The 144,179-nt window shown below is 43.4% G+C and overlaps 2 long non-coding RNA genes across 2 annotated transcripts; both read right to left on the minus strand.

Moving 5' to 3' along the window:
* Positions 1–15,431: 15,431 nt before the first annotated feature.
* LOC138755062 (uncharacterized) lies at positions 15,432–77,879 on the minus strand. Its single transcript, XR_011352012.1, has 3 exons — positions 77,758–77,879; positions 67,013–67,188; positions 15,432–15,916 (listed from the first exon to the last, which is right to left on the minus strand). It is a non-coding gene; the product is annotated as an uncharacterized lncRNA (long non-coding RNA).
* Positions 77,880–83,165: 5,286 nt separating this feature from the next.
* LOC138752602 (uncharacterized) lies at positions 83,166–88,396 on the minus strand. The gene is made up of 3 exons (XR_011350758.1): positions 88,329–88,396; positions 86,607–86,696; positions 83,166–83,340 (listed from the first exon to the last, which is right to left on the minus strand). It is a non-coding gene; the product is annotated as an uncharacterized lncRNA (long non-coding RNA).
* Between the last annotated feature and the right edge of the window lie 55,783 nt (positions 88,397–144,179).

The following is a 144,179-nucleotide window of genomic DNA, read 5'->3' on the forward strand; positions in this document are numbered from 1 at the left end:
CGGATCCGAACTTTGGTTTTTTTAACCCCATTCCAGACAGCAATACCTGACCATGGTCTTGTCTTTCCCACGGGTTTTCCCTGCACCCCAATCAGATAGCATTAATCCTAACGGACTTTGCTTAGTTATCTGATTGACCCGTCCTTCCTTAGAACTATTTCCCTTGCTACTCACACCTCCCATACTAACATGTAAGTAAAATTCCTCTTACCGGGATCCAATAGCTATTCCTAGCGCGCTTCCTTAATGTCCTCCCATCGTTTGTTCTCAATGCCTCTTCTCGGATATCACTCGCTTCATCCACTGACAAGTCACCCGCCGTCCATGAGTCCAGCTGAATCAGCCGGGGTGCACCTACCCTCATCATCGGGAACTCTGTCAGTGGAGGGAGTAGGATCCCGGACGAGCCCCCATTTGTGAGAAACAGAAGTACCTTCACAGAATTTGCTCAAGACAAAAATTGAGAACAAAGAACATTTATTATACAACCATGCAAAGTTGGGTGCTTTCCCCTTACCCTGGGAATACACAAATACACTGGGGCTCACCCAACTTTTATACAGTTTATTTCAGTATAGAAGTACCCTCCCCTTACATTCTTCTGCCTCCTGGATGAGTTTGGCATTAGGCATTCCTGTCTGCCTACGTGCTGTTTCTGTGAACTTGGAGGACCAGTGGGTATCCTGTCTGTGTCCCAATATGTCATTGTCCTTATTCACAAACCTGCCTTTGTCCTTATTCACACCTTCCCGACTCTCAGGGCTTGCTAGCTTCTTATATGCAGAACTTGCTAATTCTGTCTAAAAGGCTAGAAGACCCTTATCTTATTCAGACTAACTTTACTTCCTACATTCTATTATCTATCCTTATCCTATTCATACTGGGTTTATTCATTACACATATATCCATACTAGTTTTCTTCATCTTTCATATTTTCATATTAGTTTTACTCATCTCTTACACACCTAATTTAAGCTTCCCACGATTTCCCCCTTTGGCTCCAACCCCTCTGACCACAGGAGATCATCCACTTGCCCCCAAATTCCTCCATCGCCGTTTGGGGCCCCAAACAGTCCTTCCAAGTGAAACAATACTTCACTTGTAAATCTGCAGCAGTTGTTGACTGCATCTGGGGCTCACATTGTGGTCTCTACATCATTGAGTCTGGAAGCAGATTGGTAGATCACTTTGCTGAGCAGCTTAGCTCTGTTGCCACATTACCATGGATCTCCCATTGGCAATTTAGTTCAATACCCCATCCCGTTCCCATGCCGACATTTCTGTCCTTGGTCTCGTGCATTGCCAAACTGAGACCACACGCAAATTGGAGGAATAACACCTCATCTTTTGTCTGGGTCCCCTCCAAATGGACGGTATTAACATCAACTTCTTCTCTGGTTTCCATTAGCTCCTTCCTCCAACCCCCTCTATCTCTCTTTCCTTTAGCTCTTAGGTTTTTTGGATAGACTTTGCTTGATTTTACCGGTCTGAAGAATCTTCTCCATCTCGGCATTGGTCATTCATACACAAAAAAACAAAACTCCAAATCTCCATTCCTTTACATGAGTTTAGAAGCAGGCCGGAAGTCTGCTTTACGCATCATCACGCCTCATTGTTTCATCCTATTAATTAGCCCATTGTTCACGGCAATTAATTTTAGACTGCAGGTGAACCCGGAAATCGACAAGGGGTCTAGGAGCTAAAAAGTCAGAATGGGAATGGCCCCCTCATTCCCATTCTGAACTTTTTACGCAGCAGATGTTCCAGGAAAATGCGAATAATTTCCTGAAATGCAGCGGCTGTGTAAAAAAAACCTATCTGCCTCTCTGTCTCTGTCTCTCTCTTCCTCTCTCTTTCTGTCTGTCTGTTTCTCTCTCTCACTCTGTCCGTCTCTCTCTCTCTCTCTCTCTCTCTCTCTCTCTGTCCGTCTGTCTGTCTGTCTCTCTATCTCTCTCTGTCCCTGTCTCTCTCTCTTTCCATTCCCTCCATCTTCCTTCCTCCAGCTTTGCATTCACAGAGCCACCCTCCCCCCCATCAATTTTCACCCTTCCTTTCCTGCCCTGTCCATGTCCAATTACCATCTTTTGTCTGTTGGTCTTTGCTCCTCCCCTTGCTCTTTGATTCAGACACCTACCTTCTTTCTGCTTTTACCTTGATGAGGGATTCAGTCCTGAAATGTCGATGATAAACCTTTACCTCCTATGGACCTTCAAGACAGGCTGAGTTCCTCCTGCATTTTATTTGTTTTTACTACCATCACAATATCTGCAGACTTTTCTGTTTCACTCCATTTATAGAAATTCTACCTTGTGTTCTGACATTTTGACCCAGTGCAAGTGTTATTTTAAACATTTCGATTCATGTTTTTATTCTTCCATGGCACATTCTACTGGCCCTCTCCTTCACAACACGGGTAAGCCTCATAGATTTGCTTTAACTTATTTTGAATCATCTTTGAGCATCAGAAATAATTTTCAATAAACTCAGGGTTAAAGTGGATTCTGACCTGAAAGCCATGCATTTTGGTGAAATTATAAAAAATATAATTAGGGCAGCTACACTTAAACTAAACATGAACAAATATGGGTTGGTGCAGGGCACAAAAGTGCTGGAGAAACACAACAGGTCAAGCAGCATCTACAGGAAGCAAAACGTAACCAACGCTTCAGGCCTGAGCCCTTCGTCAATGTATGAGTAAATTATAGTTTAGCTTCACTTTTGTACTGTATCTACACTATATCTGAGGTATCAACTGGTCTGCTCACCAAACTACCATTGCATCCTGGTACATGTGAAAATGAAATTAAATTACTACTATACGTATATAGAACCTATTGAAAAAGTTCCATTTATATTTAAGAGTAATGGATGTTTTATCCCATCAATATCATCCTGAAAATGCAGCTTTTGAGAGCAAGGGAATGGCAGAAAATTAATGATAGGTTGTTGCAGTTAGACAACATACTGTATGTTCATGGTTTAAATTTACTGAACTTGTGTTTTCATTAAAAAACATTCAGCCAGCAGGATAATAAGGTTGCATTTAAATAGAAATAAAGAGAAATTGTGAATATTTGGAACTCTCTACCTCAGAAAGTTGTGGAGATTGAATCATTAAATAAATTTGAAGCTTGTGGGAGACGGTTCTGTAGAAGAGCCTAGGATCAGGTTGACCAGGCAGTAAAGTGAGTCATGGAGCAGATCTTACTGACTCCAGGGTTCATCGAGTCTATATTTTGGGTTCTTACGTCCTCAGCAAAAGTTCCTGACAGGATTATAGAAGCAGCGGTCCAGAAGAACTTAAATCTACATTGTGCATTTGACATAGAAATTGGTTTCTGAACAAAACCATATTTGACAAAGATGTTTCAGGATAATGTGGCAGGACAGACCAACTGGTTTATCACAAGCCGAGCGCATGTTCCTGAGAAATGTCTTGAAGAACCCAAGGAAACCTAATGTCTCTGAAGGGACTCTTTTGTTTCTCTTTTATGGTAAGCAAAAGTTGACAAATTTTGTGCATTTATGATGCGGCAATAAAGGAAACTTAAATCTTGAAGACAATTTCTCTATGTCAGAAATGTCCATTTTCTATAGCAACCCACATTATAACCAGAGGGCCGGTTTAAGGTGAGGTGGGCGGGAGGGGGGAGAGATTTAACAGGAGCCTGTTTTATACACAGAGGGTGGTGGGTGGATGGAGCGGGCTGCTGGAGGAGGGGTTTGAAGCAGAGTTTCAGAAAAAATAGGAGAGATCCTATTTAGAGGGATAAGGGCAAACACAAGCGGGTGGGACTAGTATGGGTGGGATAGTTTGGTCAGCGTGGGCACGTTGGACCAAAGGGCCTGTTTTTCCATGCCGTGAGCCTCTATAGCTCTATATCGCTCTACATGCATTTGTTTTCATTCTTTCATCAAACATTCGTCCTGACACCTCGATCATTAAATGACTGCATCTAGTCATTGACTAAACATGTTACTGCTGTAAAAATTACATGGGAGAAGCCAGCTAAATTGGTAAATGCAGGCTCTTTGACACAAAAAAATTTTAGACAGATACGTGGATGGGAGGGGTATGGAGGGATATGGGTGAAGGTTAGTGGGACTGGGCAGAAATTAGTTCAGCAGAGTTTCTACAAGTCTGATTCATCATAACCTGGGGATTAAGTGTGGTGACAGTGAGACTGAAATTTATCAGCAGCTGATGTAAAATGTAGCCTGTTGTCTATGTGTAACTGCCCTGATAGAGACAGTGTAAGAGTGAAGAATGAGTGCAAGACAATCTTAGGATTCGATTGGGATAAGATGGTCAATATTGGTTGGGTTCGAATCCTGCGCTGTCTTTAAGGAGTTTGTACGTGTTCCCTGTGTCTGTGTGGATTTCCTCTGGGAGCTCTGGTTTCCTCCCACCATTCAAAATGTACCGGGGATGTAGGTTCATTGAGTGTAATTGGGTGGTACAGACCTGTGGGGCAAAGGGGCCTATTACCATGTTGTAGGTCTAAATTTAAATTTAATCCTGGAGATGTGGAAAAACATGGTGATATTGGTCAATTGCAACAGGACATAGATAGACTGAAGACTGTGCCGTCAAGGGGTAGTAGAATTTAATGTGGAGAAATGAGAGCTGATGCACGCTTGCAGGAAGATGCAGGGAGGGACCTGTGTGCAGGAACAGATGGACCTGGGGGGGGTCAAAGTGCATAGATAGTGGATTTTCATAACCATAGCTACTGAGTACAAAAGTAGAGAAGGTGTAGTGAATCTCTATAAAGCTCTGAAGAGGTCACAGACGGAATATTGCACCACGTTCTGGTCACCAGCATAATTGCCTTGGTTGTTTTGAGTGAGTCAGGCCAAAGGACCTGTTCATGACAACTCTATGACTTCAGGAAGGATGTGAAGATGAAATGATTTGGAGTTCGCAGATTGGTTTCAGGATTCAGGCATTTCAGATGGAGAGGATGGGATTCAAGATGTTTATTGTCATGCAATAGCACAGATCATATAATACTACATGAAAGTGCTGACTGCCTGCATAAGGCAAAGAGTAACCATTAGTGTCACCTGGCACCCCTTACAGAATGAGAGAAAGAGCAACAAAAGAGAGTCCCTTCAGAGTCACTGTGTGTCTATGGATTTGCCTCCAGTGCTCTGTAGCCACAGACTCCAGGGCCACAGAATATTGGCAATCCAAGCTCCAGATCCAAACCTCCAACATTATCACAAGACTTCAGCACCCAAGGCCCTTTGGGAACCCTTCTTCCCCTCAGCATCTTCTTGAATCCTGGCTCCAATACCTGGTTCCCATGAGCTGGTTGATACGCACTAGCAATGACTCCAAAGACTGAATGAGGAATGATCGGCTTTAATGCACATTAAATTTCAGCTGGGCCAACTCCATGTGCTCGAATGAATGGAAGGGGGTAGGGAGGTCGACCTTTATGGCCAGGTCACAGGGGAAGGGGTTACAGGGGATTGAGTCATCAGTGGGCAGGCCAGCCACTTATACACAGAACAGTATATACATATCACCACACTGGTCTCCAGCGGCACACAGCCTATGTCGCCCATAGCTTAGAATTCTGCAGCACAGAAAACAGACCATTTGGCCTTTCTAGTCTAAGCCAACCATTATTTCACTAGTCACATTGACCTGTCCCCATTCCATAACCCTCCAGACCTCTCACATCCATGTATCTATCCAATTTATTCTTAAAGCTCAAGATTGAGCCTTCATTTGCCACATCCGATCACAGCTTGTTCCACACTCCCACCATTCTCTGAGTGAAGAACTTTCCCCCTAATGTTCCCCATAAACCTTTCCCCTTTCGGCTTAAAATTGTGACCTCTCATATTTATCTCCCTCAATCTGTGGAAAAAGCCTATTCGCATCCACTCTGTCTATGTCTCTCATAATCTTGTAAACCTCGATCCAATCTCCCCTCATTCTTCTTCGCTCCAAGGAATAATGTCCTAACCTGTTTAATCTTTCCCTGTAACTTAACTGCTGAAGACCTGGCAACATCCTAGTAAATCTTCTCTGCACTCTTTAAATCTTATTGATATCCTTCCTGTAGTTATGTGACCAGAACTGTATAGAATATTCCAAATTTGGCCTCACCAACTTCAACATAACATCCCAACTCCTATCTTCAATACTTTGATTTATAAAGGCCAAAATGCCAAAGCTTTCTTTAAAACCCTGTCCACCTGCAACACTGTCTTCAGGGAATTATGTATTTATATTACCAGATCTCTTTATTCTACCACACTCCTCAGTGCCCGAACATTTACCATGTATGTCCTACCTTGGTTTGTCCTTCCAAAATGCAACACCTCACATTTATTTCCATTAAACTCCAATTGTCATATTTTGGCCCATTTTCCCAATTGGTCCAGATACCTCTTCAAGTTTTAAAATTCCTCCTCGCTCTCCACAATGCCTCAAATCTTAGTGTCATCAGCAAACCTCCTGATCCAATTACCACATCATCATCCAAATCTTTGATATAGACAACAAACAACAATGGTCCCAACACGGATCACTGAGACATACCACTAGTCACAGGCAAGCCACTACCACTCTCTGTTTTCTCCCACACAGCCAATTAGAAATCCAGTTGACACCCTCTCCATGGATACCTAATGTCAGAACTTTCTGAGCTAATCTCCCATGTGGGACCTTGTCAAAGGCTTTACTAAAGACGATGTCGACAACATCCACAGCCTTTCCTCCATCTATTTTCTTGGTAACCTCCTCAAAAAAAACTCTACAAGATTCATTAAACGTGGCTGACGCGCAAAAAGCCATGCTTGTGCGGATCCCTCTGCCACTGAGCTCCTCACCTGGTGAACTTTCTAAATGTTAAATTCGTGCACAGTATAAGAATTGCCTGCAACCAGTGAACTTGGAGGAATGAGAAGTGGGATTAGACTGTGAACCAAAGAACTTTTCTGAACTTACACCCACATTACACGTGCGCTTAGAATTAGAAGGGGGTTAAATTAGGTTAGTTAAGTCAATAGAGATAAGTTAAAGTTTGAATCTTTTTTCATGTTTAAAAATAAGTAAAAGCAACTTTTTTTAAGTAACCATTTGTCTTGGTGAATATCTATTGGTGCTGGGTTTTGGGGTCCTCTGGGCTTGGACTGGAGAGGAGAGGTGAGACTTGATTGGGGGAGAAGGGTGAATCTGAGAAGGCAGAGCTGGAGGAAAGGAGACAGGATGAAGAAATAGAGAGAAAGAGATAGAGGTAGAGGAAAGGAGAAATAGGGATAGGGGATCAGTGAGTCGGGGGCGGGGAGGGCTAACAGAAATTGGAGAAGTTGATGTTAATGCCAATCAGTTGGAGGGTGCTCAGATGGAAGATGAGGTGTCGTTCCTCCAATTTGTGGGTGGTCTCAGTCTGGCAGTGCACGAGACCATGGACTGACATGTCGGCAAGGGAATGGGATGGATAATTGAGATGGGTGGCCACTGGGAGATCCATGCTAATGTGGTGGACAGAGCTAAGGTGCTGAACAAAGCGATCTCCTACCCTCTCTAAAGCAGAGGACACCTCCGGATGCAGTAGGGGCCTTATTGAGAAGAGCTAATTGTATTCTCATTGGAGGTCCACTCACCCCCTCTGTACTTTAGTGAGGAAGCCCAAGACAAACCAGATGTCAATGCCCCTATACTAGAATTGCCACAGGACTATTCAGCTGACTGGACCTTGATTAAAAAAAATAAATGTTAGGGTTATTGTACCTTCTGAAGCATCTCTAATCTTTCTGGCTATATCTAAACATTTCATTTAATTCTTAATTTGTTTTAATAATTTTTATATTTGAAAAGCTCTTGAATGTGTCTGATTAGAACTAAGACTGTTAAGAGAAGATTTAATGGAGATGTTAAAATCCTGAATAGCTTTAAAGAGGAAAGACAAATTAATATTGAGTTTTAAGTGTGTGGGAGACCCAGAAGACAGATTTGAGGTGACCATTCAATCACTAAAATAGTGATTGAATGGTCTCTTTCTGTGATTCTTTTAAAGGAGGTTGCACAGGAGAAGAGTTAATTAATGGAAGAGGTGTCTTTCATTCGAGGGAGGCTGTGATAAAGTTAGCTTCATTGCATCCGGGGCTGCAATTGCAAAGGCAACTTGGAACAGAATTTAAATAAGAGAACTCTGTTACAGTAAAATCCCTCTTCTCCGGAATTTAGGCAACCAGCATCCTCAAGCAACTGGCAAAAAAAGGGAAAGAAAATACATAAATAAATAAGAATTAAGATAAATAGAATAAAATAACAAGTTAAAAAAATGTTAAGTTTAAAATTGTAAAAAATAAATGTTCTCTGAAGTAACACATAAACCTTTGGTGAAGATGGGAGCAAACATTCAGCCAGTGGAGCGACTGCTCGTAGCAGCTGTTTGAATAAAGCTGTGTTTGAATACAGTGGTGTCGCCCAGGATGAAGAGCTGGTTGATGCTGCTCGCCGTTAGCTGCCTGTTTAGTGAGAGGCTCGCTCCCTGCCTAGTAAGAATCTTTATTACTATATTATTAAGTATATTAGTAAGGCTTTATCTATAAACTGGGGAGGTAATTATCTATAGTTATTGTTCGTCTTTCAGATGGCTCCATGGAGGGGGAGGAACCTGCAGATGCAGCGGCGGTTAAATGTTTTCAAAGAATGTGACTGAAGAAAAAAGTAAAATGCTTTAAGGTTTATATATTCATGCAAATGAGGTTTGTTCAGTATAAGTACAGTGTCATATTTTTGCATTTTAAACTGTTTATTTTTAATGCAAGTGCATTAGTTAGACATTTAAAGAGTGAGTCTAAAGCAACTGGAAAATTTGCATTTCCAGCATCTACCAAGTAGGTGCCAAATACTGGGGTGTTTTTCTGTACTTGGGACTTCACTGCCAGTTGTAGGTGAGGACCGAGTATTCTCCTTGTGACCATAAACCATCACTCACGTCATAAGGTGAACAGAAATGAAATTGATATGATGCAATTAAAACAAACATCAGAATTGGCATGTTATGATGTACATGTAACAAATGTTAAATTAATTAATATTTTTAGGAACCAGAGCACTAATCTGAAGTTGAACTTTTCAGAATCTCACTTGTGTTCAAACCTACAATGCCCCATCCCATATTACGATCCTTTTACCTTTATATAATATTTTCTCCTCTTCCTGTTACTTCTACTTCCTTGATGTGATTACTTTCCTTATCTTAGCTGTACAGTACAGTGTTTCTGTCTTCGTTCTTCAACATAATCTTCTTAGTGTCACAAGAGGCAGGAAGAGGTTGGAATAGGGGAAACTTTTTTACTCAGAGAATGGTGGGAAAGTGGAATGAGTTTCCATCTGACATGGTAAATGTTGCCTCACTCTTAAGTTTTAAAAATAAATTGGATGGGAGAGGTCTAAATGGTTATGGAATGTGTGTAGGTCTGTGGGGCCAATGGAATGATGTTTTGGCACAGACTAGAAGGGCCAAATGGCCTGGTTTTTTTTGTGCTGTGGTTTTCTATGGTTCTATGGTTTTATGACATCACATACCACCCTGAAATTCTTTTACCTGCAAGTGAGGCAGAATTACCACTTACTGATAGTGCAAAAAACAACTAAACAGTGTACACACGTAAACAAATAAAGAACTGTAAACAGATAACACATGTAATCAAACTGTGCAATACAGAGAGAATTAAGAACATCAATAAAGTGCTCAAGAGTCCTTAAATGAGTCCCTGATTGAATTTGTCATTGAGGAATCTGATGGTGGAGGGGTAGCAGGTATTCCTGAACCTGCTGGTGCGAGTCTTGTGGCACCTGTCCCTCTTTCTGATGGCAACAGTGAGAATAGAGAGTGTTGATCCTTGATGATTGCTGCTGGTCTCTGACAGCAGTGTTCCGTGTAGAGGTTCCCAATAGTGGGGAGAGTTTTGCCTGTGATTTCCGTGGCTGTGTCCACTACTTTTTGCAGGGTGTATCGGTGTACACCAGGGTGTACAGGGTACCCTGCAGGGTACACCAGACCGTGATGTAGGTCTTCAGCACACTTCCCACCACACCTCTAGTAATTTTCCAGGGTTTCCAGTGTCATACCAAATCTCCTTATTACCTGCGGTAATTCATGGTGTCACACAACCTCCCATAGATCTCCTTTTGTACCAAATCACACATCGTGTTGGATGGGGGGGGGGGTTTACAGCAGCTTTGGATGAGGGGTGTGGTGGTGCTGGATTGGAGGGGGTCATGGCAGCACTGGGGAGGGGGTGGTGATGACTCTGGATGAGGGGGTGGTAGTTATGAAACTGCATGGGAGGGGGTTAGCACTGGACAAGGCGTGCTAGGGGTGGCACTAAATGGAAGTGGCAGTGGTGCTGGACTGGGGGGGGGGGGGTGGCAGCATCTCTGGATGAGGGGGTTGCACCAGTGTTGGATGGGGGGGCTGCGGTACTAGATGGTGGGGTAGGGGGAGGCGTCCAGGCTTCGGGCATCCATATATGCTAATCAGGTTGTGGGCTGGATAAATTTGGACCGTGGGGTGGATCTGCACAGGGATGACTCCTCCTCTGATGGCATCATCTATTGCGGTCCACACCTCCCTGCATCCCCCAATGTGGCCAGGGATTCCATTGTCATGCCAAACCTCTGCAAACTCCTGAGGAAGCAGCTGACATGCTTTCTTCACGATTCAATTGGTGTGTTGGGTCCAGAAAAGTTCCTCCGAGATAATGGCTCGCAAGGATTTAAATTTGCTCACCCTCTGCACCTCTGATCTCCCAGTGATCACTGGATTGTATATCTCTGGCTTTCCCTTCCCGAAGACAACAATCAGCTTCTTAGATTTGGTGACAATCTCCCTTCTATATACTGACTCACCCCCTTCCTGGTATAATCAGCAAATTTGTAGATGGTGTTCTTGTCATATCTTCACAGAAGAAAAGGCTTGCTGATCCTCAAGGAAATATTTAAGAAAGCTGAACTTTTGTGTTCCTGTTGCATACCTTTCCCTACCTCATCCCCATAACCCTCCATTTCTTTTACATCCATGCTCCTGTGTAAGAGTGTAACACTGGATGAGGATCATGTGGTGCTGCACATGGTGAATTTGTGAATGAAACAACTGCAGAATGAATGATTGTACTGAATTGAGATGCACTAGAGCGGACCCGGTCCGTGCTGTCACATCATGGACAGCAGAGATATATGCAAGATGATACGATGGAACTTAACCCTTCTACCTGAAGAAGTTCTCGAATGCAGCTTGTCTTTTATAACCAGAGAACATTACAGCACAGAAACAGGCCCCTTTGGCCCTTCTAGTCTGTGCAGAACCTTTTTTTGCCTTGTCCCACTGACCTGGACCAGTCCAGAGCCCTCCATACCCCTACCATCCGTGTACCTTTCCAAATTTTTCTTAAATATTAAAATTGAGCCCACATTCACCACCTCAGCTGGAAGCTTGTTCTACACTCCAACCACACTGTGTGAAGAAATTTCCCCTAATTTTCCCCCTAAACTTTTCCCATTTCACTCTGACTTCTGGTTTGTATCTCACCTACCCTAAGTGGAAAAAGCCCATCTATATTTACTCCGTCTCTTCCCCTATCAAATCTCCCCTCATTCTTCTACGCTCCCGGGAATGAAGTCCTTGCCTGTTTAACCTTTCCCTGTAACTCAGCTCCTGAAGTCGGGCAACATCCTATTAAATTTTCTCTGCACTCTTTCTATCTTATTGATATCTTTCCTGTAATTAGGTGACCAAAACGGCACACAATACTCCAAATTTGGCCTCACCAATGCCTTATACAACTTTAACATAGCATCCCAATACTCAATACTTTGATTTATAAAGGCCAATATGACAAAGCTCTCTTTACAACCCTATCCAACTGTGATACCTCTTTCAGGGAATTATGTATTGGTATTCCCAGATCCCTCTGTTCTACCACACTCCTCAGTGCCCTGCCATTTACTATGTATGTCCTTTCTTGGCTTGTCCTTGCAAAATGCAACACCTCACACTTGCCTGCATTAAGTTCCATCTCCCATTTTACAGCCCATTTTTCCAGCTGGTCCAGATCCCTTTGCAAACTTTGAAAACCTTCCTCTCTGTCCACAACGCCTCCAATCTTAGTGTCACCTGCAAACTTGCTGATCCAATTTACCACATTATCACCCAAATCATTGATATAGAGGACAAACAACAATATTCCCAGCACCGATCCCTGAGGCACACCACCAGTCACAGGCCTCCAGGCTGAGAAGCATCATCCACCACTACTCTCTGGCTTCTCCCATCCAGCCATTACTACTTCACCATGAATACCTACCGTCTGAACCTTCTTGTCTAACCTCCCATGTAGGACCTTGTCAAAGTCCTTACTAAGGTCCATGTAGACAACATCTACAATCTTTCCTTAGTGAACTTCCTCGAAAAACTCTACAAGATTGGTTAAACACAACCTACCATGAACAAAGCCATGTTGATTATCCCTAATCATTTCCTGGCTACCAAATAATTGATCTCATAAAATATTTTCTCATAATATACCTACTACTGACGTTAGGCTCACTGGTGTATAATTTCCAGGGTTACTTTTGAAGCCTTTTTTAAACCATGGAACAACATGAGCTACCCTCATCCAGCACCACACCCATGGCTAAGGACATTTTAAATATTTCTGCCAGAGCCCCTGCAATTTCTACACTAGCCTCCCTCAAAGTCTGAAGGACCAATGGCACTTAGACCCATAGAACATTATAGCACAGATTTATCCACCCTTATTCACTTTAAGACAGCATGTTTGTCTTCCTCTTTAATCTGTATAGGTCCATGAGCTTGCTGCTTGTTTTCCTTACTCCCATGTTAATAATTGATATTTGGTAACTTGGTGCTAGACTCATTCTCAATGTAACTATGTTCACCCATCTGTACATTGTATGGTTGCTGTAGATCATCAGATTGGAGCTCAATCTACAGGAGCAACAGGGAAGATAACTGGGGTCTCCCTCCCCCCGCCCCCATCAATGTGATTTACCGGGATCATTGTCTGAAGAGAGCATGCAAAATCATTGAGGACCCCTTCCACCCTGCCCACAGCATCTTCCACCTGCTTCCGTTGGGGACGAGGTACAGAGTCTCAGAGCCTGCGCCACCAGGCTGAGGAAAAGCTTCTTACATGGGCAGTGAGAACGCTGAACAACCAAAGGAACTGCTCCCACTGACCATCCGACACTTCTATTTATTGCTTGGAGTGGATTTTTGTCGCAAGCTTGGGTGGATTTTGGTAGCTCACCTCTCTCTCAGGATGAAGATGTAGAGACTCAGAGAGGGGAAAGAAGCATGAGATGAAATGAGGGCAGGTTGAAATATGGTGATGACATTGTTGGCTTCTCTGTTGGTGCAGAAGCAGCACCAATCTCTCAGTTATCCTTTGAGAAAAATGTAGGAGGAATGGGCCCAGAGAGGATTGATAAAAGACTCCCCATCCCCTGCAGAAAGATGGATGTAACTTGGATCAGGCGCATGCCTAGCGCTACACATGTGAACTAATGAGTGAAGTGGTACAATGCTTAGCTATTTTGTGTGTTAGTGGAAAGGAATTCTTCTGTTCAAGGAAGAAGTCAAGGGGCTCAGATCCTCCTAATGTGGGACAGACATAAAGGGATTGTATATGTACATGGTGAATATGAACAGTTTGGGACCAGAAAACTGGAAATTTTAAGTGGCAGAATGCATCTGAAGTACAATGGGCTTCATAAATCAAAGAACTGAGTGTAGGAGTTGGGATGTTATGGTAAAGTTGTACAAGATCAAATTTGGTCTTATTTGATGAGGCCAAATTTGGAGTATTGTGTGCAGTATGGGTCATCTAACTACAGGAAAGATATCAATTAGATAGAAAGAGTGCAGAGAAAATTCACTAGGATGTTGCCTCAACTTCAGGAACTGAGTTGCAGGGAAAGGTTAAACAGGTTAAAACTTTATTCGCTGGTACTTAGAAGAATGAGGGAAGATTTAACATTATGTGTAAATGTAGATAGGCTTTTTTCACTGAGATACAAACCAAAGGACATGGGTTAAGGGTGAAAGGGGAAATGTTTAGGGGATATTTCTTCACACAGAGTGGTGGGAGTATGGAATGAGCTGCCAGCTGAAGTGGTGCATGCAGGCTCAATTTTAACATTTAAGAAGAATTTGGAGTGGGAGAAGTATGGAGGGCTATGGACTGGGTGCAAGTCAATGGGCCTAAGCAGAAAAATGGTTTGGCAGAGACTAGAAGGGCCGAAGAGGCCTATTTCTGTGGTATAATGTTCTATAAGTCAAAGTGCCATTGGTGTAAATGGGAAGGTCATGCATCTGGTGAGAAAGGATGGGTTCAAGATCAGAAGAAGTAAGTTCTTTGGGGCAAAATCAGGCTCAAACAAGGGTTGTAAGTAGACAGTGTTCCATGTGGATTTCGGGCAGAAAGTAGAAGCAGGCAGCGCTGGGCTGGGGCACTACAAGGTTGGCAGCTTTGGAGGTGGTGCCTCCTGAGGCATTGAGGTCTGTCACTGCTTGGGAGGCAATGATTGATAGTGGAGTCATGGTCCAGAAGGAAGCATGAGGAAATAACTGAGAGTTAGCAAATACCAGAGGACATCTTTTTAAGGTGAGGGGTGGAAAGTTTGGGTGAGACGTCAGAAGTCAGTTTTTAACAACAAGACTGATAGGTACCTGGAATGCATCACTGGGGTTGTGGTAGAGGCTGGCGCAGTAGGGACACTCAAATGACTCTTACACAGGAACATGGATGTAAAAGAAATGGAGGGTTATGGGGATGAGGTAGGGAAGGGTTAGACCAAAGGTGGCATAACATCATGAGCCAAAGAGCATATACTGTGCTGGAATGTTCTAGATTCTATGTTCTGGATGACACTTGACCTCAGTTGAGGTCATTTTTCCAGACTACACCAGCACAGATTTAAAAACATTGCAAGGATTGGTTCTGAAGTACAGAGGGTGGAAGGTTAGAGCCAAAATTTCACAGCAAACAATGCCTCATCAGGAGTTACACATGGTGAGGGAGAGGTCCAGGTGGATTAGGAATTCTGGAGAGGGAGAAAGGGTCCACAGATGAGGGGGAGGACTTCAGGCATCCAGCTGATGCATCCATGCCCTCCACCACACAGGTGGAATGGCTCCCAATCACCACATAGTGGGGCACTGGAATTCACTTGGAAGGCCTGCTCAGTGGAGGAACCCTTGGATTTGCTGATGTTCACTTCACTGTTATTACTTTGGCCAGAAATGAAAGAGCTTTTAAATGCTGTCCTTTAGAACTTTTAAATAAAGAACTCGAGTTAACGTTTAAAGTTTCATGTTAAATAAATAAACTGTACCGAGCAATGAATGGACACATTCAATCACGGTAGACTGATCCATTGTACAGCAGTTCCTTTTGTAATTCAAAACACCAGAATTAGACCTTGCAACATAGGCAGGAGATGATGAATGATTGAGGCACAGGTGATAAGGCGTTTGCATTCATCATTGTAAAAGGTAAGGCAATGTCCTAACTTTGAAGACTGATCTGTGGCTGATATCTGCATCCACTGATGGGGAGATTCACGGTTGTCTTTCATTACATATGGGTCCAGAAATTTAGCTGCACACACGTGCGATTCATTGACACTGACCCTGACCCTTGATGTCTGTCTCTGATAAACAAGCTGGTGGTCATATATTACTGGCATATTGATAGCTTAGCATAGTTATTCAACAGCTGCCTCTGCCCTTGTGGCTACAGAAGCAAGAGTTGCTCGAATTTAACCTCGTTGCCCTGTTCACAGGGAAAGAATCCACACCATGTCGCCTCACATTGGCCAAGCTCCTTACCAGTGGAACAAGATATTTGTGGGAATATTCTGCAGGGAGATTGTAAATATGTCAAGGTTAGAGGTTACTTCACTGTCATGCACATACATACAAAACATTTGGTTATTTTTGTTTGCCCTTTAAAGACAAAAAAGTGCCATTGGTCCACTCACCTCCAGCAAGAATCACAAAAGGGTGAAGTTGTGAAACTATGAGGCTTTTAACTAAAGACTGAAACAACCATCAACCTCATTGACTGATTGAAGCAAAGAGAAAGGGGGAGGTGCAAGGGGCTATGGGCAGAATCGGTCTTGGGAAGCGTGTCCAGCTGGCAGCAGCCAATCCTGGCATAACAGTAGTCTACCACATTCACCTTTCCTTTTTAAGAAGAGTCCTGCAGGGTGAGAAGGTTAAATCTATGGGGGGGGGGGGTTCTCCTCTTCCGCAGTGAATGACATGGCAATGGTTGGGGCACTGCCGTAGCATCCTGAGCAGCTTGTGAGGTTGGCCTATTAAAAGGTGGGGTGGTGGGGGAGTGTGGAGCTGGTACATCATTGGTGACAATAGTGGCCATGGGTAGGTGGTGGTTAGCTGCAGGTTCTGGGAGCCCTAAGGTTGAAGTTGGGGGAAGTGTCTTTTGAATGTTAGTGATGGTCAGGGTGGCTCCCAATGGTGCCAGGTCCCGGATTGAGACTGTGTCTTCACACCCGACAAGGAAGGCATGGTGAAGGTGGACCATCTCAACCAGTGGGTCAGTCTTAGATTGCCTGGCGTGCTTCCAGAGCAGGACCAGTCCTGGGGAGGTAAGCCAGGCGAGCAGCATTGTCCTTGACGCAGACTTCCTAGGGTTAAGCAAACATTCGTTCATGAGGTGTCTGTAGTGAACTGGCCCCAGCAGTCGCGGACAGGAAAGCAACCAATGACATCTTACGGGACTTTAGATGCGGGACAGCCTCTCACGATAAGCTCACATCACTTCCGTCCCACTGGTCGGAAAAAGGGGTCGGTGTTTAAATCAAGCGTTTTTGGTTTGAGTAAAGGAGCTTGTACTGAGACATCCCTGGACTCAGCTCATTTCTTTCACACTTCTCACTCAACACAGCCAACCTCCGTTGGTCGTTGTGGCACACTGCCAGATTGGTGACCCCAATATTCAAAAGTATTCAAAGCTAGAAAAATAATGAACGAAGCTAGTGCAGTTGCCCTGAAGCTGCCAGTATTCTGGACAACTCAGCCACTGGTATGGTTTCAGCAGACAGAGCCCCAGTTCCAGATCAGGAATATTCTTGCAGACGAAAGCAAGTATTACTATGTAGTGGCTGTGCTCGACCCAGAAACAGCGGGCCGAGTAGTTGATTTTCTACAGCAGCCTCCAGAAAACAACAGGTATGAAGCACTCAAGCACTTGTCATTAGAGATATTCAGCTTATCACACCGTGAATGGGCCGCTCGTTTACTCCGTATGGATGGTCTGGGTGACTGGGAATTGTCAGAGATGATGAACGATATGCTAGTGCTGGAAGATGGCCATAGACCCTGTCTGCTTATTGAACTAATCTTTCTAGAATGGATGACAACTTCACAGATCCAGGAAGGGTCGCTGCATATGCAGACTTTCTTTGGCACGCAAAGCTACATGGCGCAGCCAGTGCTGAAATTAGTACTGCGTCACATCCAAGGACACAACGGCAACTCACCCCAGCAACAAGACCAGCAGCGCCAACAACCAGTCATGGAGACAATTTTGGTTGGTGTTTCTACCACCAAAGGTGGGGATCCAGGGCTCACAGATGCCGATCACTGTGCTCGATTCCAGGAAACGAACGGGCCAGATGTCGCTAGTGGCTACGGCAGCTGGCCAGTGGGATAGCCTCCTGTATGTCTGGGACAGAGACTTCGGGCGCAGGTTCCTAGTAGATATGGGTGCTGATGTCAGTGTCGTCAGTCCCTCAGGCCATGATTCTAGGAATAAAAAAGGCTGGACCAGACCTCACAGCAGCCAACAATAGCACCATCTGGACCTATGGTACGTGAACAAACCCATTTGGTGCCAGCCATTTCAAATGGATATTGTGAACTTGTGAAACCCAGCAGACATTCTAAAGATGGCCATCATCACCCCATTCGGCCTCTGAGTTCCTTTGAATACCTTTTGGTCTTAAAACACAGTACAAACCTTCCATTGCCACATGGTAGTCATCTGCTCCCACCTGGAACACCTGGCACCTGTGTATTCTCTGTCATCCTATCAATGATTTTGGACTCACAATCAACCCGTCAAATTGTCAATTTGGGTTGTCAACTAGCAATTTTCTAGGACATCATATCAACCCATATCTTAGAAAGGATGTAGCAAGGTTGGAGAGGGTACAGAGGATGTTGACCAGAATGATTCCAGGAATGAGAAGGATAACATATGAGGAACACTTAGTGGCTCTTGGACTCTATTCATTAGAATATAGAAGTATGAGAGGGATCTCATAGAAACATTTTAAATAATGAATGGATTGGACAGAGTGGATATAAATAAGATGTTTCTCCTGTTGGATGATTCCAGGACAAGAGGGCACAGTCTTAGAATTAAAAAGTACCAATTTACAACAGAGATGAGGAAAAATTACTTCAGCCAGAGGATCGTGGATTTGTGGAATTCATTGCCACATGCAGCTGTGGAGGCCAAATCTTTGGGGGAATTTAAAGGAGAAATTGAAAGGTATCTAATGAGTCAGGGTATCATGCGATATGGGGATAAGGCTGGAACTTGGAACTAGATGCAAGAACAGTTTAGCTCAGGGAGGTTTCACGGAACAGACTCGATAGGCCAAATGGTCTGCCTCTGTTCCTTTTCCTTGTGATCTTGTGACTGCCATGGTGCCAAACCACTACCATCTAAGGTGGATCCATCCGACAATTCGCTAGGCCTGACACAGTTAAAGGCCTACAGAAATTTGTGGGTACAGGTATAGTTAATTTCTTTCACCAGTTTATGCCATCTGCGGCCCAGATCATGTGACCTCTTTTTTCCCTTGATGTCCTGCAAATCTGAAGAGTGGTCAGATGAGATGATGAAGGCTTTCATTGACACAAAAAATGCCCTAACCAAAGATATGCTCCTCGTCCACCCATGAGTAGACATCCCTATGGGCCTCATAGCAGATGCCTCGAAGCAGCAGTGGGTTAATGGCCAGTGAAAGCCACTAGCATTTTTCAGGCACATCTGTGACCCCAGAGATGAAATACAGTGTGTTTGACAGGGAGTTGCTGGTGCTGTACACAGAAATCTGCCATTTTCCGTATTCTCTCGCAGTTAGGGAGTTCACAATCTTCATGGATTACAAATCCCTACCTTTGCATTTGCTAAAGTGTCAGACCCATGGTCTGCTCACCAGCAACGTCACCTGTCATACAAATCTGAATTCTCCACTACAATCAAACACATCTTGGGGAAAAGCAACATGGTTGCCGACACAATTTCCCGGAAACCAGTGTGTGCCTTGTCACCGGGAGTGGACTTTAGCTCAACATTAGGACAAGGAGATACCTACGTACTGCACTGTGGTTACTGGACTCCATTTAGAGCACGTGTCCACCAGACCAAGGGGCATTAAAGTTCTGTGTGATGTTTCAATGGAATAACCCCATCCCATCATTCCTGTTGCCTGGAGATGCCAAGTTTTTGAGCATTGCATGGGTTAGCCAACCTTCAATCTGAGCAACTGTCAAGATAATTTGCAGTCAGTTTGTGTGGCACGGACTTCAGAAACAGGCGAGGCACTGGGCCAGAACATGCACACACTGCCAACCTCCAAGATACAAAGGCATGTAAAGGCACCACTACAACCTTTTCAACCAACACATAGGAGGTTTGAGCAGGTGCATGTTGACATCATTGACCCACTCCCAGTGTCCAGAGGATCAAGGTGCCTTTTTACAATAGTGGACAGATTTACCAGGTGATCTAAGGTGGTTCCCATAGTAGACATGACGGCAGAGATGCTCATTGCATCCTGGGTTACACGATTCGGTCTCCTTGCCCACATTACTTCAGACAAAGGAGTTTAGTTCATGTCAACCATATGGTCTGTGGTAGCGCAGCTGTTGGGAACTCAGCTCCACGGGACGATGGCGTACCACCCACAGTCCAACGGCCTGGTGGAACAGTTCCATAAGCATCTAAAATCAGCCCTGATGGCACGCCTCCGAGGACCAGACTGAGTGAACAAACACCTCTGGGTCTCTCTGGGCATCCGCTCGGCACCTAAAGAGGATTTGGCGGCATCTTTGGCTGAACTGGTCTATGGCACTGTGCTTACAGTACCGGGAGAATTCCTTCCAGCATCGCGCAAGCATGAGGACGCACCAACCGAGATCCTCGCAAAACTCAGGGAGAGGCTGAAGGATTTAGCCCAGAACCCACACCGCACCATGGAATTGTAACATCGTATGTACCTGCCGACCTGGAATGGGGGAAGGGGTGTGTTCATGTTTGTCTGCAGAAGACCACACAGAAGACCCCACAACGGCTGTATGAAGGTCCTTATAAGATAATTCAGCACAACGGGAGAACCTGTGTCTTGGGCATTGGGAAGAAACTTTCACAGTGGGCCACCTCAAACCGGCTCATCTTAATAGTGAATGGCCAGTTATTATTCTGACCCCTCACAAATGAGACAGACCTTGTAAAAAGGGAAATCAAGCAACCACTGCCATCATTGATGCTGGTTCTAGGGTCGGGTGGTCATGTAGCATCGCACCTGCATAACATGGCTCCCCTACGTAGCGAGTGAACCTGCCCCCAGCAGTCGTGGACAGGAAAACAACCGATGGTGTCTAGCAGGACTTTAGATTCAGGGTGAGCCTTGCACAGGAAGTCCACATCACCTCTGTCCTGCTACATGCGGGGGTTAATGGGAAAGTGGACGGGTGTTTGAACCACAGGTTTTTGGTTTTGAGTAAAGGAGTTCGTACTGAGACATCACTGGACACTGCTCATTTCTTTCACTCTTCTCACTCAACACAGCACACCTCACAGCACACCTCCATTACTCGTTCTGGTATACCACCATACAAATGGAGTGGAGTGCGTCTGGGAGGTGTTCTTGCCATTGGAAGATAAGGAGGCACCATGACCTCAGTGCCAGAAGGAAGGTCTTCCATACCGTGGCGTTCTCCCTTTCCACTTGTCCGTTACCCTTAGGCAGTTGGTGGTCCTGCTCATGGTGATACTCCTGGCCAGCAGGTACTACCTCAGCTCATCACTCATGAATAATGTCCCTCAGTCACCTGGATGAAGCTAGGGTACCCAAAGCTAGGTTACCTAAAGAGTGAGAAGATAACAGTGGCCATGATCATGAATGGCCATGGGATGGCGAAGGGGAAACAGGAATATTCATCAATGATTATAAAGAAGTAGACATTCTGGTTGGAGGAGGGGAGAGGCCCCTTGAAATTGATGCTTAGATGTTCAAAAGGGCAGGTAGCTTTGATTAGGTGCGACTTGTCCAGTAGGTAGAATTGCGGCAGACTTTAGTCATTCTCCGGACTTCCTCAACAGATTCTGAGATTTGATAAAATGGAAAAAACCTGGTAACTCCGGGGTGATAAAGGTTATTGTGGAAAGTCTGCAGTCTGTCCATTTGAACACTAGCACAGGTTCCACGGGATAGAGCGTCCGGGGGCTCCTTACATTGGGTGGGCTGATAGAGAATGTCATAGTTGTTAGTGGACAGTTTGATTTTTCTACCTGAGGATCTTATCATTCTTAATTCTGCTTATTATTAAACATGAATGCGACATCTCACTGCTCCATGAGGTGGGTGAACCATTTCCCTGTGAGATAGTGCCTCCAGTGGCATACAACCTTCATGCTGGCCTGGGCCTCCTTCTTGACAGGATTGATGGATTTCAGGGCCTTGGAGGGTGCGTGAGAAAAAGGCAACAGGTCTGCTCGCTTGATTGAATGTGGCTGCCAGGGCAAAGTCAAATGCATTGCTCTCTACTTAGAACAGTGTGGACTTGTCTATGGCATGCATGGTTGCCTTGGCGATGTAGCCTTTGATATTGTTGAATGAAGGTTGGGCAAACGTGGTACCTTTGACCAATGGCAAATCTTGTCTGCATAGTTGGGGACCCATTGAGCATAGTATGAGAAGAACCCGAGACATCTCATCAGAGCTTTGAGGGTATGTGGAAGGGTTAGCTCCATCAGTGGATGCATGTGGTCAGGGTCAGGGCCAATAACGCTGTTCTCGACATACAGCCGGATGGAACATACACTTATCCTCCTGCCTGGAGGAATTTGCGGAAGTTTGCATCATGATCCTGCAGGTCGTGGCCACAAATAGTTACATTATCTGCATATGGTATGTTGGCCTTCATAAATCTTAATATAGAGTACAGGAGCTGGGAAGTGATGCTGCAACTGTTTAAGGCATTGGTGAGGCCAGGTTTGGTGTACTGTGTTCAGTTCTGGTCTCCAAATTATAGGAAGGATCTATAAGGATGTTGCCTGGCTTACAGCATCTAGAGTACAGAGAAAACTTAAGGAGACTGGGACTTTATTTATTGGAACGTAGACAGTTGAGAGGGGATTTGATAGAGGTATTTAAAATTATGAATGGAATAGATAGACTAGACGTGAGTAGACTCTTTCCCCTGAGGGCAGGGTAGGTTGGAACAAGAGGTCATAAGTTAAGGGTAAGGGGGAGAAACTTTAGGAGAAATGTTAGAGGATGCTTCTTCACTCAGAGAGTGGCGGCAGAATGGAATGATCTTTCAGAGGAGATAGTTGCAGCAGGGTCCCTTCTGTCATTTAAGAGTAGGTTGGATATGAGCGGGTTGGAGAGTTATGAGCAGAGAGCAGAAGGGGGGATCTAGTGGAGTTGTTTAAGTGAACCGGCACGGACTTGAAGGGCTGACATGGCCTGTTTCTGCGCTGTAAATGGTTAATTAGTTATATGGTTATATCTAAGCATGGGAAAGTGGCCTGGAGATTGAAGCAGTCCACCATGTGGACCATCTCCCACTGGGAGACAGACCCCATATGTTTTGCTAAAAGGAACCCGGAGGAAGTAGTAGAGGTGGCCATCCATCTTGAATGCTGTATACTAGTGGACCTCTGGGTGGATCAGGAGCTGATGATATGCTGACTGCAGATCGATCGAGGAGAATACCCGATATTGAGCAATCTGGTTGACCATATTGAATATGCGGGGAAGTGGGTAAGCATCGAGCTGCATATAGCGGTTGATGGTCTGGCTGTAGTCTATGACCATCCTATTCTTTTTCCCGTTCTTTACCATGACCAATCTCTAAGAGCTTATTAAGTACTGAACTGCTGCCTTAATGAATGCCTTGTCAGCTGCACAGTTCCGTCTTCTCCTGGTGGCCACCAGCTTGCAATCGGGGATGAGATTGGTGCACAACAACGGGGGGGGGGGGGGGGGGGGGAAGGAGGGTCAACCTTGAGGATCGAGAGACCACACGTCACCTGTAGGGGGCCGTCTGTGAACTGTTCATTGCAGACAATGAAGGGGTTGGTGGGGGTGTGGGGAGGAAGGGCCCATCGAATTGCAGACTGACTTTCTGAACTTAGCCTGGAAATCCAGTCCCAGTAGCAAGGGGGCACAGTGTTGAGGCATAACAAGCAGTCTGAAGCCTTTTTACCCTATGCCATCTACTACAGACTATTGATGTGTAGTGGAGGGTGGTCATTCCTGGTCCTCCTGAAGTCCATAATCATCTCCTTCGTCTTATCTACATTGAGACTCAGGTTGTTACCACCTCTTCTCTGTAGTCCAACTCATTGTTGTTGTTGATGAGGCCAGCTACTGTTGTGTCATCTGCAAACTTGATGACTCTGTTGGAGCTGGACCTGGTGAAGCAGTTGTGAGTCAGTAGCGTGAACACGAGTGGGTTGAGCACACAGCCCTGAGGTGCACCAGTACTCAGCGTGACAGTGTTTGACATTCTGCTACTGACCTGGACAGACTGTAGTTTTTCCGTTAGGAAGTCCAGGATCCAGTTCCAGAAGAAAAAGAGAGACCCTTTGGAGACACTGATGTCTGTGAATCCCCCCCATATCCTCCAAGGTCCCCGCCTCCTGTGCCACTCCCAACCCCCCCCCCCATAAACTCCGTAGCCACACAGCCTCCCATCTGGTCCAGCAGTGAATCTGACCTCCAGGTGACTGAGACCCCTTCCTTGGCTTCTGGTTCCCAACTCCCAATGTGATTAGGGAACTTCCAGAGGCCTTTCAGAAGTCCTCACGGATCCCGATCCCAATCCCTAGTTCCCACGAGCCAGTCTCCAGCAGCCCACGGGCGGGGGTGACTCATTCAGCTGCTGAACCCCTTGTTGGTCCACTGCTGTTGTCTCCTCCCCTGTAGGGCCCTTTTCACATCTATTCATCACAGTGGCTAAATGCACTCTGACTGAGACCAGTTAACGTGGTCCTGTAGTGCTTGATGGAATGCACGTTTTATACCCAAACTACCCAGAACAGGATCACAGGTACAGAATTCTGGCTTCTGATAACAGTCTTCTGAAGTTAGAATGTCAGAGCCTTTGTGTTTATCTCAGATTTGAAAAAGGGCCCCAACCCTTTTCTACCCCTGGATGCTGCCTGCCCACTCAGTTTGTCCAGTAGCTCAATGTCTGCTCAAGGTTCCAGCACCGGCAGCTTTTGTTATTGTTACCGCCAAATAATTTGTTTTCTGCGAATCTGAGGGAGGTGCGTTAATCATTAAAGACCCACAGCTTGTCCGTGGAGATATTTAGGTCTCTTCGTAGCACACATTTTATGCTGAGCTCTGATGAAAAGTTGTTGAATGTAAAATATTGTCTAATCTATCCATTCTCAACAGGGGCTATAGCCTCCACCTCCTTGGAGCCACAGCACATTTAATAAAATATTTTTTAGTGCTTTTATGCGATCGATAGGGTTCGAATCCCATGCTGTCTGTAAGGAATTGGTACGTTCTCCCTGGGGTTCAAATTCCATGGCATCTGTAAGGAATTGATACATTCTCTCCGTGTCTGTGTGGGTTCTCTCCAGGGGCTCCGGTTTCCTCCCACTGTTCGAAACGTGCCAGGGGTTGTAGGTAAATTGGGTGGCACGGGCTTTTAGGTCAAAATGGACTGTATGTCTAAATTTTTTTATAAACTTCACGGAGAAGGGGACCCATAAACTCTGAGCAGGGGTCCACAGCCAAAATATGGTTGAGAATAGCTGGTCTAATCTGTTCCTCTCTCTCTGGTGTGAATGATGTTTTGTGGAATGCTTGCTGTACCACTGACTTTCTGATGGTGGTACTGTTGATTTGTGAATATGGCCTGTCAGGAGGTTTTCGAGTTTGGAGGCAATGGAGTTCTTGACCATGAAGCCTACACCAGATAGGCGTCGTTCATCCATAGGCTTGCCAAACCAGTAGAGTGTGTAGCCTGCGCCGCGTTCTTGGAGGCTGCCTACATCTGCAAGGCGGACTTCACTGAGAGCGGCTATGTCGATGTCGAGTCTGAGGAGTTCATGTGCGATGAGGGCAGACCGACGTTCAGGTCAGTGGCTGTCAGCCTTGTCTAGCATGGTTCTGATGTTCCAGCATGCTAGCTTGAGTTTGTGAGCATCTTTTGAGGGGGAGGACGTGGAGGGGGAGGACGTGGACCTGTCCTCGGGCCTGCGCAAAGGAGCTTTTAGGTGGAGTGCAGTGTGCGCAGTACTGGCATTGCAGGCAAAATCTTCGCTAGGATTCTCCTAAATAGAATAATACCTAGTGTCGCCGAGAATGTTCTCCCAGAATCACAGTGCGGCTTTCGCGCAAACAGAGGAACTACTGACATGGTCTTTGCCTTCAGACAGCTCCAAAAAAAGTGCAGAGAACAAAACAAGGGACTCTACATCACCTTTGTTGACCTCACCAAAGCCTTCGACACCGTGAGCAGGAAAGGGCTTTGGCAAATACTAGAGCGCCTTGGATGCACACCAAAGTTCCTCAACATGGTTATCCAACTGCACGAAAACCAACAAGATCGGGTCAGATACAGCAATGAGCACTCTGAACCCTTCTCCATTAACAATGGCGTGAAGCAAGGCTGCATTCTTGCACCAGCTCTCTTTTCAATCTTCTTCAGCATCATGCTGAAACAAGCCATGAAAGACCTCAAAAATGAAGACGCTGTTTACATCCGGTTCCGCACGGATGGCAGTCTCTTCAATCTGAGGCGCCTGCAAGCTCACACCAAGACACAAGAGCAACTTGTCCGTGAACTACTCTTTGCAGACGATGCCGCTTTAGTTGCCCATTCAGAGCCAGCTCTTCAGCGCTTGATGTACTGTTTTGCGGAAACTGCCAAAATGTTTGGCCTGGAAGTCAGCCTGAAGAAAACTGAGGTCCTCCATCAGCCAGCTCCACACCATGACTACCAGCCCCCCCACATCTCCATTGGGCACACCGAACTCAAAACGGTCAACCAGTTTTGCTATGCTGCACCATTTCATCGGATGCAAGGATCGACAACGAGATAGACAACAGACTTGCCAAAGGCAATTAGCGCCTTTTGAAGACTACACAAAAGAGTCTGGAAAAACAACCACCTGAAAAACCTCACAAAGATGAGCATATACAGAGCTGTTGTCATACCCACACTCCTGTTCGCCTCCGAATCATGGGTCCTCTACTGGCATCACCTACGGCTCCTAGAACGCTTCCACCAGCGTTGTCTCCACTCCATCCTCAACATTCATTGGAGTGACTTCATCCCTAACATCGAAGTACTCGAGATGGCAGAGGCCGACAGCATCGAATCCACACTGCTGAAGATCCAACTGCGCTGGGTAGGTCACGTCTCCAGAATGGAGGACCATCGCCTTCCCAAGATCTTGTTATATGGCGAGCTCTCCACTGGCCACCGTGACAGAGGTGCACCAAAGAAGAGGTACAAGGACTGCCTAAAGAAATCTCTTGGTGCCTGCCACATTGACCACCGCCAGTGGGCTGATATTGCCTCAAACCGTGCATCTTGGCACCTCACAGTTCAACGGGCAGCAACCTCCTTTGAAGAAGACCGCAGAGCCCACCTCACTGACAAAAGACAAAGGAGGAAAAACCCAACACCCAACCCCAACCAACCAATTTTCCCTTGCAACCGCTGCAACCGTGTCTGCCTGTCCCGCATCGGACTTGTCAGCCACAAACGAGCCACAAATGTGGACATTACCGCTCCATAAATCTTCGTCCGCGAAGCCAAGCCAAAGAAGGAAAGAAAAGGAAACATGGTCATTACGAGCACATGAATTAACCAAACTTTGAATCAATGTTTCTGTTTTGCAATGTTCACAAAAATAGAATTGTGGTCAAGCATACAATTACAAAGTGCCAAAATAATCCCATAAAATCCTCCAACTTTCTGTAATCAACTTGAACATGAATCAGTTTACATGAATCAGTTCTGTTGTCCTTTCTGTCAAAGTAGGCAATAGTTTGCCTCAAGTAAGGCTAGTTAAACAGGAAGATCTACACCTGCTGTGATTGCAGTGGTTAAATGTCTTGCCAGGTTATATGAGCTGTCCATTTTCTCGCTCACATAAACTCCCTCCAATCGCACTGCAACCTGCTAGCCCACTTGGCGAAGTTCAAGGCAAACTGCCGAATGAGGGAAATTGAGAATAAAAAGGGAGAGAGACTGCAAGAAACACTTTTCAGCTTCAGGCACATCTTTATGAAGAGAAACAAAGACAAGTTTAAGCTGTACATATTCAACCCAACAAAAGGGACTTTCTCCAGACCACAGTGCACACACATACACACACAGCCAATACCCTGCACATAATAATCACCTATATATTTAGTATAAATTTATATCTTTCTGTATATCTCAATATTTTGGGATGTTCTGCTTGGTTACAAGATACCGTACATCACTCTTACAGCCTGCAGGAAGAAGCTATTTCTCAGCCTGGCAGTCCTGATTTTGATACTCCTGTACCTCCTTCCTGCTACTAAGGGATTCTCGATGATTCTTTCACCTTTATTTAAGCAATGTTCCTGCTAAATGTAGTTCATAGACGAAAGAGAGTCCCCAATGATCCTCTTGGCTCGTTTTAATGATCCTCTGCATTGACTTTTGGTCCAATGCTTTGCAGCTCCCATATGACACAATGAAGCAGCCGGACAGGACTATCTCAATTGTGATCCCACAAAATGTTGTCAAGATGGGGACCGGTAGCCTTGCCCTCAATCTCCTTTGGTCCTATAGGTGCTGCTACACCTTCCTTACTAATGTTGTAGGTCCAGATTAATTTGCATTTTTCTACACACCAATGAAATTTGTGCTTTCCATTCTCTTCACGATGTGGAGAGTGGTCAACCTTCATCCTCCTGAGGTCCACAGTCTTTGTCTTTTCCATATTGAGACTCAGGTGGTTGTCTTCACACCATTTTATGATTCTTCCAACCTCTTCTCTGTAAGCTGACTCTTCATTGTCGGTGATGAGGCCAAATAGTGTGCCATCATCCGGAAACTCGATGATTCTGTTCGAATGGACCTGGCAGTGCAGTCTTGAGTCAACAGCAGGCAACAGAAACGGGGCTGAGCACACAGGCCTGAGGTGCGCCAGCGCTCAGCCTGATGGGACTTGAGGTTTGCTGCCAACCACGGTTGACTGTGGTCAAGGATTCTTGGTCAGAGCAGGGGAGGAGACAAAAGATGCAGGGAAAGTGGCAGGAGGAGATGATTCCAACAGGGTTAAACGGGGGAGACAATGGCGATCATGTTGTAAACAAAGTAATGACAAAAGATTGTGCAGATGCTGGAATCCAGAACAAAAGAAGACAGAATAATGGAAGGTCTCGGCACGTCAAACTGCATCTATGGAGGCACGGTGGGTTGAGACCTCATTGGTTACACCTCCTGCCTCCCTGGATGCTGCTCGAACATTGAGTTCTTCAACGTTCTGCTTCCTTATCTGGTTCATGAGTGAACGAGAACTGATGGAGAGTGAAGAAAGGAGGAGTTGCAAAATGCAGAGCGAGGAGACATGTCCGGCAGGTCAGGGTGGATGCGTCCTCCACTCTGAGACAGAATTAAAAGGAGTAAATAAACAAGCGGCCAGCATGGTTGGCATAGCGGTTAGTGCAACGCTCTTACAGCACCAGCAATCAAGACCGGGGTTCGAATCCCACACCGTCTGTACAGAGTTTGTATGTTCTCCCTGTGTCTGTGTGAGTTTACCTCGGGGGCTCCAGTTTCTTCCAACCCTTCAAATGTACCGGGGATGTAGGTTAATTGGATGTAAATTGGGCAGCACAGACTTGTGGGCCGAAATGGCCTGTTACTGTGCTGAATGTCTAAATGTAAAGTTTAAATATTTAAATTTAAGATGAGCCGATCTCACAGTGACCAAAAGATGTGAAAGCCAATGTGAAGTCCAGAAGGTAGCAATGGGCTCAGGCACGTGTTTTTTTGTCTCACTTTCTAACTGCTCCCGTTCATCGGCCAGATCATCTTGTATCCAGTTACCCCAATGATCACTCCAGTTTTACTCTGAGTAGAGGCTTTCCCAACCAACCCCTTCCCTACCCTCCCTGCAGGTTGACACATTTATTTTCTCACCTTCCCGCTGATGCAGTCTGTTCTGCCAAATATCTCCAGCCTGTTCTCTTTTTCTTTTACTCCCACAGTAAACGTTGTAGAATCAGCAGAGGTGGATTTAATGAGGAAAGTCTGCAAATGCTGGGGTCCAGTGCAACACACAAATGTCCTGGAGAAAGCCAGCAGATCACCCAGCATCCACAGGAAGTACTAAAGTTTCAGGCCTAAGTCCTTCATTAAGGTAGGAGGAATATAAACAATCAGGTGCCTGAATTAAAGGGGGTGGGTTCAGAGGGTTGGGTGGGGCGGGGGGGGGGAGAAGAGGGAGGTAGGGGCAGTGGGAGGAGCACAAGCCAATAGGCAGGAGGTCAGAGGTGGATGCATGTGGGAAGGTAGAAGAGAAGAAAGCTGAGGTGATGGTGGGAGGGGGTACGAGACAGCTGCCGTACCACACTGTGATGCCATAGGTAAGTCTGCTTTCAATGGAACATCAGTAAAAATCAATCGCTATTCTGGGACAGAGCTGAACTTTCTTCATGGTCCGCAGCAAATAAAGTCACTGTTGTGACTTTTTGATCAGGAGGGAGGAGCTCAGGGGCCAGGTGAGATCATCAGAATGTGGACAGCAAGGAACTTGAAGCTTGAATCATGTTCCACCACAACTCCGTTAATGTAAATAGGGGCATGAGTGTGGATTCCAGCACGCCTGGTCCACAATAATCTCCTGGGTCTTCTGGGTGTTAAGGGCCAAATTATTGTTGGTGCACCACATGGCCAGGTGCTGGATCTCATTCCTGTAGGCCATCTCATCATCCCCTCAGATCAGGCTGACCACCATGGTGTCATCTGCGAACTTGATTATGGAGTTAGAACCATGTACAGGAACGTAGTCAGAGGTGAAAAGGGAATACAGGAGAGGGCTCAGCACACAGCGCTGCGACACGCCGGAGCTCAAGGTGAGAATGGAAGAGAAGAGATTGTCTAACTTATCAGATCGGGGTCTGATAGACAGAAAGTCCAAGGCCCAATTGCAGAGGGATAAGCGGATACCAAGATGGCGAAGTTTGGCAATCAGTTTGAGGGAATCACAGTACTGAATGCTGAACTAAAGTCAATGAACAGCATTCTGACATCAGGGTTGGAGCTGTCCAAGTGGGTCAAGGCAGAGTGAAGTGTCATGGAGATGGCATCCTCAGTCGACCTGTTGGTATGACAGGCAAATTTATTAAGTCCTGGGTGATGGGCAAACAGGATTTAAAATGTGATAGAAACAGTCTTTCGAAGAACAACTGGAGGAAGTTGTTCAGACTCATGGTGGTGGGATGCTTCGGCACTGGGGACATCTGCCTGGGGCAGGGATGGATTAAAAGTGTCTGTGAAGACCCCAGCCAACCATTCTGCACAGACTCTAAGCACAAGGCCAGGTATACCATCCAGACCAGCTGCCTTCTGTACATTCAGCCTACTCAGGGTGGCCTAAACATCAGAGATGCAAAGTGAGAGAGGCAGTTCATCAGGTGGAAGATCCACTTTGAAGGTGACCTCCTTGTTCTCTCAATCAAAGCGAGCGTAGAAATAATTAATACCCTCAGCGAGGAAGCACAGCTGGAAGGGGGCACAGTACTAGGTAGTTTATAGTCTGTAATGATCTGTAAGCCATGCCACATTCACCGGGGGTCCGAGGTGTTGAAATGCTCTTCGATCTTTTGTTTGTATGTATGTTTAGCCTGAGAGATTCCCCTCCTTAGGTTGGCCCTGACTGAGCTGTAATTCTTCCAATCTCCAGATCTGAAGGCTAAATCTCTGTCTTTGAGCAGAAAGTGAACCAGCAGGAACTAGCAAGAATAAATTGGAAACAGATGTTTAAGGGTGTAGCACAGAAGTAATATGGAGGAAGTTTAGGGACCATTTATGCAGGGTTCAGGATAAGTTTGTCACTGGGATAAGGAAAAGATGGTAGGAAAAGGGAACAGTAGCTGAGGCAACAAGACAGGCAACTAGTCAAGAGGAAGAAGGAAACAGACATTAGATATAGGAAGCAGGAAACAGGAAGGGCTTATGGTAGCCAGGAAGGAGCTTAAGAAAGGACTTCGGAGAGCTTGAAGGGGGCATGAGAAGGCCTTGGCAAGTAGAATTAAGGAGAATCCCAAGGTGTTCTATGTGTATGTGGAGAACAGAAGGATGATGAGAATGAAGGTGGTGCCGCTAAAGGATAAAGGAGGCAACATGTTCCTGGAGGTGGAGGAGGTTGGGGAGGTCCTAAATGAACACTTTGTATCAGTATTCACAAGAGAAAAGGTCCTTGATCAGGGTGAGTTTGAAATTAAACAGGTCTGTGTGCTGGACAATGTGAAGATTAAGGGAGCAGAAGTGTTGGATCTTCTTAAAAACATCAAATCCCCGGGGCCAGACACGATGTACCCCAGACTGCTGTGGGAAGTGAGGGAAGAGATAGCTGGGGCAGTAGCAATGATCTTTGAGTCCTCTTTGGCCACAGGATTATACCAGAGGATTGGAGAATGGCAAATGTAGTCCCCTTGTTTAAAAAAGGTAGTAGGGAGGATCCTGGGGATTATAGACCGATGAGTCTCACATCAGTGGTGTGCAAACTAATGGAGAGGATTCTTAAGGATAGGATCTATGAGCATTTGGAGAAGTCCATTCTACTCAAGGATAGTCAGCATGGCTTTGTGAAGGAAAGGTCATGCCACACGAAACTAATTGAGTTTTTTGAGGATGTAACAAAAGAAATTGATGAGGGTAGAACTGTAGATGTGGTTTACATGGATTTTATCAAGGCATTTGACAAGGTCTCCCATGAGAGACTCAACCAGAAAGTCATGAGTCAGGAGATCAGTGGAACCTTGGCTGTGTGGATAAAAGAAGTGGCTTGCAGGATGAAAGCAGAGAGTAGTAGTGGAAGGAAAGTATTCTGCCCAGAGGTCAGTGACTAGTAGAGTTCCACAGGGATCTATTCTGGGACCCCTGCTCTTTGTGATGTTTATAAATGACTGAGATGAAGATGTAGATGGATGGGTCAATAACTTTGCAGATGATACAAAGGTTGGAAGAGTTGTGGATGGAGGTGAGGGTTGTTGAAGGTTACAAGACAGGATGCAGAGTTGGGCAGAAAAGTGGCAGATGGAGTTTAATCTGGATAAGTGTGAGGTGATGCATTTTGGAAGGACAAACCAGAGGGCTAAGTACATGATGATTAATGGTTGGTTACTTAAGAGTGTGGATGAACAAAGGGACCTTGGGGTGTAAATCCGTGCATCCCTCAAGGTCACCACACAGTTTGATCAGATAGTTAAGAAGGCCTATGGAATACTGACATTCATTAATAGGGGGATTGAGTTCAGGAGTAGCGAGATCATGTTGTGCAACTCTACAAATCTCTGGAAAGACCACCTTAGAGTATTGTGTTCAGTTCTGGTCACCACATTATTGGAAAGATGTGGAAGCTATGGAGAGGGTGCAGAGGAGATTTACCAAGATGTTACCTGGATTGGGAAACAAGTCTTATGAGGCAAAAAGCTGGGACATTTCTCTTTGGAGCGTATAAAGATGAGAGGAGATGATGGAGGTCTACAAAATTATGAGAGGCATAGGTAGGGTGGACAGCCAACACTTGTTTCCCAGGGTAGGATCACCAAACACCAGAGGACATGTGTACATAGTGAAGGGAGGAAAGTTTAGGTGAGATGTCAGGGATAGGTTTTTTACTCAGAGAGTTGTGGGTGGCTGGAATGCCTTGCCAGGGATGGTGGTGGAGGCTGAAACATTGGGGGAATTTAAGAGAATCTTAGACCAACACATGGTTGATAGGAAAATAGAGGTTTATGGGATAAGGAGGGTTTAGTACTTTTTTTTAGGAAGGAATATATGGGTTGGCACAACATCGATGGGTGAATGGCCTATATTGTTCTATGCTCTTAGCTTTTCTCTCTGCAGCTTTGTGCCTCATAAACGAGGGTTGTAGATTGGACACTAGTCACATCGTGTGACTGACACTCAGGAAAATATAACCTGCAATGTGCACCGTAATGCTCCAGTGATTTTATCCAGAAATAATTTCTGGTGCGATCTGTGCCATAGATAAACCCTTCCATTTTCACTTTGTACTTAACTATGAGTTAAAAAGGTACAACTTCTTGGCAAGTAATTCTGTTTTCTGTCTCTTAACCAATTCTTTACTCATGCTGATATGCCACCCCTGGCATTTAGGTTCTTATTTCATTATTTTGTGTGTTGCCTTACTAAATCCACTGGTTTATGCTTATCCAGTCTGCTAGTTACATGCTCTTCCATCACATGCTTGCTCTTTCATAAGCCATCCACAACAAAGTAGTCCACCAGACTGGCATCAGCCCGAACAGTCATCCACTCCCACATCAGAGCAAAGTGAGCAGTATGTCCCTTCTACAGAATACACACCACTTACCCACCCCTGTTAATGGAGGCACAGTTGGTGTAGGACAGTGTACAGGGTATAAGCCAGTTATGAGTCAAAGGGGTTTGGGGTGATAAGACCCCCACCCCCTCACCCTGTTCCAATCTCACTATTCATTTTATACCAAGTATTGATTAAATGTTTTTGCAAAGGGGTTTCTTTCTCACCAGTTATTAATTTCATATCCCATTTACATGTAAAATCTTCCACCATTTACTCTCTTATTTTATCCGATTCTATTTTCACCAATGCAGGTTTATCTTCTTCTTCAAAAAAGAAAGTAAGAAATTTCATCTGAGGCCGCTCGATAGTTATTTTTAAAACTAGGGAGTTGAAAATTTCCCAATTCATATTTCCATGTTAATTTTTCTATGGAGACCCTCGATGTCTTACCCTTCCAAAGAAATTTTCTGATATATTTATTCACCTCGTGAAGAACATCTGAGATAATGGTATGGGCAGTGTTTGGAAGAGATATTGTACTCTTGGAAATATATTCATTTTGATACAATTGACTCTTCCCACTTGTGTTATAGGTCAGGCTGACTATCTATTCAGATCTTCTTCAACCTTTTTAAAGTAAAGGTAAATAATCCAATTTATATAACATTTTTGTTATAATCCACACATTCCTAAGTATTTTATCCCATTTACTGGCCATTTAAATGGGGTATCTCTTTGACACTGAGTATAGTCTCCTCCAACAAGAGGCATAAATTCACTTTTATCTCAATTTATTTTATAACCTGAAACTTTCCCATAATCTTCCAATTCAGTACAGTTTCTGTAATGAAGCTGTTGGTTCTGTCAAATATATCAATACATCATCAGCAAATAAATTAATCTTGTATTCCTCCTTGTTGACCCTAAATCCCTTAATGTCTGGGTCTCGATTAATTTGTTCTGCAAGTGGGTCTATAATTAAAATGAATAGAGCTGGAGATAGTGGACATCCTTATCTACTAGATCTTGTCAACTAGAATGATGTAGAAATTTGTCCATTAGTCACCACTTTGACTTTAGACCCAATGTATAACGCTTTAATCCAATATGTAAAAAAAATTGAACTAGACCAAATGTTTCCTGCACTTTAAATAAAAAATCCCACTCCAGTCTTTCGAACACTTTTTCTGCATCAAATGTCATAGCAACATTCAGATCACCTCTCTTTTGTGCCAAATGAATTATACTAAGCAACCCGCTTACATTATCAGCAAATTGTCTATTTTTCATAAAGTCTGTTTGGTCTATGTTTATCAATTTTGGCAAAATTCTCGCCAGTCTATTTGCCAAAGCTTTAGCAATAATCTTATAATCTGAATTTAATAATGAAATAGGTCTATATGATGACAGTTTTAATGCATCTCTGCCTTTTTTTGGTATCACAGTATAATTGCCATTGAGAACAATTCCAGGAGAGTATGTGTTCCTGATGCCTGATCAACAAATCTTTCAATTATTTATATATTTCATGATGAAAACCATCCTCTCCTGGAGATTTATTACTTTGCAATAAATTCAATGCTTCCCTCACCTCCTCCTGAGTAAAGGGAGAATTCAATTCTACCTGCTATTCTGAATCTAACCTTGGAAGCCTTATTTGTGTTAACATCTTGAGATTCTGATTGATATAATTTTGAATAAAATTGTCTAAAAACCTCATTAATTTCTTGAGGTTTATAACTAGTCATATTCGTATCTGTTTTAATTACACTAATTGTTCTGCTTTTAACTGCCAGGAGCTTATGAGCTCTTTCACCCAACTCACAATACTTCTGTTTAGTTCTGGTTATCATTTTTTCTATTCATTACATTTGTAATGTATTATATTCAAGTTTTTTAATTAATAAATTGCCTACAGTGCCCCTTATTTGCAGGTCTCTTTTAAAGTTAATTATCTCTTTTCCAATTTTTCCACTTTTCTTCTATATTTCTTTTTAATCTTAGAAGTATAATTTATAATTTGTCATCTTAAATATGTTTCTAAGCATCCCATATAATAAATTTATTGATAGTTGAATTGCAGTTGGTCTCATAAAATTTATGAATTTGTTTTGTAATAAAATTATGGAAGTCTAATTTTCTCAACAAAACCTATAGACTGATTTTTCTTTAATTGGCACCAAGAATGACAATATCAAAGGTGAGTGATCTAATCAAATTCTCACTTTATATTCAGTGTCCATAATCCTCCCTTGTAATTGAGCTGATGCTAAAATTATATCTATCCGAGAATAGGAGTTGCATCTATTTGAATAAAAAGAATAATCTCTGAATTAATTGTTATTCAGGCATCCACTAAGTTCAGCTCTCTCATTAATACTGAATGGAATTTGCCACTTTTGTCCTTATTACTGGGTCCAAATAGTAATTAAAGTCCCCTCCTACTAAAATATTTTCATAAGCATCTGCTAAATTAAGAAATGTTTCTTGAATGAATTTCTTATCATCAACATTTGGCGCATCGTGATTCAAAAGATTCCAGGATTCTGTGTATATTTGACCACTCACACGGGGAGAGGATCGAACTCCAGCCTCAAGGTTCCACTATATAAAAGGCCTCTACTCCAAGTCATCTTTCCCACTTGCTGGACTCCAGAGGGTCCCACAACAGTTTTGTTTTTCTTTGGTGACATTCCTGGAGAGTTTAAATGCGGTTTTCCTTCACAATTGACTTTTAGAACTTTGCTTAAATAACTCTTTTTAATCAATTTCCTGGGAGGGTTGGGTTCCTACTTCCTGACTCTATGGCATCACATGACACCCCCCTCCCGCTCCACTGACAGCTTCTTTATTGCAACAGAGATGTGGATCTAGAGGTAATGGTTCAAACTGGAGTGTGTGGCTGTAGATGCTGTGGGAGGGCTGGAGACAAATCCATGGACACTCAGTGACTTTGAAAGGATGATCTTTTGCTTCACTTTCTCCTATTGATAGGGGTGCTGCACAAATATGGTGATACTTTGCCTTATGGCAGACAAAAGTTGAAGTATATTACATGTTCAATGTATTATTACAGGACAATAAAAGGAACCTTGAATCTTTGAGATATATCATTGGTCCTTCTTCAGTTCTGGATCCAGATCCTGAATCTTCCTCCCTCGTGGTCGTTGTGGAAGTACCTTCACCAGTGGTGAAGCCAATTACAGATGATCAATAAATGCCACCCTAGTGACAACCAGATCCCCAAAAAATGAATATCAAAACTGAGCTTAAAGATTCTATAGATCCAGATCACAATTGTTTGAGAATTTTTAGACCTGCTCCTTTCTGATTAGTAAACCCACAACTAAATCACCTTTAAATTGGCCAGAACTTCAGATAAATAATGGAATATGGAACAGGAGTAGGTCACAGCTTTTAACCCTTCATTTAATAGGTTCACGGCTGATTTGATTGTAACCTCACCTCTGCCGTCCAAACAAACATTTATTACTGTTCAAAGTGAGTGACAGAATTTTAAAGGATAATTTTTTAGAAAAGAGTTACTTGGAAGATTAAATATTAGTAATCATTTTTAAATTTACAGTTAATTAAAATAAACAAAAATCTTCTGACAGAAGCAATTGCTTGGCGGATGCCAGACAAAGGGGGAAGGGGAAGGGAAAGAGAGAGAGAGAGAGAGAGAGAGAGAGAGAGAGAGAGAGAGAACAAAGGGGTCAAGTGGAAGGTGAGTCATACAGGATGGAGCAGAGTGGTAGGTAGAGATAAAGGCCTCCCACAATGCAATCTCATAGGAAGAGAAAGTGATACTAGTGGTGCAATGAAAGATGTTGGGGACCAGATGGAGCTAAACTCATGACATATCCAATCTTGCAGAGAAGCATATGTGAAAGTGCCAAGGCACTGCGGAGCATGTGAATCAGAATTTATTGTCAGGAACTCAAGAACTTGCAGCATCTCAGTGCAAACATTCATATAAACACCTGACATCAATAAATAAAAATAATACACGGAAAGTCAAAGTCAGGCATTGTCTTTGGTTCATTGATCATTCAGGAATCTGATAGCAGCTGGGAAGAAGCTGTCCTTGTGCCACTGAGTGCTCGCCTTCAGGGTTCTGTACCTTTTCCCCAATGGTATCAGAGTGAAGAGGGCATGGCCTGGGTGGTGGGGGTCTTTGAGAATAGAGGCTGCTTTTTTAAGGCACCGCCTCATGTAGATGTCCTCGATGGAGTGAAGTTTGGTGCCCATGATTTTACAGGCCTCACGGAGTTTATTCTTGTCCTGAGAGTTGGTGCCTCTATACCAGACAGTAATGAAAGCAGCTAGAATGCTCTCCACGGTACACCTGTAGACGTTTTGGAGAGAAGAAGAGGGTGCAGTAACCTACCTACATGGTTAAGCACCTACATGGTTGCAGCATTGGCCTCACCTGCCACCTCAGAGCCCACAGAAATAGACTGCAAACAATTTAATGACCATGAAGAAATGACCAGGTAGAGGGAAGAAGACACACCCCAGACAGATCTGCCACAACGTTTGGCTTGTACTACTGGTAATCAGAACATTTGTTTTGTCTGTAAAAAGTTAGCCAGAATAATTTTTCAAAAATGATATGACTCTACTCCCAAGGTAACTTTGCCTCAGGTAATGGTGTCTCACAACACCAAAGATCAATTCAATCCACACCTTGGATGGTGTGTGTGTGCGTGCGTGCGTGCGTGCGTGCGTGCGTGCGTGCGTGCGTGCGTGCGTGCGTGCGTGCGTGCGTGCGTGCGTGCGTGCGTGCGTGCGTGCGGAGTTAGCCTGCTCTTCCTGTGGGTTCCTCCAGGTACTCTGGTTTCATGCACATCCATAAGATGTGTAAACTCATGTGGTTAATTAGCCTTTGTAAGTTGCCCCTAGTCTGGGTGAGTGTTAGAATCTGGGGTGGGGTTATATGTATGTGGGAAGTATAAAAGAATGGAATTATTGTAAGAGTGGTGATGGTCGTGGACTCTATGGTCCTGCTTCTGTATCCCTCTCTGCTCGATGAATTTAAAGTGTATAGATATATTATTCTGTAAACGCACTGTAAATGTGTTGCTGAATTTAAATCAGCCACTAAAGTACACAGCTTGACGAATAAGTCTTATCCTTCGATCACCTTTCCTGCCTTGGCTACTCCACTACAACACATGGGATGTTGGCCCAATGTTCTTCTGTCATAGCAAGACGTCAGTTTATGCCAGCTCTACGAGAGATGTGAATATGACTGATGACACCTCATATCCTGGGCATGAACCCTTCAAAGCTTTCTTTCATGAGGCATCTCTGAATGCTCGGCAGATCCCCTTGATTGGCTGCCATGGGCTTTGCTTTCAAAACTGGAGTCTTGACAAGGACACGGATCTCATCATAGACTAAAGCAATGCTTGTTCATCGCTGTCAGCCAATGAGGATGTGCAGGAGAATCAGTAATCCTCATTATCCATGCATTTTCCACCTGGAATCCCATTTGTAATATTTAGGACAGAAGTTAGAAGGAGTTAAAATCTTACTTGGGTTTACATAGAGAAAATGTTAAAGCATGTCTTCAAAAGTGTTTGAAGGGGAACCTGCTTCGTTCCCTTTTAAAAGAGAGTTCCAGAATATCCTGCAACACCCAGGTGGTCCTTTGTAGGCAGGTAAAGACTGTTAACTTTGTATTTAAGAACATGAAAACATAACCAATAGGAGTGGGAGAAGGCTGTTCGGCCTGTCAAGCCTGCTCCATTATTCAGTAAGATCAGAATCAGGATTTATTGTCATGAACGAGTCATGTAATTCATTGTTTTGCGAAAGCATCACAGAGCAAACATTCATATAAACACCTTACAACAATAAATAAAAATAGTGCATGAAAAGTCAAAGTGAGGCCGTGTCTTTGGTTCATTGATCATTCAGGAATCTGATGGCATTGGGGAAGAAGCTGTCCTTGTGCCGCTGAGTGCTCATCTTTAGGCTCCTGTACCTTTTCCCCGATGGTATCAGAGTGAAAAGGGCACGGCCTGGGTGCCTTTGAGGATTGAAGCAGCTTTTTTAAGACACCACCTCATGGAGAGGTGCCTGTGATGTTGCAGGCCAAGTTAACAACCCTCTGGAGTTTATTCTTGTCCTGAGAGTTGGGACCTCCATACCAGGCAGTGATGCAACCAGCCAGAATGCTCTCCATGGTACACCTGTAGAAGTTTACGAGAGTCTTTGGTGAATCTCCTCACAAAGTATAGCCGCTGGTGAGTTTCAGTAAGATCATGGATGATCTGGTAATCAATTCCACTCCATCAACCTGACATTTCCCCATCTTCCTTAATTCCCCTTCTTTGCAAAAATCAACCCCTCTGTGGTTTAAATATTTGTGATGAGATCACTTCCTCTGCTTCAGAGTCCAAGAGACACATCACTCTCCAGGAAAAACAATTCCTTCTAATTTCCATCCCAAATCTTCTCCCTCTAATCTATGTGTGATGTCCCCTTGTTTAATAATGAAGCTTTTTTAAATGGGAATTTATTCCAATTGGCCTCTTTTCTCTACCCCAGCCTGCCCACCATCCATTTCACATAACAAAGGTAAGGAGGTCTGACGTGACCTGCCTCTGCTCTACTTGGTTTCCAATTCCACACATGTTAAGGAAGAAAGATAATTGTAGATGGGAAAAGGAACCTGCATACATGACAGGGGTGGCTTGGTTGGTGTGGCGGTTAGCGCAACGCTGTTACAGCGCTAGCAATTGGGACTGGAGTTTGAATCCCACACTGTCTGTAAGAAGTTTGTTCCTTCTCCCCATGTCAGTGTGGATTTTCCCTGGGGTCCCTGGTTTCCTCCCACCCTTAAAAACGTACCAGGGGTTGCACATAGGAACATAGAAAGTAGGAACAGGAGTAGGCCAAAAATGGCCCATTGAGCCTCCTCCACCATTCAATACGATCATGGCTGATCTAATTTATGACCTAACTCCACCTACCTGCCTTCTCCCCATATCCCCTAATTCCTCTATCATGTAAAAATTTATCTAACTGAATTTTAAATATGTTTAATGAGGCAGCCTCGACCACTTCCCTGGTTAGAGAATTCCAAACATTCACTACTCTCTGGGAAAAAATATTTTTCCTCATCTCTGTCCTAAATCTACTCCCCCGAATCTTGAGACTGTGTCCTCTCATTTTAGTTTCCCCGGCCAGCTCAAAAACCTTCCTACATCTATCCTATCCATACCCTTCATAATCCTATATGTTTCTATAAGATCTCCTCTCATTCTTCTGAACTCGAGCGAATACAATCCTAGACAATTTAATCTTTCATCATAAGTCAACCCCTTCATCCCAGGGATCAATCTAGTAAACCTCCTCTGGACCGTCTCCAAAGCCAGTATATCCTTCCTCAAATATGGAGACCAGAACTGGGCACAGTACTCCAGCTGTGGTCTCACCAGCACCTTATACAGTTGCAACATTACCTCCCTACTCCTGAATTCAATTCCTCTAGCGATGAAGGCCAACATTCCATTTGCCTTCTTAATAACCTGCTGCACCTTCAACCTAACTTTTTGCGATTCATGCACAAGCACTCCCAAGTCCCTCTGCACAACAGCATGCTGTAGTTTTTCACCCTTTAAATAATATTCATCTCTTTTATTTTTCTTGCCAAAGTGGATAACCTCACACTTACTAACATTGTACTCCATCTGCCAGACCTTTGCCCACTCATCCAGCATAACTATATCCCTCTGCAGACTCTCCACATCCTCATTACAATTTGCTCTTCCACTCAATTTGGTGTCATCCGCAAACTTGGCTACACCACATTTTGTCCCCTCCTCCAAGTCATCAATATAAATGATGAACAGTTGTGGGCCTAACACTGACCCCTGTGGCACCCCACTTACCACTCTCTGCCAACCTAAAAAACTCCCATTTATCCCAACTCTGCCTCCTGTCAGACAACTAATTTTCAATCTAGGCCAATATTTTTCCCCAGACTCCACTTTCCTGTAACTTACTGATAAGACTCTTGTGCGGCACCTTATCAAACGCTTTCTGGAAATCCAAATATACAACATCAACCTGTTCCCCTCTATCCGCCACACCCATTATATCCTCAAAGAATCCTAACAAGTTTCTCAAACAAGATCTTCCCTTTCTAAAACCATGCTGCGTCTGCCTGATTGAACCCTTTCATTCCAAAAGTTTCACTATTTCATCTTTAATGATGGCTTCAAGCATTTTTCAAACTACAGACGTCAAGCTAATTGGCCGATAATTTCCAATCTTCTGCCTACATCCCTTCTTAAAAAATAGCATGACATTTGCTGTCTTCCAGTCTGCCGGGACCTGCCCAGAATCCAAGGAATTTTGGTATATGACCACTAATGCATCAACTATAACTTCTGCCATTTCCTTCAGAACCCTTGGATGCATATCATCAGGACCAGGTGATTTGTCTGGCTTTAGTCCCATTAGTTTCTTCCTCACTACTTCCTTTGTAACAACTATTTTATCAAGGCCCTCCCCAACATTCGCATCCTTAACTCCGCACTTGGGCATGCTGGACGTGTCTTCCACCGTGAAGACTGACACAAAATATTTGTTTAATGCCTCAGCCATTTCCACATTTTTTGCTACCAGTTTTCCTTTCTCATCCTCCAAGGGTCCTATGTTAACTCTGGCCACCCTCTTCTGTTTTATATATTTATAAAATTTTTTGCTTTCTGTTTTTATATTTTGTGCCAATTTACTTTCATAATCCTTTTTCCCATTTCTTATTAACCGCTTTGTAACCCCTTGATGTCTCTTAAAGTTTTCCCAATCTTCCAGTTTCCCACTGCTCTTTGCAGCTTTGTACACCTGTGCCTTTAATTTTATACTCTCCTTTATTTCCTTTGTTAACCACGGTTGATTTTTCCCTCCCTTGCTGCCCTTATTTCTGACCGGAATATATTTTTGTTGAGCATTACAAAATATTTATTTGAAAATCTTCCACTGTTCCTCAGCTGTTTCATCAATTAGCCTGTGCTCCCAGTCCACTTTGCCCAATTCCTCCCTCATCCTATGGTAGTCACCCCTGTTTAAGCATAATATATTAGTTTTAAATCTAACTTCCATCTGAATGAGAAATTCAATTATACTATGATCGCTATTTCCCAGATGGTCTCTGACTATTACATCATTTACTCTACCTATCTCATTGCACAACACTAGATCCAGGAGAGCATTTTCTTTTGTGGGTTCCTTAACATGCTGCTCAAGAAAGTTATTCCAGACTCCCACGACCAACTTGATTTTCCCAATCTATGTGGAAGTTAAAGTTCCCCATGACTACTGCCGTATCATTATTACATGCCTCACTTATCTCTATTTATTTCCTGTGCCACTAAACTATTGTTATTTGGTGGGCGATAGATAACACCCACCAATAATTTTTTCCCTTTGTTATTCTTTATCTCTACCCAAATGGACTCAACATTATGCTCTTTAGATCTTATATCATCCCTCACTACTGCCTGGAGCTCATCTTTGATTAAGAGTGCAACTCCACCTCCCTTATCATCCTGTCTATCTCTTTGTATCACCTGATACCCTTGAAAGTTTAATTCCCATTTAGGGTCACCTTGTAGCCATGTTTCTGTGATGGCTACCAAATCATAGGCATGGGTACTGATTTGCACCTCAAGTTCACTAACCTCATTTCTAATACTGCGGGCATTCAAATAAAGTGCCTTTATGCTCTTTGTCCTTTTAATATCTAGTGACTTCTGTAACCTTTTCTTTTGATTTTTCTGCCCACTATTTTTCTTTGTAATTTTCTTAACAATATTATTGACCCGAAAACTCACTGCACCATCTGATTTTTTACTTTCTCCTCCCAACATTACTTTTCCTATTTCACTTTCCTGGCCATTACTTTATCTTTCCTACCCTTTTCCTATCACTCTGGTTCCCATACCCCTGCCAAATTAGTTTAAACTTTGGCCCACTGCTGTACCAAACATACTTGCCAAAATGTTGACACCTTTTGGATTTAGGTGCAACACATCCCTCTTGGAAAGATCATGCCTTCCCCAAAAGAGATCCCAATGATCCAAGAAGCCAAATCCTTGCCTTGTACACCAGCACCTCAGCCACACGTTCATTTTCCTTATCCTTACATTCTTTTCATCACTTGCATTTGGAACAGGTAGTAATCCCGAGATCACCACCATAGCGTTCCTGTCTTTCAGCTTTCGTCCCAGCTCACTGTAATCCCTTTTCATTACCTCCTCCCTTTTCTTGTCATTGTCGTTTGTACCCACATGTACCAAGACATCAGGCTGCTCTCCTTCTCCTCTCAGAATATTTTGGACCCGATTTGTGATATCTCGTACCCTTGCACCAGGGAGGCAGCACACCATGAGGGTATACTTATCTGGCTCACAGAACCTCCTGTCTGTACCCCTGATAATGGAGTCCCCAATAACTACTGCATTTCTCCTTTTCCTTTTCTTTTGCACCACTCTGCCAGGCTCATTGCCATTGACCTGGTGCCCGTGGCCATCTTCTGTCCGGTCATCTCCCTCAACAGAATGTAGGTCAATTGGGTGTAATTGGGCACCATGGGCCATGTCTATATTTAAAAAAATTAAATTCCTAACCAACAAATTAGATGAGAATCTGAAAACTGAAAGAATCAATCTTTTTAAAGCCTATAATTACAATACATAATTACACCATCTCCTATCAATGCATCTAAATCCACTCAGCACATCTGCAATCATAACTGCATGTATTGTTTTGTTTCTGGGAGTTCAAAGATATTCTTAGCAGGAATCGTGTTACCAAAAAGGATTTGTGATAGTGGGTTGTTGCAGAGATTTTGACATTTACACCTATATCACTGCAACTGTGATCCTGTGATATAGTGGACATATCCTTACTTTTCATGCACTGTTATTTATTATAGTAATGTTGTAAGATGGTTATAATATGAATGATTGCACTGTGATGTACTGAATTTCATGGCTTACTCATGACAATAAATTTTGATTCTGTTTCTGATTCTGATTCTGATTTCAGGAAACTTTGCAACCCAGCGATTCCCAGAGATCACAAAATGCATTTGGCTGATCAAATATGTTGTTCGTCATCGACCAGCTCAGTGTATGATACAGGAATTTGACTACTTTGGTTTATAGCGGTTCTGAAAAGTACCATAAATCTTCAGGTGATAGCTAATTGTGGGCTAGACTGATGGCAAGAGGAGAATTATATTCGGCTGGGTTATAGAATCTGAATTTTTAAAAAGTATTTTATTTACAAATTTTAAGTTCAGGCAGCATCCACAGGAAATAAAAGGCAGTCAATGTTCTGGGCCTGAACCCTTCGTTGGAAGCATTGAAAATCGAGGGGGCATGCTAGATAAGACTGACAGCCATCGACCTGAACGTCGGTCTGCCCTCATTGCACATGAACTCCTCAGACTTGACATCGACATAGCCGCTCTCAGTGAAGTCCGCCTGGCAGATGTAGGCAGCTTCCAAGAACGCGGCGCGGGCTACACACTCTACTGGTCTGGCAAGCCTTCGGATGAACGACGCCTATCTGGTGTAGGCTTCATGGTCAAGAGCTTCATTGCCTCCAAACTCGAAAACCTTCCGACAGGCCTCTCGGACCGAATCATGTCCATGCGACTCCAACTTCAAAACAAGCGTCACATCACCCTCATCAGTGTCTATGCTCCAACCCTCCAGGCGGAACCAGCAGAAAAGAACAAGTTCTACACCGACCTGCGCAACCTCATCCAACGTACCCCTACAGCCGACAAGGTTGTCATCCTGGGCGACTTCAACGCTCGTGTCGGCAAAGACTCAGAAACCTGGCCAGGAATCCTGGGCAAGCATGGCGTCGGCAAGTGCAACGACAATGGGCGCCTCCTGTTGGAGCTCTGCGCAGAACAGCGGCTTGTCATTACAAACACCCTTTTTCAGCAGAGGGACAGCCTTAAGACCACCTGGATGCATCCCCGATCCAAACACTGGCACCTCCTGGACTACATCCTGGTGCGAGAAAGTGACAAACAAGATGTGCTCCACACCAGGGTCATGCCTAGCGCGGAATGCCACACTGACCACCGGCTGGTTCGCTGCAAGCTCAACCTTCACTTCAAGCCAAAGCCCAGGAACAATAAAGCCCCCAGAAAGAGGTTCAATGTTGGAAAACTGCAGTCAGACGAAGCGAGAGGAAACTTCCAGGCAAACCTCAAAGCAAAGCTCGACGTTGCAACCCGCCTCACGGACCCGTCCCCTGAAACCCTCTGGGATCAGTTGAAGACTACCATACTGCAATCCACTGAAGAGGTACTGGGCTTCTCCTCCAGGAAAAACAAGGACTGGTTTGACGAAAACAGCCAGGAAATCCAGGAGCTGCTGGCAAAGAAGCGAGCTGCCCACCAGGCTCACCTTACAAAGCCGTCCTGTCCAGAGAAGAAACAAGCCTTCCGTCGCGCATGCAGCCATCTTCAGCGCAAACTCCGGGAGATCCAAAATGAGTGGTGGACTAGCCTCGCCAAACGAACACAGCTCAGTGCGGACATTGGCGACTTCAGGGGTTTCTACGAGGCTCTAAAGGCTGTGTACGGCCCCTCACCCCAAGTCCAAAGCCCGCTGCGCAGCTCAGACGGCAAAGTCCTCCTCAGCGACAAGATCTCCATCCTCAACCGATGGTCAGAACACTTCCAATCTCTTTTCAGTACCAACCGCTCAGTCCAAGATTCCGCCCTGCTCCAGCTCCCTCAACAGCCCCTAAGGCTAGAGCTGGATGAGGTTCCCACACTGGATGAGACATATAAGGCAATCGAACAACTGAAAAGTGGCAAAGCAGCAGGTATGGATGGAATCCCCCCAGAAGTCTGGAAGGCTGGCGGCAAAACTCTGCATGCCAAACTGCATGAGTTTTTCAAGCTTTGTTGGGACCAAGGTAAACTGCCTCAGGATCTTCGTGATGCCACCATCATCACCCTGTACAAAAACAAAGGCGAGAAATCAGATTGCTCAAACTACATGGGAATCACGTTGCTCTCCATTGCAGGCAAAATCTTCGCTAGGATTCTACTAAATAGAATAATACCTAGTGTCGCTGAGAATATTCTCCCAGAATCACAGTGCGGCTTTCGCGCTAACAGAGGAACCACTGACATGGTCTTTGCCCTCAGACAGCTCCAAGAAAAGTGTAGAGAACAAAACAAAGGACTCTACATCACCTTTGTTGACCTCACCAAAGCCTTCGACACCGTGAGCAGGAAAGGGCTTTGGCAAATACTAGAGCGCATCGGATGTCCCCCAAAGTTCCTCAACATGATTATCCAACTGCACGAAAACCAACAAGGTCGGGTCAGATACAGCAATGAGCTCTCTGAACCCTTCTCCATTAACAATGGCGTGAAGCAAGGCTGTGTTCTCGCACCAACCCTCTTTTCAATCTTCTTCAGCATGATGCTGAACCAAGCCATGAAAGACCCCAACAATGAAGACGCTGTTTACATCCGGTACCGCACGGATGGCAGTCTCTTCAATCTGAGGCGCCTGCAAGCTCACACCAAGACACAAGAGAAACTTGTCCGTGAACTACTCTTTGCAGATGATGCCGCTTTAGTTGCCCATTCAGAGCCAGCTCTTCAGCGCTTGACGTCCTGCTTTGCGGAAACTGCCAAAATGTTTGGCCTGGAAGTCAGCCTGAAGAAAACTGAGGTCCTCCATCAGCCAGCTCCCCACCATGACTACCAGCCCCCCCACATCTCCATCGGGCACACAAAACTCAAAACGGTCAACCAGTTTACCTATCTCGGCTGCACCATTTCATCAGATGCAAGGATCGACAATGAGATAGACAACAGACTCGCCAAGGCAAATAGCGCCTTTGGAAGACTACACAAAAGAGTCTGGAAAAACAACCAACTGAAAAACCTCACAAAGATAAGCGTATACAGAGCCGTTGTCATACCCACACTCCTGTTCGGCTCCGAATCATGGGTCCTCTACCGGCACCACCTACGGCTCCTAGAACGCTTCCACCAGCGTTGTCTCCGCTCCATCCTCAACATCCATTGGAGCGCTCACACCCCTAACGTCGAGGTACTCGAGATGGCAGAGGTCGACAGCATCGAGTCCACGCTGCTGAAGATCCAGCTGCGCTGGATGGGTCACGTCTCCAGAATGGAGGACCATCGCCTTCCCAAGATCGTATTATATGGCGAGCTCTCCACTGGCCACCGTGACAGAGGTGCACCAAAGAAAAGGTACAAGGACTGCCTAAAGAAATCTCTTGGTGCCTGCCCCATTGACCACCGCCAGTGGGCTGATAACGCCTCAAACCGTGCATCTTGGCGCCTCACAGTTTGGCGGGCAGCAGCCTCCTTTGAAGAAGACCGCAGAGCCCACCTCACTGACAAAAGGCAAAGGAGGAAAAACCCAACACCCAACCCCAACCAACCAATTTTCCCTTGCAACCGCTGCAATCGTGTCTGCCTGTCCCGCATCGGACTGGTCAGCCACAAACGAGCCTGCAGCTGACGTGGACTTTTTACCCCCTCCATAAATCTTCGTCCGCGAAGCCAAGCCAAAGAGGAAGAAGACATGGAAAAACACCTCCTCCTGGCAGAACTACTAAAAACCTGATTTTAAAGTTTTAATTTTTTTCAGAAAATCTTGAAGATATTGCTGATATATTCTGGAAGCAATTATGAGGAAAACAAAACCACAAGGAGTTAAAAAAGAAAAGACTTCCAAACAGCTATTAAGTACAGAAGAACTTGGGCCTACCTTCGAAGTGGAGCCTGCATATTCGATTCCTCATCATCCTCAACGGCAGTCCCTCGGTAAGATTCACTTGACTCTGGCGCTGACTTCATGCAGCGTTGCAGAAGATGTCGCTGACACACGACGTTGTCCTCCTCTGGATTAGGAGGAGCAACCGCGCATGCGCAAAACTTTGCACATCCATGTTATATTGAGTGTGGCTCGGGTTGCGGGGGACCCGACTTCTCTCGGCCCATAGTTAAACAGGTTTCAACAAAGTTTAAATCTGATCCTCATTATTCAGATCCACCATCACAAGATGATTTATCTAAACAGATAGAAAATTTGGCAACTCGGATGGGTGAAGGTTTTTCATCTATGAAGGAACAACTTGCTGACATGAAGGGGGAAATATCTTCTATTAATTTGGATGTGGCAAAATGTTGGAAAGTGGTGGTCAAAGTGCAAGATTAAGATGATTGAAGAGGATTTTCATGGGTAAGGATGATGTGGAACAATGTAAAGAAAAGATGGGTCAGATGGAGGATTCATTTACTAATTGGGAAATTAAGAGAAATGATTTATTGAAGAAAATTGATGAGCTGGAGAATCAAAGTCGCAGGAATAATGTTAAAATTGTTGGTCTCCCGGAAGATTTTGAAGGTCCAGAACCGGTTAAATTTTTTCAGAAGTGGATTCCTGAAGTTTTGGGGAAAGTATATTTTCCAAATGGTTTGGAATTGGACAGAGATTGCAGAGTGATAAGAAGGAAGCCTCATCCTGGTCAAGTTCATTGTTCTATCCTGCTTAGATGTTTATGCTATCAAGATGGAAAATTGATCTTAAGAGTTGCTGTTCAAAATGCGAGTAGCAATCAAGCCACCTTGATAGTTAAGAATAATAGTATTTTTCTATGCTGATTTGAGTCAAGCTGTTATTAAAAGTCGTAAATAATTTAATTCAGCTAAAGCTGTTTTGTGGAAGAAAGGATACAAATTTGCTTTCTGATACCCTGCTGTACTTAAAGTTTTTTTATGGAGACTTTCAATCTCAGTTCTTTAGTGACGATGCTAAACCTCTTACATTTGCTAATTCTCTACTGGATAATAAACAGGTGCAAAGTCAAGAAAGCTTTTTCCAACAGCCTGTTCTAGTTCAGAAGAGGAAGAATGGAAGGAGAGAGAAGGAATCTCAGCAGTTGAATGACATTGACGATGATCAAGTTAATAGTGATCTGGAAAAGCATATCATACTTGAAATGATTTGTTCATTATTTTTTTTGTTCTGTTTGGGGAGGTGGTTTGGCTACCAATTCTTCTGAAGTCATTGGCCACCTTATGGCATTGGTCACTCCTGTATAATTGAGGGGGAGTGGGTAACACTGTAGTACAGAATTTTTGTTTACAAAAAATATATAGATGTGGGATTTCTTTCTTTTCTTTTTCTTTTGGGGAGATCATTTGGTCCTTTTTGTGTGATTGCCATGAGGAGGTGCTTCATCATGTATGGTGAGATTTTTTTTTAAATGATTTGTAATGATAGCTAATTTAAATTTTGCTTCTTTTAATGTTAATAGGATTAATAATCCAATTAAAAGGAAAAGAATGTTGGTGTATATTAAAAATTTGAAGGTTGATGTTGCTTTTTTGAAAGAGACACATTTGACTGAGAGGGAACATCAGAAATTGAAAAGGGATTGGATTGAACAAGTTATGGCATCTTCGTTTAATTAGAAAGCAAAAGGAGTAGCTAGTTATATTTTAAATTGGAATCAGTTATTGAGTCAGCTGGTAGGCTTTTGATTGTTAGTTGTAAAAACTTTTCTGAGTGTTGGACTTTAATGAATATTTATGCTCCTAATATAGATGATGAGAAATTTATGTTGGATTATTTTCTTAATTAATCAAGCATATGAAAAAAATTATGGTAGGAGGCGATTTTCATTGTTGTTTGGATCCAATATGAGATAAATCTCCAAAATCAGTAATTAGGACTAAAATGACTAAACAACTGATGGCATTAATGAAAGATATGAATTTAGTAGATACATGGAGACAGCATCAGAGAGGTGAGTAGCATAAATAGCTGGACTTACCAGGGCTCGGTCTTATAAAGGTCGGATTCGGGGTCGGAGGAGGCAGTGAGTCAGCGTCTGGTGTCGTGTGAGAGGAGGAGGAGCCAGGAGACAGCATCAGAGAGGTGAGTAGCATAAATAGCTGGACTTACTGGGGCTCGGTCTTAGAAAGGTCGGACTTGGGGTTGGAGGAGGCAGTGAGTCAGCATCTGGTGTCGTGTGAGAGGAGGAGGAGCCAGGAGATAGCATCAGAGAGGTGAGTAGCATAAATAGCTGGACTTATCGGGGCTCGGTCTTAGAAAGGTCGGACTCGGAAGGAGTAGGGACTTGGGACTTTGGCTTGAGGGACTTCAGTGAGCAGGGGCTAAGAAGGAACTCCTTGTGTGGAAAGGTATCTTTGAAATAACATATTTATAGTAAGAAAGGAGGAAATGGAGTCAGTTGGGATAGTTAAGTGCTCCAGTTGTGGGATGTGGGAAATCAGAGACACCACAGCTGTTTCTGATGACTACACCTGCAAAAGGTGCATCCAATTGCATATAATGAATGACCATGTTAGGGAGCTTGAGCTGCAATTGGATGAACTGAGGATCATAAGGGAAGCAAAGGGAGTGATAGAGAAGAGTTACAGGGAGACAGTCATCCCTAGAAGGCAGGAGTCAGGGAATTGGGTGACTGTAAGTAAAGGAGGGAGAGTGCCTGTGCAGAGTACCCCTGTGGAAATGCCACTCAGCAACATGTATTCAGCATTGGATACTGCTGGGGGGAACAGCCTACCAGGGACAAGTCGTGGGGGTCAGGTCTCTGGCACAGGGGCTGCCCCTGAGGTTCAGAAGGGAAGGAGAGATAAGAACAGGATACTTGTAGTTGGGGACTCATTAGTCAGAGGGACAGATAGAAGGTTTGTGGGACAAGATCGGGGATCCAGGTTGGTCTGTTGCCTCCCTGGTGCCAGGGTCAGGGATATCTCTGATCGAGTTAATAGCATTCTGCAAGGGAAGGAGAACAGCCAGAAGTTGTGGTCCATGTGGGGACCAATGACTTAGTTAGAAGTAGGGATGAAACAGGATTATGTGGAATTAGGTAGGAAGTTAAAAAACAGGACCTCCAAGGTAGTAATCTCTGGATTGCTGCCGGTGCCACGCGCTAGTGAGGGTAGAAATAGGAGGATGAGGAGGATGAATGTGTGGCTAAAGAGATGGTGCAGGGGGCAAGGGATAAGATTTCTGGATCATTGGGACCTCTTCTGGGGATGGTCGGACCTGTACAAAAGGGACGGACTCCACTTGAACTGGAGGGGGACCAATGTGCTGGCAAGCAGATTTGCTAGAGCTGTGGGGGAAGGTTTAAACTAGTTTGGCAGGGGGGTGGGGAACAGAGTTTGAGTGCAGTGTCAAGGGAGCATGGCCACCTAGATAGGAATAATAACGATAACAAAGGTAGGATGAAGATTAAGGTAAAAGGTAGAAAAGAGAATATAGGTGAGGGTCATTCTCTGAAGTGCATATATTTTAATGCAAGAAGCATAGTGAACAAGGTAGATGAGCTTAGAGCATGGACAGATACTTGGGGTCATGATATTGTGGCAATTAGTGAGTCCTGGCTACAGGAGCGTCAGGACTGGCAACTTAATATTCCAGGATACATTTGTTTTAGATGTGATAGAGCAGGGGGTAAGAAAGGGGGAAGAGTTGCTCTGCTTGTTAAGGAGGGCATTACTGCCGTGAGGTGGCAGGATGGTCTGGAGGGATCGTCCAGTGAGGCTGTTTGGGTGGAATTGAGGGGTGAAGGAGGCATGAGGGTGCTAATAGGGGTGTATTACAGACCACCAAATGGGCCAAGAAAATTAGAGGAACAAATTTGTAGGGAGATAACGTATATGTGTGAGAATCATAAGGTAGTGATCATGGGAGATTTTAACTTCCCTCACATTGATTGGGATACCCATACAGTTAGAGGGCTGGAGGGCTAGAGTTCATTAAATGTGTTCAAGATTGTTTTCTAAATCAATTAGTAGAAGAACTGACTCGGGACAGTGCAATACTGGATCTCCTGTTTGGGAATGAGCTAGGTCAGGTATCGGAGATTAATGCTGGAGAACAAATTGGGTCTAGTGATCATAATTCTGTTAGTTTTCGGGTAGTTTTAGGGAAGAGCAAGGAGGGGCCTAAAGTTGAGGTTCTGGATTGGAGAAGAGCAAATTTCGAAGGAATAAGAAGGGATTTGGGGAGTATTGAGTGGGACAGGATATTTTCAGGTAAAGATGTAAATGAAAAATGGAGGATATTCAAAAAACAAATTTTGTGGGTACAGAGTAGATATGTCCCAGTGAGGATCAAAGGAAAGGCTGGAAGTCATAGGGAGGCTTGGTTTTCGAGGAATATTGGAAATTTGGTTAGGAGAAAAAGGGAGGTGTACAAGAGGTATAAAGAACAGGAAGCTGAGAGTTTGAAGGAGGACTACAAGGAGTGTAGAAGGAATCAAGAAAGAAATTAGAAAGGCCAAAAAAAGGCACAAAGAGGCTTTGGCAGACAGAGTAAAAATAAATCCAAAGGGTTTCTTCTTTCTTCTTCTTTGGCTTGGCTTCGCAGACAAAGATTTATGGAGGGGTAAATGTCCATGTCAGCTGCAGGTTCGTTTGTGACTGACAAGTCCAATACGGGACAGGCAGACATGGTTGCAGCGGTTGCAGGGGAAAATTGGTTGGTTGGGGTTGGGTGTTGGGTTTTTCCTCCTTTGTCTTTTGTCAGTGAGGTGGGTTCTGTGGTCTTTTTCAAAGGAGGTTTCTGCCCGTCAAACTGTGAGGCGCCAAGATGCACGGTTTGAGGCGATATCAGCCCACTGGCGGTGGTCAATGTGGCAAGCACCAAGAGATTTCTTTAGGCAGTCCTTGTACCTCTTCTTTGGTGCACCTCTGTCATGGTGGCCAGTGGAGAGCTCGCCATATAACACGATCTTGGAAAGGCGATGGTCCTCCATTCTGGAAATGTGAGCTACCCAGCGCAGTTGGATCTTTAGCAGCATGGATTCAATGCTGTTGGCCTCTGCCATCTCAAGTACATCGATGTTAGGGATGAAAGCGCTCCAATGAATGTTGAGGATGGAGCAGAGACAACGCTGGTGGAAGCTTTCTAGGAGCCGTAGGTGATGCCGGTAGAGGACCCATGATTCGGAGCCGAACAGGAGTGTGGGTATGACAACGGCTCTGTATACGCTAATCTTTGTGAGGTTTTTCAGTTGGTTGTTTTTCCAGACTCTTTTGTGTAGTCTTCCAAAGGCGCTATTTGCCTTGGCGAGTCTGTTGTCTATCTCTTTGTCGATCCTTGCATCAGATGAAATGGTGCAGCCGAGATAGGTAAACTGGTTGACCGTTTTGAGTTTTGTGTGCCCGATGGAGATGTGAGGGGGCTGGTAGTCATGATGGGGAGCTGGCTGATGGAGGACCTCAGTTTTCTTCAGGCTGACTTCCAGGCCAAACATTTTGGCAGATTCCGCAAAGCAGGATGTCAAGCGCTGAAGAGCTGGCTCTGAATGGGCAACTAAAGCGGCATCGTCTGCAAAGAGTAGTTCACGGACAAGTTGCTCTTGTGTCTTGGTGTGAGCTTGCAGGCGCCTCAGATTGAAGAGACTGCCATCCATGCGGTACCAGATGTAAACAGCGTCTTCATTGTTGAGGTCTTTCATGGCTTGTTTCAGCATCATGCTGAAGAAGACTGAAAAGAGGGTTGGTGCGAGAACGCAGCCTTGCTTCATGCCATTGTTAATGGAGAAGGGTTCAGAGAGCTCATTGCTGTATCTGACCCGACCTTGTTCGTTTTCGTGCAGTTGGATAACCATGTTGAGGAATTTTGGGGGGCATCCAAGGCGCTCTAGTATTTTCCAAATCCCTTTCCTACTCACGGTGTCGAAGGCTTTGGTGAGGTCAACAAAGGTGATGTAGAGTCCTTTGTTTTGTTCTCTGCACTTTTCTTGGAGCTGTCTGAGGGCAAAGACCATGTCAGTGGTTCCTCTGTTTGCGCGAAAGCCGCACTGTGATTCTGGGAGAACATTTTCGGCGACACTAGGTATTATTCTATTTAGGAGAATCCTAGCGAAGATTTTGCTTGCAATGGAGAGCAGCGTGATTCCCCTGTAGTTTGAGCAGTCTGATTTCTCGCCTTTGTTTTTGTACAGGGTGATGATGATGGCATCACGAAGGTCCTGAGGCAGCTTTCCTTGGTCCCAGCAGAGCTTGAAAAAACTCATGCAGTTTGCCATGCAGAGTTTTGCCGCCAGCCTTCCTGACCTCTGGGGGGGATTCCATCCATACCTGCTGCTTTGCCACTTTTCAGTTGTTCAATTGCCTTGTATGTCTCTTCCCGGGTGAGGACCTCATCCAGCTCTAGCCTTAGGGGCTGTTGAGGGAGCTGGAGCAGGGCGGATTCTTGGACTGAGCGGTTGGCACTGAAAAGAGATTGGAAGTGATGACCATCGGTTGAGGATGGAGATCTTGTTGATGAGGAGGACTTTGCTGCCTGAGCTGCGCAGCGGGCTTTGAACTTGGGGTGAGGGGCCGTACACAGCCTTTAGAGCCTCGTAAAAACCCCTGAAGTCACCAATGTCCGCGCTGAGCTGGGTTCGTTTGGCGAGGCTAGTCCACCACTCATTTTGGATCTCCCGGAGTTTGCGCTGAAAATAGCTGCATGCACGATGGAAGGCTTGTTTCTTCTCTGGCCAGGACGGCTTTGTAAGGTGAGCCTGGTGGGCAGCTCGTTTCTTTGCCAGCAGCTCCTGGATTTCCTGGTTGTTTTTATCGAACCAGTCCTTGTTTCTCCTGGAGGAGAAGCCCAGTACCTCTTCAATGGATTGCAGTATGGTGGTCTTCAGCTGATCCCAGACGGTTTCAGGGGACGAGTCCGTGAGGTGGATTGCATTCTCGAGCTTTGCTTTGAGGTTTGCCTGGAAGTTTCCTCTCACTTCGTCTGACTGCAGGTTTCCAACATTGAACCTCTTTCTGGGGGCTTTACTGTTCCTGGACTTTGGCTTGAAGTGAAGGTTGAGCTTGCAGTGAACCAGCCGGTGGTCAGTGTGGCGTTCCGCGCTGGGCATGACCCTGGTGTGGAGCACATCTCGTTTGTCTCTTTCTCGCACCAGGACATAGTCCAGGAGGTGCCAGTGTTTGTATCGGGGTTGCATCCAGGTATTCTTCAGGCTGTCCCTCTGCTGAAAAAGGGTGTTGGTAATGACAAGCTGCTGTTCTGCGCAGAGCTCCAACAGGAGGCGCCCATTGTCGTTGCACTTGCCGACACCATGTTTGCCCAGGATTCCTGGCCAGGTTTCTGAGTCTTTGCCGACACGAGCGTTGAAGTTGCCAAGGATGACAACCTTGTCGGCTGTAGGGGTGCGTTGAATGAGGTTGCGCAGATCAATGTAGAACTTGTCCTTTTCTGCTTGATCCGCCTGGAGGGTTGGAGCATAGACGCTGATGAGGGTGATGCGACACTTGTTTTGAAAGGGGAGTCGCATGGACATGATCTGGTCCGAGTGGCCTGTCGGGAGGTTTTCGTGTTTGGAGGCAATGGAGTTCTTGACCATGAAGCCTACACCAGATAGGCGTCGTTCATCCATAGGCTTGCCAGACCAGTAGAGTGTGTAGCCCACGCCGCGTTCTTGGAGGCTGCCTACATCTGCAAGGCGGACTTCACTGAGAGCGGCTATGTCGATGTCAAGTCTGAGGAGTTCATGTGCAATGAGGGCAGACCGACGTTCAGGTCGGTGGCTGTCAGCCTTGTCTAGCATGGTTCTGATTTTAAAGATTAGTGAGGAATAAAATTGGACCCCTTGTAGATAGCGAGGGTAGGCTGAGTGAGAAGTCAGAGGAAATGGGGGAAATTTTGAATGATTTCTTTGCCTCTGTATTCACTAGGGAAAAAATATTGAACCAGTTGAGGTAAAGAAAAATACTGGGGAGGTCACGAAGCATATAAGGATAACCGAGGAGGTACTGATGGCTGTGTTGTAAAAGATAAAGGTGGATAAATCTCCGGGACCGGACAAAATATTCCGAAGGACACTCAGGGAGGCTTGTGGACAGATAGTGGGGCCATTAACAGAGATATTTAGGATGTCACTGGTCACGGGGGTAGTGCCAAAGGATTGGAGGGTGGCGCAAGTGGTTCCGCTGTTTAAGAAAGGGTCCAAATGTAAACCTGGGAATTATAGGCCCATGTGTCTGATGTCTGTGGTGGGTAAGTTGATGGAAAGTGTTCTGAGGGATGGTATTTACAAATATTTGGAGCTACAGGGATTTATAGGAAGTAATCAGCATGGTTTTGTCAGGGGTAGATCATGCTTGACAAACCTGATTGAATTTTTCGAGGGGGTTACAAAAAATGTTGATGAAGGGAAAGCTGTGGATGTTGTCTATTTAGACTTTAGTGAAGCTTTTGACAAAGTTCCCCACAGGAGGTTAAGAAAAAAGGTGGAGGCATTAGGTATAAATAAGGAGGTAATGCAATGGATTCAGCAATGGTTGGATGGGAGGTGTCAGAGAGTAGTGGTGGAAAATTGTTTGTCCAATTAGAGGCCGGTGACTAGTGGAGTTCCTCAGGGATCGGTCCTGGGTCCACTATTGTTTGTTATATATAATAACGATCTGGAAGTAGGGGTGGAGAATTGGATAATCAAGTTTGCGGATGATACGAAGATTGGTGGTGTTGTGGGCAGTGAGGAAGATTACCGTAGATTAAAAGGTGATTTAGGAAGGCTGGAGGTGTGGGCTGAGAAATGGCTGATGGAATTTAATACAGATAAGTGTGAGGTGTTACATTTTGGAAAGGCAAATCTAAATGGGTCATATGCATTAAATGGTAGGCTATTGAGATGTGCAGAGCAACAGAGGGATTTAGGAGTAATGGTAAATAGTACCCTCAAGGCTGATACTCAGGTAGATGGTGTGGTGAAGAAGGCATTTGGAATGTTGGCCTTCATAAATTGGAGTATTGAATTCAAGAGTAGGGAGGTTATGATGAAATTGTACAAGGCATTGGTGAGGCCAAATTTGGAGTACTGTGTACCGTTTTGGTCACCAAATTATATGAAAGATATAAACAAAATAGAGAGAGTACAGAGAAGGTTCACGAGAATGTTGACAGGATTTCAAGGTTTGAGTTATAGGGAAAGGTTGTGCAGACTGGGGCTTTTTTCTCTGGAGCGTAGAAGATTGAGGGGGGACTTGATAGAGGTGTTCAAGATTTTAAAAGGGACAGACAGAGTAAATGTGGATAGGCTTTTTCAATTAAGAGTGGGGAGATTCAAACTAGAGGGCATGGTTTAAGATTGAAGGGGGAAAATTATAGATGGAACATGAGGGGAAATTTATTTACACAAAGTGTGGTAGGGATGTGGAATGAGCTTCCGGCAGACGTAGTTGAGGCAGGATCATTGGTTACATTTAAGGATAGACTGGATAGTTACATGGAGAGGAGAGGACTGGAGGGGTATGGACTGGGTGCTGGTCAGTGGGACTAGGAGGGTGGGGATTTGTTATGGCATGGACTAGTAGGGCCGAACTGGCCTGTTCTGTGCTTTAAGTGGTTATATGGTTATATGGAGAAGGTTAAATCCTAAAGAGAAAGATTTTTAAATTTATTCATTTGGACATGATTCTTATTCTAGAATAAATTTATTTTTGGTATCAGCACAATTACAAGGCCGGGTATTGAAGGCTGAATATAAGAGTAGGATTTTGTCTGATCATTCTTTGTTATTAATAACATGTACTGGTTCAGAAGAATTGATAATGTTTTTTGTTGGAGATTTAATTCTTTGTTGTTGAAAAATGTTGAATTTTATAATTTTAAAAGGGATCAAATACAGCTTTTTTTTGAAAATAAATAGGGATTCAGTTGATAGTAAATTTGTTTTATGAGATGCTTTAAAAGCTTATTTGAGGGGACAAATTATTGGTTATACTGCTAAAATTAAAAACAACATGTCGCTGAAATAAGTAAATTGGAGAAAGAGATAGAGATTTTAGAAAAGGATTTACAGCAAAATTCTACTGAGATTCAGGAAAAAATGTTTAGTTAATATGAAGAAAACTGAGGTCCTCCATCAGCCAGCTCCCCACCATGACTACCAGCCCCCCCACATCCCCATCGGGCACACAGAACTCAAAACAGTCAACCAGTTTACCTATCTCGGCTGTACCATTTCATCTGATGCAAGGATCGACAAAGAGATAGACAACAGACTCGCCAAGGCAAATAGCGCCTTTGGAAGACTACACAAAAGAGTCTGGAAAAACAACAACCTGGAGAAACACACAAAGATCCGCGTGTACATAGCCGTTGTCATATCCACGCTACTCTTCGGTTCTGAATCATGGGTCCTCAACTGGCATCACCTGCAGCTCCAAGAAAGCTTCCATCAGCACTGTCTCCGCTCCATCCTCAACATTCATTGGAATGACTTCATCACCAACATCGAAGTACTCGAGCTGGCAGAGTCCACAAGCATCGAATCCATGCTGCTGAAGACCCAACTGCGCTGGGTGGGTCACATCTCCAGAATGGAGGACCATCGCCTTCCCAAGATCGTGTTATATGGTGAGCTCTCCACTGGCCACTGAGACAGAGGTGCACCAAAGAAGAGGTACAAGGACTGCCTAAAGAAATCTCTTGGTGTCTGCCACATTGACCACCGCCAGTGGGCTGATATCACCTTCAACCGTTGGTCTTGGCGCCTCACAGTTCAGTGGGCAGCAACCTCCTTTGAAGAAGACCTCAGAGCCTACCTCACTGACAAAAGACAAAGGAGGAAAAACCCAACACCCAACCCCAACCAACCAATTTTCCCTTGCAACTGCTGCAACCGTGCTTGCCTGTCCCGCATCGGACTTGTCAGTCACCAACGAGCCTCCAGCAGATGTGGGCATACCTCTCCATAAATCTTCCTCCTTGAAGCCAAGCCAAAGAAGAAAGAAAGAAAGATGATATAATTCATTACAAACATAAATTTGAAAAATTATTACAGAAAACCAGAATTATGAATTGGGGGAAAGAGCTCATAAAGTATTAGCTTTGCAGTTAAAAATGGAACAAGCTTCTAGAACAACAAATGCTATTAGGTATGATTCAATTATTACACATAAACCTCAGGAAATCTATGATGTGTTTCAAAAATTTTATGAAAATTGTATACTTCTGAAGTAGTGGAAGATGAGTTAAAATGATTTTTAAAATCTGATTTGGAATTACCCTTTTTGAGTGATAAGGATATTAAGGATTTGGATGCTTCCTTTACTTTGATCTATACCTAATGGGAAGTCTCCAGGGGATGATGGTTTTACTCATGAATTTTATAAAGAATTTCAGGATATATTAATCCCTTTATTGATAAATGTATTGAAGCAGGTGACAGAGGTTCATTTTTTTCTGGATTCTTTTTCTAATGCAATTATTACAGTTATTCTTAAGAAAGATATGGATCCATTAAAAGCAGGGTTTTATAGACCTATTTCTTTATTGAATGTAGATTTTAAAATTGTGGAAAAGTTTTTAGCTAATAGGCTACCTAAATATTTAACAGATTTAATTAATTTAGACCAGATGGGTTTTATTAAAAATCATTGTTCGGCAGATAATTTTGTGAAGTTGATTTCTTTAATTAATGTTTCTCAGGAGGAATTGAACCTACTAATGGTTATTTCGTTGGATGGAGAAAAGGCCTTTTATAGAGTAGAGTGGAACATTTTATTTAAAGATTAGGGAAATTTAAATTTTTCTCCTTTTTTATTGGTTGGATTAAGGCTTTATATATAGAAGCCCTACTGCTATCCATTTTGACAAATGGATAGTTTCTTCAACTTTTATGTTGACTAGATTGAGTAGGCAGGGCTTCCCTTTGTCACCAGCTCTATTTGCATTAGTTATTGAACCTTTGGCTCTGATAATTAGTCAAGATAGTAATAGTGAAGGTATTAAGGTGAAATCTGATGAATTTAAAATAAGCATGTTTGCAGAATATGTTGATATACTTAACAGGACCTCAGAATTGTTTGTGGGGTTTACATGATAGATTGGAATACTGCGGTGAGATATCAGGTTATAAAATTAATTGGGAAAAGAGTGAGATTTTGTCATTATCTGAAATGGATTATTCTTCTTGTAGGTATATTGTGAAATTTAAATGATCAGATCAGATTAAGTATTTAGGTGTTAAGGTAGATTGTACTTATAGACATTTATATTAATTAAATTATTTGCTTTTATTGTCTAAAATTAAATATGATTTGAATGATTTACCAATTTCATTAATAGGATGAATTAATTGTATCAAAATGAATATTTTTTCTCAAATTCAGTATTTTTTTCAGTCTATTCCTTTTAAGATTCCTCAAAAATGTTTAAAGATTTAAATATTTTGGTGAGGAATTTTTTATGGAAGGATGAAATGGCAAGGGTGTCATTACAGAAATTAACATGGAAATATGAATTAGGAGGTTTGCAACTTCCTAATTTTCAAAATTATTATGAAGTAGTACAATTGAAATTTATTAATAGGATATTTAAAATAGATAAACCTTTGATATGGGTTAATATTGGATTATCTCACATTGGTGATAAGAGGATGAATCAGTTAATTTATAGATGGAATCCTCAATTATTAATTATAATTTTCCTATTTTGAAACACTTAATGGATTTATGGTATAAAAAAATGAAGCCATAAGTACTCAAGGTAAAATATCAGGTAAAAAAAAAAGATTTTTCCCCTTTACACAATAATCAACTTTTGAAATTATGGGATCGAAAGGGTATTAAATTGGTAGGAGATTGTTATGAAGCAGGATATTTTATTTCTTTTCAAAGAATGAAAGAGAAATATGATATATCTTCAAATACTCTTTTTTTCTTATTATCAAATTGAAGCTTTATTGTTGGATATTCTTGGACGTACATTACTGTTACCTAGATGGTCTAAGTTTGACATTTTACTTACTGAGAAGGGATTTATATATGAGATGTATGCTTTATTACAGAATACAATGCATAAGTCGGATATTCATAAATCTAGATTAAAATGGGAAAAGATTCAGCTATATGTATTTCTCAAGATGATTGGATGAACATGTAGGGATATATAACTAAAATTGTAAATGTAAGGTATCGATTGGTTCGTTGTAATTTTATTCATCAATTATATTTAACTCTGGGAAAAAAATTGGTTAGGTGAGACAGTAAAACACTCTTGGAATAAACAAGGAATTTCTCGAAGTTATTTTGAAAGTGAAATTTCTATTAGATCCTGTGGTATTTTTGAGGGGTAATATTAAGAGGATTAGTTTAGAATTGAAATTAAAAATATTTCAAATCATTTTTTGATATTGGCTTTAGCTGTGGTCAAAATATTTGGTAATTAGTTGGAAAAATGAGACTGATTTGACTATCCAGAGATGGTATATGGAGATGAGATCTTGTATTCCATTGGAAAAGATAACATAAAATTTATGTGATAATTATTCTTTTTTTATCATAAAACTTGGGTTATATGGAGCTGAATTATTAGATCTCCTCGCCGCACAGTAGTGATGTTGCTCCAAACGGTAATTAACTGATGAATTTTGATGTCATGTGATCTCCTCTTTTTTTTCTTTTTGGGGTAGATTAGAGGGGGGGTGGGTTGGGGTGGGTGCGTTAGGGAAGGGGTGGGGGGTTGTAGGGGATTAGAGGGGGATGGGTAGTGGGTGGGTGGGTTGAGGACAAAGGGTGGGGGTTTGTGGGGATTAGAGGGGGTTGGGTTGGGGTAGCTGGGTCATGGAAGGGGGTGGGGGGTTCTAGGGGATTAGAGGGGGTGGGTTGGGGTGTGTGGGTTAGGGAAAGGGGGTGGGGGTTTGTAGGGGATTATTTTTAAAATGTCTTGTGTATTTTGTGTCTTTTCTAAGTTTTATTCATTAATTATATGTTTAACATGTGCATCAATTCAACAAATAAAATTTCCAAGAAGTGTCGAAAATCAGGCAGACACGAATATAAAAGTGGCGGGGAGGGGGAAAGGGAGGAGGACAGGCTGACAGGGCAAGTGGGAGGGTGGATGAGAAATAAGCTGAGAGTGATGGGGAGAGGACCATTCTGACAGTAGAAGGAAGGGAAAGGGAGTTGGAGGTGACAGATGGGTGGGGAAAGAGTGTTCATGAAAATCGCAGAATTTGATATTGATGCCTTCTGGTGGGAGACTGCAGAAATAGTCTATAAGGGGCTGTTCCCCTTTTGCGACCTCGGCAGCCGAGATGGACTACAAGGGCTGTTCCCCTATTGTGACCTCAGCAGCCAAGATGGACTACAAGGGCTGTTCCCCTATTGTGACCTCAGCAGCCAAGATGGACTACAAGGGCTGTTCCCCTATTGTGACCTCAGCAGCTGAGATGGCTACAAGGGTGGTTCCCCTATTGTGACCTCAGCAGCTGAGATGGACTACAAGGGCTGTTCCCCTATTGTGACCTCAGCAGCTGAGATGGACTACAAGGGCTGTTCCCCTATTGTGACCTCAGCAGCCAAGATGGACTCTAAGGGCGGTTCCCCTATTGTGACCTCAACAGCCAAGATGGTCTATAAGGGGCTATTCTCCTATTGCCTCCTCAGCATCTGCAAATTTTCTTGTTTTCCAACAAATAGAACTGCTTCTTTATCTTGACAAGGGGAAGATGCTGGACTCAGGACCTGTCTCTTCTCCCCATGACTTCGTGGGTTTCCTCCGGGGGGATGCAGAGTGAGTTATTTTTAGTGTAGTGTGGTATTTGTCACATTGGCAAATTGTTGATACTGAAGGAGTTTAGATGAATCTTTACACATGATTACACTCCTTGAAGATTGTGGGGATTTCTGGAGATCGGAGTTTCGGAAGCTCCGAGACACTTGTGTCCAGGTATACAGTAAAGCCCCTGGTATCCAATACCTGTGGGGATTGGTTGATGCTGGATAAGTGTAACAATGACTATCTGCTGCCTTATGATCTGATCACCAGACAAGTGTAATATATGGATTTTTTTGCCGGTTGCTTGAGGCTGCTGGTTGCCTAAATTAAAAAAAAATTTATATTTTCACACACTTGTACAGTCACATACAGCATTCTGCCAACAATGGTAGTTCATGTTCCTTTTCTTTATGACTATATATACAAGCCGGTGTCTCTCCAACCCCCCTCCCCCCACATGTAGAACAAGATAATTCACTCATACCACAACAACAATCATTAGCATTAGGAAAATAAATAATAAATAAAGGGCAGGGACTGTCGCAGCTCAATGGGCTGGTGCTCAATCTTGACGTTCCTTGTTTGGGACCAGTGCAGGGGAGAGGATGAGGCAGCAGGGAATGGGGAAAGCAATTGCTGGTTACCTCAATTCCAGATACCGAGGGTTGTAGTGCACTGAACAATGGAGGAGTCAGTCAGACGGAAAGACTGAAGTTGCTTAAAACAAGCAAGAAGATTATGAAAAGAGGCACTATTTTCACTCCCAGGAGGTTGGTTTCTCAAAGGACACATAATTGGACAGAGGATCAGTCCAAGATGAGAAACTAGATTTTGATTATTTTATCTGTGAGACAAGGAAAATGGAAACAGATTCAATGGTAACATTTAAAGGAAGGAATGAGTCGGGAAAGGGAGTTCAAAGAACCAGAACAGAGTCAATTGGCCGAATGGCATGCCACAGCACTCTATGACTTTATGCGGGAAATGTAAGGATCCCCAGCAAAACTTCTCACTCCATTTTAACAGAGCAGACGTGCTTATTGTTCATCGAAAGAGAAGCATTTGGCCCTCGTTTATTGCTCTCTTTACAGAGCTGCATTTTCTTTGGTACCACACTGGAGTGATTATGCCAGCCTAGATTACGCTGCCTTGTGGCTCAGAAGCCACAGGTTGGTGACCCTGGTTGGGTGGGGGGGGGGGGGGGGGTAAGTGCGATATTAACTGGGCTGAGCTGACAATGGTGGCTGGAGAGATGCATCTGTTGGGAGGAAGTTGATTTGCTGCCTTCTTATCTCGGGAGCGGTGAATGGTATCAGGGATTGAAAAAGAGAAGAAAAAAACTTCAAAAATAAAAGGTTATTAAAATATTATGAAAAAAACAATGGATCATGACCAACACATGATTTTTGGTAAGAGATCTTGTTTAATCCTTAACTTAAACGAATAGCTTCATGGGCATAGGAGCTTTTAAATGAAGGTTTATCATCTAGCGCCACAAAGCCAGTCCCTTACATGTTCCAGACATGAGGCCTGTATGTTCCAGACATGAGGCCTTCAGCTCTGTAACTCTTTCCCTGCAGAACATTTCCCAATAGCATAAGTGACCTTACTGGGAAAAATAAAGCCTGTATGTTCCAGACATGAGGCCTTCAGCTCTGTAACTCTTTCCCTGCAGAACATTTCCCAGTAGCACAAGTGACCTTACTGGGAAAAAAAAAGCCTAGTAAGGCCGAATGCTTGATATTTTTTGTACTTCACAGTTCAATTTTGGATCAAATTAATCTGATTTTGTTTTAAATTGTATTGATAGTATTGATTATATTCTCTGAATGTTGCCACACTGATTATTTGTGAATGTAGAATGATCTGTTCATCTTCTGAGTGGCCACACACATGAACTGAAGTCGCATTCTCATCAGGGAAATTGCTTCACAAGGAGCAAAGATGTGGAATTTGCCGACCATCACAATTACTCCACAGCAGACACAATATCACTGGCTCTCCACTCAGCTCTAGATCATCGGGACAACAGGAGCTCATACACCCAGCTACTCTTCATCGGCTGCAGCTCAACCTTGGACGCCATTATTCCTGCAGTGCCAGTGAAGAAGCTCCAAACCCTGGGTCTCTGCACCCCCACCTCTGCAACTGGATCCTCGACTTCCACATCGGAAGACCACAGTCTGTACAAAAGGGGAACAAGGTCTCCTCCTCACTGATTAACACAGGTGCACCTCAAGGATTTATGCTTAGCCCACTGTTCTACTCTCTACACCTACGACTGTGTGGCCAGGCACAATTCAAATGCCATCTAGAAATTTGCTGATGGCACTATGTGGGTGGGAAAAACAGTAGACGGCCAATGAGGAAGCATACAAGAGGAAGATGTATCAGCTCGTTGAGTGGAGTCACACCAACAACCTTGCACTTGACCTTAGAAAAACCATGGAGATGATTGTGGACCAGGACAAAATCAGGAGGACACAAACCAGTCCTTATTCAGGGATCAAGAACTTCAAATCCCTGGGTGAAAACATCTCTGAAGATCTGCCCTGGAGCCTCCATGTCAATGCAATCATGAAGAATGCTCACCAGTGGCTATACATTGTGAAGAGTTTGAAGAGATTTGGTATGTCACCAAAGACTCTCGAAAACTTCTACAGGAGAGCATTCTGGCTGGCTGCATCACTGCCTGGAAAAGAGGTACAAGAATAAACTTCAGATGGTTGTTAACTTTGCCTGCGACATCACAGGCACCAGACTTCACTCCATCGAGGACATCTACATGAGGCAGTGTCTTAAAAAAGCAGCCCCTATCCTCAAAGACCCCACCACCCAGGCCATGTCCTCTTCACTCTGCTACCATCGAGAATAAGGTACAGAGCACTCAACGGCACAGGGAAGGCTGCCATCAGATATATGAACGATTAATTAACTATTTTGTTTTGAACTGGCTATAAACACAGCTCACATATACAGGGGCAGTGCAGTGCATCACACTGATGTAGATCAATGGTTTTCAACCTTTTTCTTTCCACTCACATACCACCTTAAGTAATCCCTAGGCCATAGGTGCGCTGTGATTAGTAAGGGATTGCTTAAGGTGGTATGTAAGTGTAAAGAAAAAGGTTTAAAAATCACTGTTTTAATCGTACCTCATTGACTCATTATGTACATGGTTTCATAACTCCAAAAGAAATGGGCCAATGACAATTTCTCTCAACCAAAATATTTCAGTAACAATTGGGTCTGGAGCAGTGATTCTTCCCACTCACATCCCACCTTAACCAATCCCTTACTAATCACAGAGCACCGATGGCATAGGGAATGCTTAAAGTTGCCTGTGAGTGGAAAGAAAAGGTTAAGAATCACTGGTTTAGTACTTTTTTTAGGAAGGAATATGAGGGTCAGCATAACATCGAAGGATGAAGGGCCTGTATTGTTCCATGTTCCATGGTCTATGTTCTATCCCTATTCACCTGTGGCCTCTTGGCTGTTAGCCTGTGCTCTTCCGCTTCTTCCTTCCTCCCCTCACCATCTAATACAGGGACCTGCCTGCTTTTAGCTGTTACCTTGATGAAGGGCTCAGGCCCAAAATGTTGGTTATATATCCCCTCCTAGGGACGCTGCAGGATCTGCTGAGTTCCTCCAGAACTTTTGTGTGTTTACTCCAATATCTGCTTTCTTTGAGATACTCAAGATCACAATCATTTAATTTTCTCTTGGGTTTCCCATTCCCGAGTTTCCCCTGTGGAAACGATATGAAGAGTTCAGAAGCATTCCATTAGTTGTGCAGGTGTTTGGAGCACCTTGAGATTATTGAAGGTGTGCCTTTTGCAAACCTTGTCCTCCCAGATGGGAGAAAGGCAACGTGGCTTTCAGCTGGCAATCATTGGGAAGCTGAGCACATGAGCAAAATGGAAAATAACACGCTGGATGCAAATTAATTTTGGCCAAGTGGGGAAATATACTAAAAGTATAGATCTCACAGGCATTGTTGCTCATGATAGCAGAACGGTGAGCAGTGATTGGACATGTGAGAGTGAGCAGAGTATCTTCATGAACCGTGTGAGACAGAAATATATATAGATACATTTTTGGGAGATAAATTGGGGAAGGTTTTTTAGAGTAGGTCACGTAGAAACACCTTAAAACAGATCTATTTAAAATAGTGGAGCTCTGCCCCATGATAGACATATCAACTCCAGAAGAATGGATAATTGGCAACAGATGAAAGAGAATGCCAGAGCCGCACACGAGAACTCTGTAGTGACCTGAAATAAAGAAGTTATCATCTGGAGAACCCTGATGGGGATAGTTTAATCAGCAAGAAACTGAAGCAACTGATTAAAAAAGAAACAACAAATCTCTCTCTGAAAACTGGCAAGAACCTTCCTGAGGGGTAACTATTTACCTTTCAAGCACCGAATCCTGATGAACTTTATAAATGTTAAATTCTGTGCACAGTATAAGAATTGCCTGCAACGAGTGAACACGGGAGAATGAGAAGTGAGATTGGACTGTGAACCAAAGAACTGTACTGAAGTTACACACACATTACACACATGTGTGCTTAGAATTAGAAGGGGGTTAAGTTAGGTTAAATAAGCCAATAGAGATAAGTTAGATTCTATTTTCATGTTTAAAGATAATTAAGAGCAACTTTTGTTTAAGTAACCATTCATCCTGCTGGGTTTTGGGGTCCTCTGGACTTGTAACATGTGCAACCATGATTTCAGTGTCCAATTGCCAGTTTTACAGTGGCCATTGCTGTAACAATTACAGTGACCGAACTGTCATCACGACTAGTGTTGTCACAGTCTCTGGAACGGGTGATATAAGCAAGATAGAAAAGAGCTGAAATTAATTAATTTTGATTAAATTTAATGTTCATTGTATTCATAATGACCAACATTTCACTAACCAGAAAGTCAGTGAGCAGGTTTTTTTGAAAATTTAATTTAAATTTAGACATACAACAGAATAACAGACTCTTTCAACCCACAAGACTGGCCTGCCCAATTACATCCAATGTACCTGCACTTCAAATGGTGAGAAGAAACAGGAGGCCCCGGGAAAACCCATGCTGACATGTGGAAAATGTAAAAACTCTTTACAGACAGAGCAGGATTCGAAATCTAGCCCCTGCAGTGAACTGAGATTCATTGGTGATAGTTTGTGCTGATGGCTGGCTCCTTCCCCAGGCTCAACCCCCATCGACTTATATATAACCCAGGTTTCCCACCTAAACCCTGAGCCCTACTGAAGACCCTTGAAAGACCCTACCCTTTGTTATAAGCTAATAAAAGCGTGTGTTCTTCCCCCAGTCGTGAGAGCTTTTATTCGCGCTACAATTTTATTAGCTTATTAACTAGAGGATGGAGGAGCTGCTCAAGCCGAGTTTGCTCCTGATTGACCATCTGTCCCCAGGTGCTGCTGAGGAGTTTGCTTACTGGCTGGACTGCTTCCAGGCCTACCTGAACGCGACCAGGGATGTGTTCAACACTGATGAACTCAAGGGGTTGACCCTCGTATCCAGGGTAGGGACTAAGGTGTACACAGTCATTCGGGACTGTGCAACTTATGATGCTGCCATCGAGGCTTTGAAGGCTCGGTACCTGAAGTCACAAAACAAGGTCCTAGTAAGGCATCGACTCGCTCTACGTTGGCAGCAGCCTGGAGAGACCATCGATGACTATCTGCTTGACCTGTGGACTCTTGCCAAGAAGTGCCTGTATGAAATGGCAGCTCCCTCCCATGCTAGGAAGCATGGTCAGGGCCAGGGCCAATAACACCATTCTCTACCACATAGCCTAGGATAGCCAGTCGTTTACAGCGACCATGACCATGGTCTCTCCCGCACTAGAATGTGCTTCTTCTGTGGTAGAAGCCAGCATCCTCACTCTCGATGCCTAGCTAAGGGCTCTGTCAGCTCCAGCTGTGGTAAGAGGGGACACTGCGTGAGGGTCTACTGCACAAAGGGAACGCAGGGGAAATCCACAGCCTGCACAGCTTCTGCCTCTGACTCCAGCCCCAAGCCATCACTCTCAGCCCCAAACTCACCAGAACCTACTTGCTGCGCTACTCGCCAAAGGAGGGTGGCAATGGGAAAACAGCACGAAAAGACTCGGCAGCCATCTTGCTGCGATTTGAATCCAAATTTAGCCCCATCATTGTCAGGGGGCCATCTTGCTGCACCACAAGGACAACACCATCTTGCCTGCTGGTGCATCAGGAAGGAGGGGGCGGCTCGAGCAGGAGAACTATGGATCTCCAGGATCCTGTCATTGATGCTTCTGGATTAAGATGGACCACATCAACTCAGCAACTCTGTAGTGACTGTCAAGGTAAACGGACACCCAACTAGATGTTTAATTGACATTGGCTGTACTGAATGTTTCATAGATTCTCAGACTCATCGGAAATACAAACTTAAACGGTATCCTTCCAATGACCATTTATTTCCAGAGTCTCATTCACACTTGACTCGTATCCAAGAACATTGTCTTTTGAAGGTGGGGTCTTTTGTAAACTTTGGTTGTATGTGCTGAATGATTTGTGTGCTGCTGGGTTTGAACTTCCTGTGTCACCTTGGGGTATTCTGGTCCCCTCCCTCCCATAATGGTTCAGAATCCAGGGCCATTAAAATTGGAGCCCACATGCAGCTCTCCACACTTAATATTGACCCCCTGTCCCCTTCTCAAACCTGTCTCCAGATTGCAAGCCGATTGCTACGAAAAGCAGGCAGTGCAGTGCTGCTGATCCGGAGTTCATAAAATCAAAGACTCAACACTTGCTCAATGAGAAAATCATTGAACCCAGCACTAGCCCGTGGAGAGTGCAAGTAGTGGTCCAGGCAAATAATTAATCATTCCACACTCCTGGACGCATGCCCCCTTACTCAAATTTCGGACACGGTGAATGATATTGCGCAGTATTGGGTCTATTCGACCATTGACCTGAAAGCTGCCTATCACCAGCTGCCAATCTATTCCCAGGACCATCCCTACCCTACACTGCATTTGAGGCTAACTGTCATCTCTATCAATTCCAGAGGGTTCCTTTTGGTATTACCACTGGGGTTTCCATCTTCCAGAGGCAGATGGACAGGATGGTGGATGAGTACAGGTTGAAGGCTACCTTCCGCTACCTTGATAATGTCATCATCTCTAGCCACACTTTGGAGGATCATAATGCCAACCTTCAGAGCTTTCTCCACACGGCGAAAGCCCTGAACCTCACTTATAACTCCAGCAAGTGTGTGTTCAGGACTAAACGACTGGCTATCCTAGGCTATGTGGTAGAGAATGGTATTATTGGCCCTGACCCTGTTAGGATGCTCCCCCTGTTAGAGCTCCCTATTCCAAGGGACATGAAAGCTGTGAGGAGAGGTTTTACCTCATATTGCACCCAGTGGTTCACCCCCTTTTAAAATCCACTACTTTTCCCCTCTCGGCTAAAGCCCAAACAGTTTTTACCCTTGTCTGAAGCCACAATGCATGCAGTGGACAAGAATGTACCTTTCCAAGTGGAAAGTGATGCATTGAATGTGGCTTTGGCCACTACTTTTAACCAGGCAGACAGGCCAGTTGCATTTTTCTCCTGGACCCTGCAAGGCCACAAGCTCCGGAATCGCTCTGTGGAGAAAGAGGCTCAAGCCATGATAGAGGCCATCAGGCACTGGAGGCACTATCTGTCTGGTAGAAAATTTATGTTTCTCACTGACCAGCATTGTGTCACATTTATATTCAATAACATCAAGAGTTCTTTGGCTTGGCTTCGCGGACGAAGATTTATGGAGGGGGTAAAAGTCCACGTCAGCTGCAGGCTCGTTTGTGGCTGACAAGTCCGATGCGGGACAGGCAGACACGGTTGCAGCGGCTGCAGGGGAAAATTGGTTGGTTGGGGTTGGGTGTTGGGTTTTTCCTCCTTTGCCTTTTGTCAGTGAGGTGGGCTCTGCGGTCTTCTTCAAAGGAGGTTACTGCCCACCAAACTGTGAGGCGCCAAGATGCACGGTTTGAGGCGATATCAGCCCACTGGCGGTGGTCAATGTGGCAGGCACCAAGAGATTTCTTTAGGCAGTCCTTGTACCTTTTCTTTGGTGCACCTCTGTCACGGTGGCCAGTGGAGAGCTCGCCATATAACACGATCTTGGGAAGGCGATGGTCCTCCATTCTGGAGACGTGACCCATCAAGCGCAGCTGGATCTTCAGCAGCGTGGACTCGATGCTGTCGACCTCTGCCATCTCGAGTACTTCGACGTTAGGGATGAAAGCGCTCCAATGGATGTTGAGGATGGAGCGGAGACAACGCTGGTGGAAGCGTTCTAGGAGCCGTAGGTGATGCCGGTAGAGGACCCATGATTCGGAGCCGAACAGGAGTGTGGGTATGACAACGGCTCTGTATACGCTTATCTTTGTGAGGTTTTTCAGTTGGTTGTTTTTCCAGACTCTTTTGTGTAGTCTTCCAAAGGCACTATTTGCCTTGGCGAGTCTGTTGTCTATCTCATTGTCGATCCTTGCATCAGATGAAATGGTGCAGCCGAGATAGGTAAACTGATTGACCGTTTTGAGTTTTGTGTGCCCGATGGAGATGTGGGGGGGCTGGTAGTCATGGTGGGGAGCTGGCTGATGGAGGACCTCAGTTTTCTTCAGGCTGACTTCCAGGCCAAACATTTTGGCAGTTTCCGCAAAGCAGGATGTCAAGCGCTGAAGAGCTGGCTCTGAATGGGCAACTAAAGCGGCATCGTCTGCAAAGAGTAGTTCATGGACAAGTTTCTCTTGTGTCTTGGTGTGAGCTTGCAGGCGCCTCAGATTGAAGAGACTGCCATCCGTGCGGTACCGGATGTAAACAGCGTCTTCATTGTTGGGGTCTTTCATGGCTTGGTTCAGCATCATGCTGAAGAAGATTGAAAAGAGGGTTGGTGTGAGAACACAGCCTTGCTTCACGCCATTGTTAATGGAGAAGGGTTCAGAGAGCTCATTGCTGTATCTGACCCGACCTTGTTGGTTTTCGTGCAGTTGGATAATCATGTTGAGGAACTTTGGGGGACATCCGATGCGCTCTAGTATTTGCCAAAGCCCTTTCAACGCACCCCTACAGCCGACAAGGTTGTCATCCTGGGCGACTTCAATGCTCGTGTCGGCAAAGACTCAGAAACCTGGCCAGGAATCCTGGGCAAGCATGGCGTCGGCAAGTGCAAGGCGCCTCCTGTTGGAGCTCTGCGCAGAACAGCGGCTTGTCATTACAAACACCCTTTTTCAGCAGAGGGACAGCCTTAAGACCACCTGGATGCATCCCCGATCCAAACACTGGCACCTCCTGGACTACATCCTGGTGCGAGAAAGTGACAAATGAGATGTGCTGCACACCAGGGTTATGCCTAGCGCGGAATGCCACACTGACCACCGGCTGGTTCGCTGCAAGCTCAACCTTCACTTCAAGCCAAAGCCCAGGAACAGTAAAGCCCCCAGAAAGTGGTTCAATGTTGGAAACCTGCAGTCAGACGAAGCGAGAGGAGACTTCCAGGCAAACCTCAAAGCAAAGCTTGACGATGCAACCCGCCTCACGGACCTGTCCCCTGAAACCCTCTGGGATCAGTTGAAGACTACCATACTGCAATCCACTGAAGAGGTACTGGGCTTCTCCTCCAGGAAAAACAAGGACTGGTTTGACGAAAACAGCCAGGAAATCCAGGAGCTGCTGGCAAAGAAGCGAGCTGCCCACCAGGCTCACCTTACAAAGCCGTCCTGTCCAGAGAAGAAACAAGCCTTCCGTCGCGCATGCAGCCATCTTCAGCGCAAACTCCGGGAAATCCAAAATGAGTGGTGGACTAGCCTCGCCAAACGAACCCAGCTCAGCGCGGACATTGGCGACTTCAGGGGTTTCTACGAGGCTCTAAAGGCTGTGTACGGCCCTTCACCCCAAGTCCAAAGCCCGCTGCGCAGCTCAGACGGCAAAGTCCTCCTCAGCGACAAGATCTCCATCCTCAACCGATGGTCAGAACACTTCCAATCTCTTTTCAGTGACAACCGCTCAGTCCAAGATTCTGCCCTGCTCCAGCTCCCTCAACAGCCCCTAAGGCTAGAGCTGGATGAGGTCCTCACCCTGGATGAGACATATAAGGCAATCGAACAACTGAAAAGTGGCAAAGCAGCAGGTATGGATGGAATCCTCCCAGAGGTCTGGAAGGCTGGCGGCAAAACTCTGCATGCCAAACTGCATGAGTTTTTCAAGCTTTGTTGGGACCAAGGAAAACTGCCTCAGGATCTTCGTGATGCCACCATCATCACCCTGTACAAAAACAAAGGCGAGAAATCAGACTGCTCAAACTACAGGGGAATCACGTTGCTCTCCATTGCAGGCAAAATCTTCGCTAGGATTCTACTAAATAGAATAATACCTAGTGTCGCCGAGAATATTCTCCCAGAATCACAGTGCGGCTTTCGCGCAAACAGAGGAACTACTGACATGGTCTTTGCCCTCAGACAGCTCCAAGAAAAGTGCAGAGAACAAAACAAAGGACTCTACATCACCTTTGTTGACCTCACCAAAGCCTTTGACACCGTGAACATCAAGAGTAGCAAAAGTAAAAATGACAAGACTGCTAGGTGGAGGATAGAACTCAATTATGTCATTGCCTATTGGACAGGACCCCTTAATGACCATCCAGATGTCTTATCCAGAGGAAGCTGTGCCTCTGCACACACCGGCCAACTGCATTCTCTGCATAATGAGCTCTGCCATCCAGGGATTACCTGTATGGCTCATTTTGTCAAGGCGTGCAATCTTCCCCACTCCATGGAAGACATCAAGGAAATGACCAGGTCTTGCCAGGTCTGCGCGGAGTACAAGCCGCACTTCTACCGCTCGCAAAGGCGCACCTGATCAAGTCATCCAGGTCCTTCGAACGGTTCAGTGTCAATTTTAAGGGATCTCTCCCCTCAACAAACGTGAACACTTTCTTCCTCTCTATCTGTGATGAGTACTCCCACTTCCCATTCATCATTTCATGTCCGGACACCACCACCTCCTTGGTTATCAAGGCTCTAGATTCTATTTTTGCCCTGTTCAGGTATCCTGGCTATATCCATAGAGACCGAGGCTCATCATTTATGAGCGAGGAACTACGTCAGTACCTGCTGGTGAGGGGCATCACATCCAACAGGACTACAAGGAACAACCCCTGGGGTTGGAAAACCACGGTCTGGAAAGCCATCCAATTGTCTCTCAAGTGAAGAGGTCTTCCAGACTAGTGCTGGCAGGATGTCCTACCCATGATGCTCCACTCCATCCGGTCGCTACTCATTACAGCGACCAATCCTCATGAGCTTTTCCTCAAGTTTGAACGGAGATCAGCATCGGGAACCATACTCCCTACCTGGCTCACCAGGTCCGATCCTCCTAAGAAAGCACATGAGGAGAAGCAAAACCGACATCCTGGTGGAGAGGGTGAGACTGCTCCACACCAAACCCAGGTATGCCTGGATGGCAGGGAAGACACCATCTCTATAACGCACCTGGCACCCATCGAAACAAAGAGTCTGTTGTCTCAGGAGGCACATGAGTTCCAGAACCCTTTCTCAGCACCCCCAATCAGGGCCTTAGGAGATTTGGTTCAGAAGAAAGAATCATCCTCCTCCATCATGAAATCAGAGACCCTTCTGGTCACTGTACCTCCCCTACGAAGTGGCCAGGAGACCCAGGGAGCCCAAGGCTGAGGCGCTCTTCCAGGATTTCCTGACCCTTGGATCATCTAAATCTCTAATTGTCTATATTCTGATTTTTTTTTGCTGAATCTGTGTTCTCTGTCTTCATCCACAGACCCTAATTCTACAGGAAGGGGTGAATACAGTGAACTGGGATTCACTGGTGATGGGTTGTGCTGATGGATGGCCCCAGGCTCCACTCTCAACTACCCATATATAACCCAAGTTTCCTGCCTACTGAAGACCCTTGTAAGTCTCTACTGTTTTTTATGCTAATAAAAGTGTGTGTTCTCCCTCCAGTTGTGAGAGTTTTTATTCAAGCTACAGCCTCGATCGCTGGCACAGAAACAATGATGATAACTGCTATGCTAATGTTGACACCGAATTTCAGTGAGTAGAATTTCAGAGCAGAATTTCAGTAAATTTCAACGACTAGAATCTAGGTGACCAGAATCCCACTGAGCAGAAACTCAGTGTATCTCAGTGAGAAGAATCTCAATGAATCTCAGTGACAAGAATTTCAGTGGGCATAAGTTCAGTGAATCTCAGTGAGCAGAATAAAACCATAGAATGCTACAGCACAGAAAACTGGCTATTTGGCCCCTCTAGTCTGTGCCAACCACAATATTCCAAATTTGGCCTCACACCTGCCCAAGAACATTTTAAATATTTTTGCCAGGGCTCCTGAAATTTCTACACTATCCTCCCTCAAGGTCCGAGGGAAAATCATATCCGGCCCAAGTAATTTATCTACCTTTGTTTGCTGTAAGGCAGCAAACACCTCCTCCTGAATTTCCATCTGTTCCACGGCTCTTCTGTTTGTTTCCCTTCCTTCCTTGTACACCGTGCTAGTTTCCTGACTAAATACTGATGCAAAAAAACTGTTTTGTGAGGCTCCATACATAGATGACCTCTCTGATCCTCTAGGGGACCAATTTTGTCCCTTACTATCTTTTTACTCTTAATATACTTGTAGAAACCCTTTGGGTTTACCTTCACATTATCTGCCAGAGCAACCTTATGTCTTTGTTTTGCCTGAATTATCCTTGCGGGTCCTCCTCACCATTTCTACCTCTATCCTTGGTCCCCACAACACCTGGGTGATCACCTGAGAATGCTGTGAACTCGATTTGAGATATCCCAGACCCTGGCACCAGGGAGACAACGTTCCATCTGGGATTCCTATTCTCCTCCACTCAACCTCTCATCTACCTTTCTAACTATTGACTCCCTATCACTACAGCTTGCCTCTTTTTCCCCTGTCCCTTCTTAGCCACAGCACCAGATTGCATGCCAGAGACCTGATTGTCATGACTTGTACCTGGTAGGTCATCCCCCTCAACAGTATCCAAAATGGTAAACTTGTATTACAGGGGGACTCTCATGGGGTGGGGGGAGAGGCTCTACCTGTATGCTCCCTCTTGTAACGGTAATCCACCTACCTTCTACCTGTATCCTAGGTGTAATAGTGTCCCGGTAGCTCCTTTCTATCACACCCACTACCTCCCGAATGCTCTGGAGTTTAGTGACCATCTGCTCCAAAGCCTCACCAGCAGCATCAGCTGAATGTACTTCTCGCATTCAGAATCTCATTGAGCAGAATCTCAGTGATTAGCATCTCACTGAGCAGAATCTGTGAATCTCAGAGATTAGCATCTCACTGAGCACAATCTCAATGAAGTGAATCTCAGAGCAGAATCTCAGTGAGTTGAATCTCAGTGAATCTCAAAGAGTGGAATCTCAGTGAATCTCAGAGCAGAATCTCAGTGAGTTGAATCTCAGTGAATCTCAGTGAGCAGAATTTCAGTGAGTTGAATCTCAGTGAGCAGAATCTTAGCAGAATCTCAGTGAGAGGAATCTCAGTGAGCAGAATCTCAGTGAGGGGAATCTCAGTGCAGAATCTCAGTGAGCGGAATTTCAGTGAGTTGAATCTCAGTGAGTTAAATCTTAGAGTTGAATCTCAGTGAGTTGAATCTCAGTGAGCAGAATCTCAGTGAGCAGAATCTCAGTGAATTTCAGTGAGGGGAATCTCAGTGAATCTCAGAGCAGAATCTCAGTGAGCGGAATCTCAGTGAGCGGACTCTCAGTGAGCGGACTCTCAGTGAGCGGACTCTCAGTGAGCGGACTCTCAGTGAGCGGACTCTCAGTGAGCGGACTCTCAGTGAGCGGACTCTCAGTGAGCGGACTCTCAGTGAGCGGACTCTCAGTGAGCGGACTCTCAGTGAGCGGACTCTCAGTGAGCGGACTCTCAGTGAGCGGACTCTCAGTGAGCGGACTCTCAGTGAGCGGACTCTCAGTGAGCGGACTCTCAGTGAGCGGACTCTCAGTGAGCGGACTCTCAGTGAGCGGACTCTCAGTGAGCGGACTCTCAGTGAGCGGACTCTCAGTGAGCGGACTCTCAGTGAGCGGACTCTCAGTGAGCGGACTCTCAGTGAGCGGACTCTCAGTGAGCGGACTCTCAGTGAGCGGACTCTCAGTGAGCGGACTCTCAGTGAGCGGACTCTCAGTGAGCGGACTCTCAGTGAGCGGACTCTCAGTGAGCGGACTCTCAGTGAATCTCAGAGCAGAATCGCAGTGAGCAGAATGTCAGTGAGCTGAATCTCAGTTACCTGAATCTTATTGGGCAGAATCTCAGTAAATCTCAGTGAGCAGGATCTCAGTGAGGAGGAGTGTCTGTGCCATTCTCCAGATGAACATGATGGACACTGAGCTTTATTGCCTTGATGGCTGATGTCATGGTGATCATTGTTTTGGTGAGCAGTAACATCACAATCTCAGTGACCAGAGTATTTCAGCACAATGAACCCTAGTTACAGCAAAGTGCAGCGATGACGGTATCACAGTGACCAGAATATCAAAATGAGTGTACATTAGTGGCCACTGACCTTTACAATCAATGTCATATTGACAGTGTGATACCAGACCCTGAGTGACCAGTGCCACAGGAATCAGAATATTACTGTGACTGTTGTTATCTCTGTCAAAAAGAGAACTGCCAGCAGGCAGAACCTTGGGTAGCACAGTAACTGGGGATTTCAGTGTCTCAACGAACAGATTCGAGCTGAGAGTCGGAGGAGGCAGCGACTGGAGTTCAGGTGATTATCTGGAGGAGAAGGAGGAGCTTGGAGAGAGTGAGGGGCTTAATTGGTTAAGGGGCCAATAAAAGGAAGGTAAGTATAGAGGAGCAGCCAGCGAGGAGTGGCCCAGTGAGTGAGTGGTATAGTGAAGGAGTGGGTCTTTGAGGTTTTGGCTCGAGAGGCTTAGGTGAGCAGAGGCTGAGGACGAGAGTGTCTGGACTAAGGAAGGACAGTCATATTTAATTTAATATATAACTGTTTATTTTTTTACTTTTGTAAGGTGAGAGGAGAAGGAGGCAGGATGAGTGTGAGGGCAGTTTTCTGCCTATGGGATGTCATGGAGTCTTCGCATCTCCCAGACATCCACGTGTGCACAAAGTGTACTGAGCTGCAGCGTCTAAGGGACCGAGTTAGGGAATTTGAGTTGCAACTCGATGACCTCTCTCTGGTTAGGGAGAATGAGGCTATTGTAGACAGGAGCTACAGGCAGGTGGTCACAACAGGGCCATGGGAGGAGGGGCAGTGGGTTACCATTAGGAGGAGGAAAGGAGGGTTGGGTTCAAGAGAAAGCACCTGAGTCTAAAATCCTCAGCAATCGGTACTCCACCTTGAGATAGTGGAGGATAGTCAGACTATGGTGGGCAGAGGTGTGGTGTCAACGTCTGTAGCCCAGAAAGGTAGGGATAGGAGGAAAAGGGTGATAGTTATAGGGAATTCGATCAGGAGAACTGACAGAAGATACAATAAAGACAACCAGATGGTGGGTTGCCTCCCTGGTGCCAGTGTCCAGGATGTGATGACGGGTGTTCAGAACATCCTAGAAGGGGAGGGTAAAGAGCCTGAGGTTGTGGTACATGTTGGTACCAATTACGTTGGAAGGAAGGAGGAAGTGGTCCTGCAAAATGAGTATAGGGTGTTGGGTAGGGAGCTTAGAAGAACGACCGCTAAGGGAGTAATCTCTGGATTGCTTTCTGTACCACATGACAGTGAGGGCAGGAAAGGAATCAGGTGGAGGTTAAATACGTGGCTAAAGGGGTGGAGTAAGAGACAGGGATGTTCTTCGACCACTAGGACCTTTTTTGGGGGAGATGGGACCTATACCATAACAATGGGTTACATCTAAATCCCAGAGGGACCAGACTCCTGGCAGGGGCATTTGCTAGGGCTGCCAGGGGAGCTTTAAACTAATTTGGTTGGGGATAGGGTTTCAGGTAAGAGGGTTTGTAGGCAAAGGAAAAAGGCATAATTTGGCGGTGGAATGACAGATCTCTGAGATGTATTTATTTTAAAACGAAGAATGTTGTAAGGAAGGTGGATGAGGTAAAGGTGTTGAATGACACATGGCGTTATGATGTTGGGGCCATTAGTGAGATGTGGTTGAAGGAAGGTTGTGACTGGCAGTTAAATATTCCAGGATTTTGCTGCTTTAGTTGTGACAGAGTTGGTGGAGCAAGAGGGGGAGGTGTGGCATTACTTGTCAGGGAGGATATTACAGCAGTGCTGAGGCAAGATAGACTGGAGGGCTCATTGAAGAAGGCAGTGTGGGTAGAACTAAAAAAAATAAGAAGGGTGAGGTTACTAATATGGGGGTATATTATAGACCTCCAAGTGGGGAAAGGGAACTAGAAGAGCAAATGTGCAAGGAAATAGCTGAGATGTGCAGTAGGAATAGGGTGGTGTTGGTTGGGGATTTCAATTTTCCTAACATTGATTGGGAAATACAGTCGTAAGAGGGCAGGATGGCTTAGTATTTATGCATTGTGTTCAGGATTGCTTTTTGCAGCAATATGTTGAGATGCCCACTAGAGGGGGAGCAGTGTTAGATCTGTTGTTAGGGAATACAATAGGGCAGGTGATGGAGGTGAGAGTTGGGGAGAACTTTGGATCCAGTGATCATGGGTCCATTCTCTTTCACTTAATTATGGCAAGGGATAGGTCAGGTCCAAAGTCGAAGGTCTTCGAGTGGGGGAAGGCCAGATTTGAAGAAATGAGAAGGGATTTGTAGAGATTTGTGTGGGCAGATCTTTTTACCGGAGAGCATTTGGAGGTGAGATTTTGAGAGTACATGATCTTTAGGTTCCAGTCTGGTTGAAAGGCAAGACCAAAGATTCGAGGGAGCTGTGGTTTTCAAGGAAAATTCAGAAGTTTGTTCGGGATAAGAGGGAAGCCTATGCTAAATATAAAAAACAAGGGATTGATGAGATGTATGATCGTTACTTAGATTGCAGAAAGAAGCTTAAGAGAGAAATTAGAAAGGCAAAAAGAAGGTATGAGGTGTCCATAGCTAATAAGGTGAAAGTGAATCCTAAGGGTTTTTACAGATATGCAAATAGTAAAAGGAGGGTTAAGGATAGAGTAGGTCCACTGGAAAATGGGAACGGTGGACTATATGAGGAACCGTATGAGATGGGGGAGATATTGAACAATTTTTTCTTGTCTGTATTCATGAAGGAAAGGGACATTGGACTATGTGAGATTAGTGAGGCAAATGGCTAAGTTATTGAAAGGATAGGGATTAGTAAAGAGAGGGTTTTGGAACTTCTAGGGTCATTAAAGGTCCTGATGGGATTTTTTCCAGGACGTTAAGGGAGATCAGGAAGCAAATAGCAGGGGCTCTGACAGTGATTTTTCAACAATTACTGGAGGAGAGTGTGATGCCGCGGGATTTGAGGGTTGCAAATGTTGTTGTTATTTAAAAAAGGCACAAGATGCAGACCAAGTAATTATCAGCCATTAGGTTTGACTTCGGTGGTGGAGAAAGTTATGGAGGGTATTCTTAGAGATAGTTTGTACAAATATCTGGATAGGTGGGGATTGATCTAGGGCACCCAGCATGAGTTTTTGAAGGGAAAGTCATGCTTGATGAAACTTGTTGACTTTTTTGAAGAGGTGACAAGAAAAGTGAATGAAGTGGTTGACGTGATCTATTTGGATCTTAGTAAGGCTTTTGATAAGGTTCCACATGTAAAGTTAGTAAGGAAGGTTCAGTCACTAGGGATTAATAGAGAGATAGTGACATGGGTTCAGAGGTGGCTGGAAGATAGACAGCAGAGAGTCATAGTGGACAATTGTCTGTCAGGATGGAAGCCTCTGACAAGTGGTGTGCCTCAGGAATCGGTACTGGATCCCCTGTTGTTGATCATTTATATTAATGATTTGGAGGAGGGGCTGGTTAACTGGGTAAGCAAATATGCAGATGATATGAAAAATGAGGAAGTGGTGGATAGTGAGGAAGGTTTTCTTGGATTACAGAAGGATTTGGTTTGTTTGGAAAAGTGGGATGAAAAATGGCAGATGGAATTTAATGTAGACAAGTGCAAGGTGCTGCATTTCGGGAAAAAATAACCAGAATAGGACTTAAACAGTTAAGGGGAAGGCATATAGTATGCTGGGCTTCATAAATCATAGCATAGAGTATAGGAGCTGGGAAGTGATGCTGTGACTGTTTAAGGCATTGGTGAGGCCTGGTTTGGAGTATTGTGCTCAGTTCTGGTCTCCAAATTATAGCAATGATATAGATGGAGAGGGTGTAGAGAAGATTTATAAGGATGTTGCCTGGTTTACAGCATCTAGATTACAGGGAGATATTAAGGAGACTGGGACTCTATTCATTGGAATGTAAACAGTTGAGAGGGGATTTGATAGAGGTATTTAAAATTATGCAGGGAATAGATAGACTGGACGCGAGTAGACTCTTTCCCCTGAGGGCAGGGGACGTTGGAACAAGAGGGCATGAGTTAAGGGTGAGGATCTTCCAGAGGAGATAGTTGCGGCAGGGTCCTTTCTGTCATTTAAGAGAAGGTTGGATGTGTACATGGATATGAGGGGGTTGGAAGGTTATGGGTGGAAAGCAGGAGGGGGGAGCTAGTGGAGTTGTTCAAGTGAATCGGCGCAAACCTGTAGGGCCGATATGACCTGTTTCCACGCTGTAAACTTATATGGTAATAGGATATCACATTGACCAATAACATTATTATTCACAACAAGTATCACAGTGGGAGTGTACACTAATGGATGGTGCAGATCGTAGCACAAAGGCAAGTGTTTGTTCAAACATGCAAACTTTATTTAAAACTACGACACCATAACTAAACACACACAGAACTATAACTAAAAACCACACATTACATATCAAATTAAAATCTGATTTCCATCATGAACCACACACATGATCCCCTGGGACGTCAACACGTCAGTGTTGGGCAGTGTCAGCATCCCGACCGACAAGTCATGTAGAGGATTGTGAGATCAGTGTTTCTGTTCTTGTTGTAACATGATGATTAGTGATTTCAGTATCTCTGAGACCAGAATATCACAGGGACTGGGATCACGTAACCAGAATATTTCATTAACCATTCCATAATGACCAGATGATCAATACTGCCCATTCATGATAATGGATCAATGACAAATATCAGTGACCAGTCATCATAATGTCATAAAACCAGAGAAATTTTTTAAATCAAAAAAACTTTATATACAGAAAACTGTTCAAATTCTCATCACACCTTTAGTTTGATATCTATAAATTTCTATCACTATACATTTTATCATTCATTTCCATCACTGTGGCACCTTGTCAATACAACACAGAAGGCCATTCACAATGTGTGTGCCTGTTGAAAAGTCCCAATGTGCAGGTCACAACACTTCCAGGTTATATCCTGACCCTTTTGTACTTCATGATCTTTCAAGTGTTTTGAACTAACAAACCTAATTAGAACTAACAAAGGAACAGCAATGGAAAATTCACCATTCAATGGTAAATTCAAAATAATAGTTTTTATTAATAACATAACATTGCTTACTTATCTCTCAACTTAACTCTATCTTAAATCTCACAATATGTGAATGTATGTATTTGTATGCGTGTATGAGTGATTAAATTCAAACCATTACAGTTTAAGCTTGGTTCTAAAAAGTCAATTTTAAAGTCCAGTTTCAAATATCTTGCTGAGCTTTAGGATATTTTAAAATCGCAGTTCAAAAGTTCAGAAGTCATTATGATGCACTTTTAAACATTATGTCTTCAGATTTTTTTAAACTCACAAGCCTTTTTCAGAAAGATATTCTTCACGCAAGTGTTCTCCTCTATTGGTTGGATCTGCCCTCGATCTTAAAGAGAAAGTCAGAAGTGGTCATACTTATTTTAAAGCCACTTATTTTGTATTCCTCTTTTCCAGACATAATGCACAACACCTTTTTCTGGTTACTTTATCTTCAATTCCAAAACTTTCCTCCTTATTCAAAGAGACAGTGAAGTGACTCTTTTTGTGCCCACTGATTTTGTGTATCTCCTATGATAAGGATAATACAACACAGAACAGCCTCTCTTTTCTCTCCAGAGATGACTGTTATGAGCCCAGAGGACCCCAAAACCCACCAGCAATAGATATTCACCAAGACAAATGGTTACTTAAACAAAAGTTATTTTAATTATCTTTAAACATGAAAACAGAATCACACTTTAACTTATCTATTATTAACTTAACTTAAAGTTACCCCCTTCTAATTCTAAGCGCATGTGTGTGTAACGGGTGTGTAAGATCAGAAAAGTTCTTTGGTTCGCTTCTCATTCCTCCAAGTTCACTGGTTGCAGGCAATTCTTATACTGTGCACAGAATTTAACATTTATAAAGTTCACCAGGCTTTGGTGCTCGAAAGGTAAATGGTTACCGCTCAAGAAGGTACTTCTCAGTTTTCAGAGAGAGATATGTTGTTCCAGGACATCCACAACTGAATACTTCCATCTGTCACCTCAGTGTCATGCTGACAAAACTTGTCCCATCAGGGTTATCCAAATGATAGCCTCTTTCTTTCAGGTCACCACAGAGTTCCTTTCTGTTTCACTTATTCCAAGTGAAATATTACATAGTCAGTCCTCTCCTCTTGCATGAACCACAAAGGCTGTGACTAGGCCATCTTCCATACTGGGGCTTCGTGCTCTTGCTGGCTGAAACACAGTCAAAGTGATCTCTGCTTTTCTCTCTCTCTCTCTCTCTCTCTCTCTCTCTCTCTCTCTCTCTCTCTCTCTCTCTCTCTCTCTCTCTCTCTCTCTCTCTCTCTCTCTCTCTCTCTCTCTCTCACACACACACACACTCGGAGTAAGGAAAAGCCCATTTGACTCTCTCTGCTTGAAAAACCACATGACCCTCTTACAACAGCAAAACCTTCCTGCAAACAATAGCGGTGCCAGCATTCTCTTCCATCTGTTGCTTTGGTTAACAACAATCCATTAGTAAAGTCTCTTGAGGACTCTTCAAAGCTCTTGCAAAAAAGTGTGAGAAGCCACTATGTCTAGCATAGCTCTAGTATTTCAAATAAGATCTGTTTTAAAGTGTTTGTATGTGACCTACTCTAATAAACCTTTCCCAATTTATCTCCCAAAAACATTTCTATATACTCTGTCACAGTGCTGTTTTACTCCTGTGTCTTTTACAGGATGATCAATTTATCCTTATGGTTTCAAAAAGTCTCTCTGCCTTCACTTTATGGTTCTTTGACATCATGTGATGTGACATCACCAAGGTGAATAAAGAATATCAGGATTTATATAGTTTAAATTATATACCATTGTTAAATAAGATTAAGTTGATTTACATAGAGAGGGAAAAATTTACCATTAACTTTAATTGGGTGAGTTAATTGTATAAAAATGAATATATATATCTACATATACACATCTTTTTCTGTCTATTCCAAGTGCAATATCGAAGAAAATTTTAAAGCAATTAAATAAAGTAATTCGATTATTTTTGTGAAAAGGTAAATTGTCAAGAGTTTATATGCAAAAATTAATATGGCGGTATGAATAGGGTGGACTTCAATTACAACATTTTCAAAATTATTATGATGTGGTGAAATTAAAATTTATTAATAGGTTGTTTGATTTTGATCAACCACCTATGTGAGCAAAGGTTGAATTGGATCAGATTTTTGAAAATAAGATAAGTCAATTTATTTATAAATGGAATCCTTTACTATTACAAAAGTGTAAGTTGCCTGTACTGAGACACTTAATGGATATTTGGCAAAAGCGAGATCAAGTTATAGGATCTAAAGGAAAAATTTCAGCAAAATCACCACTATATTAGAATAAATTAATTAAAAAAAAACCCTTATATGAAAGATTTGGAAATGAAAGGAGTAAAATTGGTACAGGATTGTTTTGAAGCAGATAGATTCCTTTCATTTAATAGATTGCGAGAGAAGTTTGGTGTTTCATCAAATTCTTTTCTTTCTTATTATCAAGTTCGAGATTTTTTTCAAACAAATCTTGGATGGGAATTGATATTACCAGGTCAAACAAAATTTGAGATGTTAATTCCTGATAAAGGAAATAAGGAGTTTATTTCAGAGTTGTATAGATTTTTGCAAGAAAAAAATGGACAAAATTGATGTATATAAAATGAAGGGAGAATTGGGAGAAGGATTTGGATATTGTATTGTCTTGGGAAGAATGGTCTAACATGTGTGTTGGCAGTGTTAAGAAATGATTAAATGTAAGATATAGTATGGTTAATGATAATTTTATACATCAATTGTATTTAACACCTGTAAAGTTGAAGAAATATGGCTTGACTTTGTCAGATCTGTGTTTTAGATGTGATTGGATGTGTGGAAAAGTTAAACCTTTTTGGGAAAAAGTTATAAAATTTTTGAGAGATTTATTTAAGATGGATTTGCAGTTGAATTTGATGATGTGTTAATTGGGTTATATGAACGTCAGGGTTGTAGATGGACAAATCACAATTAGCATTTATACGATTAGGGTTGGCTGTAGCAAGAAAATGTATAGCGATTACCTGGAAAAATGATGTAGAGTTGAATATACAAAGATGGCATAATGAATTACAATCGTGTTTATATCTGGAAAAAAAACATAATCTGTGAAATAATTATTCTTTTTTGTTAAGATGTGGAGTTTATATTTAGAATATATGGCTATAGATCTTAATTAAATGGTATGTACAGAGTTGGCACACCAAACAGTTAATATTGAATACCTAGTAAAATTAAAATTTTCTAAAGGCTCTAAGGGGAGGTGGGTGGGTTGGGAAATGGGAGGGGGACAGGAGTAAGGGTTTTTTCGACTGTTGTATTTTTTGTTATGTTTATTGTTTTATCAAATATTTAAATAAAATTTTCAAAAAAATACAGCACCTTCTGCCTGGTCAATGGCATCAACTGCCAAAACAAATGGCTTCTGAAAATCACGTGATTAAAGTACAGGTATGGGACATAATATGTCTTTCAATTTGTGAAATACTTCCTGACAATGAATGTCTAAATACAATCTTCTTCAAAAGATTAGTCAGGGAAGAGCAATATCAGCAAAGTTTTTTCTACCATTCCTAAAAATGTCCTCCTGGCTTTCTTACCTGTGGGTAGAGCAAATTCAGAAATTATCTGACTTCAACCTGAACAGGTTCCAATTCTCCATGGCCAACAACGTAACCAAGATAAGTCACCTGAGCATGACAAAATTCACTCTTAGCTAAATTAACAGTATGATTGGTTTTCAAAAGTTTATCAAACAATTTCTTTTTAAAATGTCTCTCAGAAGAGTCAGCTTGTATTGTTTCAAGATCCTCATCCCTTATTCACAATCAAGATCTGTGGTGAAAGCTATTTCTGGCTAACATCCATATTCTCAAAATAAAGTTTTAACATGTTAACATGGTAATTCTGTGTTTTATGTCTCCTATCAGGAGTTTTAACTAAGCAGTTTACTTCATTTACCTTGGATTCTATCTCATACCATCCTGAAAATTTTGCTTGAAGAGGATTAGAAATTATTGGGAACAGAATTAACACTTTATCCCGTGGTTTAAAAATAATCCCAGACTTTCATTTTTTCTTCTCAGCTAATTTATATACTTTCTGTAAACAAATTCTCCTCAGCTAATTTACATACTTCCTGTAAATGATCTTTAAACTTTTAAAAATAACCTAACAAATTCAACTGGATTGTTCTTTCAACAACATTAAAGGTCCTCTAACTTTATGTCCAAATACCAATTCAGTTGTCACGTCCTACAAAATGGCTTAACATCTTTTCTTAAATTAGGGCAATAAAATTGTTTCATAATTTATAGGTTGTTTTCTTTTCCTCAAGGTGGTCGCCTATGGGTGTCCTATGTGCCAAAGTCAAAATTTCATCCCTATGGGGTTTAGGAACTACAAACTGCCCATTCTTCATTAGCAGGAATCTCACATGACCTCCATTTTCTCATCAATTAACCCTCCTTAAAAATAACATCCAACTGGAATCTTCTTAATTTCCTCATTAGAGAGTGCTTTATCTCTAATTCAGCAAGATCAGTATCTTCGTTCTGTTTTTCTATTAATTTTTCTAGGATAATGATGAATCTTATTTCAGCTGCTGTGCACTGTCACAGACTTCTGAGACTTTAAAATCATTTTGTACATCACTGTTTGTTAAGTTTTTTTTGCCCTCATTACTACACACACTGGATATATATTTATATCTGTCTCTGTTTCATCAATGATTGGCTTATCTGTTCATTTCACTGCAGGGACAATTTTACCCTCTGCTAAATCATTCCCTAATAATGACAAAATGCCATCCACTAGCAAACTTGATCTGATCCCTATTTCAACAAGTCCATTATCTAATTCTGATTTCAACATTACTGTGTGCAAAGGTATCAACTCAGAATCACGCTGCAAACCTCTAATTAAATTTATTTCACCTGTCTTATCACTAGACTTCAAAACACTGTCTAACTCAAGTGACTGAGCTGCTCCAGTATCTCTGAGTATTTTTGATGTTACTTGTGGTGATTCTTCCTCTAATTAAACTTTATCCTCTGGCACAAATTATTCAAATTTCTTCCTAATTTTACCAGTAGATTCTTTTTTCACTTCCATGTGTTTCATTTCTTTGAATACAAACACCTGATGCTGTTTCCTGTTTTTTCTTTCTCTTCAAGGAAATCCAGTTCACTGTCACATGGCCAGGTTTCTTACAATCATCATAAAATGCACCAGATGGGTTTTCCTTTTCTGCTGTTATTTCCTCTCCCCTCTACCACTATTTCCCCATTTATTTTCTCCTTTAATTGGATACTTTACATTACCTTCTTGAAAAGGTTTACCTTCTGAAAAAGGTCGATGGGGCACAAATCTCTCTTTGTGATTCTTATCTGCAAATATAACAGAATTTTGTCCCTTTAGAAAATTTTCACTTGGCTTTAATTAAAGATCTGGATTTAACACATAATCATCTGTGATTTTAACATAATTTTTGCAATTTTCCCTTTCTCTCTCAACCTCTCTTTGTATCTCTTCTCTCCTTTATCTAAATTTCTCTTTCAAACCTCCATTGTTTTCCTGCTTCATCTGCATAAAATTTCCATTGTCAGTCTGCTTCCTCTCTTGGATTTTCTGTTTCCTGTATCACACGGAGCTCAATCTCCATTTTGTGTTTTTCGAGTTCAACCTGTTCCTGCTCTCTCTGCTGCTTAATAGGTTTACTCTCAGGAAATTGTTTTAACTCCTCCACTTCAAAAATCCTCTCTTTTACATAAGCCTTTGGATCTCAATTTTTTTCATTGACAATTTTATTCCTTCAATTTCCAACTTTCTGTGATATCATGTGATGTGACATCATCACAGTTTTAGTTTCATTTCTGCAAAACTTCCTGGCTTTCTTCACAACTGCTCCATATCCATAACCATCTCTGACCTCATCGCTGTTCCAAGAGGCTTAAATGGTTTATAATGCCAGAAAGTCTGATGACCACAAGCAGAAACCTGTTTTTGTTTAAACCCACACCCTACAGCAGTTCTTCTTGAGTAGTTGGGTACTTCAGTTTTTAATAAAGCAAACATTCCATTGTTCTTGAATCAATTAAAACCCACTTTAGTTCTATTAGTTGTACTCTTCCAAGACACGTCACTCCAAAAATGACCTCACTTCTGAGTGCATTGTAAATATGTGACCTGTATGTGACGCTGTATCCAGACCACATTTCCCTCACTAGAAATATTTTTATAACTTACTTTGCTAAGAAATATATGTTATTATTAAAAATTTTAACTTTAAAGATTAATGCAAATCCATTACAATAGCATAGTTCCAAGCCTTTGATTCCCTCTGGGTGAAAATCTGGGAAATTTAACAATATTAGATGCAGTTCTGGAACACATTTTAGGGAGTGAACATGGCCAAGTAGATAAGATGGCAACGGCAATGCATTTTGAGACCAGGGATCATAATTCAGTTTGATTTAATGTGGTTCAGGACAAGGGCAAAGAAAACCAAGAATAAACTTTTGAAACTGCGACAAGGAAACCTTGAAGAGATTGAGATATAATTTACTCAAAGCAGTTACTCAAAGATAACTCAGTTTTAGAGCAGTGGGAGGCATTCAACTAGGGACAAGTAAGGTGAGGAATAAACAGACATCCATTAAAGAGAGCTACCAATACAAGGGGAATGTGCATGGCAGGATAAAGCATAAAAAGATATACATCAGGCAATGTGACCTCAACATTGAGAAAGTCTGAAATATACGAGGTGCATCTGTGAAATTACTAAAGGAGATTAGGAAGTCAATGCAGACAGAAATATTGGCAGGAGGAATAAAACAAGCTGACGTTGGCATTGTGCTGAGGTTGGCAGGATTGTCAAAGGTTACTATGAGGACCAGAGGGCCTCTGTCTTTGTTCAATGTTCGAGGAGACCTAGTGAGGGCAGAAGTATGGGGTGGCATTTTTAGTGCAGCATTTAGTGCAAAGCTGTTACAGTGCCAGTGATCAGGACTGGAGTTGGAATCCTGCACAGGCTGAAAGGAGTTTATATGCTCTCCCCTGTGTATGCATGGGTTTTTGCCGGGGGCTCTAGTTTCCTCCCACCCTTCAAAACGTGCAAGGGATTGTAGGATAATTGGGTGTAAGTTGGGCCAAAATGACCTGTTACCAGGCTGTATGGCTGAAGTGTGAGAACTAGAGATATGGGTATGGACGGGGAGGAATTCCACTCCTTGATACTTAAATCTGAAGAAAGGGCCCCAATCCAAAACATTGGCCAACTATTTATATTAATGGATGCTGCCTTTCCCATGGAGTTTCTCCAACAATTCTTTGTTTCTTCAAGGTTCCAGCATTTGTGGTCTTTGTGTTTCTGTCACATATTCTTCACTTTTCCATCATTGCTTGGTGCACACACTTTCATCAGATTCAAACCTTGGCTAAAACAAAGTATCCTATCTGGCTGTGATTCAATGCCCTGGTTAATCACAACTACCAGGGTAATCCTATGTTCCCTCCCCTTACATTCGTCGCCAAATAAAGCAAAATCAATTTCTGTAGTGTGGCTAAGTAATTCTCAAGGTAGGGCAGCATGGTTAGTACAACGCTATTACAGCACCAGAGATCGGGTCCGAGGTACATTCTCCCCATGTCTGCATGGGTTTCACTGAGGACTCCAGTTTCCTCCCACCGTTTGATTGTAGGTTAATTGGGTGTAATTGGACAGTATGGGCCAAAATGGCCTGTTGCCATGCTGTATGTTTCAATTACATTTTTTATTTAAAATTGATAATCTGAATCTAAAAACTATGTGTTTTAATGACCAACGTGGAACCAGTTCTATTTATTTTCCTGCAACAACACTAAGGAAGGGAATAGCTAATAATGAGGAGAATCAAGTGATCTGGCCTCACAAGTAGAAAAATTACAACCATCTTCCCAAGGTTAGTGCTACAGTGAGTTATGCGATAACTCCATTGAGAGGAAGCACCGCATGGAAATGCTGTACATTGCAACAAACATTCACAATCGCTCTCATTCTCCACCAACATGATGTTCAAGGGATTCAGGTGAGCGAGTGCTCTGTGAATGTGCAGAGGAAGCCTATATCTCTGCTGTAAGATATGATTCGATTGACATTTTCCAGAGGAAACGAGGGGAGTTAGCAGAAAAAAGCATTCAAAAAGATGAGGACTCTAGATGTTATCTACTTTGCTTGCATAAGCACCTCTGAAGAGGCTTATTACCAGCTAAGTAAGAAGCAGAGAATGAATGTGTATATAAGGGGAGAACGTGGGAGTGTACATATGCCAGACATCTGTCACTTCAGGCTTGTCACTCAGTGTTAAGACCTTTACAGAAGACAAGAATTACATACATAAAATCAAGTGCTAAACTTTGAATTGTCATTCATCAATTCCAGTGATAGAAAGGTCATAAAGCACATCAGTGCCTATCATGGTAATTTAATTGATTTTTTTTGACATTAGATTACTGCTATTTTGAAAATATGCTATTTGTGTGAACAACCAAAGATTTTATTTTAAAGTTTGGTTGGTTATGTTAAATTAGTCTGCTGAGATGCCTGAAGATGCTTATCTTGCAGAAGGGATACAGTAATCATTTGAAATAAAGCATCAAGCCAGATGTTTTGAGGCCTCAACATTAAAATTCACACCCAAATTCAAGTTTATTTTCCCCTGCACCTACAAGCTGACAAAACAGCTTCTCTCCAGACCAATAGTGCACGCGAAATGCCCAGTACGTAAAGATCACAAATAATCAAAATAATTATTTGGGATGATTGTCACGGTTACATGATACAGTTCACCCATCTCACAGCCTGCAGGAAGAAGCTATTCCCCAGCCTCGCAGCCTGGATTTTGATGTTCCTGTACCTTTTCCCTGATGGTAGTAGGTTGAAGGTACAATGCGCTGGATGGAAGGATTGTAGGTCACCATTGTAGGTCTTTATAGGCCACTGCTGTAGGGTAATTGAATTCACCATTGTAGAAAATTATGGTCCCAGTTACTGTTGTAGGTCATTAAGGTAACTGTTGGAGGTAATTGTTGCTCACTGTTGTAGGTCATTGTAGGTCGCTGCCAATGTAGGTGATTGTATGTCATTGTTATAGTTCACTATGGTAGTTTATTGTAGTACAATGTTGTAGGTAATTGTAAGTCACTGTTATAGGTCATAGTAGATCACTGTTTTAAGTAATTGAACATCACTGTTATAGGTCATTATAGGTCACTGCTGGAGGTTATTTTAGCTCTCCGATGTAGGTCATTGTAGGTTCCTGTTGTAGATTGTTGAATGTCACTGGTGTAGGTCAATAAAGTCACATTTGTAGGACATTGTAGATCCGAGTTGTAAATCATTCTAAGTCACAGAAGTAGTTCATTTTAGGTAACTGTATTACATCATTGTAAGTCACCGATGAAGGCCATTGTAGGTCATTGTTACTTATCATAAATCACTGTTGCAGGTCAATGTTGGTCACTATTATAGGTTATTTTACTTCACTATGGCAGGTAATAGCAGTTTATTGCTGATGTAGGTTATTGTCAGTCACTGTTATCATTCATTGCAGGTCACTGTTGTGGGTCATTGCAGGTCACTGTTGTATGTCCTTTTAAATCATTGATGGAGGTAATTGTAGGTCACTGTTGTAGATCTATAGGTCACTGTTGTAGGGTCATTTAAGATCACAGTTACTGATCATCGTAAGTAACTGCTGTAGGTCATAAAGGTACATTGTAGGTCACTGTTGTTGGTCTTTATAGGTCACTGTTGTAGGGTAATACTTATTTTACCTTCCCATTCCCATTCCTCCCACCCGCCCCCCTAATAATCTACCCAAGAAATACCAAAAAAAAAAGAAAGAAAGAGATGTAGGAGAATAATTAAAATAATACATTTAAATGTATTATTGGTAACTATTGAAGGTTGTTATAGGTCACTGGTGTAGTTCATTGTAGGTCATGTTTAGATCATTGCTGATGTAGGTCTTTGTAGGTTACTGTTGTGTGTTATTTTAAGTCACTGATGTAGATAATTGTAGATCAATGTTGCAGGTCAGTAGTTAAATGCTGATGTAGGTCATTATCAGTCACTGTTATAGGTCATTGTAGGTCACTATTGCAGGTTATTTTAATTCACTGTTATAGGTCATTATAAGTCACTCTGTAGGTCATTGTAGGTCACTATTGCAGGATAGTGTAGGTCACTGTTGTAGATTATTGTAGATCACTGTGGTAGGTCATTGTAGGTCACTTTTGTTGGTCATTTTATGTCTGCTGATGTAGGTCATTGGAGGTCACTGTTATAGGTCATTGTAGGTCACTATTGCAGGATAGTGTAGGTCACTGTTGTAGATTATTGTAGATCACTGTGGTAGGTCATTGTAGGTCACTTTTGTTGGTCATTTTATGTCTGCTGATGTAGGTCATTGGAGGTCACTGTTGTAGTTCATTGCCACATCATCTGCTTTTGTGCATCCATGCTACATTTTGATTTAATATTGTTTGTGTATTGCACCCTAGAAAATTTTTACAGAATACATTTGAGAATTATTGATGTTTTACCAGCTTAAAGCAGATGTGTTATTGTTAAACATTCCACCCCTTGATTAAGCATTGTCTCTTTCGAATAGAGACAATGGAATCTTTTCTTTTCATCTAGTTTGATGGGCCTCTGTGATATATTTGCCAGAGACAACAGCTTTTAAAATTTTTTTTATTTCTTACTCTATGAATCATATCAATAAGAACATTCACAAATGATTCTCACTAATATATACACAGTGACATTTCCTCTTCCCCCCCTTTTCCCCCTTTCATCCCTCTCCCCCTCCCCACCCCCCTTCAAAAACCAATAAATAATAAAACAGAAATAACATAAAGCAAAAAATTCGTATCATGCACTTTCACATATTTAAATCTTATTGTGGTCATAATCATGTCATTTTAAGAGATGGAGGATTGAAGTCGGCATTCTCTAACATAATTTATGTTTGGTTCCCAAATTTGTTCAAATAATGTATATTTGTCTTTCAAATTGTATATCATTTTTTCTAATGGAATACACTTGTTCATTTCTTTAAACCACTGTTGCATTTTAAGGTTTGTTTCCATTTTCCAGGTGGTCATAATACATTTTTTTTGCCGCTGCTAGAGATATCATAATAAATCTTATTTGGGCTTTGGCTAATTTTGTCTTTTCATCTAGTTTGATGGGCTTCTGTGATATATTCTTCAGAGACAACGTCTTTGACAATGTTGAGTACTGAAAACCTTTGGATTTCTGTATGAACTTGCCACATGCCCAGTGGACCTTCTGTTGGTGGTAGAGTAGACTTTCAGGAGAACCTCTGTCAAAATGCAGCTGCCTTCTGGCTCTTTAAGTCAGCTTCTGACTGGAGAAGAGAGGGTGCTCGCCACTGAGAAGAGCGAGAACCATCAGCGAAATTCGCAGCAGAAGGCTATCCTCTGATGGTTTATTCTGCAACATTGTGACATCATAGCATGGGGTAAGCTGAGTCTGTGAGCGATCTGAGGTTGAGGAACTCGAGGCCAATGCTTCCTTCTGGGTAATGGACAGAAAAATCTTTGATGATGATTTTCAGCCATGTAATTTTTGTGGGGGAGGGTTGCTTGGGGCTGATCTCATGCCCACTTTTGTCCAAAGGTGGGGCGGCCATGTAGCATGGAGAGATACTTGCGAAACGAAGGAAATCGCGCCATGAGTGTGGGCAAAGATTAGTGATGCATTCACCAATTACATTTGCACTGTGGAGGACCTGCTCAGAAATTGACTGCGAAGACAGAGAGCAGCCACTCTATTGCCGATGAGGGAAACAATCTGGGTCATTTTGAGTTGATGTGAGGTTTCAATAGTAAGAAGGTTGTGCTTTAACAGAACCTGGTTTGCCATTTCCATGCCATTTGAAAATCTATTAGCTTGAGCAGGGAGATAAACACAACACCAATCAGAGCGTCCTTCCAGTAGAAACCACCTTTTATTTATGCATGTGTCCATACTCCCCATAACTCCAGACATTAATCCTTTTCACGGAATCTTCTCAAATGCAGTTTAGAACTTCATATAAAATGATAACTTAGCAATTCCTTTATCCTCTGCTGTTTCCACAAAGATATTGAGAAGTTTTATCAGTCCTTTTAGGGCAGGATGCTTACTGTACATTTCTGTAAACCTGGTGCTGCATTCAAGCTGCTTTTCTAAAGATCTTAAATGTTGAAACAGAAAGAGTAGAGACTAGAATTTTGCAGCCATTCTGCTAACTCCTCTGATTCAGTCCCTGGCATTTCTATTAACGAGAACAAGGATGGTTTGACAAAGGACAGAATCAAAGGAAATGAGAGGGGCATGAGTGATGTTCAATCAAATAGAGAAGGTGTGAGTGAATTGATGTAATGTCAACCTCAGAATGAGAACATGGTGTTAATATATTTACTTTCTCGGAGAATGACGTGCAGGCTGTCTTCAGTGGAGTGAATCTGAGGAAAGCAGCTGGCCTGGATGGAGTACCAAGCCGAGTATTAAAGTTCTGTGCTGACCAACTTACCAAGATATTCAGAGATATCTTCAATATCTCTCTCCAGCAGGGCATGGTTCTCATCTGTTTCAAACAGGCGTCAATCGTACCGGTGTCCAAGAAGAGTGTAGTAACCTGCCTTAATGACTATCGACCAGTAGCACCTACATCAACAGTGAGGAAGTGTTTGAAAGGCTTGTGATGAAGCAGATCAACTCCTGTCTGAGCGGCAACATGGATACATTCCAGTTCGCCATCATAGTAACAGGTCTATTGCGGATGCCATCTCACTGGTGTACCATCATTGGGGGATCAGAGGTGGAGAGGGTGAGCACATTTAAGTTCTTTCGAGTCACTATCTCAGAGGATCTTTCCTGGACCCAACACACTAATAGCATCATGAAGAAAGCACATCAGCACTTCTACTTCCTCAGGAGTTTGTGGAGGTTTGGTATGACTCCAGAAACCCTGGCAAATTTATAAAGAGGTGTGGTGGAAAGTGTACTGACCAACTGTCTCACGGTCTGGTATGGGAACACTAATACCCCTGAGCGTAAAGCCCTCCAAAAGATAGTGGACACAGGCCAGTACATCACAGGCAAAACCCTCCCCATTATTGAGAACATTTACAGGGAGCACTGCCGTCAGAGAGCAGCAGCAAACATCAAAGATCCACACCATCCAACATGCGCTCAGTTCTCGCTGCTGTCATTAGGAAAGAGGTATTGGTGCCATAAGACTCACACCACTAGGTTCAGGAACAGCTGCTACCCCTCCACCATCAGACTCCTTAACAACAAACTCAATCAGAAGTTCATTTAAGGATTCCTACTTGTGCACTTTATCGATTTTCTTTGCCCTCTCTGTATTGCACAGTCAGTTTGTTTACATTCATTATCTGTTTACCGTTCTTTATTTGTTTACATCTACATGGTGTACAGTTTATTTTTTGCACTACTAATTAGGGGTAATTCTGCTGCGCCTGCAGGAAAAAGGAATCTCAGGGTTGGATCAATAAATCTGAAATCCATGGTGTGCCAAATGTATTAAATTGCTCCAGTTTTAATTTAAAATGCAAACATCTTTAATTTGTCACAGTTGATGACCACTATGGTGGAGTGGTCTTCAGGCTATTTAAATGCTGAGAAACAAGATACCCCCAAAACAGGAGGAAAACTATGTGTGAATGATGAGCTTTACTCATTTAAATATGTAAAGTGTTTGTCACTGATCAAATGTTTGTAAGTGGCAGTAAAGAACATGGGCTTTGTGGAATGGGGGTGGGGTGTAACTTGATTCAATGTCACCTTAACATCATTCATCTTCAATCAATCACAGACAGTCAATCAGTTGCCTCTGCCCACCTTTGCCTGCATGAGGACTCCCAGGTCCCTTTGCAACTGGGTACTTTTAATTTTCTCCCCATTTAGAAAATTGTCTGCCTATTTATTTCTTCTATCAAAGTTCATCATCGTACACTTTCCAACATTGTATTTTAGTTGTCACTTCTCTGCCCACTCTCCTAATCTAAGTCCTTCTGCAGCCTCCCTGTTTCCTCAAAACTACCAGCTCCACCTACCTTCGTATCATCTGCAAACTTGACCACAAAATCATTTATTCCATAACCTAAATCACTGATAAGAAATGGCACCAACATCGACCCCCCCTGTGAAATACCACTAGCAACTGGCAGCAAACGAGTATCTGATCCCTGTATTCTGACTCTCTGCTTCTTGCCAATCAGCCAATGTTTCACCCATCCTGTTATGCCATGAGCTCTTATAGAACCATAGAACACTACAGCACAGAAACAGGCCCTTTTAGCCCTTCTAGTCTGTGCTGAATCATTTTATTTTGCCTCGTCCCACTGTCCTGCACCCAGTCTCTAGCCCTCCACACCCCTCCCATTCATGTACCTGTCCAAATTCTTCTTAAATGTTAAAATTGAGCCATCATTCACCACTTCAGTTGGCAGCTCATTATACACTCCCACCATTCTCTGGGTGGTGAAATTTCCCTTCATGTTCCCCCTAAAATTTTCCTCTTTCATCTCTTAACCCATGTCCTCTGGTTTGCATCTCATCTACCCTCAATGGAAAAAGCCGATCTTCATTTACTCTGTCTATCCCACTCATAATTTTAAATACCTCAATCAAATCTCTCCTCATTCTTCTACGCTCCAGGAAATAAAGTCATAACCTGATGAACCTTTCCCTGTAACTCATTTCCTGAGGTCCAGGCAACATCTTGTGGAAGTCAGCCGTGCTGAAATGAAATCAGACAGCAGTATAGAACACTCAGCAAAATATCAGTAATAGTCAATTCATATACAGTGTAACAATTAATAGTTGGGGAGAATTTATAAGATTTAGTGTAGGTCACATACATTCAGACATTTTAAAATAGATCTTATTTGAAAGACTGAAGAATTCACATTGCAAGATCTCTGGAGAATGTAAGTAGGTGTTAATTGAACTGATGTCATAAAATGCTTGACCATTGTCTTGCAGGAGTCATGCTGTCTATCAGTACCCTTTCTGCAAAAGTGCTCACAGAACGGTCAATTCTGGATTGTTTACCTAAGTTAACAACAGATGGAGCAGAAGAAAGAACTCCTGTTGTTTGCTGGAGAAGGTGGGGGCTTTTGCAAGACATGAGTCACATGCTCTCTTTGGAATTTCAGTTGGAAAAGTGTGAGAGTTGAGTTAACAGCTCAGTCAGTCAGTGTGTGGGACACTGACAAGAAACTGAAAAGTGCAATCCAGGTAAAACTGTTTGAAACTGATGAAAGCAAGTTCCAGAGCAGTCTGATGTTTCTCTTGAAATAGAGGAAGGAATGGAACTCTGTGGTAGCTTAAAGAAAGAGGCTATCATCTTGAAGACCCTGATGGGGCAAGTTTCATTAGTGAGACCCTGAGGTGACTAGTGGTGGTACCTCAGTTGTGGAAATCTTGGATCAACAAATATCTCTCTCTGCAAACACTACAAGAACCTTCCTGAGTGGTGTTCTTGGTAAACTTGTACCTCTCACTTTGTTCGTTTTAGATTGGTCACAGTGTTTGAACTGCCGAAGGAAAACAGAGACACACGCTGAGAGCACTTCAGTTTATACAAATCTTTATTACAAAATCTTAAGCTGATTTCAAACTACAATATGCAAGCCCTTCCCAATTACTCTTATCAATACTTGGACTGGTCCCAACTGCTGAAGTGAGGCAACGACCACACACTTGTAGTAGGTTGTCGGGGTGCCGGTAGCAGCTTCTCCACCTCCCCCGACCGGGATGTTGGTTGGACTCTTGAAGTTCTTCTTCTTGCTGAGAGATGTTTCCACCCCTCAGAGAGTCTCAAACTTAAGTAGTGGGACCATGGCTTATATTACCCAAAATTTCTTTACTCATAGCCCATCACCCTGAATAAATGGTTTACTTATCTTCAAGGTCTCCTGACAGTCTGCGACCAACAAAAGACAACTGCATCTCTGGGCCTCATGGTATAAATTAGATTATGTCTGCTGATTCATATGCATCTCTGGGCCCCATGGTGGAATTTAGATTATGCATACATTATTCTCAAAGTAGGTACTGATACTCAGCCTTGGATAAGCAAAAGCATGGTTTAAATCCTCCATTACAAGCAGTAAACTTTCAAGTACCAAGCCTGGTGAACTTTATACATGTTAAATTCTGTGCACAGTATGGTGATTGCCTGCCACCAGAGAACTTGGAAGAAGGAGAAGTGAGATTGAAATGTGAACCAAAGAACTTTTCTTGAATTTACACACACATTACATACACGTGCGCTTAGAATTAGAAGGGGGTAATTTGGGTTAGTATAGAATATAGTATAAGAATAGAGTTAAGTTAAAAGTTTGATACTATTTTCATGTTTGAAGTTGATTAAAAATAACTTTTGTTTTGAAAGCTATTTGTCTTGGTGAATGTCTATTGCTGCTGGGTTTTGGGGTCCTTTGGGCTCGTAACAACAGTAAATGAGTAAGGCTAATGAGGAGAGGTCAATTGCTGAGGCCTGTCTGAAGCCTTTAGCTCTCACTCCAAAGATACAGAAATTTGATTCTATATTTATACAATTTTAAATGGGTAAGGGGTAGAAGTGACCCCCACCTTTGCATTATATAATTTTATCATAAAAATCCATGTCCTCAGCTCTGTTAATGTGATGTTTATACCAGTTTTCTTTCAATTTTAATTATATTTATGCAAGCCATTTCTTATCTCTGTTTTAGCAAGGTCTACAATTTTAACAGCCAAAGCTTTAAGCATTGAGATATAAAGTATATTCCACATTTCCTCCTTTTTATCATTTGATGATAACTTACAGTGGGAGAGGGACCGATACCCGTACCAGTATAGTTGTATAGGAGACCGTCATGAAGGTAACAGGAGCAGAGAGGAAACCAATACCGCGGCTAGTATCACAAGGTACATGACCCACATGATCCTCCGAATAGGCACTTCAGCCAAGCAAACCAGCCATCCTGTCTTATGAGACCATGTCTAAAACTGTCTAACTGATTATGGTGATGCAGTTATCTCCGATAATGGCGCATACACCACCCTGAGTAGCTAAGTGGTAATATACCGCATATTGAATTTGTTCTCTAAGCCGTTTCAATGCCACCAGCTCTCGATGAATGGCCTCTAGCCCTGCCATAGTCTCATTGCCCAATTCCATCAATCCACAGATGAGCTCATTGTGATTTTTGGTAGCCATCGTCCTGCCAATCCTCCACTAGATATGTAGCAGAGCCCTTCCCATCCAATGTCGGACCCTAGGGTTTTGGGACTATGATAGTCAATACAGAATTCCTTTGTCACTCCTTAGGCGATGATCCACCTTCTGCTTGAGTGTTCTCAGGGCATGGGACTACTAACATCTCTATGACAAACAAGGTGGGGAGACTGTTTCCTGTAATGGTGGTAGTAAAAGTTCCATTAAAAAGAACCAATAACGGGCAGTGGAGTCTCGAACATTGTCATGTTAAACCCTGCTGTCCTCCACATTTATATCCTTACTTTCACTTGTCTGTCGTCTGTTCTGTCTCAAAATCCACTCTATCATTTTCTGTCTGGGGAAGGGGCTGGGTCTGAGGGGATCCTCCCATTGAGTTAGAATATGGGAATAGATTGAACATTTCAATAGATAAAACATTCATCTTATCAACATATAAGACACATTTAAAAAAAAGGTATAATGCTTCTACACAAAATTCCTCTTTTCAGTCACGACTCCGGTATTCAGTTCAAATGTCAGGGTGACAAGGGGCATAATAATAAAGTTCTCATGGGCCTTTTTTCTCAGTCTATTATAATAAAAGTCTTAATGTCTTAGCTGGGCCTTTGTCCTTAAGTCTGTTTGGTGTATCCAGTGAGACTGTCCTTTAAGTTTTACTGCAGTCAGTGTTATTAACAGGACCATGAACGGCCCTTTCCAGCGAGTCCCCAATTTCTTCCAATCGCAATTCTTTACCAGAACGTAATTCTCAGGTTTGACATTAGGATATTCACCATTTTGATCTGTTGGATCTCCCTCCTTTAGGTCGGCTTGTTGTACCTGTGAATGTATCTCTCAAAAAATATTTAGTTACTCAAATATTTGCTCATGTCATAGCCTAATGGTAATAAATCTATCCCTACTGGCTGTGATAGTATGAGATCCTATCACCACTGTATATATTTGTATATATTTGCATATAGAGATAATGATTGGCTGAGAACCATAGCCACTCCTACGGGCCAGGTCATAAAGGGCTGCACCTAACCAGACCCAGGTCAGTCTGGACTGGTCGACCTCAATGTATTACACTCCAATTTTTTGTTAATAAAAGCTTTGGTTTGAGTCAACAAGCCTTTGAGTCATTCGACACACTACAATTTTATTAACAAAATTTTCAAGGGGTGGAGCGAATGCTGTGACCAGAACACCTTAGCATCGACCCGCAGTCAGCTACTGCTCAGAGTGATTTCAGGCACTGGATGAGGTGTTTTGAGGCATACCTGCAGCACACAGACCCCATTGTGGAGAAAGATGCCGATAAACTGTTGGTTCTAATGTCCATGGTGTCCACGAGGGACTATGAAAAAATCCAGGATGTGACCTCCTATACAGCAGCCATTAATGTGCTGTAAGGACTCTACGAGCAACCTGTGAATAAGGTATATGCCAGGCTCCTACAGAGACTACCTCCAGGCACTAAAGCTACTGGGCTGAGCATGTGCGTGCACTGATAACACTGTGGCCGGGATCGCTGATGACCTAATACTTATGCGGCTGGGATTCAATCTAACCAAGTGAGGCAATGACTGTTGGAGTATGGGGAGGGAAACAGTCTCATGGAGACTGTACAGATCACTGAAATGGAGGCTGCAGCCCGAAGCATGGATGCCTACACACAGGGCTGGGCCCATTGTTACAACGTGAGTAAAACGCCTGCTTTTAATTCGGCTTCCCCACACCCCTTCAATGGCCTCGCTGCCGCCACACTACACAATGTGGCCCCGAAGTGTTACTTTTGTGGGATGGAGAAATAGAGTCGACCCCTGTGCCCTGCAAGGAAGGCCCGGTGCCAGCAGTGCAATAAAAAACAATTACTTTGCAAAAGTCTGCATCCAAAGTAGTCGCCACAAAGTGTAATGCCTCGTGCAAGGCCCAACCTCCTTCCCCAGATTCAAATTACTCATCCTCGGAACTCTCATCCAATGAGAGTGAGGAACCAATCGCACGGCATCGCGTGATGTCACGACACAACCACCACCCTCGCTGCTTTGATGATGCTCTCCGACTCAGCCCCCCCACCCAAGGTAACTGCTGCGCCAGTAGGCCCTGACGGATTACCTGCAACATGCATACCACTGCCTCCACAGCTCACCGCTGACTTACCGGCACCATGGCTCTCCACGTTGGCCCCCTCCAACCGGGTGTCTGCATTGGCAGACCCCAGCAGACCGCCCACTCCAATGACGTCACCACGCAAGTGCAGTGCGCAACAGGCTGAGGCATCACGACGCTCCATCCCTGCTCCAGTGACGTGAGGCTCCATTGGACGGCCCTCTCAGTGATGCACGATGTCATCATGCCAGCCTCCAGAGACACCAATGCAGGTAGCTCTGCTCCCTTCATTGTTTGCTGCATCGGTGACACTGAATCAAAGCCAACCACATCCCTTAGCTAAGGCCATGGAAACTATTAGGTGAACAATCAATATGCTAACTGTCTGATTCAGGTTCGACGGAGAGCTTCATTCACCCAGACCTGGTCCAACGATATGCACGCAGTGTACCCAACTAACCAGAAGATTTCACTGGCCACAAGAGCCCACTTAATGGGCATCAAGGGGTATTATGTGATGATTTTGAAAGTTCAGGGCATTAAATTTATGGGTTTTGAGTTACTAGTCCTATCTCAACTGTGTGCTCCTGTATTGTTGGGGTTGGATTTTCAATGCCATTTTAAATCGGTGTCACTGCATTATGGGAGCCCCCACTCCCTGCTCTCTGTCTGCCACCACTTCACCACAGAGACCTCCTGCCAGCCACAGCCCATGCCAGTCCCTGCACCATGGTGCTCCACTTGTAATCTCTCCACTCTCTGTGTCAACCCCCCAGTACTCATCGCCAATCTCACTCCCGGCTGGAAACCAATTGCCATTGTTAAAAGATCAAATCAGCAACCACAAAGAAGGCATATCACACAGGGATAAAGATGAACAATTACTTTATTAACAAAAATTCACCATCAAACTTTAATTCAAAATCCCCCCTTTTATAACAATGCCCACTGGTTACTATGCAAATTTCTAAAACAGTGTAAAACTAATAAATTTCTCAGCCTAAATATAACATATGTAATTAAAGTCTAAGTTATATTTCCAACCAGCACACAGAAAAACTTAGACACAAAACAAACACAAAAACACACAAGACTCACAAAACTTCGATATCAACCGAAGCAAATATCATAAACACAATTCAGTTTGTTTGGTAAACTGAAGCCAAAAGATCTTTGAGAGAGAGAGAGAGAGAGAGAGCACAAAATTCGAAGATGCATTGTGTTGCTTGCAGAGGGAGGAACAACTGGCTAGTTCTTCCTTCTGGCTGCCTTCAGAATGTTCATCCCTTTTTGAAATCCCAACATTCTAAACTGTCCTCCAGACAATGACTCATGATCTGGGCCGTCTTCCACTCCACAGCATCACCCAGTGGTGGTTTATCGTTCAAGTCCAGAAATTTTTAGATCATTTTCTGCACATGCTCAGTCCACCTCCCACTCTCTCAGCAGTCCATCTCCACCGTGGCTCTCTAAGGCAAACTGTTGGGTACACTGCAAGTCCACCTCCCCTGCTAAAGAAAATTGGTCCCCAAGAACAAATTTTTTAACAATTAATGGAAGTATACATAAATAAAATAAAATAAACACTCCATTTTTTACAGTAAGTATGTGATTAGATTCATATCTACCCAGATTAACATCTTGACAAACAATCTGCTATTATGTTATCTGTCCCCTTTATGTGTGTAATAATTAAATCATACTCTTGTAACATTAAGCTCCAGTTCACTAACCGTCTGTTCTTATTTTTCATTTTAGAGAGAAAAACTAATGGATTATAATCAGTATATATTATTAACGGTTTTTGAGCAGTACAAATCTACACATCAAAATGTTGCAATGCTAAAGCAAGTGCTAATAACTTCTTCTCAAAGGTTGAATAATTTTGTTGATGGTTGTTAAATTTTTTCGAGAAGTACGAAATAGGATGTTCTACTCTATCTCCATCCTTCTTCTCTAACAGTACAGTAACAACCAGTTTGTCACTGGCATCCACGGCTAAAGAGAATGGTTTTTCAAAGTTAGGGGATACAAGTGCAGGCTGATGGCATAAAATGGCCTTTAACTTCAGAAATGCTTCCTGGCATGCATCTGACCAGATAAATTTTTCTTTCTTTCCAGGTAGTTTTATTAATGGGAGTGCAATTTCTGCAAAGTTTTTACAAAATTTATGATAGTAGCCAATCATACCTAGAAATCTCCGAAGAGCTCTCTTATTACCGGAGATAGGGAACACAGTGATAGCCAATACTTTCGCTCCAACCAGTGCCACCTGTCCCTGTCCTACCACATAGCCCAGATAAATTAGAGTGGCATGTCCAAACTCACTCTTGTGCAAATTCACTATGAAGTGTGCTTCCACCAGTCTCTGAAATAACTGCTCTAATTCAAGCATGTGTTCTTCCCATGTATCTGTACTAATTACTAAATCATCGATGTAGGCTCTTGTGTGCTCTAAACCCTGAATTATTGCATTAATCATTCTCTGAAATGTGCCAGGTGCATTTTTTCATCCCAAAAGGCATACCATTTAACTCATACAATCCCGAAGGTGTAACAAATGCAGAAATCTCCCTGCCTTTCTCTTTCAAAGGAATACACCAGTATCCTTTTAAGAGATCAATCTTTGTAAGAAAATGAGCCTTCCCCACCTTATAATACAATCATCTATTCTGGGAATAGGGAAAGCATCAGTCTTTGTCACCATGTTTAACTTTCAATAATCTGTACAAAACCTAATTGACCCATCTGGTTTAGGCACCAGAACACAGGGTGAACTCCAATTTGAACTTGATTTTTGGATGATGTCATTTTTGAGCATATAATCCACCTCTTGATCCAACAATCTGCTCTTTTCCTGATTAACTCGGTAAGGATGCTGCTTAATAGGCTTAGCATCACTGACCTCCACATCATGACAAACCACAGTAGTTCTTCTTGGAACATCTGGGAATAAATTTCATAAGTACTGTCTTTATTTCTTCCCTTTCTGATTTAGTCAAATGCATTAACTTGGTGTCTAAATTTTTCAAAACTATAGAATTTTCCAGCCTGGGGCTTATCACTTTCTGTGCTCCATGACCTTCCACAAAACTTATCTCCTCCTTACTTTCCTCTATAACTAGCACCTTGGTTGGAATCCTAGTCTCCTCCTCAGTCATTTTCTCAAAGTAAGGTTTAAGCATGTTCATGTTACAGACCTGTGTCTCTCTTCGATGATCAGGTTTCTCAATGACATAGGTGACGTGGTTAATTTTTGATTTCACCTCATATTGTCCTGAAAACTGAGCTCTCAAAGGGTTTGACTGCATTGGAAACAAAACTGATACTTTGTCGCCAGGTTTAATGTCTCTAATTTTTGCCTTTTGATCATATTGAATTTTCATTTTTCCCTGAGTAGTTTTTAAACTTTTCCTTGCCATTTTGTTCATGAATTGCAAAAAGTTAGGTTGTAGGTGCAGCAGGTCATTAAGAAGGTAAATGGAGGAAGAGGAATTGAATTCAGGAGTAGGGAGGTAATGTTGCAACTGTATAAGGTACTGGTAAGACCGCACCTGGAGTATTGTGTCCAGTTCTGGTCTCCATATTTGAGGAAGGATATATTGGCTTTGGAGACAGTCCAGAGGAGGATTACTAGGTTGATCCCTGGGATGAAGGGGTTGACTTATGATGAAAGATTAAATCATCTAGGATTGCATTCGCTCGAGTTCAGAAGAATGAGAGGAGATCTTATAGAAACATATAGGATTATGAAGGGTATGGATAGGATAGATGTAGGAAGGTTTTTTTGAGCTGGCCGGGGAAACTAAAATGAGAGGACACAGTCTCAAGATTTGGGGGAGTAGATTTAGGACAGAGATGATGACAAATAGTTTTTCCCAGAGAGTAGTGAATGTTTGGAATTCTCTAACCAGGGAAGTGGTTGAGGCTGCCTCATTAAACATATTTAAAATTCGGTAAGATAAATTTTTACATGATAGAGGAATTAGGGGATATGGGGAGAAGGCAGATAGGTGGAGTTAGGTCATAAATTAGATCAGCCATGATCGTATTGAATGGCGGAGCAGGCTTGATGGGCCTTTTTTGCCCTACTCCTGTTCCTACTTCCTATGTTCCTATGTTCCTATCTTGAAAGGCTGATGTAATCTGTTTTAAAATTTGAAAACATACTCCAACAGATTTGATTGTATATCATTATGTATCCACTGTTCCTTCAACAATAGTAATGGACCCCTGACTTCATGACCAAATACCAACTCAAATGGACTAAAGCCAAGAGACTCCTGAGTTGCCTGTCTAACAGCAAACAATAACAAATGGATTCCTTCATCCCAATCCTTTTTATTTTCCATGCAATAAGCCCTCAACATATTTTCACAGTTAAATGGAATCTTTCCAAGGCCGCTTGACTTTCAAGATGATAGACAAATGACACAATTTGATGGGATCCCAATTCATACACCGCCTGCTGAAATATTCCAGACATAAAATTACTCCCTTGGTCCAATTGAATTTCCCTTAGTAGGCCAAACAGTGTGAAAAATTTTAGCATAGCTTTCACAATGGTCTTTGCTTTAATGTTTCTCAGGGGAATAGCCTCTGGAAACCTTGAAGCTGTGCACATGAGTGTTAACAAATATTCATTTCCTGCTTTGATTTTTAGCAATGGGCCAACACAATCCACAATCTCTTTTGAGAAGGGCTCCCCGAAAGCAGGGATGGGTTGTAAAGGTGCCACTGGTGGTCCTTGATTAGGCTTGCCCACCAGTTGACAAGTGTGACAGGTTCTACAAAAGTTCGCAACATCCTTTCCTAATTTCCTTATCTTTTCTACCATCTTCACTCCAAGATGACCTCCTAAAGGTGTACTATGAGCCAACTTTAATATTTCATGCCTGTTAATTTTGGGAATTACAACTTGCCTTATTACTGCCCAGTTTTGACTGGCAAGTATCACTGTGGTCTCCACTGTCTCATCAATATTCCATCTTGAACAAAGTAACCTACTGGCACAGTTTCAACTTCCTGGTTAGACAGAATCTTATCTCTTATCCCAGCAAGATCAGGATAATGCTTTTGTCTCACTATTAATTCTTCTCTTGACAACAGCAAAGCTGGATCCTTAGGTTTGTCATCAATGCTTGCCCTAACTACAGGATTATCACAGACTTTCTCTACCTTTACCTTTTTTCTAGACATGGCTCTAGTAATGGCACACGCAGGGTAGATTTCCAAATCCTTTTCAGACTCATAAACCAATGGCTTACTTGTGAGTTTCACCGCAGGTATGATTTTACCCTCTGCTAAATAATTTCCTAACAAAAGAGAAACTCCATCCACCGGCAGACTTGATCTTATCACTATTGTAACTGGGCCATTAACTAAGTCTGATTTCATCACTAATCTATGCAAAGGTATAGGCTCTGCTTCACCACCAATACCTTTAATTAAATTCACATCTCTAGTATCAGTCTCCTCACCAAAATTCAAAATGTTGCTTAATATAAGCGATTGGGCTGCTCCAGTATCCCACAGGATTTTAACTGGCACTTGATTGGATCCTTCTTTAACCAAAATGAAACCTTCAGTCATGAATGGTTTACAGACAATTTGCCATTATGTGCCCTGGCTTCTTACAATAGTGGTAAATAACACTTGAAAATTTTTCCTTCACCCATTTCTCTTCCTTTCTTCCTTTAACCTCTCTAGCCTACTCTACTTGAGTTATCAGCAGTATTCCTTTGCAAGGTTTTCCCTGGTGTCCACTTAGGCTTGTGGGTTAAAACATATTCCTCTGCAAATTTAGCCAATTCTTGCCAGGTTTTTATATTTTTCTCTGCCAAGTACACAATTTTTAATCTCCTCAATCAGAATGATTTCCCTCAATAAATCAAAGTTATTTTCTACTTTCATTGCAGCACACCACCAATCAAAACACACAATCTTCCAATAAGCAAAATCCAGGTAAGATTGAGTTGCTGCTTTTTTTAAACTCCTGAACTTTTGTTTATGCCTCTGGGACTAGTTCATAAGATCGGAGTATATCCTGCTTTATAAATTCATAATCAGCTGGTTGTTGTACCATGAGACACGAATACACCTGTTGGGCTTTCCTTTTAAAAACACTTTGTAGCAGGAGTGACCACTGGTCTGGTGGCCATTTTAAATTTACAGCTACTTTCTCAAAATGCTGAAAATACTGGTCTATTTCAGCTTCCTCAAATGGAGGAACTAACCTCACTTCTCTACTGACCAGCATGTGGGTTTTGGGCTTCTCCCTCTCCTTGTGTTAGGGTCAGCTTTAATTTACCTAGTTCTAGCTCATCCTTCCATTCTCTCTCTCTCCTCCATTTCTGCCTGCCTTACTGCTTCCCATTTGGCTTTCCTTTCTGCCTCTCTTTTTTCCTCTAACTCTAATTTTCTCAAAGCCAACTTTACTTCCTCTGAAGTTTTCTCCTTTGGAGACTGTTCTAATGCAGTTTCTTCAAATACTCCCTTTCCTACATAGTGCTTAATAATCTTTCAGGCAATTTCCTTTTTTTTTCATCCCAGTTCTTACTGTAAGAAGTTTTAACTTGCCAACTATAACCATCAGTTCTGACTTTTTAGCCATTTTAAAATTAACCACTGAAGGGTTAGCTATGAATATTCATAGTTGCTGGTTTTTCTGTTGGTGATTTATACACTCACTGTTTATTTTTAATTTCAAGCTGGAGGTTGAGTCAAACTCAGACGATTGATAACTAAGCTCAAGTCAATCGCCCCAAAAGCTTCCAAATTGGTTTGATCCCAGATGAATCCCCCAAATTATGTTCCAATACCAAACCAGCAACCACAAAGAAGGCATATCACACAGGGGTAAAGATGAACAATTACTTTTTAACAAAAATTCACCTTCAAACTTTAATTCAAAATCCCCCCTTTTGTAACAATGCCCACTGGTTACTATGCAAATTTCTATAACAGTGTAAAAGTAATAAATTCCCCAGCCTAAATATAACATATGTAATTAAAGTTTGTTATATTTCCAACCAGCACACAGAAAAATTTAGACTCAAAGCAAACAAGATTCACAAAACTTCGATCTCAACTGAAGCAAAGATCATAATCAAAATTCAGTTTGTTTGGTAAACTGAAGCCAAAAGATCTTTGAGAGAGAGAGAGAGAGAGAGAGAGAGAGAGAGAGAGAGAGAGAGAGAGAGAGAGAGAGAGAGAGAGAGAGAGAGAGAGAGAGAGAGAGAAGAGAGAGAGAGAGAGAGCACAAAAATTCGAAGTTGTCTTCTTGTGTTGCTTGCAGAGGGAGGAACAATGGCTTGGTCCGGACCTTTCTGGCTGCCTTTGGAATGTTCATCCCTTTTAAAATGCCCAACATTCTAAACTGTCCTCAAGTCCATGACTCATGCTCTGGGCCTCCTTCCACTTCACAGCACCCCCAGTGGTGGTTTATTATCCAAGTCCAGAAGTTTTTAGATCATTTTCTGCACATACCCAGTCTGTCTCCTACTGTCTCAGCAGTCCACCTTCACCTTGGCTCTCTAAGGCAAACTGTCACTTTTCAACACAAAACCATGAAACACATAGGCCAATACACAACACAGAACTCTGTAACAGCCACCAAAAGCCGGCAGTACAGCTTCGGGAACAGGAAATTCATTAAAAGTGAGGTGTGCAGACTGCTGGATAAGGGCAACATCAAGCCAAGCACAAGTACTTGGAGGGTGCAGGTTGTAGTCGTGAAGAACGGGGAGAAGCTGCAGATGGTGGTTGATTACAGTCAAACAGTCAACCGCTTCATGGTCTTAGATGCTTACCCTCTTCTGCGAATCAAAGACGTGGTGAATCAGATCGCCCAATATTGTGTGTTTTCCACCATCGACCTTCGATCAGCCTACCACCAGCTCATGACCCATCTGGGGGACCACCTCTTCATGGCCTTCGAAGTGAACGGGCATTTGTACCAATTCCTCAGGGTTCCCTTCAGTGTCACTAATGGTGTCGTGGTCTTCCAGCAGGAAATTGGACTGGATGGTAGACCAGAATGTCCTAACAGCTACATTCCCGTATCTAGACAATGTTACCATCTGTGGCCATAACCTGCAAGACCACGATGCCAACCTTGAGAAATTCTTTCAAACTGTGAAATGGCTGAATCTAACCTATAATTTTGAAAAGTGTGTCTTCCGGACCACTCGCCTCACAATTTTAGGTTGCCTGGTGGAAAATGGGCTGGTAAAGCCAGATACCGACTGCATGCGCCCTCTCGTGGACCTCCCACCGCCCCAAACCCAGAAGGCACTCAAACGCCGCCTGGGGGTATTTTCCTATTATGCCTAATGGGTCCCATAGTACTCTGACAAGGCACAGCTACTAATTAAGTCCACCTCCTTCCCCTTGTTAGCAGAATCCAGAGCAGCCTTCGACCGCATTAAGTCAGACATCGCTGTGGCCATCCTGCAAGCTGTAGATGAATCGATACCCTTCCAGGTAGAGAATGATGCTTCTGACTTTGCACTGGTACCCACTTAAAACCAGGTCCAGTAGGCCTGTCGCCTTCTTTTCCAGGACCTTCCAGGGTCCAGAAAGCTGACACTTCTCTGTCGAGAAGAAGGCCCAGGCCATTGTAGAGGCCTTATGTCATTGGAGACACTACCTCACTGGTAGGCAGTTTACACTGCTGATCGACCAACACGCGATCTCATTCATGTTTAGCAACAACCAGAGGGGTAAGATCAAAAACAACAAAATTTACAGGTGGAGAATTGAACTCTCTACCTTTAACTATGACATCCTGTACTAGCCTGGCAAATTAAATGATCCACCCAATGGACATGGACCAGCGTATAACTGGACAGGCTGCAGAGACTCCATGAGGAACTCTGTCACCCGGGGATCACCAGGTTTGCACACTTTGTAAAGACCCGCAACCTGCCCTATACGGTCGAGGAAATCCACTCCATGACCCGAGCCTGCCCTTTATGCACTGACTGCAAGCCCAATTTCTTTCGGCCCGAGAAGACCCACATCATAAAAGCCACCCAGCCCTTCGAACGTCTCAGTGTGGACTTCAAGGGACCCCTTCCTTCAACAAACTGATGAGTACTCTCGCTTCCTGTTTGCTATCCCCTGCCTGGACATGACCACCTCATCAGTCATAAACACACTGCACAACATCTTCGCCATTTTCGGGTACCCCAGTTACATCCACAGTAACCGGGGGTCCTCGTTTATGAGTGTGGAGCTGAGGCAGTACCTTCTGGAGCATGGTATTGCTTCAAGCAGGACCACTAGCTACAACCCATGTAATAATGGGCAGGTCAGAAGGGAGAATGCCACCGTCTGGAAAGCAATCACGCTTTCCCTCCGGTCTAAAGGCCTCCCCACCACTCATTGGCAGGACGTCCTCCCAAATGTCCTACACTTCATCATGTCTCTGTTATGCACTGCCATTAACATTACTCCGCATGAACGCATGTTCTCATTCCCATGAAAGTCGGAATCGGGGACGACCACACCAGCTTGGCTGACAGTCCCTGGACCTGTCCTGCTGAGACGTCATGACCGGTACTCAAAATAATGACCCTCTAGTGGACCGGGTAATGCTGCTTCACGCAAACCCACACTATGCTTATATCAAGTACCTGGACGGGCAGGAGGACACGGTCTCAGTAAGGGACCTGGCCCAAGTCGGATCTAACATTGTAATGTTCATTCCCCAACCTTCCTCCAATTCTCCCCCAGATTACATGCCGGGACAGTGGGACCAGCAGCAGTTCGCGGATAACAACGGCAGTAGACCAGACCAGCACACAGACAATGACAACTGCAGACTAGGCAAAACTGCACCCACAGTTAGGGATGCCAACGACGATCATGCACCGCCCCTGCCAGCTACTCCGATCCCGGCGCCACGGTGATCATGTCAGACAATCAGGTCACCTGACCGCTACAGCCTGTAACCCCTGCATGCTATCCCCCCTGTGTCTTGGAGTCCAGACTACAGACTATTAAGAACCCAGAGGAACCACCTCTCCGTAGCCCCCGCTTTTTTTTTTACCCACCCCAGAGTCAGTTCTTAAAGAAGGGGTGAATGTGATAGGATGGGATCCTATCACCATTGTATATATTTTATATATTTGCATATAGTGATAATGATTGGCTGAGAGCCGTGGCCACACCTACTGGCCAGATCATAAAGGGCTGTACCTAATCAGTTCCAGGCCAGTCTGGACTGGTCGACCTCGATGTACTACGCTGCAGTCTTTTAATAAAAACCTTCATTTGAGTCAATAAGCTTTGAGTCATTCGATGTGCTACACTGGCTGTGCGGGTTTTGCTCCACAAGATGTCTCCACAGCAGATAGTCCCGAATTAGCCTGTGGTGTCATCTGCATTTTAAACAATGCTAGGGGTAGCATTTCAAGTCAATTTTAGCCCTGTTTCCTTAGTCAATTTTGCCAGATTAGTGTTTTTTTTTAAATGTTTCATTCACACATTCCGTATTCCTGCAGCCTGGGATTAATGGGAGAAGTGGAACCACTGTCAGATCCCCAATTCCTTATACGATTCTTCATTTATCTTGACAACAAAGTGCAGACCATTATCTGAACACAGTGCCTCAGGCTGTTCATAGCAGGGAATTATTTCTCTTAACAAAATTTTAAATTAATAGTCAAATCAGTAAAACAAAATCTTAACAGTCAAGGAAGTATTGTCTTTAAATAATAAAATGGGCCTCCTTGCAAGAGGTACATCCTATAGTGTCCCTTTATCTAAAATTTGGATGCCACCATGTTTGCAGTAAGGAATTTACAGCAAAATATTTATCATTCCCTCCTTTCCAATGTGCGTATCATTTTGCATATAATCAAGCACAAAGATAACAAGCTCTGTACACATTTGTGCCTGGCCGGCATAATCTGCAAAACTGGCTGTTTGCATTTTTTGTTTCATTATTGTCTTTTGCTGAGTTGTTGACAAAGGAGAAAAAACCCAACACCCAACCCCAACCAACCAATTTTCCCTTGCAACCGCTGCAACCATGCCTGCATGTCCCGCATCGGACTTGTAAGTCACCAACGAGCCTGCAGCAGATGTGGACATACCCCTCCATAAATCTTTGTCCACAAAGCCAAGCCAAAGATTTTTCAATGCATTCAGAAATTGCATGATCTTGTTAATTTTCAGTTTAGTCATGTACTGATTGCATTACTTTGACGGTTTGCAGGAACACCAGGTTAACTTATGATTGAGCCTTTGGAGCCCACAGCTTAAAGAAAATGGGAGTGTTTAGGTTATCATGATGCTGGAGGAGGGGCACCTGTTTGCCACTAATGGATTCCTTGGGATGCTCCTGCGTCTCCTCCAACTGTAAGTGTTAGACTGACAGTGCTTTAGTTAGTTAGTGACCATTTTGTCAATTAACCCTGTGTGGGGTCATACACACTTCAAATAAAGCCAACAGCCATACCTTCATCACTATTGTAGGATAATTTAATGTCAGAGTTACAGATCATTGTCGGACACTGTTGTTGGTCATTGTAGGCCATTGATGTAGGTCATTTTAATTAATTGTTATAGTTCACTGCAGGTCACTGTTATAGTTTATTGTAGGTAACTGTTGAGGGTTATTGTAAGTCACTGTTGCAGTTCACAGTAGATCACTGTTTATGTTATTAAACATCACTGTAATAGGTCATTGTAGGTCACTTTGGAGGTTATTTTATGTCACTGTTGTAGGTCATTTTAGCTCTGTTGTAGGTCACTGTTGTTGGTGACTTGTAGATTTTTGTAGGTCATTGTAAGACACATTTTTTTATTTGAGTATTGTCTCTCTTGCTGAGTTGCTACATTTGAATGCATTCAGAAATCATATGATCTTGTTAATTTTCATTTTATTCACTCACCAAAAAACAGAGCTTCAAGGAGGGAACGATAAATACATAATTCTTCCTCCTGCTCTGTATCATTTTAGGACAGTTCTGCTAAGCTAGACATGGATGGGACCGGTCCATTTTCTGATATATCATTACCTTTATCATAACTTTACCCAGCCAGCCCTTTTCTGGCCTCCTGCTCAATTCCAATCCTTAATCTTTAGCATACTTCAGATACATATTACACATTAGCCGTTCCGGGGAAGTTCCATCTACCTCATCCATTTGCTGACCCATCTCTTATCTCTTGCCTGCTTCATAAATTGAAACCTTTCATCTGGACCTCCCTGGCCAACTGATTGAATTAAATGTAACCTCAAACAAACTATATAACCTTATTTTGTATAATCACTGCAGGCACGTAACGTTAAACTTATTTATCCACTGGCCTGTATGCTTTATTTCTCTTGGATCTTTTATGGGTTTCGGTAGGGTCTTTTATGGGTCCAGATTAAAGGTTTCTATTTATGAAACAGGCAAGTGATAGGAGATGGGACAGCAAATGGATGAGGCAGATGGAACTGCCATGGTACAGCAAATGTGCAATTTGTCTCACTGTTGCCACTTATTCCATCTGTGTCAATTATTTCTGCGAGATCCTGCCGACTACACCAATGTGGAATTCAGCCCACATCGAAATGAAATCAGACAGCAGAATAGAACACACAGCAAAATATCACTTTCCAGGAGACAGATCTTTATTTCAGTAACAGTTAATCTGTATTCGGGAAGTAAGTAAGACCTAATCAGGAGAGTGTAGAGCTACTATGGTAGAGGTACTAAAGTAATACAAACACACGTGCCAGATTAGTCAACTCAAGACTAACTTTATTCAGCTTTTACAATCTTCTTTTATACCCTGCATGTCCTAGGACAAGGCGGGACATTGCTATTGGAATGCTTTCCATCCATGGGACTGGCAGGTTTAAATTGATTCCTGCGAGTGTCCTGCGCCTTCCGGCAGGATACTCAACAGGACAACGTGCCGTGCTGCAGCACGCAGTACCACTCTGTTAGGTGAGAATTCACCTGTTTGTTTACTCGTTCCAAGGCCCGCAGAACCATGTTGGTGATGTTGAGCGACACCGCGCTGCGCGCTCACTCAGCCCGCTTCACGGCCACTACATCACCCCCCCCCCCCCAGAATTGTTGCCAGAAACTAAAACACCAGTTGCGTGTTCCTTAGGTAGACCTCCACGCCATCTGGGCTGGAGGCATTAAACAGCTGCGAATGTTCCCCAATGTCCAAAGTAAACTCAACCCCATCCCTCTTAATCTCGCAGAAAGGGCCCTCATATAGTCTTTGTAATGGAGCTCCTGGGACCTGTCTGCATACATAAACAAAATCAGCGACAGGAACGGTGGGGGCACATGTTGTTTAGGGGTTCCATGCCAGCTGGTAGGAACAGGTTTGCTGCTAGTGATACCATGTCAAAGCTGCTGAAGGACGTCCAGGTCAGAGTTGGTTGCGAAATGAATGTCCCCTGGAACTATAACGACCATACTATAAACCATCTCTACAGATGATGCAGACAATTCCTCCTTTGGGGCCATGCACACCCCCATTAGAACCCAAAGCAACACATTGACCCAGTTGGGACCAATGAGTCGGGCCTTAAGTGCAGACTTTAGTTGCCGGTGGAAACTTTCCACAAGGTCTTTGGACTGTGGATAGTAGGCCGTGGTGTGGTGCAGATGTGTGCCACAAAAGCGCACAAAGGCAGACCATAATGCAGAGGTGAATTGTGCTCTGGGGTCTGAAGTTATGTGCATTGGGACACCAAATCTAGCGACCCAATTGATGATGAATGCCCTAGCACATGTTTCAGTGTCACTGGATGGCAACAGGATGGCCTTTGGCCAGCGTGTGGAATGGTCCACCACTGATAAAATGTATCTCATGTCTTGAGATACTGGCAATGGTCCGACCAGATCCACATGCACATGTTTAAACCTCCTGCATACTGCTGGAAAAGGCTGAAGAGGAGTATTGGTGGGCCACTGAATTTTGGCTGTCTGGCAGGAGGTGCATATACATTGAGCAACATCTTTTCTTAGTCTATGCCATACATATTTATTTGACATGAGCTTGACTGATGTTCTGATGGACGGATGAGACAAGCCGTGTATTTGGTCAAAAAGGTGTCGCCTGCATGATGCCAGAATCAACGTTCTAGGGAAGCTGAAAGACATGTCACAAAGAAGGGTTGGGCCGCCCTGTTGTGGTGCCACCCGTTGTATGTCCAAGTTAGTAATGGCCGTACTGTATGCCTGAACATCGGGGTCTATGGCCTGTGCACTGGCCAATTCAGAAATATCGATTCCTCCCTGAATATGATATACAGTCAGTCTGGACATCATATCTACGATGAGACTGTCTTTTCCTGAAACATGGCACATGTCTGTCGTGAATTCTGAAACGTATGATAAATGATGCTGTTGTCTTGCCGACTATGGATCCATTATTTTGCTGAAAGCAGAAATGAGTGGCTTATGAACTGTAAACACAGTGAAATGTCAACCATATATCGGAAGTGCCATGTGGCTAGATACAATGCCAACAGTTCCCGATCAAAAGTACTATATGTAATTTCTGCTGGCCTTAAATGCCTGCTGAAGAAAGTGAGGGGTTGTTAATGGCCATTTATGTACTGCTCAAGAACTGCACTCACGGCTGTACTCGAAGCATCAGTGCTCAGTACCAAGGCAGCCACAGGGTTGGGATGGGTGAGCATTGCTGCTTTGGCGAATACTTCTTTGGCAGTCGTAAATGCAACCTCTGCCTCTAATATCCAGGTAGTGTCTCTGTGCTTGGTGGAGTCTATCTGAAACAGTGATCGAAGAATGTCAGCAGCTGCCCAGAAATTTCTGAGACCATGTGGTGACTATCGCTGGCTCAATTAAGCCACCGTCCCAGACCGTTACCCCATGCCACACATCCAGGATTTTGCGGCAAACCTATATGGGGCAACACTATTCTCAAAAGTGGACCTCGTGCGAGGATATCACCAGATCTTGGTGCATCCTGATGATGTCCCTAAGACGGCCATCATCACTCCATTTAGGCTGTTCGAGTTCCTGAGGATGCCATTCAGGCTAAAAATGCAGCACAGACATTCCAGTGACTGATGGACGTAATGGGCCGAGATCTGGATAGCACTTTCGTCTACCTCGACGATATCCTCGTGTCAAGTAGAACCAGACAGGAACACTTTCTGGGCCATAGGATTACAAAGGACGGGGCCACATCACTGTCTGGCAAGGTAGAGGCCATCCGCAGTTTCCCAAAGCCCAGTACAACCAAAGGTCTGCAGGAGTTCGTGGGGATGATAAACTTTTATCACAGGTTTATCCCAGCAGCTGCTTGAGTGATGCACCCTCTGTTCATCCTGATGTCCAGCAAGGAGAAGGACCTGACCTGGGACAACGAATCCGCACGTGCATTTGTGGAAACCAAAGAAGCCCTGGCTAAAGCTGCACTCCTGACCCAACCCAGACCAGATCCACCTACGGTCATCACAGTCGATGCCTCAGGATCAGCGATTGGTGGAGTCCTGGAGCAGCAGATAGAAGGAAATTGGTACCCACTAGCTTTCTTCAGCAAATATCTGCGGCCCCATGAACTCAAGTACAGTGCTTTTGACAGAGAGCTACTGGCGCAGTATTTACCCATCCACCACTTCCGGTACTTTCTTGAGGGAAGGGCTTTCACGGACCATAAACCACTGACTTTCGCCCTGGCTAAAATCTTCGATCCCTGGTCAGCCTACCAACAGAGACACTTGTCTTACATCTCGGAGTACACCACTGACGTCAAGCACATATTGGGCAAAGACAACATGGTCGTGGATGACTTGTCAAGACAAAGCATTCACTCCCTGGTCAACGGTCTGGACTTTGCAGTACTGGCAGAGTCACAGCAGCAGGATGACAAGATCCCACAGTACAGGACTGCCGTCACAGGCCTTTGGCTTCAGGACTTTCCAGTCAGCACAGGTACTACCACCTACCTGTGCGATGTGGCCACTGGACAGGTTTGAGCTATTTTCCAAACGGCATGGAGGTGACGAGTTCTTGACTGGCACACCCATCCATCAGGACTACGGTCTGGCTGTTGGCCAGCAAGTATGTGTGGCATGGACTGCAGAAACAAGTCCGAGTATGGGCCAAGGTGTGTACGCAGTGCCAAACAGCCAAAGTGGAGCGATACACCAAGGTACACCAAGATGACACTAAGCTAGAAGGGGTTGTGTGCACAGAAGAGGGGGTCAGGAAGCTCCAGTGTGATTTGGATAAATTGAGGGACTGGGCAGATACATGGCAAATGCACAACAATGTGGATAAATGTGAGGTTATCCACTTTGGTAATACAAACCGGAGGGCAGATTACTATTTGAATGGCAATAGATTAAGAGATGGGGAAGTGCAGAGAGACCTAGGGGTACTTGTACATCAGTCTCTGAAGGCGAGCATGCAGGCGGTTAAAAAGGCAAATGGTATGTTGGCCTTCATATCAAGAGGGTTTGAGTATAGGAACAAGGATACCCTACTGCAGCTGTACAGGGCCTTGGTGAGACCACACCTGGAGTATTGTGTGCAGTTTTGGTCACCTTATCTAAGGAAAGATGTTCTTGCAATGGAGGGAGTGCAGAGGCGATTCACCAGGCTGATACCTGGAATGGCAGGAATGACTTATCAGGAAAGATTGCACAAATTGGGATTGTACTCGCTGGAGTTTGGAAGATTGAGAGGGGATCTCATAGAGACATATAAAATTCTGGCAGGACTGGACAGAATGGATGCAGATGGGATGTTTCCAATGATGAGAAAATCCAGAACCCGGGGCCATGATTTGAGGATAATAGGCAAACCATTTAGGACCGAGATGAGGAGGAATTTCTTTACCCAGAGGGTGGTGAATCTGTGGAATTCATTGCCACAGAGGGCAGTAGAGGCAGGTTCCTTAAATATATTTAAGAGGGAATTAGATATATTTCTTCAGTATAAGGGTATTAAAGGTTATGGAGAGAAGGCGGGGACGGGGTACTGAAATTTAAGATCAGCCATGATCTCGTTGAATGGCGGAGCAGGCTCAATGACCTACTCCTACTCCTATCTTCTATGTTTCTTTGTCCCCCGCCCCCCCACAGCCTTTCGAGCCAACAGAACGCAGGTTTGACTACCATAGGCACTACTGGGCATCTGAACAGCTCCGAAAGAAGACCTTCACGCATCCTCCACTGAACGTCTACGGAGCCCCACTCTCGGTTCCCAGGGAAGCAGAAGGAGTCAACCACCTTCCTGGACAGGCTGCGTGGAAAAGATCAGTAAACTAGCTCTGATCCCACCCTCCAGACACAGACAAGCCAAGTCCAACATCCCCATATTTTTTTTACAACAATATGTAGAGGTGCCGACCAGAGAAGGAGCAGTGTTAGATCTACTGTTGGCAAATGGGATGGGTCAAGTGACGGAGGTTAATGTTGGCGAGCACTTCGGGTCCAGTGATCATAATGCCATCAGCTTCGATGTCATTATGGAAAGAGATAAGTCAGGCCCAAGGGTTGAGGTTTTTGATTGGGGAAAAGCTAGATTTGAGGAGATGTGAAAGGACTTACAGGGTGTGCATTGGGACAATTTGTTTTATAGGCAGGATGTAGTAGAGAGATGGAAGTCTTTTAAAGATCAGATTTTGAGAGTGCAAAAGCTTTATGTTCCTGTTAGGTTAAAAGGAGGGGCAAAAGGTTTGAGAGAGCCGTGGTTTTCAAGGAATATTGGGAACTTGGTTCGAAGAAAAAGGGAGGCGTACATTAGGTATAAGAAGCATGGAATTAAGGAGATGTTTGAAAAATATATTGAATGTAAGAGGAATCTTAAGAGAGGAATTAGGAAAGCTAAAAGAAGGTATGAGGAGACTATAGTAAGCAGGGTGAAAATTAATCCAAAAGGGTTCTACAAATATGTTAATGGTAAAAGGAAAGCGAGAGACAAAATTGGTCCCTTAGAGAATCAGAGCGGAAAACTGTGTGTGGAACCTAGAGAAATGGGGGAGTCTCCGGGACCAGACGGGATCTTCCCCAGGACATTGAGAGAAGTAAAGGAGGAAATAGCAGAGGCTCTGACGGTAATTTTCCAAATGTCATTAGAGATGGGGATAGTGCCAGAGGATTGGCGTATTGCGCATGTGGTTCCGTTATTTAAAAAGGGTTCAAGGAGGAAGCCTGGCAATTATCGGCCTGTAAGTTTGATGTCTGTGGTAGGTAAATTAATGGAGAAAGTTCTTAGAGATAGTACTTGTAAATATCTGGATAGACAGGGTCTGATCAGGAGCACTCAACACAGGTTTGTGAGCAGAAGGTCCTGTTTGACCAATCTGATTGAATTTTTTGAAGAGATGACTAGGAATGTGGATGAGGATAGCGCGGTGGATGTTGTCTATATGGACTTCAGTAAGGCCTTCGATAAGGTACCACATGGAAGGTTAGTTAGGAAGGTGCAGTGTTTAGGTATAAATTTTGAGATAGTCAAATGGATTGAACATTGGCTGAAAGGGAGAGGCCAGAGAGTGGTAGTGGAAAATTGTCTGTCAGGTTGGAGGCCGGTGGATCCCTGCCTCAGGGATCTGTATTGGGCCCATTGTTGTTCATTATATACATTAATGATCTAGATGATGGGGTGGTGAATTGGATTAGTAAATATGCAGACGATACTAAGATAGGTGGAATAGTGGATAATGAAGAAGGTTTTCAAGGATTGCAGAGGGATTTGGGCTGCTTAGAAAAGTGGGCTGAAAAATGGCAGATGGAATTTAATGCTGATAAGTGTGAGGTGCTTCATTTTGGTAAGAAGAATCAGAACAGGACATACGTAGTAAATGGGAGAGCATTGATGAATACAGAAGAGCAGAAGGATTTAGGAGTAATGGTACATCGTTCCCTGAAGGTATAAACTCATGTGAATAGGGTGGTGAAGAAGCCTTTTAGTATGCTGGCCTATATCAATCATTGCATGGAATATAGGAGTTGGGAAGTGATGTTGAGATTGTATCAGGCGTTGGTGCGGCCTAATTTAGAGTTCTGTGTGCAGTTCTGGTCGCCTAATTATAGGAAGGATATAAACAGAGTGGAGAGAGTGCAGAGAAGATTTACCAGAATGTTACCTGGGTTTAAGCATCTAGAGTACAGGGAGAGATTGGGCAAATTGTGTCTTTATTCTTTGGAGCGTAGAAGGTTGAGAGGGGATTTGATAGAGGTATTTAAGATTATGAAAGGGATAGACAGAGTGGATGTGGTAGGCTATTTCTGTTAAGAGTAGGAGAGATTGAAACAAGAGGACATGAGTTAAGAGTTACGGGGCAGAGGTTTAGAGGTAACATGAGGGGGAACTTCTTTACTCAGAGAGTGGTAGCGGTGTGGAATGAGCTTCCGGGAGAAATAGTGGCGGCAGAGTCAATTTTATTATTTAATAAAAAGCTGGACAGGTATATGGATTAGAAGAAGGTGGAGGGTTATGGTCATTGTGCAGGTAGGTGGGACTAGAGAGGAGTGTTTGGTTCAGTGCAGACTAGAAGGGCCTAATGGCCTGTTTCCATGCTGTAATTGTTATGTTATGTTATGTTATGTTATGTTAAAGAACTCAAGGACTGTGAATACGTATTTTTACGCAGAGGATCCTACTGTTCACCACTGCAGAAGCCATACAAAGTTCCTTTCAAGTCATCCACAACAACAGAGCCACCTTCGAGTTGGACATTGTTGGTAAACCAAAGGTCTTCACTGCAGATAGACTCAAGCCTGCCCACACACACCCAGCAGAACCTGTGGAGACATCAACACCTCGAACCAGAGGAGGACCACAAAAGACTCTGGGGACTATGCCTATGGACACTATAGACTGTAACGCCGGTTTTGGGGGGGGGGGGCATTTGGCAGCTCACAGTTGCGGAGAATGGACTGGTACATCACGCGGCAACAGACATGGACATAGATCGCTAAAGCGACTCCCAGGACAACCAACCTACCGGCGGGGGTAGAAGCTGGGGCAACATCAGACCAACAGCCCTAAAATGGCGTTGGTCAAGCTGTCCAGCTAACTCAGCAGAAACAGGCTGGGGAAGAAGGGAATTCAAATGCATGGATTTTCCTGCCCGCTATTGTTATTCATACGGCTGACTCAATCAATCAAACTCAAAAAAAATGGTGGGAACTTGAGTGTGTGTGTGTGTGTGTGTGTTTGTGTGTGTGTGTGTGTGTGTGTGTTTCTTTGTAGCAGTTGGCTACAAATCCTTATCAGATCATTGATCATTGATAATCAATAGCTATTCCCTTTATACAATGTGACAGATATATTTTTTGGGAGATAAAATGGGGCAGGTCTTTTAGAGTAGGTCACATACAAACACTTTAAAACAGATCTTATTTAAAATACTGGAGCTCTGCTCCTGCTAGACATGTCGGGGCCAACAGGGCCTTTACAAAAGCTTTGGAGAGTGCCCAAAATACTTCACTAATGGATTGATGTTTACAAAAGACAACAGATGAAAGAACTTGTCGGAGCCGCAGGCTGTCTGGAATGGAACTTGCTGTTCTAGGAGGGACATGTGATTTTTCAAGCAGAGAGTGATAAAAACAAGCTTTCTCAGTGTGTGTGTGTGTGTGTGTGTGTGTGTGTGTGTGAGAGAGAGAGAGAGAGAGAGATAGAGAACGAGAGATCAGCTTTGCAGTTTTACAGTCAGCAGCAGCAGATGTGTTGTGAGTTCTTAGCCTGGTCATAAGCCCTTGTGGTTCATACAAGAGGAAAGGACTGGCTGCCTAATGTTTCACTTCAAATAAGAGAAACAAAAAGGAACTTTGCCATGACCTGAAAGAAAGAGGTTATCATCTGGAGAACCCTGAGGGGGCAAGTTTCTTCGGTAAGACACTGAAGTGGTTGATTAAAAAGGAATCAGTTGTTGGTGACCAGCAAACAACAAATCTCTCTCTGAAAACCGATAAGAACCTTCCTGAGTGGTAACCATTTTGTTTGTGTACATTTTTTTTAAATTTAAATTTTTTTAACATAAAAATTCAGGTGTACGGCACGGTAACAGGCCCCTATGAGCCCATGCCACCCAATTAACCGACAATTACCAGTGGGAGGGAAAAACCCAAGCAGACACGGGGAGAAAGTACCAACTCCTTACAGACAATGCGGGATTCGAACCCTGGCCCCAATCACTGGCACTGTATCAGTGTTGTGCTAACTGCTACATCAAACTTGCCACCCTAAATTAACTACTTGTCAAAGAGTGTTATCAGTAATCTCCTTTCACCTTGCAGATCTGTCAATGAAAAGGATTTCTTGCACCACATATGGGGAGCAGCATCTACTTCCAGTTTAATTCCCCTTCCCCACCAGACCTCTCAGCATTGTCCTCCCAATAAACCCCAATGAAAGCACAAGGGATTGAGTCTCGCTTCCACCCAGGCACCTTACTCGCTCAGGGTTCAGGCAACAATTTTAGATACCCCGCCTTTCCACTGTTAACTGTACTTCTTTCTCCAGAGATGCTGACGGAAATTCCAGCAACCTCCTTCATTTCAGGGTAGCAGCAACTGCACTGATTTATTTCCTGTTTCCTCCACTCACAGATGCATCAGCCTGCAGTTCATAAGCTTTGCCTTTGTTTTTCAGCTGGCACCCACACCAGTGTTGTTATACACCCTCTTTGGTCTCCACCTCATCACACACAATCCCTTGGTTCACGCTATCCCTCTCATTTCTACAAAACTTGTAATATGATTTCCAATGGTCCCCTCCACATCAGGGAGATTGGACTCAGGCTGGGAGATCACTTTGTTCAGCACCTCGGCTCTGCCCTCCACAATAGCGTGGATCTCCCAATGGCCACCCATTACAATTCTCCATCCCTTTCCCTTGCTGACATGTCTGTCCATGGCCTCATGCTCTGCTAGACTGAGTCCGCCGGCAAATTGGAGGAATAACACCTGCACTGTCTGAATACTGAGAGTTTCTGAGATTTCCTGCTTTTGGCTCATTCTGCTTATTCCTGGAAGAAGGACTCAGGCCCGAACATCAGTGATATATCTTTGCCTTTTATAGATGCTGAGTTCCTCCAGCATTTTGGTGTATTTTCACTACAATCACAGCATCTTCAGAACTTCAAAGTTTCACTCCAATTTTTCAGTTCTGAAGGAAGTCAAGTTTATTGTCATCTGATTGTACAAGTACAACCCGATGAAACCACATTCTCCCATCCTCAGTGCAAAACACGTAGACGCACAACCAGATGTAACACACATACAGAGAACAATACATACAAAGGACAAGTATTCACACATACAAATAAATAAATAAATATTGGTTGGGACATATGCGAGCCTTGGATTTCCTTTGATCGTTCAACATTCTCGCTGCCCATGGGAAGAAGCTGTTCCTCAGCCTGGTGGTGCTGGCTCTGATACTCCTGTATCTCTTCCCTGACGGGAGCTGCTGAAGGATGTGAAGGGGTCCTCAATGATTTTGTGCACCATCAACTTGAAATCCTAATTCTGTTTTCTCTCTTCACAGCTGCTGTCAGACCCGCTGAGTACGCTCTGCATTCTCAGAATTTATTTCAGATTTCCAGCATCTGCATTTTGGTTTTGTATGCACATTTGGATTATCCACTGATTGGCTTGCACTGGCCTTTGGGGGAACACGCATAGGGCAGGTAGTGCAGAACAGTAAGGACGAGTCATGAGAAGAGGGGCACTGAGCAAAAGCTCATATCTTCCCAGCATGTTCAGGCAACAATTTATCAATAGTAAAGTCCCCACCACCTGGAATTCAAGCAGTTGGCAGCCTTATGTAAATGGGAAAAAAATTACAGAAAGTAAATAGGTAAAAAGATACGAACATTTAAAATTGGCACCTCCAAGCAGTTAGTCTGCCAATCACAGCACACACAATCTCAAACAACCGGCAATTGCACTTATCCAACATCTACCAATCCCCAGAGGTGACGAATACTGGGGATTTTACTGCATTGGAACTAGAAACAATGTTTGAATTATCCGAACATTCTTGCTACTTCAATTTTTAACTAAAAGACCAGTCTTGGTGTAAATGTTTGTTTCTGTAAGTCCCTTGAGATGAGACCTCAACTTTACCGAAGAGCTGAGGTGAACATGGGCGCAAATATCCAAAGAGGTAACCAGTTTATCTTTCACCTGGAGTGTATCTGTTTCTATGAACTGGGATTCGAGAGGGGGATGAGGGCAAGAGGGTTTCTGAAGGGCCTCGGGCACTGAAGGCTTCCTCATTGCGTCAGAGGTTTGGATCTGGAGCTCAGGTGGCCAATGAATCAAATTGGAATCTGTGCGGCTGCGGAGGCTGCAGGATTGCAGGAGGGAAATCGACCGACACTCAGTGATGCTGAAGAGACTCACTTTTGCTTCTCTTTCTCCTACTGTTAGGACTATCGGGCTCAAGGCGACTCTGCCTGACAACAGACAAAAGTTAAGTCAATCATGTATTTTATGTTTTGAATGCATTACTCCATGACAATAAAAAGAACCCTGAACCCTAAAAGGTTTTAGCCGGCAGGCAGGGACAGTATTGGTGAGGGTATTGGTGAGGGTATTGGTGAGGGTATTGGTGAGGGTATTGGTGACGGTATTGGTGACGGTATTGGTGACAGTGCTTAATCTTGTTCATCCAGTGTAAAGATAATAAGATGAAATTTACACACTGACAATCTTCACAGCAATTTAATGTTCAATTAAGTACTGGTGTTTACTGAAAATCCAAACCCCATAGTTTCATTCCCATGGTGACATTAGCTGCCTTGTTACAAATATTGAAAGGAGTATGTGTCTATTGGAACCATAGAACACAAGCACAGAAACAGGCTTTGGGCCCATCTCGTCTGTCCTGAACTGCTGAGTTCCATTAACCTACACCTGGACCATATCCCTCCATACTCCTCCCATACTTGTACCCATCCAAATTTTTCTGAAGGGTTGAAATCATGTCGGAATTCTAACATGTTGGGTCTGTTTTATTAGAGGGGGCTGAGTTGTATAAATGCTCCTGCACATAGACAGGAATCAAAATTCAGCAAAAAGAGAAGAGCCGTTTTAACATATCCCACTTGTAACGGTGATAATGGAATTTGCATTCCCTGCTGGCTTAGATGGGTGAGTGAAGGCTGGACACTCACCAACTATCTGGATGGCAAAATCAAAGATATGTTTTTATTCAGGCAACTGGAATGTAAGAATGTTTTCCAGTGGACCTTGGTGTATGTGTTTGTTTCTGTAAGGGGCAGGAAGTATAATGGTGAAGACTCACTTCGAGCAGCGGCCCACTGATACAATGAGCTGCCTCGCTCAGGTTCAATGTATAATTATCATCCACGAATCCTGACTTCCTGCAAGTAAAATACAGTAAAACCCCTGCTATCCAGAATTCAAGAAACCGGCAACCTCAAGCAACTTGCATTAAAAAAAAAATGAGGAAAATAAATAGAATCAATAAGAATAAATAATAAAGTAGAAGTTTAAAATTCTAAGTGTTCTCTGAAGTAACCTTTGGTGAAGATGGAGGCAAATATTCAGCCAGCGGAGGCCCTTAGTCGGTGCTTTGCTCATAACAAGCATAATGCATTTGCATAGGGCGTGGAAGAAGAGATGACTCACTGGGGTGTTTTCCAGCATTTATTGGCTTCTTTTAGAAGACAAAATAATAAAACCACCATTGTCTTCTTGGCTTTCTTCCTTTTTTGCATCCTTTTCCCCTTGGCATACAAAATAACAGAATTTACACTGAAATCTCAACAGAGCTACATTGATCTCAAGACCAGCACATGGTAATGGAGTCAAAACACCAGTAAGACAAAAACATCCATAAAACTTACGTTAATGGTTAAAACAATATGAAACCAATGGTAGAGCACAATAATATTAGTAATGAACAATAAACATTAAGGTCGATAACATAACCAATTTATTTCCCAAGGAAAACATTTAATATAGCCCAATAGCAATCTTTTCCCCCACATACCCTTAGCAAGGTTCCAGTGGTATGAGAGACAGGAAAGGATGACTTAGGTGGTGCACAAGAGATGTGCTCCGCCGAACTCATTCCCACCAGAAACATGATTAAAATGACAGTAAATACAAGTCATTGAGATAAAAATTCACAAATATAGATATTATTAAAACCTATTATTAACTCTGTTACACATGTTTGAATAAAGTTGAATTAAATGGCGCTGCCCAGGATGAAGATCTGCTACTCACCATTGACTGCCTGTTTGGTAAGAATCTTCGTAGAAGACTTGCTCACTGCTTAGTAAAAGTTTTTATTTTTATTAGTACATTATTAAGTATATTAGTAAGACTTTATCTGTAAACTTGGGGGAGAGGGGTTAATTATCTACAATGTTCATCTTTTGGGCGGCTCCTTGGAGGGGGAGGGACCTGCAGATGTGGCGACGGTTAAATGTTTTCAAAGAATGTGACTGAAAATAAGTAAAAAGCTTGAAGGTTTATATATTCATGTTTGGTCAGTGTAAGTCAGTCTAGTATTCTCTTTTAAACTGTTTATTCTTAATGCAGGTGCATTAGCTAGATATTTAAAGAATCTCAAGCAACAGGAAAACTCACTTTTCCGGTATTCACCAATCCCAGAGACCAGAGACTTTACTGTATCAGCCAAATCACTGCAAAATATCCCTCTACAGCAGCCATTCTTAATGGGGGCCTTACTCCATGCCCCACTCTCCCACCGAGGGCCATAGCATACCTAAGGGGAGGGGGCCTTGGATTGAAATCGTAAAATGTTTTTCTATGTAGCCGGTAGGAGAGAAGTATGGAATAAACTAACTAAACCTGTCTGCTTCACAGTAAAGGGGGGGCCATAAGCTTTAAGCGGAGTCCTAAGGGGGTCACAGCCAAAAAATGATTGAGAATAGTTTCACCCACACAAAAAAAATTAGCAAAATGGAACATTTTTTCTGAGTTGGTTTATTGGATTATTTTTATTGTTTAACTGCTGTGTACAAGGTGACATTTCAGCATCGGTTGGCTGTTTCATTCAGATGCAATATGAAAGACGATTGAGCTGAGCAGTTTTATTATCAAAGTGATCAAAGCTATTTGAATGCTGGTGTGTGCACAAACTCATAACATCATTGTATTTCTTGTCCTCATTGATCAGAAGTAAATGTCAAGGATGTTTGGATAATAATGTTGAGTTTCAATTCTCATTCAACATCATCACTGCATTTAAACTTGTACATTCAATGGGCCAGTAATTGTATATGTTCATGCTGTGAGATATATTTTGCTTAAATTAAATCTGATGAAAGAATGGGTGAACCTGTCCACAGATAACTTATTCAGATTGTTCAGAAGTTTTTGTATCTAGTGCTTTCCCTTTATGAAGGCCAGAGACCGTCAGGCCATTCCCAAGACAACTGTGCAGGTTCAGCCTGTCCATTGAATGGTGGAGTGAGGGAGCTGCTGAATTGCCCACTGAGTTGCAGCCAGGGTGGCCAAATGCAGCGAGTTGGAAGCCGACCCTCTTCTCTTGTACCGTGTGACCATTCTACTGCCGTGCAGGGAATATACTCTAACTCTTTCTAAATTACTATTTCTCTTTTGAAACTTCTTACAGGTCTGAAGATTTCCCAGATGCTTCCCACCAGACAACAGTGCTCTCGTGCTGCCCTTGCCTCGAGTTAATTAATCTTCCTTTTCTTTGCAACCCTACACTCTCTTCAAACAGCTGCACAGATGGTAGAGATAACCTGTTAGCCTGTTCACAGAAAAAAAAAACCTTTCTCACTATACTAGGCACCTTGTGACAAATATCCTGAAACTTGAAATGCCATCAAGGGCCAAGGAGTTTGACAATGCTGGAAATTTGGCATTCTTGAGGTAACTGCGTCAGCTCGTCCAGGTATCGCCTGCCGTAGAATTCACGCAGAAAGCGCTCACCGCATTTGTTTTTGCCCTTTGTGTTCAGTCGGGCAATAATTTCAGAACTCCCTAATGACAGGTAGGTCCTGTCCACAAAGCAGGGCAAATCCCATGTGACTGCCCAATTCGCATCAATCAGCAGGAAAGTGATGGCACCCTTGAACATGTTACCAGTAGCACTTGCTCACAACACCCAGCTCACTGATGCTCTGTTTTAGACCATAAGCGATAGGAGCTGAATTAGACCATTTGGCTCATCGAGCCTGTTCTGCCTTTCGAATTGTGACTGGTGTTTTGTCTTTGCTGGGATTATTGAGCTCTAAACCTCATTACGACTTCCTCCAAACATGAGACAGATAGCTGACTTCCAGTGTTGAATATACAACCTAAATGAGCACCAACAGCCTTCTGAGGTAGAGAATTCCAATGATTCTCAACCATTTAATGAAGAAGTGTCACTTTGTCTCAGTACAATTTGATCCGTCTTTACTTGCGGACAATCGGACACAAACTAAATGGGTCCTTAAACTTCAATGGAGTGCAAAGTGCATTGAGAGCGAATGAACCGAACCATATCGGGAGATGAAATACTTGAGCAACAGGTTCATTCAAGAGTTCTGTGGGGCATCTAGGCAATGGCTCATCTCATGATGCAATCGTAGGTGGGTGCCAACCCAAAAAAGAAAAAAAGAAAACATTGCCAACAACTAATAGTGCATAATGCCACCTCAGGTTGCACAAATATTCTCTGAACCTACTTTGTCAATTCTCTCAAAAATTACATATATTTCAACAAGATTCCTTCTCATTCTTCATCTGATTGGAACATAACCCTGAAACTTTGATCAGGAAAGAATCTTTTCATTTCATGTCAGAACAGTAAATCTAAAGGAAACAATATCCTTGCCCAAGTAGGAAGATAAAGAAACCATTGCTCCTTTGATCTCGCTCAAAATATGTAGTTCCAACCACTGGGACAGAAATGCAGGTGCGCAAGGTCCCCTCCATGTCACACTTCATTTGAGCTTCAATATCTCACCATCTTCACTGACCGAAATTCGAGATGATCATATGGAGGTGCCAAATCTCAGGACAGGAAAAAAATGCAGAGGGTTGTTAATTTGGCCTGTGTCTTAAAAAAGCATCCTCTATCTTCAAGGACCCCAACCACCCAGGCCATTCCCTCTTCACTCTGCTACCATCGGGGAAAAGGTACAGGAGCTTAAAGACAAGCATTCAGCACCACAAGGACAGCTTCTTCCCTGCTGCCATCAGATTCCAGAATGATCAAAAAACCAAAGACCCTGCCTCACTTTGTCTTTTTTCTTTTATCTTGCACTATTTTCTTTATTTTGAAATGAGATTTATCGAGATGTTTGCACTGTGAATGCTGCTGCAAAACCATGAATTTCGTGATGGATTCATGATTCTGATTCTTTCCATGTTCCTGTACAATCCATTTTCTATTGCATTTAATGTTCATCTTCATGTCATATTTATTGATTTGCACCAGTACATGTTTGACAATTGTTTAGGCCTCTTATATTAAGTAAACTCCAGCATGCAAATGTAATTCTCTTTATAATGATCAGTAAAATATTAAGGAGGATTTTCTGCACCAATTAATTCCTTTTAAGTTGAGTGTGAGTCGTCAAATGTGCAGTCCAGTCATTCACCCTCTTGTGACTGCGTCCACTCCAAGGGTTAATGCTTCCTTTCTGCATTCAGTTGTGCTTTTCTCTGCTTGGATACGATGGTAAGAGGCAAGACCACTAATAAAACACAGAAAGTGACTAATTTGGGCTGTAAACCTGATTAAACGTGTAATTTGGGCAAAAAACTCATTCATCTCAGAGGGATTTACAGTAACAATGATTGGAGAAGAGTGTATTACCCATCTTTCTACGGGTAGTCTATTACAGTCCCTTTTAACCTTTAAATTACATTTAGCTTCAAACTAATATGAAATGAATTTACAAGATAAAACAAATTTGGGCACAGAGGAAAATATTTTTGCTTTAAAAGATACTCTTTAGAGAACTGAATAGAATATTTTGCAGATTTTCAAATTTTCTTTGAAAATCCAAGGGCTTAAATCTGACCTGTGTTGATAATGGCAGGGTAAAATAGAACCTCTTACAGCACAACGACATTTTAATTAAATAACTTGTTTTTATGGGATGAATACTTTAAATGGTGCAAGGGAAATTCCGAGGCCAAGGATTTCTGCAGCATGCTGCAACATCTGAGGAAAAGTGATAGGAAATAGAAACTCGGATTTGGGATAGGGCGAGTGGGGAAAGATTTCCGCAAGGACCTCAACTTGTGATCTTCTTCTGGGCTCTCTATGTTTACAGTCCACTTGAGGTGACCAGCAATAACCAACAGCTGCGATGTATGACAAGACACCACGTTGATCAGGTAATTAGTCATCGAACATAGAGGACATAGTCCAGGAACAGCCTCTCCTGCCCAGTGTCTGTGCAGAACCTGAGTTCCAAATCAAACTAAAATTCTGCTATTTGCACCTAGAAGATATCCCTTGGTGCCTTTCAAATTGAAGAGAAAAGCAATGATGGAGGAACTCAACCGGTCTCGCAGCATCCATAGGACATAGAGATATATTACCGACGGTTCGAACCCGAGCCCTTCTTCAAGGTCTAAGCAAAGAACAGGAAGGTGTCAGAATAAAGTCTGAAGTCTGGCAGGGGAAGGAGTCCAGACCAACAAAGGATATTAATTGGATATGATAACTGGAGAGGTGAGAATTTATTTTTACTCTGTTCAAGGAGACAGAGAGAAAGAGAGAGAGAGAGAGAGCAAGAAGAGGTTGTAGGGGGAACATTAGGGGAAAGTTCTTCACTCAGAGGGTGGTGGGAGTGTGGAACGAGCTGCCATCTGATGTGGTGAATGGGGGCTCGATCGTGTGTTTTAAAAATAAATTTGATAGATACATGGATGGGAGAGGCCTGGAGGGTTATGGAATGGCAGCAGTCAATGGGACTAGGGAGATGATGGTTGGCACAGCCTGTTTTCTGTGCTGTAGCATTCTATGGTTCCGAGGGAGAGAGAGAGAGAGAGAGAGACAGACAGACAGACAGACAGACAGACAGACAGAGACAGAGAGGTGGGAAGGGAGAGAGAGGGAGAGCTGGGGGAAAAGCTTTACTCTTTATTCTTACACTTTCCATTTCCTTGCTTAAACCTTGCCCAAAAGGTCAGTAATATATCTTTACTTCCTGTGGACGTTGTGAGATGAGCTTAGTTCCTCCAACATTTCTGTAGTTTCTACTACACTCACAGCATCTGCAGACTTTCCTTTTTCATTCCTTCATATTCAAGATCCCTTTGATTGTCATGAGATAATGCTTAAAAATGTAATGTAATTTACGTGCTTCAACCTGCATCTGCCATAAGCCCAAGAATGTCTGATGTCCCTAACCATAGAAGAAAGAGAAGCAGAAGAGAGTCCTTTCAGAGACACCGAGTGTCCGTGGATTCACCTCCAGCCTCCCGCAGCCTCCACGGCCGCACGGACTCCAATGCAAACCATCAGCAACCTGAGGTCCAGATCCAAACCTCCGATATGATCAGGAAGGCTTCAGCACCCGAGGTCCTTCTTGGCCTCAACACCCTCCCATGGACCAGTTGTCAACAGTCAACAGCCTACAACCTGCATGGATCCCTCAGCCACTGAGCCCCTCGCTGCTCCGCTGCTGTGGTCACCTTTCCTGTAGGGTCCTATGTCCATCTCAAAGCCTCTCAAAAGATACTATTGTATCTGCCTCCACCATGCCCCCTGGCAGCCTTTCCCAGGAACCCATCCACTCTCTGCGCACTATATTTGTCCCACACATTTCCTTAAACCCCCATTAACCTCACCATGTCGGCTAATGTGTGACGCTTTTACCCTGGGGTAAATATTCTGACTGGCCTCCCTATCAATGGCTCTCATGACTTGATGCACCTCCATCAGACCTCCCCACAGCCTCTGAAAATTCCAAAGACATTTTCCTGGGGTAGAGGAATCTCAAACTCGAGGGCATAAATTTAAATTGAGGTTGGAAAAATTTAAAAGCAGACTGAGGGGAACCTTCTTCACCCTGCTGTGGGTATATGTCATCAGCTGCCAGTGGAAGTACTGGAGGCAGGTACAATTGTCATGTTCAAATGGCGTTTAGACATGTAGTACAATACATCAAATTTGCAGATGACACAACAGTCATTGGCCTCATCAGCAACAACGATGAGTCGCACTGCAGGGAAGGGGTGGAAAATATCAGCATCAGAATTTATCGTCATGAAATTCGATGTTTTGAAGCAGCGTCATAGAGCAAACATTCATACTATAACCACCTTACAACATTACTGTAACAAAAATAAAAGTGCATGAAAAGTAAGGCAGTGTCTTTGATTCATTCAGGAATCTGATGGCAGCAGGGAAGAAGCTGTCCCTGTGACGCTGAGTGCTCGTCTTTAGTCTCCTGTACCTTTTCCCCAATGGTAGCAGAGTGATGAGGGCAGGGCCTGAGTGGTGGGGGTCTTTGAGGATAGAGGTGGCTTTTTTAAGACACCACCTCATCTAGATGTCATTGATGGAGTGAAGTCTACCAGGCAGTGATGCAACCAGCCAGAATGCTCTCCACAGTACACCTGTAGAAGTTTTTGGTGACATACAAAATCTCCTCAAACACCTCACGAAGTATATCCGCTGGCGAGCCCTCTGTGTAGCCATCAGCAAACTTGTAGATAGTATTGGAATTGTGCCTGGCCACACAGTCATGGGTCTATAATGAGTAGAGCAAAGGGCTAAACACAAAGCCGTGGAGTGACCCTGTGTTGATGATCAGTGAGGAGGAGATGTTGTTTCCAATTCGTACCAACTGGTCTTCCGATGAGAAAGTCTAGGATCCAGTTGCAGAGGAGGGTACAGAGGCCTAGAATTTGTAACTTCTTCACCAGCACTGAGGGAATGATGGTGTCGAACGCTGACCTGTTGTCAATGAAGAGCAGCCGTATGTATGAATTGCTGTTTTTGAGGTGATCCAGAGCTGAGTGGAGAGCCAGCGATATTGCATCTGCTGTGGAGTGATTGTGACAATAGGCAAATTGCAGAGGGTCCAGGTCATTGCTTAGGTTCGTGTTAATTCTGGCCATGACCAGCCTCTCAAAGCACTTCATCACTGTAGAAGTTAGTGCTACTGGGTGATAGTCATTGAGGCAGCTCCCACTACTCTTCTTGAGATGATTGATGCCCTTTTGAAGCAGGTGGGAACCTCTGAATGCAGCAAAGAGAGGTTGAAAATGTTCGTGAACACTTCGGCTCATTGATTGGTGCAGATTTTCAGTCCCCTGCCAGGTACGCCATCTGGGCCTGATGCCTTGCTGCGATGGTGATATCACAGTGCGGCTTTCGCGCAAACAGAGGAACTACTGACATGGTCTTTGCCCTCAGACAGCTCCAAGAAAAGTGCAGAGAACAAAACAAAGGACTCTACATCACCTTTGTTGATCTCACCAAAGCCTTCGACACCGTGAGCAGGAAAGGACTTTGGCAAATTCTAGAGCGACTCGGATGCCTCCCAAAGTTCCTCAACATGATTATCCAACTGCACGAAAACCAACAAGGTCGGGTCAGATACAGCAATGAGCTCTCTGAACCCTTCTCCATTAACAATGGCGTGAAGCAAGGCTGTGTTCTCGCACCAACCCTCTTTTCAATCTTCTTCAGCATGATGCTGAACCAAGCCATGAAAGACCCCAACAATGAAGACGCTGTTTACATCCGGTACCGCACGGATGGCAGTCTCTTCAATCTGAGGCGCCTGCAAGCTCACACCAAGACACAAGAGAAACTTGTCCGTGAACTACTCTTTGCAGACGATGCCGCTTTAGTTGCCCATTCAGAGCCAGCTCTTCAGCGCTTGACGTCCTGCTTTGCGGAAACTGCCAAAATGTTTGGCCTGGAAGTCAGCCTGAAGAAAACTGAGGTCCTCCATCAGCCAGCTCCCCACCATGACTACCAGCCCCCCCACATCTCCATCGGGCACACAAAACTCAAAACGGTCAACCAGTTTACCTATCTCGGCTGCACCATTTCATCAGATGCAAGGATCGACAATGAGATAGACAACAGACTCGCCAAGGCAAATAGCGCCTTTGGAAGACTACACAAAAGAGTCTGGAGAAACAACCAACTGAAAAACCTCACAAAGATAAGCGTATACAGAGCCGTTGTCATACCCACACTCCTGTTCGGCTCCGAATCATGGGTCCTCTACCGGCACCACCTACGGCTCCTAGAACGCTTCCACCAGCGTTGTCTCCGCTCCATCCTCAACATCCATTGGAGCGCTTACATCCCTAACGTCGAAGTACTCGAGATGGCAGAGGTCGACAGCATCGAGTCCACGCTGCTGAAGATCCAGCTGCGCTGGATGGGTCACGTCTCCAGAATGGAGGACCATCGCCTTCCCAAGATCGTGTTATATGGCGAGCTCTCCACTGGCCACCGTGACAGAGGTGCACCAAAGAAAAGGTACAAGGACTGCCTAAAGAAATCTCTTGGTGCCTGCCACATTGACCACCGCCAGTGGGCTGATAACGCCTCAAACCGTGCATCTTGGCGCCTCACAGTTTGGCGGGCAGCAACCTCCTTTGAAGAAGACCACAGAGCCCACCTCACTGACAAAAGGCAAAGGAGGAAAAACCCAACACCCAACCCCAACCAACCAATTTTCCCCTGCAACCGCTGCAATCGTGTCTGCCTGTCCCGCATCGGACTTGTCAGCCACAAACGAGCCTGCAGCTGACGTGGACTTTTTACCCCCTCCATAAATCTTCGTCCGCGAAGCCAAGCCAAAGAAGAAAGAACAACCTTAATCTCAATGTGGACATGAAAAAGATGATCATGGACTTCAGGAGGACTAGGAATGAACACCCTCGACTGTACATCAACAATTCTGTAGTAGAGAGAGTGGAGAGCACTAAGTTCCTTGGAGTTCACTTAACTGGTGACCTATTGTGGACACTCAACATCTCCTCACTTGTCAGCAAGACCCAACAGTGACTGCACTTCCAGAGCAGAGTGAAGCGGGCAAGGATACCGGAGCTCTATTGAGAGCATCCTGTCAAGCTGCCTCATAGTGCATTATGGTTGCTTCAGAGAAATGGATCAAAGGTCAATCCACAGGATCATAAGAGTGGCAGAGATCACTGGGGTCTCCCCTCCCACCCATCGTCATGATCTACTGGGATCATTGTCTGAGGGAGGCATGCAAAATCATTGAGGATTCCAACCACATCTTTTAGTAGCTTGCATCAGGGAAGAGATACAGGAGGATCAGAGCCAGCACCACCATGCTGAGGAACAACTTCTTCCCACGGACAGTGAGAATGCTGAATGACCAAAGGAAATGCTCAGACTGACCATGCAAAACTCTCATATTTGCTAAGAAATATTTATTTATTTATACATATGTATACTTGTCCTGCATATGTATTATTTATCTGTATGTGCATTATGTCTGATGTGTGTCTGCATGTTTTGCACCAAGGACCGGAGAACGCTGTTTCATTGGGTTGTATTTATACAATCAGTGTGGTGATCTGTTTCCTCCATTGTATATAGTTATCATTGTTGGTTGTATATATGGAACTGGCCCACCCATGGATGACTCATACCCTATGACTCCTCCCCCATGGTCCTGGGCCATAAAGGTCGAGCCACCTTTCCCTTCCCGCCATTCCTATCCTGGGACCCAGGCCAGCAAGGTTCTTCTGTGTATTAAAGCATATTGTTTCCTCAGCTTGTCTCTGTAGTTACTGGTAGTGCCCTACAATCAGATGATAAATAAACTTGAACTTGAAAATCCACGCACTAGTGTGAACATCCAACAACTAATGAATGTATTGATCATGCCTCTCATTGCTCAATCTCTTCAATACTGACTACAATGCAGCATTTATTGTGAAGAAAAAATAAGTTAGATAACATGCCTTTATCTCCTGTCTTGCCTGCACTTGGATTTTGCCAGAATCAGTGGAAGGGCTGAGATGAAATGAATCACAAGAGCATGCCCCGATGTGTGATGTTCACCATTGCATGTTCCACTGGGGCTCATCTAATTTGCATGTTCGAACACCCTTGGCTGATGACCTGGCAGTTCTCACTAGGGGCTGGTGTTCAAACACCTTTGGCTGATGACCTGGCAGTTTTCACAGAGGGGCTGGTGTTCGAACACCCTTGGCTGATGACATGACAATTCTCACAGAGGGGCTGGTGCTCTTTAAGTCTAAACTTTGATTATGGTTGTTGTTATACGGAATATAATTGACAGTTGATTTTTTTTCACTCTGATTGTGTGTTATTTTTGCCATCACTCTATTTCACGCAAGGCCTCAGCGTTCTATTGCGCAAGGCCTCAGCGTTCTATTGCGCAAGGCCTCAGCGTTCTATTGCGCAAGGCCTCAGCGTTCTATTGCGCAAGGCCTCAGCGTTCTATTGCGCAAGGCCTCAGCGTTCTATTGCGCAAGGCCTCAGCGTTCTATTGCGCAAGGCCTCAGCGTTCTATTGCGCAAGGCCTCAGCGTTCTATTGCGCAAGGCCTCAGCGTTCTATTGCGCAAGGCCTCAGCGTTCTATTGCGCAAGGCCTCAGCGTTCTATTGCGCAAGGCCTCAGCGTTCTATTGCGCAAGGCCTCAGCGTTCTATTGCGCAAGGCCTCAGCGTTCTATTGCGCAAGGCCTCAGCGTTCTATTGCGCAAGGCCTCAGCGTTCTATTGCGCAAGGCCTCAGCGTTCTATTGTGCAAGGCCTCAGCTTTCTATTGTGCTTTAAAATGCTGAGGCTACAGTTTTGTCCCATTTCATCACTCCCCTGGACTTTTGACACTATCAGTAAATCAGTCTGCCCTGTCTGCATCTTTGCACCCAAGGAGGAGACAGTAAATTTTCCTCCATTTGATTACAGACCTTCTGTGAGGTTCTAGTTGCAGTTCTGGGCTGACGCAGCACTATGTACCAGATAGCTTCTATTGCAGGTTAAAATAATTGAAGGTCGAAAGTTGAGATCCACTGTGGGCCTTATTACCACAGGCAGAGCAATCGGCATATGGATCTGGAACTCAAACTCTGTCTGTGGCAGGTACAATTCTCGGTCACCTTGATACCTCCAATGAAGAGAAGAGAAATCCACTGTACAGAAGTCCCATGGCAGACAGGACTTCATCATTAGAATTCTTTGCTCAATCCTCATTCAGTCTCATGGGTCAGAATACAGGGATCATATCCTGGTTGGTTGCTCCTGGTGTTCAACTAATATCAATGTTTGAGCCACTTCTTCTTACCTTGTATATTAATGATTTAGATTATAAAATGAATATCATTGTGGCCAAGTTTACAGATGATACAAAGGTAGGCGGAAGAACAGGGAGTGTTGAGGAAATGGAGGCTGCAGAAGGACTTGGACAGATTAAGAGATTAGAAGTGGCGAATGAAATATAATGTCAGAAAATGTATGGTCATGCACATTGGGAGAAAATAATAAACAGGCAGATAATTTTCTAACCGGGAACTTAAATCCCCAGGATTCCTCATGCAGGGTAGCCTGAAGGCTAATTTGTAGGTTGAGTAGGTGGTGAAGAAGGTGAATGCAATGTTGATGTTCATTTCAAGAGGAGTAGAATACAAGAGCAGGGATGTGATGTTGAGGCTTTAGAAGGCACTGGTGAGACCTCGTGTCTGTTTAGAACAGAGAGCAGATGAATTTCTTTAACCAGAGGGTGGTGAATCTGTGGAATTTGTTGCCATAGGTGGTTTTGGAGGCCGGGTCATTGGGTGTATTTAAGGCAAAGATTGATAGGATCAGCCTGGGCATCAAGGGTTATGGGGAGAAGGCCAGGCAGTGGGACAGAGTGGGAGAATGATTAAATGGAGGTGCAGACTTGATGGGCTGAATAGCCTATTTCTGCTCCTATGTGACTAATCCTTTTTCCATAGAAGCTGCTGGACCTGCAGTGTGACTTACTTTTCTGCCATTCGTCCCGATTTCCTGATGGGTGATTTAGATTAAAGCCTCTTGGTCCCTCAGCCCACATTCAAGGAGAACCGGCAGCTTGCAATAAATCTGTGAGATGAGCATCCCATTTGAACCAGGGAGAAAATGACCAGATTTCCCCCCTCCCCCCCCACCTCTCTGCTGAAAGGTTTGTGCAGAGCAGCATAAATCAGAGAAGCAGCCCATGATCAGTGACAGTCAGAGAGCAAGAGCAGGAAACCCAGAAAACTAAATTAAACATTGTGATATTATTGCAAAGGGACTGCTTTTGGCTGCAATCGGGCCTGGAGAGCCTAGGGTTATGGGGAGAAGTGTGGGCAATGGGGCAATGGATTGAATGGCGGGGCAGGTTCAATGGACTGAATAGCCAATTTCTGCTTGTATGTCTATGGTCTAATGGAAAATAATGAAAATTTGTCCTCAGATTTTGTCCACATGTTTCTCGTGGCAAGATTTTCAGTGGACATATTCAGCAAGAAAATTCATGCGTCAAACAAAGCTGTCAGTTCCATTTGCCCTCATGGAATGCTCCAGCAAATTTTGCAGGTCAATCAGGTAAAATGACTTCAATCAGCCCCAGAAGCTGTTTTGTTCTCAATCTAACTTCATCTGGAACTAGCTCCACCACCGAACCCTGCAGATGAACACGAATAAAATAAATCATGCAATTCTCCACAATCTCCATCAGTACCGGAGCACTATCAGGCTGCATGCTCCACTTGCTGTACAACTTTATCTGTGTGGCTCAGTTCAACAAATCTACACATTTGCTGATGAATCCACGGTAGTGGGTTGTATGAAAAGGGGGGGGGGGGGATGAGTCAGTGTACAGGAGGGAGATAGGAAACTTTCACTGAATGGTGCACCAACAATAACCTCGCACTCAATGTCACCAAGGTACTGATTATTGACTCCAGAAGTGTACGATCCAGTGATCATCATGTGATCAGAGGTGGAGAGAGTGACAAATTTAAGTTCTTGGGAGTCACTATCTCGGAGGATCTTTCCTGGACCCAACACACCAAAAGCATCGTGAAGAAAGCACGTCAGCGCCTCTTCTTCCTCAGGAGTTTGCGGAGGTTTGGTATGACACCATAAACACTGGCAAATTTCTACAGAGGTGTGGTGGAAAGTATGGTGGCTGGCTGCATCACAGCCTTGTATGGAGATACCAGTACCCTAAAAGGTAGTGGACACAGCCCAGGACATCACAGGCAAAACCCTCCCCACCATCGAGAACATCTACAGGGAACGCTGCCGTCGGAGAGCAGCAACAATCATCAAGGATCCACATCACCCAGCACATGCTCTGTTCTCACTGCTACCATCAGAAAAGAGGTATCGGTGCCACAAGACTCACACCACCAAGTCCAGGAACAGCTGCTACCCCTCCACCATCAGACTCCTCAATGACAAACTCAATCAGGGACTCATTTAAGGATTCTTACATTTCCTTGTTGATTTTTTTTCCTCTTGGTATTGCAGAGTCAGTTTATTTACATTTCATTATTTGTTAACATGTGTACATATCTTGTTAACTATCGCATTACCAATAAGTGGCAATACTGCCTCACCTTCATGAAAAAGAATCTCAGAGTTGTATGTAATGCCATGTAATATACTGTGACAAGAAATCTGAATTTTGAATATATTGTATCCAGCCTGCACTAGGTCTATTTCTATCAGCTGCATGTTCAGTTATGCAGTCTAATGTCACCTTCCTCATGCTCTTTATGAAGTCCTTCATGGATCACAGGAGTCCCTTTGTGAATCAAGAGATGGTATCAGGTCTGCTCTATAAAACACATCTGAAAGGTCCTCTTGAACGGTTCAGTTGACTTGTAAAGATTGAACCAAGAGAAGTTTAATGGTGCCACAGGCAAATTCAAAAGCTGGAATGAGGTGAAGAATCATTCACCTCAGATGCAGAAGAATGCACAGGACAACATTAAAATATTCAGAATAAAAGCAGATTTAGCCAATCTGTTATGTGAGATTAATTTTCAGGTTGGACTGAGATCGGCTCAGGATATTGTCTTTCGTACAACAGCGACTCTCACTGTTAATTGAATGTCACAGATTTTGACTTTATCCATGTGGATTTAAAGTAAAGAAGAGTTGAAATCTGTCCAGTCACTTACCAACCCTCAAATCACTGCTGTCTGATTGTTTTGTTGAGAAAGTGTCAGGTTTGGTAGGACAAGTCAGGACACAAGGGTTTTCAATCCAACGGTATTTTATTAGCACAACAATTAATAGGAGAGACAATTTATAAGAGAGCTTGGGAAGAGATTGTAACAGGAAACAAACGGGGTGAACATTAGACAGTAACAATTATTAATTCAAACAGGTGATGCAGTCATTCACACCCTATTAGCAGGGGCTCTACACACTCTCCCAGACCCCTGATCAGTTGAGAGATGGATCTGGTACCACTGTTCCTGCAAGGGTATACACAAGCTCTTGGACCTCTGATCAGTGGTGGCTCTACTGCCAATATTGATCTACAGCAATTTGAGCTCTTGCAATACCACAGCTCAGCTTCAGTGCAGTGTGAACCTTACCTGCGACCCTTCCATACGAGGTCTGCAACAGCAACCTGGCATGGAGTGGTGTCCGGCACTATCACCACAAGGCAGAAACAATAAGTGTCCTTGGTGCTGGTGCTAAATATAGGTTTCTACCCAATAAGGACGCGAGGTGATTTGAATCAGCCAATGGCAAGGCTTGCACTGACCATTGGTCTGAGCCCAATTTTAACTGACTCTCCACCTGAAAACCGTAACCCTATCTATAACTCTGCAACTTTGAGCAGAACAAAAGGTACATCACATACTGGCGAGTGGTGTGACTTAGACAGGAGGCCACGTGACCACAAGAAATAGACAGGAAGGCCACAGGGGCATAAAAAAATGGGAGCAAGAGCAAAATATTCGACTCCACGCTATTCAACAAGATCATAACGTCCCTGCCTTCAAAAGAGTTTGAAATTAAATTCTTCTTTGTTGTAGGCAGACATTTCCTGAACAGATCTTTCTTCGGAATCTTTGTAACAGGCCTACACCTACTCTTGATTAGAATCACTAAGTCTAGGAATCAGGGTGGATGCAGGAGAATTGTAAATATTAGAATATTTTTATACAGACATGTATACATGCATGTATATATAAATCTTTATATGATCAAAAAGTTAATGTTCATCCCTTGTTAGACAATGTATGGATAGTTCTAACAAGCATCCCCTTGTTAGACAATGTATGGATAGTTCTAACAAGCATCCCCTTGTTAGACAATGTATGGATAGTTCTAACAAGCATCCCCTTGTTAGACAATGTATGGATAGTTCTAACAAGCATCCCCTTGTTAGACAATGTATGGATAGTTCTAACAAGCATCCCCTTGTTAGACAATGTATGGATAGTTCTAACAAGCATCCCCTTGTTAGACAATGTATGGATAGTTCTAACAAGCATCCCCTTGTTAGACAATGTATGGATAGTTCTAACAAGCATCCCCTTGTTAGACAATGTATGGATAGTTCTAACAAGCATCCCCTTGTTAGACAATGTATGGATAGTTCTAACAAGCATCCCCTTGTTAGACAATGTATGGATAGTTCTAACAAGCATCCCCTTGTTAGACAATGTATGGATAGTTCTAACAAGCATCCCCTTTTTAGACAATGTATGGATAGTTCTAACAAGCATCCCCTTGTTAGACAATGTATGGATAGTTCTAACAAGCATCGCAAGAAACGTACCTAGAAGGAAAACAAAGTCAGAGATCGAGCACAACTTTATGCGATGCCATCATTATAGTGGTTACCTTTGAAGAAACAAAGGTCACCTTGTGCTTAACCTTTGCAGCCAGTACCTTTCAGTTTCCTGATGGGAAAAAAAAACAGAATGAAAAACTAAAACAAATAAATTGAGGATGTCAAATGTTCTGAGATCTTTGAATGCCTTTATGAATGTTTGGAACAAATTGTGAACAGACGTTTTTTTTTAAGACTGCATATTGAGTGCCATCAATCATTTATAACCGAGTGATGCTGTGTCACCTACAGTGGACAGCTTTTACGGCCAGTCTCGCTTAATAGCAGAATAAATTATGAACTGTTTGCTGAACATTGATCATCAACCAGCACGAAAGGCAACCCAGTAAAGCTGTTCAAATGGATATAGAGCTGAATAGAAATGATACAGTTGGTTTAAACGTTGGCTTCCAGAGCAATGCACTGACACCTCATTGTTTTTTTGGCAAATACAAGCATTTTTAACATCACAATACAAGCCATTATCTCTGCCAGCAAGGTATATTTAAAAAGGCACAAAATATATATTTCTCAGCTTGGGAGAGATTAATAGAGGAGATACTAAGTCATTCAAATACGATAAGAGTGAAATGCAGGAAAATTCATTTTAATTATTTCATATCTGCACATTTTATTTCTGTATTTTTTTTAAAAACAGACCCCATGATTACGAGACCTTGGGTATGCTTATTTAGAAATTTGGTGCACTTGATCTAATCTTGATATCAAAATATTCATGAAACACAATGATATCTCAGTAGAACAGCCCAGCATCCATTAATTTTGAAATTCAGGTAATTTATTAACAGTTATCCGGAGCTGTAAAGTGTTACCTCAGCATTGGTAATGCATGCAAAGCTGAAAGCATTTATTTTACTGATTCCTGATGATTTATAATGACTCAGTACATTTAGCCTTCATGATTCCATTATAATGTACAATTCAGTTTTGTTTCAGGACATTCCTTCATGGAGTTCTGTTTTACTGAAAGTGTTTCGCTAT

Source organism: Narcine bancroftii, chromosome 2, assembly GCF_036971445.1.
Source record: "Narcine bancroftii isolate sNarBan1 chromosome 2, sNarBan1.hap1, whole genome shotgun sequence".
In the NCBI taxonomy this organism is placed as follows: domain Eukaryota; kingdom Metazoa; phylum Chordata; class Chondrichthyes; order Torpediniformes; family Narcinidae; genus Narcine; species Narcine bancroftii.